The 135,210-nt window shown below is 55.7% G+C and overlaps 9 protein-coding genes and 2 non-coding genes across 25 annotated transcripts in view; 2 read left to right on the top strand and 9 right to left on the bottom strand.

The window, feature by feature from the left end:
* Positions 1–979: 979 nt before the first annotated feature.
* On the bottom strand, positions 980–2,396 carry Rps15 (ribosomal protein S15). Its single transcript, XM_052164704.1, has 4 exons — positions 2,308–2,396; positions 1,943–2,028; positions 1,227–1,461; positions 980–1,131 (listed from the first exon to the last, which is right to left on the bottom strand). The coding sequence occupies exons 1-4, from the start codon at positions 2,308–2,310 to the stop codon at positions 1,018–1,020; spliced, it is 438 nt and encodes a 145-aa protein (XP_052020664.1). The 5' UTR covers positions 2,311–2,396; the 3' UTR covers positions 980–1,017.
* A 6,131-nt stretch (positions 2,397–8,527) lies between these two features.
* Positions 8,528–33,691, bottom strand: Dazap1 (DAZ associated protein 1). Of its 4 annotated transcripts, none has more exons than XM_052164698.1 (12): positions 33,578–33,691; positions 22,468–22,508; positions 21,957–22,123; positions 21,678–21,743; positions 19,135–19,245; positions 18,469–18,517; positions 15,751–15,833; positions 13,665–13,818; positions 12,713–12,742; positions 12,423–12,563; positions 11,361–11,537; positions 8,528–9,389 (listed from the first exon to the last, which is right to left on the bottom strand). In XM_052164698.1, the coding sequence occupies exons 1-12, from the start codon at positions 33,580–33,582 to the stop codon at positions 9,217–9,219; spliced, it is 1,197 nt and encodes a 398-aa protein (XP_052020658.1). In that variant the 5' UTR covers positions 33,583–33,691; the 3' UTR covers positions 8,528–9,216. The 4 variants fall into 4 exon arrangements, with proteins under 4 accessions (XP_052020658.1, XP_052020657.1, XP_052020656.1 ...); XM_052164697.1 differs by lacking the exon at positions 33,578–33,691 and adding an exon at positions 30,271–30,462 and having other exon boundaries at positions 19,135–19,242; XM_052164696.1 differs by lacking the exon at positions 33,578–33,691 and adding an exon at positions 30,271–30,462.
* A 441-nt stretch (positions 33,692–34,132) lies between these two features.
* Gamt (guanidinoacetate N-methyltransferase) lies at positions 34,133–36,957 on the top strand. Its single transcript, XM_052164700.1, has 6 exons — positions 34,133–34,422; positions 35,230–35,375; positions 35,478–35,541; positions 35,867–35,934; positions 36,058–36,168; positions 36,646–36,957. The coding sequence occupies exons 1-6, from the start codon at positions 34,242–34,244 to the stop codon at positions 36,784–36,786; spliced, it is 711 nt and encodes a 236-aa protein (XP_052020660.1). The 5' UTR covers positions 34,133–34,241; the 3' UTR covers positions 36,787–36,957.
* Positions 36,958–38,312: 1,355 nt separating this feature from the next.
* On the bottom strand, positions 38,313–47,184 carry Ndufs7 (NADH:ubiquinone oxidoreductase core subunit S7). Its single transcript, XM_052164701.1, has 8 exons — positions 47,100–47,184; positions 42,588–42,624; positions 41,903–41,965; positions 41,503–41,626; positions 40,131–40,310; positions 40,014–40,060; positions 39,097–39,185; positions 38,313–38,469 (listed from the first exon to the last, which is right to left on the bottom strand). The coding sequence occupies exons 1-8, from the start codon at positions 47,113–47,115 to the stop codon at positions 38,372–38,374; spliced, it is 654 nt and encodes a 217-aa protein (XP_052020661.1). The 5' UTR covers positions 47,116–47,184; the 3' UTR covers positions 38,313–38,371.
* Positions 47,185–47,358: 174 nt separating this feature from the next.
* Trnan-guu (transfer RNA asparagine (anticodon GUU)) lies at positions 47,359–47,432 on the bottom strand. The gene has a single exon. It is a non-coding gene; the product is annotated as a tRNA-Asn (tRNA).
* A 122-nt stretch (positions 47,433–47,554) lies between these two features.
* On the top strand, positions 47,555–47,627 carry Trnaf-gaa (transfer RNA phenylalanine (anticodon GAA)). The gene has a single exon. It is a non-coding gene; the product is annotated as a tRNA-Phe (tRNA).
* Positions 47,628–52,395: 4,768 nt separating this feature from the next.
* Positions 52,396–69,451, bottom strand: Pwwp3a (PWWP domain containing 3A, DNA repair factor). Of its 5 annotated transcripts, none has more exons than XM_052164691.1 (14): positions 69,377–69,451; positions 67,667–67,777; positions 67,040–67,125; positions 66,021–66,091; positions 63,316–64,137; positions 62,062–62,172; positions 59,755–59,825; positions 57,689–57,765; positions 57,147–57,207; positions 56,097–56,172; positions 55,727–55,777; positions 54,976–55,412; positions 54,489–54,577; positions 52,396–52,761 (listed from the first exon to the last, which is right to left on the bottom strand). In XM_052164691.1, exons 2-14 carry the CDS (start codon positions 67,721–67,723, stop codon positions 52,704–52,706), a joined length of 2,067 nt encoding a protein of 688 aa, XP_052020651.1. In that variant the 5' UTR covers positions 67,724–67,777; positions 69,377–69,451; the 3' UTR covers positions 52,396–52,703. The 5 variants fall into 5 exon arrangements, with proteins under 5 accessions (XP_052020651.1, XP_052020649.1, XP_052020650.1 ...); XM_052164689.1 differs by having other exon boundaries at positions 62,062–62,175; XM_052164690.1 differs by lacking the exon at positions 69,377–69,451 and adding an exon at positions 69,273–69,349 and having other exon boundaries at positions 62,062–62,175.
* A 27,495-nt stretch (positions 69,452–96,946) lies between these two features.
* Efna2 (ephrin A2) lies at positions 96,947–107,358 on the bottom strand. 2 transcript variants are annotated; one of them, XR_007974551.1, is made up of 5 exons: positions 107,177–107,358; positions 100,393–100,706; positions 98,805–98,870; positions 97,892–98,259; positions 96,947–97,752 (listed from the first exon to the last, which is right to left on the bottom strand). XR_007974551.1 is itself a non-coding variant. In XM_052164661.1 (4 exons), the coding sequence occupies exons 1-4, from the start codon at positions 107,302–107,304 to the stop codon at positions 98,138–98,140; spliced, it is 630 nt and encodes a 209-aa protein (XP_052020621.1). In that variant the 5' UTR covers positions 107,305–107,358; the 3' UTR covers positions 96,947–98,137. The 2 variants fall into 2 exon arrangements, 1 of the variants encoding a protein (XP_052020621.1); XM_052164661.1 differs by having other exon boundaries at positions 96,947–98,259.
* A 3,821-nt stretch (positions 107,359–111,179) lies between these two features.
* Fam174c (family with sequence similarity 174 member C) lies at positions 111,180–112,957 on the bottom strand. Its single transcript, XM_052164665.1, has 3 exons — positions 112,705–112,957; positions 111,930–112,046; positions 111,180–111,478 (listed from the first exon to the last, which is right to left on the bottom strand). Coding segments are annotated over exons 1-3 (318 nt in total). The 5' UTR covers positions 112,905–112,957; the 3' UTR covers positions 111,180–111,477.
* A 116-nt stretch (positions 112,958–113,073) lies between these two features.
* Positions 113,074–118,141, bottom strand: Cirbp (cold inducible RNA binding protein). 4 transcript variants are annotated; one of them, XR_007974553.1, is made up of 8 exons: positions 118,030–118,141; positions 115,844–115,952; positions 115,647–115,753; positions 115,429–115,567; positions 115,263–115,344; positions 114,991–115,061; positions 113,335–113,440; positions 113,074–113,210 (listed from the first exon to the last, which is right to left on the bottom strand). XR_007974553.1 is itself a non-coding variant. In XM_052164664.1 (7 exons), the coding sequence occupies exons 2-7, from the start codon at positions 115,944–115,946 to the stop codon at positions 114,758–114,760; spliced, it is 501 nt and encodes a 166-aa protein (XP_052020624.1). In that variant the 5' UTR covers positions 115,947–115,952; positions 118,030–118,141; the 3' UTR covers positions 114,116–114,757. The 4 variants fall into 4 exon arrangements, 3 of the variants coding, with proteins under 3 accessions (XP_052020624.1, XP_052020623.1, XP_052020622.1); XM_052164664.1 differs by lacking the exons at positions 113,074–113,210; positions 113,335–113,440 and adding an exon at positions 114,116–114,774 and having other exon boundaries at positions 115,429–115,549; XM_052164663.1 differs by lacking the exons at positions 113,074–113,210; positions 113,335–113,440 and adding an exon at positions 114,116–114,774.
* A 9,265-nt stretch (positions 118,142–127,406) lies between these two features.
* Midn (midnolin) overlaps positions 127,407–135,210 on the bottom strand; it is a 10,188-nt gene continuing 2,384 nt past the window's right edge. The window contains exons 3-9 of one of the 4 annotated variants that reach the window (XM_052164681.1): positions 134,387–134,474; positions 134,142–134,204; positions 132,209–132,337; positions 131,797–132,114; positions 131,476–131,614; positions 130,567–130,839; positions 127,407–129,609 (exon numbers count right to left, since the gene is read on the bottom strand). In XM_052164681.1, coding sequence (XP_052020641.1) covers positions 129,332–129,609; positions 130,567–130,839; positions 131,476–131,614; positions 131,797–132,114; positions 132,209–132,337; positions 134,142–134,204; positions 134,387–134,474 — 1,288 coding nt within the window. In that variant the 3' untranslated portion in view covers positions 127,407–129,331. Of the gene's footprint in view, positions 129,610–130,566; positions 130,840–131,475; positions 131,618–131,796; positions 132,115–132,208; positions 132,338–134,141; positions 134,205–134,386; positions 134,475–135,210 lie in introns of all 4 variants that reach the window. The other 3 variants (XM_052164680.1, XM_052164683.1, XM_052164682.1) reach the window with 3 other exon arrangements.

Here is a 135,210-nt window from a genome sequence, read left to right on the forward strand (position 1 = left end):
TGCACATCTAGCCTTTACCAGGAGCTGAACTGGGAGGGTCTGTCCTGTGCAGGGGACAGTAGGTGGGCGGCCAGGGAACCGCCCATTAGGTGATGAGCAGGTCCCAGGCACCTAGCCCCCAGCCAGGAAAAGCCAGGCTCTGACTGCCCCCTCTGTGGGGCAGAGGTGCTGTGGGTGGGACTGGTGACTGTGGCAGCAGAGGGCAGGCTCAGCAGCTAACAGGGGGTGCTATGCTGAGGACCCAGCACCCACTCGGTGACCCACCTCCAGCCTTCAAGCGGTCACTAACTTGCATATATACACACCACATAGTTAGGTCTTCAGCCAGGAGTCCATGGTGGACAGCGGGGCTGGAGACCTGTTTCCCTGGCAGCGTGACTGGAAGCTTCCAGCAACCCTGTCTGACCTGCATCCCCAGAAACTGCTTACTACCAAGTAAGCCAGCGTGCTTCGTCCCAGCGCCCCAGAGGCAGGAGGACCCAAGGTCCAGGCTGTTCGACTACACAGTTAAGGAAAACAAGCCACGGACAGTCCCGGCAGGCAGCAGGGACACCAGCCTGGCGGACCCAGAGAAAGCCTGTCTTGGAAACACAGGTCAGAGGTTCTCTGGACTGCAGATGTCAATTATGTCAGAACTCGCTAAGTGGGAGGGACTGAGCCTTTCTCACCGCCAGCGCAGGCTTTGGTGAGGTCTTCCAAACTCCACTCCTGGACCAGCTAGGTCACGGGAAGCACTGAGGCTGCAGCAGGTCTCCGTGTGTCCACTTTCCCTGAGTCCCCTCCCACACCCACGACCTTCCCGGTGTCCGACTCTGCCTGGACTCCGCTCGGGCAGCTGGAGAGCCTAGAGGCAGGACGATGTGGGTGGCTGGGAGAACCGCGCGCCTTCGTTCTGGTGGACTGTACCAGCCACCCAGAGGGCTCCAGGTCCCAGGCACTGACAGGGACCAACCCGACCCCCAGAAAACAACACAGAATCTGGGGACCAAAAATAACCCGAGTCTTTATTGGTCTTGGCTACTTGAGGGGGATGAACCGGGAGGAGTGGGTGGCACCGATACCCGGCCGGCCGTGCTTCACGGGCTTGTAGGTGATGGAGAACTCGCCCAGGTAGTGGCCGATCATCTCGGGCTGCAGGGTGAGAGCAAGCAGAGCGGCGTGAGGAGCTGCAGCGTGGGGGGAGGAGGACGGCCGCCCACCCGGCCACACTACCCAACCACACTCACTTTGATCTCCACTTGGTTGAAGGTCTTGCCGTTGTACACGCCCACCATGCTGCCGACCATCTCGGGCAGAATGATCATGTCGCGCAGGTGCGTCTTCACCACCTCGGGCTTCTCCATGGGTGGCGCCTCCTTCTTGGCCTTTCTCAAGCGCTTGAGCAGCGAGTGCTGCTTGCGGCGCAGGCCGCGGTTTAGGCGGCGCCTCTGGCGGGCGCTGTACAGCTGCATCAGCTGCTCGCTGTGGGGACAAGGGAGTGGCTTGAGCCCTGACCACCACAGGCCATGGAGACCCTGGGAAGTGTGCGACCCCAGAGGCAGGCAGCACCGGCCCTCAGCCAAAATCCGAGCCCTCCCCAGCACGGTGTTCAACCTTCAGGACGCAACCCTCCAACAAGAACCCACCAGCTTCCCCAGGCAATGATGGAGGCGGAGGTGACATCTTTACTTTTGACAGCCCACCCAGAAATGACCAATCCCCGAACATAACGCTGTAGTAGGGACCGAGTTCGATGCCCAGCACCGTGACGGTGACCCAAACAATTGGGAGGTGGGGACAGGGTCAGGAGTGCGAGGCCAGCCTGAGCTACACGAGACCCTTTCTTGTCTCTTCCCGTTTGACGTGTGCAAAGGTTCCGGCTCCATCTCCAGCACCGACCACAGGAGATGAACAGCATGCGAGCGAACGGCGGGCGGGCGGTACTGGGGGACGGGGCGCTTACTAGGACATGTCGAGCAGTTGGTCGAGGTCTACGCCACGGTAGGTGAACTTGCGGAAGGTCCGCTTCTTCTTCTGCTCCACTTCAGCCTGCGTGAGCGCGGGTCGGGGTTAGCGGGGGCTCGCCATCCTTCCCCGGGAGCCCAGGGGCCGGGCTGCGCGCCCCCGGTACGACGGCCGGTGAGGGGGACACACGGCCCCGCGGGCGCCCGCAGCCTTCCAGGCGCTTCCGCACCCGCCATCCGCCATCCCCGAGGACCCGAGCACACCGCCCCATCCCCGAGCGGCGACGCTTGAGTCCTGCGGAAGGGCGCCGGGAGGATGGCGAAGGATACACCGGAGCACAGAGCGCAGAACGCTCATACTCACCATCTTGGCGGCTGTCGGAAAAGGAAGTGTCAGCTGCGCCTGCGCAGTTATCGCGCGTTCTGCCAGGAGGCCCCGCCTCCGGCCGCGCGTCAGCTTCCGCTCGCCCGAGACTCGCTCCTGCCCCCTGCTGTCCGGAGGGCAGAGCGCAAAGCGCCGTGCCACTGCGGAGGGCGTGGCTCCCTTCGGGGGTTTTGTTTGTGTTCCTCTCGGTCCCGACTTCTCCCTCACTCTCTCTGTCCTTCCGGTTTCTCTCTGCGCGTCTCCTTTTCTCGGTCGCTGTTTTTCCTTGTCTTCTCTGTCTCTGTGTGTCTGTCTCTCACCCGTGGGTCACAGCGCCTATGGAAGTGGCATACAGATACCCTGCATATCTGATATTTACTTTACGATTCTTTTTTTTCCCTGGAGACAGGGTTTCTCTGTGTAGCCCCGGATGTCCTGGAACTCACTCTGTAGACTGAGCCTACAACTCAGGCTGGCCTCGAACTCAGAAATCTGCCTGCCTCTGCCTCCCAAGTGCTGGGATTAAAGGCGTGCGCCACCACTGCCCGACTTAAAGTTTTTTTCTTTTTCTTTTTACGATTCCTAATAGTAGAAAAATATATACATTTTTGGGGGGAGAGGGAAGTTCAAAACATGGGCTCTCTGTGTAGCCCAGGCTGTCCTGGAACTCGCTCTGTGGAACAGACTGAGATCTTCCTGCCTCTGCCTCCTGGGTGCTGGGATCAAAGGCGGGATCACCACAGTCTGGCTGACTTGGTATTTTTACTTTAAAATGGTTTTGAGTCAGGGTCTTACTAAGCTCTCAGCCTGTGAAACCAGGCTGTCCTCTAACTCAGACATCTGCCTGTCACTGCCTCCTGAGTGTCACCATGCCCAGCTTAGCTCTTCTGCTTTTCTTGTGGGATGTGTGAGCCTGCCGCCTCAAAAGTGTGGGGTTTAGGGGACAACGTGGAAGGAGAATTGGTTTCAGACTCCCTGATCCAGTGAGTGTGTGTTACATTAAAAAATAAAGAGAGCGGGGCGGTGGTGGCACACGCCTGTAATCCCAGCACTCTGGGAGGCAAAGGCAGGCGGATCTCTGAGTTCGAGGCCAGCCTGGTCTACAGAGTGAGTTCCAGGACAGCCAGGGCTACACAGAGAAACCCTGTCTCGAGAAAAAAAAAAAAAAAAAAAAAAAACAGAAAAAACCAACCAACCAAACAAACAAAAAAGATAAAGAGATGAAATATGTTTGGCGAATGTGCAGTCAGGTGTACATCAGACCAACCACACCAAGGTACAGTATAGAATAGAGTTTATTCAGGTCATGGGGAGGGGAGGAGAGAGAGAGAGAGAGAGAGGCAGGGGGGGCAAGTAGACACCGGCCTTGAGCACCTGGAGAGTGGGGGAGAATGTGGAGGGGGCGGGTAAGGGAGCAAGAGCAGAAGAGCAAAAGAGGGAGGGGGCAAGTAGCCCCTTTATATAGAGTAAAGCACACACACACACACACACATACCACGCGCGCACGGCTGTTGCCAGGTAACCATGGGGCGGAGCCTAGACTGCCTAGAGTGAGCCAGGTCCCCGCCCACTTCCTTATGTTTCCCGCTGGAAATGACCTCTAACTTGTGATCCTCCTGCCTCTACCTCTAGAGAGCTCGTACAACAGAACAGGTGCGTGCTACTGAACTGACTGTACTGAACCGTCGATGTCCCGTGGCCAGGCTTGGTCAGGCATTGGTTGCTGTCAGGCGGTTTGTTAAGTAGTCATGCACAGAAAGAAACCAGAAGGAGCTGGAGTGATCGCGGTTAAGAGAACTGACTGCTCTCCCAGAGGCCCTGAGTTCAGTTCCCAGCAGTGACATTTGGTTCACAGTCATCTGTAATAGGATCCCATGCCCTCTTCTGGTGTGTCTGAAGGCAGCAACAGTGTACTCACAAATGTAAAATGAATAAATAAATCTGAAGAAGAAATCAGATGTCCTAACAGCAAAGATCAAACTCGTCCAAAGGAACTTGATACTCCTAATCAGCAGGAAGTAGTCTGATGATAACGCAGCTTCCTTTCCGACATTTTTTTCTCTCATCTAGTGTTAGGGAGTTGAAAGGGTAGAAGGAAAGGGGTGGAGAAGGAGGGAAGAAAGAGGAACCCACAAAGTCACCAAGTCCGGCATACAGAAGGCAGAATGGGCTGGCTGTATGAGTCCAGGCCAGCCAGGGACACAGAGACAGACCCTGTCTTTTTTAGATTATTTATTATATCTAAGCACACTGTAGCTGTTTCTTCTCTCTCTGGCCTTGCTTGCTCCAGCCCTGCTCGCTCTGGTGCAAAGATTCATTTATTTATTATATGTAAGAACACCGCAGCTGTCTTCAGACACCAGAAGAGGGTGTCAGATCCCATGACAGATGGTTGGGAGCCACCATGTGGTTGCTGGGAATTGAACTCAGGACCTTCGGAAGAGCAGTCAGCTCTTCACCGCTGAGCCATCTCTCCAGCCCAAAGACCCTCTCCTCTCCTCTCCTCTCCCCTCCCCTCCCTTCCTCTTTCTTTCTTTCTTTCTTTCTTTCTTTCTTTCTTTCTTTCTTTCTTTCTTTCTTTCTTTCTTTCTTTCTTTCTTTCTTTCTTTCTTTCTTTCTTTCTTTCTTTCTTTCTTTCTTTCTTTCTTTCTTTCTTTCTTTCTTTCTGTTTTCCGATACAGGGTTTCTCTGTGTAGCCCTGGCTGTCCTGGAACTCACTCTATAGACCAGGCTGGCCTTGAACTCAGAAATCTGCCTGCCTCTGCCTCCCAGAGTGCTGGAATTAAAGGCGTGCGCTACCACCGCCCCGCTAAAGAGATTTATTTTTATTTACATGTGTATATTATCTGTCTTCAGACACTCCAGACTGCCGCGGGTCCTCTTAGACGGCTGTGAGCCGCCCGGTGGGTGCTGGGAACTGAAGTCATGGTAGTCAATGCTCTTAACGTCTGAGCCATCTCTCCAGCCCCACCCCTCCTTTTTTGTTGAGGCAGGATTTTTCTCTATGTAGCCCTGGCTGTCTGACTCTCTTGGAACTGACTGTATAGGCCAGGCTAGCCTCAAACTCAAAGATCCACCTGCCTCTGCTTCCCAAACGCTGAGACCAAAGTCTTGAGGCACCAAGGCCCAGCTGTGAAAGTTTGCCTCAACACAAACAGGGAGTGGCGTGCGGCGCACACAAGCACGCCCAGAGGCAAGGAGATATCTGTCTGAATAACAGACCCTGCTCGGGTGGTGTTGATGCACCCCAGAGGCAGAGGCCAGCCTGGTGCACAGTTTTAACTCCAGGACAGCTAGTGCTGCACAGGGAAAACCCTGTCTCAAAAAAACCAAAAACAACCAGAGCCCTTGCTTCCTTCACTAAGGGGAGAAGCCCTGCCATCCTGATGCAGCTCCCAAGCACTCTCCAACATATGTATTCGTGTGTGTGTGTGTGTGTGTGTGTGTGTGTGTGAAGTCCACACAAATGCACATGTGAAAACTGTTAAGACTGTACAATTTACCATAAAAGGAGATGTTAACTGCAGAAAACAAAAAAGCACCTGCCCGTGTAAAGAAATAGCAGGGTTTTGAAATGCCAGCCTGGGTCCAGAGACCATAATAACAAAGATGAGGGGATGGAGAATTGGTTCAGCAGTTAAGAGCACCGTCTGCTCTTCCAAAGGTTCTGAGTTCAAATTCCAGTAACCACATGGTGGCTCACAACTATCCTTAAAGAGATCTGATGCCCTCTTCTGGAGTGTTTGAAGACAGCCACTGTGTACTTATATAATAAATAAATCTTTAAAACAAAACAAAGGTGAGGAGGGCAGTGTGGCTCAGTGTCCCTGCATGCGCCCCCACCTGACTATTTCAAGTCTTTTTTTTTTTTTTTTTTTTTTTTTTGGATTTGGTTTTTCGAGACAGGGTTTCTCTGTGTAGCCCTGGCTGTCCTGGAACTCACTCTGTAGACCAGGCTGGCCTTGAACTCAGAGATCTGCCTGCCTCTGCCTCCCAGAGTGCTGGGATTACAGGCGTGTACCACCAACACCCGGCTATTTCAAGTCTTTTATATTAAATAACTTTATTAAGGGTATGTGTGAGCTGGGCAGTGGCACACCTTTAATCCCAGCACTTGGGAGGCAGAGGCAGGTGGATTTCTGAGTTCAAGGCCAGCCTGGTCTACAGAGTGAGTTCCAGGACAGCCAGGGTTACACAGAGAAACCCTGTGTGTGTGGGTGGGGGGAGGGGAGGACCAAAAGAAAAAGCCAACAAACAAAAGAGCATGTTGTTTCTTCAGCTGCCTTCCTCCACATGATTTTTCTTTTGGTGGTGGTGGTGGTGGGGGGGGGGGGGACAGGGTTTATGTAGACCACGATGGCCTCAAATTCATAGCTCCAAGTGTCTTTGCCTCCTTAAGGTCCTCCTGAGGCTTTGCATAATCTGGGGGTGGCCCCATTTAGTTACAAGTAGTACCTGTGAGCAGTCTACACAGGCCCCCTCCCTGTGCAGTAGTGGATACTGGCCCCTCTTCCAAGCTGTGGCTGAGGTGTCTCCCTTGATTCCTCAAGGCTGCTGGTACTGACATATTTTTTGGAAGGTGACTGGAGTGGAGTCTCACCTAGCCTAGGCAGGTTTCAAACTCATGTAGACAAGGATGACCCTGAACTGCTTAAGGAAAATACTGAGTCACAGATTTTATCTTCTTTGCACCTGTGGGTGGTCCCCGCAGGAAACCATCACAAGGCTAGATTCCCCCGGGACTGGAGCTGTGATCCATCCATGTAGGTGTTGGGAACAGAACCGGGGCCACTGTAAGAGGAACATGTGCTCTAAACTGGTATCTTAGTCTTCATTAGGACTTTTTTTGAGACAGTCTCACGTTATAGAACAGGCTGGTTTTGCACTCAAAGATGCACCTTCCTCTGCAGCCCTGCCTGGCCATACTTTTTTAATTTGGATTTTCTAAAGATATTCATTTTACAGCCCCAAATCAGCACTCTCCCTGCATCCCCTCAGCCAAGTCCTCTGTTCACCCTGTAGCAGGGAAGGCTCGTCCTGGGGAGGGGTAGCCCCCTCATCCTGCACATCAGGTTGCTGAGGGCAGTCATCTTCCCTCACTAAGGCAACCACGACTGTCCGACTGTCCCTCTAGGGGTGCGGAAGCCACAGGCAGGCAGTGGGCTCAGGGGCAACTCCCACTCCAGTTGTGTGGGGGACACCCGCAAGACCACCTAGTTGCTCATCTGCTACACGTGCCCAGGGGGCCTAAGGTCCAGCCTGTGCTCACTCTGGTTGATGGTTCAGTCTCTGTAACTAGCCCCCAAAGGTCCAGGTTAGTTGAATCTGTTGCAGTCCCTGTCCCCTTTGGGTCCCTCAAATCTTTCTCCCAACGCTTCACACTAAGACTCCGGAGGGAGCTCTGTCTGTCTGCTTGCCTGGACATAGCTGGTGTATTTAAGTGTATGGAGAGAGGGTCGCAGTCAGGAGCACTGGATGCTTCCTGGTGAGGGTTCAGTACTGATAGTGTAGCAGAAGCCAGAGGCCTGAACCAGAAGTGACTCGCGGCAATGAACACGTGCAAGAGTGTGGACAAAGGGTGTACTGTGACACAGCAAAGTTCCCATGGCAAGGTGTTTGCTAATTTTTCATGTTTCCTTTTGGGGTAGATTGCAAGGGCAGAGTGGGGGGAGGGGCGCTAAGTGGAGGGTGAGGTACCATGATATAAAATTCATAAGGACTCAAAAACAAAAAAACCCACTAGCTGCTCTTCCAGAGAGCCTGGACTTAATTCCCAGCACCCCGTGGTGGCTCGCAGGCTGCTCCCCACTTGGAGGGAACTGAGGGCCGGTGTCTTCTGGCAGCCGTGGAGGGGTTGGCACTGCATGCCCATGGTGCAGAGGGTGCATGGACAGAGGCAGACCAACACCTAGGCACAGAAAAGTAGATAAACTTAGAACTGAGAAGATCCTCCTGAGGTGCCCTTTGTCCACTCAAAATGTAAGCCCCTCCTCACACTGAAATAAATGCAGGAAAAAAAAAAGAGTATTAAATCCCTCTGTGTGGGTGTCACTTCACATGTCCAGCCCTGCCTCCTGCTTTCTGAGGGCTTAGACCAGCACACCCCAGGTCTAATGGGACAGGTCCTCCCAACCCAGATGCCCACAGCCCCTCCAAACCATATGGGGCAGGACAGAGGGGAACAGGCCAGAGTCACAGACACAAGCAGACAGCACTCAGGTTCTGATCCAAACACGCTGCTTTATTCAAACCGGGTCAAACTGGTCAATGGGAACCTGAGCCCTACTGAGGGCCTCCAGCAAGGCCTTGTGTCACCTGTGTGGGGCCCAGGCCACCCGTGACTTCAGCACTGCCACCTGTGCCAGGGCCCTGTGGCCCCCGCAGCCATACAAGCCGCTCAAAGCAAGGAATGAACAAAAAACCAAATGCACGCAGTAGTCTCTGCCCGCACCCCAGCCCGCGCCGGCGGGAGCCAGGGCCCCCGCTTCCCACACCCAAACCCTGCTTTAAATTAAAAAATAAGCCAGTATACATCGTAGAAAATTTCTCTTAAAAATCTCACAATTTGTAAATGTATATTTTTTTCTTTAACATAAAAGTTTACAATATACGGTAAAACAAAAGGCTCAAGAAAATAATCTCAAAAAAAAAGGAAAAAAAAAAGGAAGAAGAAAAAGAAACCTGAAATTCTGAATTAAAGCTGAAGGCGTTTTTTAAACCCTGTTGTTGAACCAGTGACGTGTTTTTATTGTGCTGATGGGTCAGAGAAAAGAAATATATTTAAAACCTCAGTCCAGACGCGGCCTCCGCTGCCCCTCCCCCCAGGTCGAGTGGTCATTTATTTTGTCCCGAGTGTGTGATTGTCACGAGTTCACCAGTCCCGAATCCTGCCCTGCCGCCATCCCCTGGCTAGCGCCGGTAGGGATGGAAGCCCTGCACGTTGTGGTTCTGCCCGCGTCCGAAGCCGCTGCCACCAGCAGGGGGACCCCCTGAGCCCGGCACAGAGGGGCCCCCATAGGAGGGCGGCTGCTGGCTGGGGTCCGAGAAGCCCTGGCCGAAGCCACTCAAGTCCTGCCCGTAACCTGCGGGAGAAAGGCTGCTTAGCTCAGGGCTGCTTAGGACAGCGGCCACCTGTGGTTCTGCCACAGCAGCCTGCCTGGCTTTGTCCCAAGAGCAGACGGGGCTGCTGTTCAGGCCTGGGGTTGGTGGGTAGCATGGTGGCCCTGGTGGCCTGTCACCCTACCCTGATGTACCATGCATCACATACACACACACACACACACACACACACACACACACACACAGCCAGAACTGGGGGGCTCCAGGTGCTCAGGCCCACTGTGAAAACAGTCCAAGCTGTGGCAGAACAGGACAGCACAGTCTTGGGGTTCAGTCTAATTTCCCAATAATCCTTTCAAGCTGAGCCCAGTATCCTGAACAGCTGCAGCCAATCTCTCCATCGGGGTGAAGCCTTGTGAAGGGCAGAGGACACTATTTCCTGCCCGCCCAGCCAGCAGGCAAAACAACTCTGGGAGGCTCTTCCCCTGCCCGAGCAGACACTGGCAGGCTCCACCGGCTTGTGCTTGTTGGGACTTGGTGTCCAGGGCAGCAGGGGAGTGGTGGGTGGGAGCACACCTACCCACAGCCTCAAGCCTGGGGCTCAGGCTCAGACCTCGGAGAGCAACGCCCCAAGGGTGAGCAGCTCACAGTGCTGCCGCAGCAACGGAGTTCAGATACCAACTTCCGGTGACCAGGCTGTGTAAACATGATCCAAGCACACTGCATTCGTGTCTGAATATGCCATGAAAAGTCGATCCACCACTCAGAGAACTGGCTGCTTTCAGAGGAGCCAGGCGGGCTCAGTCCCAGCACACACGTGGCAGCTCAGCCCAGCCTGTACCCACAGTTCTCAGAGGACCTGACGCCTTCTTCTGGCTGCAGACAGCTCTTGCAAATGTGTTACATGTGAACTCACCCAAGTACACATGAAATAAAATAATTTTTAAAAAGAAAATTTCATTCTAAACAAACCAGGAGCCAGGCGTAGAGATTCCCAAGTTCAATCCTAGCTCCTGGGAGGCAGAGGCAGGCGACATGGCTGAGCCCGTTTCAAAAAGGAAGCCTAACCAAACTGACAAAACACAAGCCTAGGTGTGTGGTGGAACACAGACGTCACCAAAGCCCATTGGGAAACCGAGGCAAGGAAACTTGTTTTGAGTTCAAGGACACCTGTGCTAGAGTGGGGGGGGGGGGGCTGGCAAGGCTCGGTGAGGACCTTGCTATCCGGCAGGACTGTGGGAGCGAGCTCCATTCCTAACACTGACAGGAGACAGCAGCCCCCAGGTGTCTTCCAACAGCCCTCATGTAGGGTACACACATGTGCACACCAACTATAAATGAAAAGCTTTAAACAGAGGCCAGCCTGGTCTACAGAGTGAGTTCCAGGACAGCCAGGGCTACACAGAGAAACCCTGTCTCAAAAAACCAAAAACCAAACCAAAACAAAAAAGTCAGAGGATGTCACTCTGAGGGACACGCAACCAGCATGTGTGAGAATGGCGATTCAGGGCCACGGCAGATGTGTACTGCTGGGCACAGCACAGCAGCTCCGTGAGGAGAGCTCCTGCAGTGACAGCAGGAGAAAGCAGCCTCCCACAGCAGCCTTAAACCAACCAGGACCAGGTCCCAGGCCACAAGAAGCTGCCAGTCAAGAGCTTAGCCACTCCCCTGACCTAATCCCCAGACCAGGCACTGGGCTCCAAAGGGGCAAGAGCAGATACAACCTCCCAGGCAGCAGCAGACAGACAGACAGTCAGTCAGACACACACTCACACACCCCTTCCCCAGAGATTGCTTGCCCTAGGTTATGACTGCACCAGACAGGGACTTCCCCAGGAAAACGGATGCAAAAGGTAGGGCCTAGAGTAGCCCTGACCAAGGAAGGACTCAACAAGACACATGGGAGCCCACCCTCCCACAGGGCATCCCGGCATCCTGTCTGCTTCCCCTCCTGTTGCTGCCTGTCCTGGGAGCAGCCGGCCACAGCCACTTACCATATTGACCATAGGGGAAGTCCGGCTGGGCTGTTGGGGGTTTGCTCATGTCTGGGGCAGCCTGAGACGGAGGTGGTGGGAAGGCCAGCGGGGCAGCCCCTGGGGTGGCAGGTGGAGGAGGGACCCCTGGAGGGGCGAACTGATCAGGGGGTGGAGGCGGAGGACCGTAGCCAAAACCTGTAGGGATAGGAGAGCAGGGCATGAGTAGCCTGTGCCTGCTGCGTAACTGAGCGTGCGCCAGTGTCCACCAAGCTCATCCTACCAGACACTGCGCAGGCTGGGACTCCGCCCAGGGCACTGTCCCTTGGAGACAGTTCAGACAGGCTGCTCAGGACAGAACCAGACCAGAGCACCAGGCAGTAATGGACATAGCAAGGAATGCTAGGTGAAAACTCTGGAAGCAAGGGCTAGCCACTGCCGGGCGTTGGTGGCGCACGCCTTTAATCCCAGCACTCTGGGAGGCAGAGACAGGCGGATTTCTGAGTTTGAGGCCAGTCTGGTCTATAGAGTGAGTTCCAGGACAGCCAGGGCTATATACAGAGAAACCCTGTCTCGAAACCCCCCCCCCCCAAAGCAAACAAACAAAAAACCCCAAGAGCTAGCCACTACCAGGGCCAGCATACACCTGCGTACTGAGCACCTGTCTGGCTGCAGGAGGCCCAGGCCTCCACCCCAGTACCAGCAGACAGCAGGCAGACTACTCAGAAAGCTCAGTCACTTGAGCTGCCTGTGTCTGCTGGGACCAGGCCAGCTAGGCCAGATGAACTAGACCCAGGCCACTGCTCTGCCTTGGGCAATGTGGATGGGGTGCAAGTCTCATCAGTATGCACCCATTGGGAAGACCGGGGTGTGGGTGGGGGTGGGGACGGGAGTCCTGGGTCAGCTCCTTCCCAGAGTCTACCATAACCTAATTGCACGCCCGGTAGACATTGCCGGCCCAAGCCTACATAAAGCACAGCCCAATAATCGGAGAACCTCCCATGAACCTCCCATGAACTCTAAGCCAGCCCCAGATGGATGACAGCTGATATGCTGGGTCTGTTCTGAAGGGGCAGCACTCACTGAACTGTGGTGGAGCGCCATAGCCCTGTGGGAAGCCCTGTGGTGGTGGGAAGCCTCCAGGCGGTGTAGATACAATGTAGGAGGTGAAGGGTGGGGGTGGGGGTGGGGCTCCTCTGCCCGCAGGGGGTGGGCCATAGCCGCCTGCAACACAAGAGATGGTAAGTGTGGGGCAAAGCACCCGGCACAGCCCAGACCCAGGGGTCAAATCCAGGCTCTCCTCCCAACACCAGCTACCCTGTGCCCATAGCCACAGGCCTGGTGTGCACTCGGGCCCTTTCCACGTGACTCACCGATGGCCTGTCCTGCTGGCACCCACATTCCTAGTGAGAAAACAGAAGAGAAGGGGCCAGTTAGTCTGTTTGTGACTTCCCTTGGTGTTAACAAGTTTCTCAATAGGTCTAAGGAGGGAAGCGCTGTCCACAGCCCAGGCCCCAGCCTCACACAGAAGAGAACCCAAACAACAGGGCCCCTCTCTGCTGCACCTGCTCGGCCAAGATGGCCTGTGCCCTCAAACCAGGAGCCTTTGCAAACTTCCTTAAGCTGCTGTTGTCAGAAAGACAAGGAAAACCCGACGAGGGGTTGTGTCATAAACATGGTCCCTTCAATGCCAGCTCGAGTCTCTTGGTGAAGTCTGCGCCTACCCCGCCCGTCACCCACAGGTGCTGTGCTGACCAGGCCTGGGAGGCCGCACACAGTCTGCCGCAGAGGGGATGGGTGCGGCTACCTCAGGGCCGGCAGCAGAGGGAGAACCTTGCACGGTGGTGTGGTGGTGGGGTGATGGGAGGTCTGCCATCCTAGCCCTTTGAGACTGAGGCAGGAAGACTGGAAGTCCAAAGCTAGCCTGGGCAACACATATACCTGTCTCCTGAAGGAAGGGAAAGGAGGAACTTGTCCGGAGGCTGTGGTGCCTGTCAGCAGTAAACATCATCACAGCCTGTGACCTGAGCTCATGTCCAGCGCTGAGGGAAACCAACTTTCACACTATGTAGGTCAAAGAGGGAAGTCTAGAACTAGGAGGGGTCACCTGCAGACTGGGCCCTCCTGGAAGACACTGCCAAGCTCCTGTGTTTATTTTTGACAGCCAGGGACTGGGCACAGGAGGTGACAGACACACTTAGGCTAACTCCAGAGCCACACCCCATGCTTCCCGGGGCCTCAGGCCTCCTGCAGCCTCTCGTTCCTGTGGTGGTGCTTGACCCAGCGCTGGGGAACAGGAAGGCAGCCCCCACACCTGTGCCTTACCTTGTGGGCCGTATCCTTGTTGCCACGTTGGTGGGGGCTGCCCCGCCCAGCCGTTGGCTGCACTGGGCGCCACTCGGCTGCCCCACTGGCTGGCTCCTGGCTGTCCTGGTGCTTGGTTTTTGCTGTCCCGAGGTTCAGCCCGTTTAACCTCCACCTAAACAAACCGAGTGCACTTCAGGGAGAAGCCAAGGTGGCGCCCCTGCCCTTCAGACACCCAAGTGACTTACGACTACACTTAACGCCTTATGACTTACAGTGAGTACTTAAGATAAGCTTACTTAGGACAGTAAGTTTCTTTCTTAAAAAAAAAAAAAAGTTTGCTCTTTAATTTCTTTTATAAAAAAAAATGTTTCTCAGGTACAACAGATGCATCTGGAAGATGCCCTGTGCCCCCCTCCACTGTAAGCAGCAGCAGGAGGCAGAGCCCTGGGGAGATCGCCATGGAGGGCACCGAGTGGTACCCTGCTTATAGAGCAGGCAGTCTCCTCGCACCCAGAGAGCCACCCCCCACCCCCTGCATACCTGAGAAACACGCTGGCTTTGACTCGATTATTTAAAATGTCTAGTGGAAGATAAAGACTTACCTTCCCCAGGCTAATGCTTAAAGAATCTCAGTTAACTCAAAGGCATGTCAGAGGGAATGGATGTAAGAGCCTTACGATACAGCTAACAAAAAAGTCAACAAACATGCAATAAAATGGACATTGGGATCAGTAAGCAGCCTTCATACTGTGTGTGGCAGCAGCCCGGTCCTGGCCCAGCAAGGGGACAGGGACAGCAGGGGGGTGGGGGCTAACAGAAGCTGGAGTGCATGGCCTACTTAGGCCAGGGTGTGACCTCACTGTCTTCTGAGGGCACACTGACTGCTCAGCAGTCCTGCCCGGGCTGCCTGTGTGCCCAGCAGGGACAGGGCAGGAGCCAAGCACTCTGCTCGACTGCTCGGTGTTTGCCGACAGCGGCACACCCCACCCCCACCCGCCAGTGCCCAAGAATGGTCTGATGCTAGCAACTTGGGCAGCAGACGCTGTAAACTGGGCGGGGGAGAGCGGAGACACAGCTCTGAGGTACTGAGTCCCTCGAGACTCATCCTGCTGACAGAGCAGTGCGTACCCGAGACTAGAGGAACCAGGGCTGCCGCTTCCCAGTCCGGGGTTTAGTCAGCACGCAGGCCCAGCTTGGACACTTAGTCCCCCAGGGGCCGCAGTGTCCAGTGAAGGTCAGCAGTGAGCAGGCTGGGCTCTCTAGGGGAGAGGACCTGAGGGTGACACGGACCACCAGACTGCGCACAGCACTCTCTGACGGCAGCTGCTGTGCTCTCCAGTCTGCATGCCGGCTTAAATGGAGGCTACAGGGAGTGTCCTAACAAGGCTGCCCCACCTCACTGGGTCTATCTGGGAGGAAGTGAGCAGGAAGCCCAGAGCCTGGGCCACTGCGTGGTCCCAGAGACTTCCTCGTCCCTCTGCACTGGGCCCACAGACAGGCAGCCACAGGAGTGGCACGTGGGTCTCGTCTCAGGGCTAAGGCCTGACACAGCCAGGCAATCATGCTGGGGAGGCTGGGGTGGACTTCGGGAGGTCTGAATGGGACCCTTGCGCATGCTGCTAGAGAGCTGAGGCCTGGAGTCTTGGGAGGCCCTGGGCCTGCCCTGCCCACTCTGGCAGCAACACAGTATGAAGACGGAACACCAAAGGTCACTTGACTGCACGTGGTTAAGTGCTATCAGAGCATGTGGCTGGTCCCGGAGTTTCACAGTAAGTGACCCGATAGAAAACCAATCCTTCAGGATGTTTCAATGCTCTCAGTCTGGAGCTGGAGCTCAGGCGTGGAGGCTCCTGCTCATCACATTAAGGTCACTGTTACAGAAGGGGCTGGGCCACATCTGAAGGAGTGGTCATGGAAACCAAGCCTGAGGCAACACTAGGGTCTCACTGAAGGCTCCCACCTCCCAGGGCCCCACCCTCTACCCCAGCCCCCCATGGGCAGTGCTCCAAGGATACCCTGCTGGGAGTGCCCACTTCGCAGTGAAGCCCCTCGTTGCCTAAGGCTTGGCTTGGTCTTAAGGTAAAATAAAACTACAACTACACACTTTTTTGCCCATGATGTCGTGAAAATGCATGTTGACAGCCTGGTCCACTGATTGTTCGTCCTCGAAAGTAATAAATCCAAAACCTAGCCAACGACGAAGAGTGAATCAAGGTAGCAGGGCGTGTGACACAAAACAGGATGATGAACAGTATCAGGGCGCCACAAGGTTGAGCTGGGTCTCAGACAAAGCCCGTGTGCAGAGGGGATACAGCCCGCAGCAGGTTGGGGACAGTGGGTGATAGTTACACTTCTCCAGGCTGAGTACAGCTGTGGGGAAGAGGGGTGCCTGGGAGGTGGGGGTGTGTATGGTGTGCTCTGGCTTTTCTGAAACCCAGCTTCTCCCCTGGGGTTTGCAATTCGCTTCGCAGCTAGTGCTGACAGCAGCCCCCGCTGTTCTAGGCGGTGCCGAGTGCGGTTCCTATCGCGCCTCGCCAGGCTTACCCAACACTGTTGGCTAAGCCCGCGGAGTCCTATGTCTAACAGTCCTACTCTTCTATGCACAGACGATATAGGTAAATACAGTAATACACAAAGATACAGGCCACAACGGGTTCCAGCAGGTCAAATTCTGCTGTCAGCAGCAACAGCAAGAGGCATGGTGTCATCAAAAAAAGAAAAAGAAAAAAAAAAAAGAAAAAAGAAAAAAAAAAGAAAAAAAAAGAAAAAAGAAAAAAAGGAAAAAGGAAAAAAGAAAATTTCAAAGGAAAAAAAATTTAGCATTTCCCAAACACAAGAAAGTGGCAGTATAAACGAAGTTTGGTTGGTCTGGGGCAAGCGCGGCCACCCGACTAGGGGCAGGAGGGACAGGGTTCTTGGCCTCCACCAAGGCCGAATTGAGCGCTAACATGTCCTGCAGCAGCGCTCAGGCCCAGAGACCCCAGGGAACAAAGGTGAGGGAGGCTCCAGACAGAAGGGCCCAGAAGGGCTCCAAGAGAACTAACTTTACAGCAGATAGAAGGATGTGTGTGTGACAAGGGTCCCTGTGCACTGTGACAGGGAAGCTGGGAAGAAGTGGCCTAGGGACAGGACCACAGCTGATGAGATGGAGTACTGGGGCTGAACCAGGAGAATAACCCTGGGACTTGGGCAGGAAAGAGATGGAAGCAGGAACAGAAGGCGGCGGAGGGACCAGAGGGGAGGGGAGGGCAGGGGAGGGGAAGGGAGGGCAGGAGGGCCAGGGCTCTGCTGGCCTGTGCAGATGCTGCCAGGGCAGGACAGAAGCCAGATGGAAAGAATGCTGGAGGTGAACTCTGGTAGAGCTGGAGGCTAAAGAGACAAGACCAGGGACAAAGGACAGAGGGGAGTAAAGAAGACTGCGGACAAGGTGCTTGGGGACTAAGAGGTAGGGGACAAGATGGCCTGCTATCGAAGTCAGCAGACAGGAAGCAGGAAGGAAAGAAAAGGAACACTGAGACCCACCAAGACCCTCGAGGGGTCAGCAAAGCCAAGAAGACAGGAGGTGCTGAGGGGGCCCTGCTGACCCATCCCACGCTATCTGCCACCCGATGGGGGACTTCCGAGCCCCCAGAGGACAGAGACCCACACGCCAGCCCCAAAGCTCCTGGCCCAGCTCTTGCTGCCCCTCCAGCATGGGTCAGCAACACTAGCTGGGCCTGGCTAGGCCGCGTGGCGGGAGGGCGGCGGCAGCTGTGCCAGCCGTGGGCGGGAGCACCTAGGAGCTGCCCCTCAGCGTCCCGCACACCGAGGCTTCGCAAAGTCAGAGGCGGCATTTGGAACACAACATAGTGATGAAGACATGTGAGAAGTTGGCATTCTCTCAGACGGCGGGAGTGTCTGAAGCCACCGGGCTGGCTGAGTCCAGGCACAGTGCAAGAGGCCGTGGGTCGTGGGGGAGGAGCCGGGGCAGGCTGTCTACAGCGCTGTGTCAGAGGCAGCAGCGGGACAAACACACTGAAACTTCGTTTACACCCCACGGGAGCTAAGCCGCTCCGTCCTCTGACTGCGGGCGGGCCTGTACCTGTGTGACTTAACTTAGCACCTGGAGAGAGATCTAGAGAGACATCGTTAATCACAGACAATCACAGAGAGAGGAGACAGCTTACTTAACGGTACCGTATTCTATGACACTACGTACGTCATTAAGCATGTATGTCTACCGTAAATTAAGACTAAGACTTAACAGCTAAACCACACGAGTGAGCAGTGCGTCCTGGACGAGTGAGGAGGCTCAAATGGCAAACTATGCTCCCGAGTGGCGGCGCGCCACGAGCACCTGAGCGGCCTTTGGAGACAGGGACAGTGGATGAAGGCTGTGTGTGCTGAGGGACGCAGACCGTGCAGGGAGGGCTGTGTGAGGTGAGAGTCCTGTGCGTGGACGACTCTGGCCCAAAACAGATGCTGAGGGTAACCAACAGCCAGAAAGGAAAAGGCTGGGGAGCGCGGCTGCCTCCTGCTCCCAGGCCAGCATGGACTGAGTGCGGGCAGCTAGGGTGGTGGATCGAGGCTGGGGCAGCTGGGTAAGAGTAAGGCGCCTGCGCTTCGGAGGAACTTTGGAAACAAAGCTGTGTTCATCTTCAGGTGAAGGGGTCAGAATGTCTCGCAGGGAAGAGAGTGTGATGTGAGTGGAGGTGGGAGACTGTGTCTGGCATGTGACCCAATGGCAGTGGCTGTGTAGCATCTGACCGTGGCCTGTCTAGGGCGAGATAGTTTGCCATCTGAGGGGAGGACATGGGTCAGGATGAACGGGCTCAGCCCTTACCTCGAGGCCGCTGCTTCTCCGCATCATAGATCATAACCACCTCTGTGACCTGTGGACAAGGCAGGATTGAGGCAGCCGTTGTGGGGGCTGGAGGCACAGACCCACTCAGCCCACCCCAGGGTCCCAGCTGAAGGAGAACTCTGCTAAGGCAGACCAGCAGTTCTGGGGCTGCATGCCTCAGTTGGGATGAAGTCTGATGGACACACTACCCAGGGTGACCAGGGTGCTGCCATGCCTGCTAACAACCCGGTGCAATACCTAGCAGTTTAAGCCTGGCTGTCTTGTCTGCCCCACCCAGCTGCTCAAACCCCAACAGCGAGCAAGCAAAGGGTTCCATCCTGTCTCAACGGCAGAGCCACACCCGAGAGCTCCAGCCTCTGGAAGATGCCAGGTGAGACGGTGCGAGCGCCTCAGTACCAGGCCAGGTGCTCCTACAACAGAATCCTCTGTGGGCGTAAGCCCAGGTGTCCAGGTGGCACAGGGCTCAGAGGCTCTGGTCCAACTAGGGCCAGCTGCCTGGCCACCACAAGGCAGCATGCCTCCCTCCCAGGCACGGCCAGCTCCTCACTGTCCACTGCCCTGCTCTCTCCAAAACCCCAGGCAACACTGATGGGGAGAAGCAGGTGTTAAAGGCCAGGAGCGGCCAGGGTGGCGCGAAGAGCTCACCACTCCAAACTTCTTGAAGTACTCCCTGAGCTCCGTCTCGCCACAGTTGTGGGGAATGCCCCCGACAAAGATCTTGTTGGATTTGCTGCTGTCGCTCCTGGGTCCTTTCTGCTGTCAAGAAGGAGGGGGTCAGTGACTTCTGAGGCCCCCCACAGCTGGCTGCCACACAGCCCTTCCGTGGCTTTGTACTGCTTTCTGAGATGGTCTCACTAATTAACAGCCCAGGCTGGTCTTCAACTCACGGCAGTCCTGCTGCCGTGGGCTCTGCGATGCTGGGACAGCAGATGCAAGCCCCGGCCCTGCCCTTGTGTGGCTCTGCCTCGCTGTTTTTTGTTTTATTGAGGCAGTCTCACCACAAACCTCTACTCCTGAAACCCACGCTCCAGACCAGGCTGACCTTCAGTTCCAGATCACCTGCCTCTCCCTTCCAAGTACTAGGATTAAAGATGTGCCCTCCCCCCACCCATGCTACCCCAGGTCATACGTTTCTGAGTGAGTCTTCTAAAACCAGTCCACACACCCAAGCTGCATGGCTACCCTGGGGACACCAGGAGACAGGCGCCTGCAGCACTTCCTCAGGCACTGCGCACACTGCCTTGGACCAGAATGGAAGGTCTGTGGTCAGGGCAGGAGCCTGTGAGCGCTCACCACTCAGGACCCTGCAGAGGCCACCTGAGCGCCAGTCTCAACCCAAAGGAAAGGCTGTACTCTTGGGCTGGCAGGATGGCTCAGTGGATACGTGTACTTGCCATCAAGCTGAACCCAAGTTTGAACCCTAAAATGCACATCACGGAAGGGGACAAACTCTAAGCTGTCCTCTGCTGTCTATATGCATGCTATGACACTCATGTCCACAGACACCAAACATAGAAACAGAATTTTAAAAGCCACTTAGGAACAGTGAAAACAACAAGCCTGCAATGTCTGAAGCAGGTGGATCTCTTGAGTTCTAGGCTAGCCTGGTCTACACAGTAAGTTCCAGAACAGCCAGGGCTACAAAGTACCCTGTCTCAAAAACAAACAAGACAACCTGCAATGTGAAGACGGGACTTCTGGCCTGATTTTTATTTTTTTAGTGCTTGGAACAAAACTGGGGCCTTCCACATCCTAGGAAGTGCATACCAGTGATCTACATTCCCAGTACGAATGGGGATCTCGGTTTTGGTAAAGTTAATAAAACACAAAGGCAGTCTCAAGAATACCATCTGGGTGTGTGCAAACCTGGGGGCACAGGCATGCAGGAATGCTCTGGCAGAGCAATCATGGAGGACCTTGCCCCACCCTCTGCCCCCACTGCTTCTCCAGCCCCTGGCTCAAACCCTGTCCCCGGTGAGTATAGCACAATCAAGACCGAACTTCTGAGCTGGCTGTGGTTGCACAGGCCTATCGGCCGAGCACCTGAAGACTGCGGCAGGAGGATCCTGGGTCTCAGGCTCGTTTGGGCTTCACAGTTAAGACTGGAGAACGGGAGCACACCGCGCTGCTGGGGACTGTGCGCTTGCCCAGGCGGGAGCTCACGTGTGCAGTGTGCCTCAGCAGGCTGGTCCCCGCTGAGGACTGGCAGAGCGAGCCAGCCAGCGCCATGGTGTGGACAGCAGTTCCCCACCCCCACTGAGGCCCGTGTGAACAGCTCTGAGACAGCAAGCACACTGCTGTGCTAGGCCTACAACCTCTGGGAACTGGCTTTCCTAAATGAAAAAGGGGGTGGGGCTCTTGACCATCACAAGCTTACTAGGCCTGTGTCCAAAGCACACCTGTCACAATGTCTTAATAGGAAAGGGCTAAAAAAAAAAAAAAAAAAGGAAAAAAAAAAAAAAAACCGGGCGGTGGTGGCGCACACCTTTAATCCCAGCACTTGGGAGGCAGAGGCAGGCGGATTTCTGAGTTTGAGGCCAGCCTGGTCTACAGAGTGAGTTCTAGGGCAGTCAGGCCTACACAGAGAGATCCTATCTTGTTTCCAAAACCAAAAAGGAAAGGGCTGGAGACATGGCTCAGCAGATGAGAGCACCAGAGGACCAGGATTAGATTCTCAGCACCCACACAAATGCCAACTGTCACAACTGCAGTTCCGGGGAATCCGCCCGCCTCTTCTGGCCCCCAGGTGTCAGGCCCTCGAGCATACACAGACACACATGCAGAGAAGATGCCACAGTGGGAACCACTGATAAATGTGGGAGTCCTGTGGAGCAGCAGCCCACGGCTAACGTCTCAGCACTTGAGAGGCCTTAGCAGACGCACAGACTCCTCGCAGGCAACCATCTCTGCCTGCACAGCTGCTGCCAGGCAGGGATTGCTGAGGTGTGGAGCGGGGTGAACACCACACCAGGGACACCCCACTCACCAAGAGAGCAGTGACAGGCGGTAGGCTCCTGCTGCTAAGGGACTAGTAAGACTGTACACCCCGCCCAAGGTGATGGTACTTGGTTCAATGGCTCCAGCATCCACCAGAATCCCATTTCCCTTATGTCAGTGAGTAGAGTGGGTGACCATCCCTCTAGCAAGGCAGAGAGCGCTCAGTCCAGTGCAGCCCAGCCCAGCCTTACCCAGCCTTCCTTGGGCCGCGTTCGCTCTGGCTGCATCCCCCGAGGTGTACATGGCTTCGGGTCAATCTGTGGGAAATGTGAAACCAGAGCTATGAGCAGGAAGCTACTCTGCCAAGAGCATTGCACTGGCCTCTGCTGCAAGCCCCCCCCCCCCCCCCCGCCACACCCCAGGGCTTGTCACCTCCAGGGTCTACCCTCTAATACACCCCGCCTTCAACACCTTGAACCCTACAGGCAACCAATTCAGACAGGTGGGCAAAAACCCATGGAGTCACTTACATTCCGGCCATCTAGGGTGTGTGGTCTGCTGGCCAGCACTGTCCCCACACAATTGGGGTCTTTAAACTTGACAAATCCAAAGCCTCGAGACTGGTTGGTGGTTTTATCTTTCATGATGACACAATCCACAACCTCACCATACTGGGAAAAGTAGCTGCGCAGAGTCTCTGCTCGGAGACAGGAACAAAAGCACACATGTCCCTAGCTTAGGCACAACCTCAGCGCATGCACACACACACCACACAACCATGTATGCAAGCACACACATGGACAACACACACGCACACACCAGCAGTCTCCCCCATGCTGCTCGGCAGCTAACTGCTGGAGAGGCCCAGAGTTCGAGGGGATGGATGGCCCTGAGCTAGAAAGGGCAGACTAACTGCAGGGACCAGGAGGACAGGGCTGGGTAAGCACAACACCACCAGGGCTGACTTTAGAGCAAGCTCTGCCCAGGGACAAAAGGCACCAGAGTCAGGCCCGTTCATGGTTGGGACACTACAGCTCCTACCTTGAGTGGTACTCCAGTCCAGGCCGCCCACAAAGAGCTTCCTGTAGGGAAAAGAGGCTCAGGGTCAGCTGACCCCTTCAGGTCTGTCCCACACACACCAGTCCCACAGGAAGAGAGATGTGCTCAGTCAACCTGTGGGTCACACAGAACTCACAAGGACTTCCAGCTTCCGAACTACGACAGGCAAGAGAAACGCCCTTCTGCCACAGAAATGGCCCTGTCAGAGCCACACTGCCAGGACAAGAGCCACCCCAGATGACAGGCCACACTGTCTGTGGCTTCTGCCGAGACCTACCCACCAGGAGAGGAGACAGCCTACGCCCAAGCGATGCTCAGCCAACTAGGTTAGACCCTTGGACACGGTCCCACGAAGCTGCGGGGCAACAGTGGGTGACAGAGCCTTGAGTGGCCCCTGTCACACCTGAGGCCCATATCCATACAGTACATCTCCAAGGCCAGCTGCGAGAAGCAGCTGTACCCGATGGCCCTGCCACCCGAGGTCCTCAGCGTCAGGCTTCAGTCCCCCCTCCCCGGCTCCGGCTCCAGCTCCGGAGGCGTGCCCAGCAGGAGAGCGGCCCTTGTAGCTGCCACACTGAAGCTCAGCTTCTCAACTCTAGGTTGGATACTTGGGGCAAATCTCTGAGCAGGAAGTGTCCCCAGAGCCAGCACCACTACCAAACTCCAGACATAAGAAACCTGCCCATCTTATAGGAAATGCTGGAACCCCTGCCCTTTGCCACCCACAGGCAGTCAACTATACCCTGGCAGGCTGGCAACCAGAGGGCTCTCTGCAGGTAGGCATATTACTGTCTGCCCTACATGGGAGCCAGGGGACATGAGAGTCCTCAGGTGGTCCAAGTGACCCCACAACAAAGTCCCAGAGCAGAGGTGCCAGCCAGTGGAGACGCATGGGTGACCACACAGTCTCTGCCTTCCCAGTTGTTGAAAAGGTGCCCTGTTCAGCAAGGCTGCCAGCCCAGAGACCTCCTGAAGCCACATCTTTGCAGACGATGCAGCCTAGGCAACTGCACAGGTGGCTCAGGGCCTGGCCTCATTAGCACAGAGCCACGTGCTCCTCAGGCCACAGCAATACCACTGAAACCAAAACACAGCAGGCTCAGCCCCGTGACAATACCAGCCGCTGGCAGTGGGCTTTCTAACCAAACAGGAGGCCACAGGGCACAGGAAGAGGAACCGGTCAGATGGGTTCAGGCTCTGGGCCCAGGTGGTTTCAGGTAGACACTGGGCAAGCGCTAGGTGTGGTGGCACAGGCATGGAGGAAGTCAGCACTCAGGAGCTGTAGAAGAAGGACAAACTGGAGGCCACAAAAGGCGTTTTAAAAAGAAAAGAGAGAAAGAAAGGGAAGGCAGCTACGTCAGCGCACAGACATGCAGAAGGCACTAGGAGTGCATTGAGGTCCCCATGTCTTCCTGGTTTCAGGCAGCAGAGCGCATCCACAGGCTCGTCTCCCCCCCCCCCCCCCCCGCCCCCAAAGCATTACTGAGGCTGCACAGCACCTGCTGAGGAGAGCAGGGCTTCTGGCCTGTGTGCACAGAGGCTTTCTGCCTGGCTCAGAAGAGTCCATCAGGGGAGACAGGCCCATGTTCACAAAGGTTCTGGAAGGTTCCAGGATACAGACTTCAATTACTTTGTGGCTGGACCTAACCTCTAAGCCTGGGGTGAGGACACCGTATCCAATCAAGTGAGACAGATAAAATAAAAGCCAGAGCCTTCGGAGGGCCTGCTGATCAGCTCCCAGCCACACAGAAGTCAGCCCCTGCAGACTGGGGACTAGAGAAGGCCACTCTGCAGAACAGACTATGGGTAACAGCAACAATCAAGGTGCCTCCAGGGGGAGCTGGTGGACCCTTCAGTTATGGGCCACCTGCCATGCTTGGGTACCTGCACCCCACATTCTGCTGCTGAACCCAGAACCTACAACCATCACTTCCCTTCAGGCCCCAGAGGCCAGAAGAGAGCCCTTACAGGCTCCGGCAGGGCATGTGGGATCCACAGCGCAGGGATGAGCCTGAGGGGCTCGGACCCTCCTGCCTGTCCCTAGGCTGGCTCCCCAACTCACCTATGAGGACACAGAATGTCCAAGCCCATGACCCCCACAGAGAGAAGTGACATGAGGATGTGACTGAGGGGCCTCATCTCTAGTGACTAATTTCCACTGGTGGTCCCACCCTCCCAGCTGGTCCTCAGTCCCTATGACAGCAGCCCCTGGAAAGAAACAGTAGTGTTGGAGACACCTGCTCGGCCATGGCCTCCTGGCCGCCAATCCCATGTCCTGTTCCTCTCTTCCCCAATGCCACTCAAGCCTGAGGTCTAAGTATATTTATTCTAAGTACATTTAGAAAGGGACAGACCATCAAGAGCCCTTGGGGAACCAGCTCAAATCATAGCCAGATTCACAGTAGACAACTACACCACAGCATCTACAGCCTCTGGACTGTGGCCAGGGAGCAAAGGCCTTGGGTAAAGACAGCCCGCCATGGTTGGCAGAAAAGTGACAACAGTCACCTCATCAGCTGTTCACGCCTGGTTCTTCTGAACATAGGGAACCTTGGACTATTGTTTAGCACCACACAGCCAACAGAACACACACACACACACACACACAGAGAGAGAGAGAGAGAGAGAGAGAGAGAGAGAGAGAGAGAGACAGAGAGAGAGAGAGAGAGAGAGAGATGGGGGGCAGGGACAGACTGATCACAGGCCGAGGGGAACTTATCTTGGCTCTGCACTCCCAGATGGGTGAAGAGGCCCCGCAGGTTCCCTGCCTCCTCTGTATCCTCCAATAAGCGGTGTCAGAAGGAGCAAGGACAGCTGGCCTGACTGAGGTCTGAGGTGCTCCGGGGCTCAGGGCCAGGCAGCTGGTTCCTAGGGCAAGGACACTGAGCAGTGGTGGCCTCTAGATGAGGCATACATGAAAGGGGAGCTCCGCCTCCTCTCACAGGCCTTCCACTGCATCCCACCTTCTGCCATTGGTGCAGGGAAGGCACTCAACCCGACCTGACAGCCCAACACACACATAAAGCCCAGTCTGCACAGTGCCCACAGCCAGGATCCTTATCCGCGCCGTCAGCAGAAGAGCCCTAGAGCACAAACCCAGGCCTTCCAGGAAAGACCTTGCTTCCAGGAGCCCTGGTACGCCGCCTTTCATTCTCCAGGTGACACTGACAACAGTGGGTTAACCAGCTGTCAGATGGACCTTTCCCGCCACCCTGCCACTGGAGGAGCTAGAAAGGAAAGTGACTGGAGGAGCCTCTGCTCCACGTGGGCATGAGCCTGATCCTCAGGATACAGCCCTCACGCCTGACACCAGGCCACTCGTGATAGCTCTAGCAGGCACACCAACCTCCTGCACTGGCTGACCTGACCCCAAAATGCAGAAAACCACACTCAGGAAGCAGTACCCACTTCTACATTCCCTTCAGACTCCAACCCTCCAGGCCAACGGGAGGTTTCAGCAAGGCACTTGCCACCAAGGCTAACAATGTGACAATGTGGAACACACACACACACACACACACACACACACACACACACACACACACACACACACACGGCGTGGGGTAGGGGAAGCAGAGAGGGGAGGGCCAGCAAGACCACTCAGCAGAACTGGAGAGATGGCTCAGTGGTTAAGAGCACTGAGTGCTCTTCCAGAGGTCCTGAGTTCAATTCCCGGTAACCACATGGTGGCTCACAACCATCTGTAATGGATCTGATGCCCTCTTCTGGGGTGTCTGAAGACAGGTGTACTCATATAAATAAAGTAAATATTTTTAAAAAAAAATTAGCCGGGTGGTGGTGGCGCATGCCTGTAATCCCAGCACTCTGGGAGGCAGAGGCAGGCGGATTTCTGAGTTCGAGGCCAGCCTGGTCTACAGAGTGAGTTCCAGGACAGCCAGGACTACACAGGGAAACCCTGTCTTGAAAAAAGCAAATCCAACCCCCCCCCAAAAAAAAATTGCTTGGCAGGTGAATATGCTTGTCGCCTGACACCACATCTGATTCCCTTGGCATACAGTGTACAGATAGAAACTAACTCCTGCAGTTGTCCTCCGATCTCTCCATGTGCACCATGGTGCATGGGCATATGAACACACACACACACACACACACACACACACACACAATTTTAAAAGAAATGGAGGCTAGGCATGGTGGCACACACCTTTAACCCCAGCACTGAGGAGGATCTCTGAGTCTAAGGGCAGCCTGGTTTACATAACACATTTCTGACCAGCCAGTGCTGTCTTAGTTAAAAAAAAAAATCCCCCCAAAACAAAACAAACAAGATCAGCACAAGATGGAGGTGACCCCAAGAATGGCCCCTCTGCTGCCTTCCATCTACCTTCTCCTGGAAAGAAGACACTCACATCACAGGCTCTGGCCAGCAGTGGTTTTGAGAAAGACAGGATAGCTCCTGCTATAACTAAGTCCACAGCCCACACATGCGCGAGGGCAGAGGCTTCACCAGACGCAGTTGCTGACCACTCACGCAGCCGGCTACCTTGGTTGAACAGGTCAACAAACCAGAACAGCAGTCTGTAGGGGAAACTGCAGCAAGCCTCATTCCCAGCATCCAGACAGCCCCGGGGCAAGGAGCTCGAACAGGGGACCTCAGGTGTTCCAGGGATGGGCACAGCTGCTGCTGTTGTCTCAGTAACCAACCTCTGCACTTGGAGGCTCGGGGTCCATTCCCAGCATTAAACAATTCAAAACTCCCTTTGTAAGTAAAAACATCCCTTGTAAATAAAGGATGGTATAGCGGGGCACACCTTTAATTCACCCACTCAGGAGGCAGAGGTAGAATGGGTAGGTGGTTCTGTGTATATTCACGGCTGGTGTGGTCTACAGAGCAAGCACTCTAGGACTACAGAAAACCCTGCCTCAAAACCACAAAACTTGCCCTTTGGGTGGCTTCCTATGGACCACAGAGCAGACTCCCAGTCTTATCCATCTAGGCACAGGCTCCTATTATCTAGTGGGCACAGTAGGGTCTGGCACTTCATTAAATGTCCAGGAGGTGCATGCTGTCACAGAGAGGCCTGCAACAGATGATGGAGCAAGTCAGCAACCTCTGACCTCTCTTTCAGGCCGGCAGTGGTCTTCCAGACCCTAATGGCACGCCACAGAACCAGCACCAGCCCCGGCCCTACCCACTTCCAGACAGCAAGGTGCTCGGATCCTGAGACAGATCCACAGGAAGCACACCTCATGAGCAAACAAACGCACTGCCTGCCAGGCCCAGGTGCTCAGTGCCTGGCACACTCAACACTGAAGGCGTTATGTAGCTCACCCACCACCTCAGGAAGTCTGCCAGACGGCAGGCAGACTCTTCCTACCTACTGAGGCAAACACCTGCTAAGGAACCATGATTCAGTGGGGAGGGCTGAGAGTAAGGGCATCCCAGACTACAATGTGAGACCCTCACTGTCTCCCAGCTCAGGTGCTACAAGCCGTAGGCAGGAAAATGAACCCAACATGCCTGGCTGGCCATGTGTGCCGACCGGTCAAGTTCTTGCCCCTCCAAGGGAGAACTCAGGATGCCACTCTGAGCTCCCTGGGCCAGAACACTGAAAAGCAGCTGAGGCATGGAATTCAAGGCCTACTGGGGAGACCCAAAGTGTCCCACAAAACCTCAGGTTTCTAGACTAAGTCCTTTTAGAATTCCAAGTTTATTTAAACCCCTCAAGCCCTGGCTCATATCACAGAGACCCCACAAAGTCCCCATTTGGGGTCGCCCAGTCCTCCATCTCCTTTGTGATCTTCCTGACTCCCAGGCTCTAGGATCAGGTTCCTTAGCTCTAAAAGTTCCCTCTGGGGGCCCTCCAGTCCTCGTCTTGTTTCTGCATCTCCTAGCACTCTGTACAAAACCCCCATATTCTGAGTTTTCCTGACCCCAGCCTCCTGCATGAGAGTCTCTAGACCACCAGGCTTTTTAAGCCCTCCTGGGTCTCAGACTACACCTTGACTTCTTGTTCTGTTCTGGGTGTCTTGGCTTGTAGAGCAGTTTCGGGGGTGGGGGCTCTTTCTGGCTTCTGGGTTCCTCTTTCAGGTTTCCCAGACCCCTTATGGTCTCCCTGGCCTTAAGGCCGCTCCAGGGCCTCGTCCTATAATCTAGCCTTTGCTTATCACTGTGTCTCCCTTTACCCACCTGAACTCCACTTTGGAAACCTAAATTTTATGACCCCTGAGCTCTAAGTCGGAGTCTCCCCAGCCTCTCATTTATCCTATGAACAAGTCACAACAAAAATAATTAAAAAAAAAAAAAATCAAACAAGAGAGTCTTTGACTCCTTTCTTTCTAGGCCTCACGGGCTCAGGGTCTCCATTTGCTCGACCCCCCCCCCCCCCAGTTTGGCCAATTATCTTTTGGAGTATTCCTGGGCCCTGAACCTCCATTTGATGTTCTCCCCGCCCCCTGGATTAGCCTTTCAGGCCGCCCTAGTTCCTTAACTATCTTTTGGGGTTCCCCAACTATCCACTGGGCTCTTCTCGAGTCTCTCTCCTGTTGGAGGCGCCCCCAGTCTTCTGAACTACCCTGTATGTATGATCTCCCTACCCCATTTCCTTAACCACAATGATGGCTTATGGTCTTCCACAGAACCAGGAGTCTTTTTTGAAGTTCCCTCAGCCCTCTGAACTATCCTTTGGTATTTCCCTGACCTCAAAGATCAACTTCAGGGGTCTCCTATACCTTTGGGAGGGTCCCTCAATTCCCTTATACTATAGGGCCTTCCCGACCACCTCATCCACATAACCCCCAGCTATCTTTTGGGGGTATTTTTGAGTTCTGACTCCTGTGTAGGACTCAATACATTGAGTTATCTTTTGGGATCTCCTCAACCCCAATTTTTCGGTTCTCCCAAACTCCCTGAATTTTATCTGAGGGGGTCTCCCTGACACCTAGACCCTACTTAGGGCCCTTCTAACATCTGAACTATCCTTTAGTGTCTGTCTCTCAGTCTCCTGATTTGATGGCCACCCTAAAATTCTGGAGAGTCCCACAACCTCCAAAATTATCATTTGAAGACTCCTTGACCCCAAGCTCCACTTAGAAAGATCCCAACATCCTGACCCGTTCTTTGTGATCCTCCTTATCCCTGCGGTTCTAGTAGATAACCCCAGCACCCTAACCTTTTGGAGTACCTCTCAGATCCCTGAGTTATCCCACGGGGTCTCTCTGAGTTGTAATCTATGCTTTGGAGCTCTCAGCACCCATAACCTAATTTAGGGGGGGGGCTATCTGACCTCCTATGTAGTCTTTAGGGTCTTTCAGCCTCCTTAATCTATTTTGCAGGGTTTCCATTATCTGTGATCTATCTTTTAGAATCCAACTCCCTCGCGTAACTCTATGGGGTCTCTCTGCTATATAACCCATTCTTTGGAGATCCCTCAGTTTCACCGATCTAATACTTAGGGTTCCCAAGGACCCTGGTCCATTTTTGGAATCTCCCTGGTAATTAGAATCTATGAGGGGGTCTCTCAGCACCACTAATTATCCTACGTTACCTTCCTGAGTTCAGGGATCCACTTAGGGGTCCTCAACACCCTGATCTATCATTTCGGGGTCTCAGTCCGGCGAGTTATCCTATGGGATGCCCCGACCCGTGAACCTTCACTTAGGGTTTCTCTGACTCGTGAGCTTCCGTCTTAGGTCCCTTCATTTACGCACGGGCTGCCTTTGGGGCGACCCCCAGCACCCCGGCTCTCGTCTGAAGTCCCGGCCCGGTCGGCCCGGCACCCCGGCCTCCCTCGCTCCGGGCCTGGCCCGGCCCCACAGCCTCACCCGATTTCGTCGGCGCCCGCGCTGTTCATGGCGCCCCGTCCCGGCCCGCTGCGCCCCGCTCCTCCGGAAGGTCACCGCTCGTCCCTCCCCGTAGCCGCGGCCCGGATCTGCGCAACGGCGGCGGCGCTGAGCCTCCTCCCTCCGCGCCAACGGTCGCTGCGCGTCCCCGCGCCTCCGCGCCTCCGCCCTGCGCACGCCCGGGCGCGCTCCCGCACGGGGCCTCCGGGGGCGGGGCCAGGGGCGCGCTGCGCGTGCGTGCACGCTTGCGAGAGGGACGCAGGGCTCTGCGCCGGCGCAGCAAGAACAACCTAGAAACGCATTTCCGCCCCGTCGAATCTAAGCCTTCTGGGAAATGCAGTCCTCTGCATTATCTGTCCTTCAGAAGGCGCGCGGAGGAAGACAGCCACGTGCGTGCGTGCGCGTGCATGCGGCGCCGGGCGCTCAGCGCGCGCGCAGACGCAGACGCGGGTTCCCCCTTTTCCACTCGCGAATCTTGGTCTTGCGTGGGGGCTTGCGAGAGAAACCGTCCAGGACGCCCCTCAGAGGCCAGTGCATAAAGCTGGCTGCACGCTCACGCTCTGAACCTCCCGGTCTTCCTTTTTCCCAGAAGATGACAGGGAGGATCACAGAGGCTGACTCACCTGTCCAAGGTCATTTAGTAAAGGCTCGATTGGGTTCAAAGTAAAAATTAACCAAGTTCACTGGTTATTAAAAAAAAAAAAGTGGTCCCCAGTACCGCTAGCACAGACAGCCACGCTCTTTTACTACTATCTATTGTTTGCTGGCCGACTTCTCAACTGGATAATCTGCCTTTCCTCTCACAACGAGTTCCCTGTCTCAAAAAGGTATATAAATAAATAATAAACAATAACAGCAGCAACAGCATATAAGTAAATGAATAAACCGAGGTAATGGCTCAGTTTGTTGGGCATCTTCCCAGCACCACTTAAAACAGGCATGGCAGAACAAACCTGTCATGCCAGCACTCGGGTTAGAGGGGAAGACTGGGAATCCCAGGTCATCCTCCTTTGGTCTGCTACATAGTGAACTAGAAGCCAGCCTGAGCTACAGGAGACTTTCTCAAACAAAAAACAACAAAACATACAAACATAAAAAGGCATAGCAGCCGCGGTGTTGGTGCACACTTTTAAACCCAGCACTTCAGAGGCAGAGGCAGGCTTATCTCTGCGAATTAAGCACAACTGGTCTACAGAGTGAGTTCCAGGACAGCCAGGAAAACCCTGTCTCAAAAACAAAAAACAAAAAAACAAACAAAAAAACCCAAACAAACAAACAAAAAAATAAGGCCAGCCTGGTCTACAGAGTAAGATCCAGGACAGCCAGGGCTACACAGAGAAACCCTCTCAAAAAACCACAAAAAAAAAAAAAGAAAGAAAGAAAGAAAGAAAAGAAAAAAGAATAAAGAAAGACAGAAAGAAGGAAGGAAAGAAAGAAAATCAATATTTTGCATTTGAGGGTGACCTGGGACCTAGTCTCTATGTCAATAAAACATAATATAAGAACAACAAAATATAGCAAACAATTCATTTCTGTGCTGGGTATAGCAGCTCGGATTATAAAATCAGGCTGAAGCTTTTGTTTGGAGACAGAATCTTCCTATGTAGCCCTGATTGTCTTGGAACTCACAGAGATTTCGCTGCCACTGACTCCTGAGTGCTGAGATGACAAAGCTACCCATTTTCTGCTTTAATTAGATGACGTGAGATCACCAGAAGGCCACTGAGGAGGGAGGGGTGCGGTGGAGGCTGGATTGGAGCTTGCAATCAGTGGGGGAAGCGCTCCTGAGAGCCACAAAGCCCGAGACCACCCTGAGCTTCCTGCAGAAACCGGGCAAAGCAGTACATTGTTGACCGGGCACTGACGAGGTGGAGGCAGCTGGAGTTCGAAGTCACCCTTAGCTGTGTGAGAGTTTAAGGCTATCCTGGGCTACATGAGAAAAGAACCTGTTTCTTCCAGAGGACCAAAGTTTGATTCCTAGCACCCATGTGGGAAATCACAATGTCAGTAACTGCGCTTCAGGGGATCTGGTGCCGTCTGCGCTGCACACACATGGTACACAGGCAGGAGACCCCCATGTACATTAAAAAAAAAAACCGATACCCAAAAAACAAAAGTGTTCATTGTTGCAGTGCTAAACTGGAGCCGTGGTCTCTACTCCTGATTTTTAGTGGTTTTCCCCATCTGTAAAATGAGGGTATCAACAGTCACTGCTGTAGCATCTTCTAAGGGTTAAGAGTTTCGCCGGGCGCACGCCTTTAATCCCAGCACTTGGGAGGCAGAGACAGGTGGATTTCTGAGTTTGAGCCCAGCCTGGTCTACAGAGTGAGTTCCGGGACAGCCAGGGCTACACAGAGAAACCCTGTCTCGAAAACAAAAACAAAACAACAAAACAACAAAAAAAGAGTTTCATTGTTCTTCCAGCAGTTCTCAGAAAAATCATCAGATCTCTATGCCTAACATGCCCAAGGGACCCAGGAGTACGCAGGTGAATAAAGGTGTGGATTGGAGAAGCTGAGAACGGGCCGGCTTCTCGGACCTCACCAGGGCAATGAGTGTCTAAACTTGAAGCATCCAGCCAGGCATGGAGGTATATGCCTTTAATCCCAGCAGTTCACAGGCAGAATCAGGCTCTGTGAGTTCGCGGCCGACCTGGTCTACATAGCAAGTTCCAGGCCAGCCGGGAGATACTTTCTCTAGATAAACAGATAAATAGAAATTTTAAAAAATCGACTTGGTGGAGCACGGTGGAGGACACGCTGGGATCGGCAAGTTTCACAGCCTCTTCAGACAGTAGTAAATAGAGTACCCTTGCGAGCCAGCCAGGCAAATGCAGAAAGTCAAGCCTCATTCCAAATGTCTGGTGCCAGGCAGCTTGCCGCGCCCCTCGCACAAGCCACAGCGGTGCACGTGCCCGCCTAAGGTGCCCTCCGTGGCACTGGGCCCACTGATAGTCTCTACGTGTCCCTCCCTACACAGCATGCATTTCACTTCGCCCTTCAGGGCTCCAACTTTCTGTCTAGACAACTAGGCTCCGCCCAGGGCCGCAGGCTCCGCCCAGGGCCGCAGGCTCCGCCCCGTTCATAGTAAAAGGCAGGACTCAGCTCGACTCTCCGACTTCTACCCTCCCCTCAGGCCCCGCCTCCTTGGCGCCAACCTCAGCCCTAGCGGAAAGCTAGGCCCAGGCTCCTGTTTTGTCTCTACCAGGCTAGGCCCCACCCGTGCGAGAAGACTGGGCTTGGCCACTAGCAAGAAGGCTTGGATTTCATCCTGTCCCGTAAACACCTACCCCATAGCTCTGTCCTCATCCGTAGCACAAGGCTGGACTCTGCAGAAGCCGTCTCAGCCGCCTGGTCCCGTTCCTTAGCTTCCTCTCTCATACTTAGCAGAATGGTGACCCCACCCCATTGCTCCGGCCCCGCCCCTAGCAAAAGGCTGGACTCTGCCCTACCCTACAGGCTCCGTCCAGTATGGCTCCTGCCTGCATCCCTCATAGAAGTTTGGATTCTGTTCCAGCCCACGGGTCTGGCCTCATCCACAGCAAAAGATTGGACTCCTCCCCAGCCCGCCAGTGCGGGACCTATCCCATTCCACAGATCCGCCCCTCTCAGAACTTTACTCCAGCCAGTAGCCCCGACCCTTAGCACGCTCCACCCTGCCTCATCCACACAGGCCCAGCCCAGTACTAGGCAGGACCCCGTCCCAGAGCAAGGCCCAACCCCTTCTAATGACTGGACCCACCCCAACCCAGCAAGGACCCGCCACAGAGAGTAGGCCCCGCCCATACGGCCCGCCGCTGGGTACACGGACCCCGCCCCCGCTTCAGGCTCCCACCCACCCCAGCGCAAGGCTGATCTCCTCTACGCAGAGGCACCGCCCCACTCCGCCTCCTCCAGCCCCTCGTCTCCGTCTCCGCAGCCCTGCGCTCCCGGCCTGGTGTGCACAGCCTCACCATGAGCTCTTCTGCAGCCGGCCCGCTCTTCGCGCCCGGCGAGGACTGCGGCCCCGCGTGGCGCGCAGCCCCCGCGGCCTATGACGCGTCTGACACGCACCTGCAGATACTGGGCAAGCCAGTGATGGAGCGTTGGGAGACCCCCTATATGCATGCGCTGGCGGCGGCTGCTGCCTCCAGAGGTACTCTGCCAGAGGAAACTGAGGCTGCAGCTTAAAAGTGCAGGGGCTCCCCATGCATGCTGCATGCCTCAGTTTCCTTGTCTGAGGCACTGAGCTGCCTTGGGGCTACCTTGGCCGGGAAGGGAAGGGTGTTGGCAAAATGTAGGCGCAGGCAAGAGGCACCAGCCCTGAACTGGAACTTCCTCTCCCAGGGAAAAGACTTCTCCTTCCCAGGGCTGGGTTGGAGGGTGGGTCTTCGGACCACAGTCTTGAGTGGAACTTAGTGGAGGGGCGTGGGGCTTGTGTTGGCCGGGAACCTCTGAGTCTCCCCCGGCTGTTACTAAGAATAGCTTGGGAAAACTGAGCAGAGAGACAGCTGTCCCGGGGCTGTGGCCCTGAACTTCTGGACTGGGGGTGGTGTCTGGGGCACCCCAGCTTCAAACAGGGCAGATGAGCGGTGGGCTTGAGAGTTCACCCAGGGCAGATGAGGACTTGGTATAAGATGTATAATGAAACGCGGAGGGGCTGCAGGTGTCGAGCCTCCCTCCGTCCGAGCCAGGCTTGGCCTTTTCTCGCCCCCACAGATTAGGGCCATAGCACAAATAGCGTGGGTAGGGGCTCAGAGTCCAGGGATCCCTGGGGCCAGGCCCGACGCTCCCAGGCTAGCCGCTCTGATTGGCAGCTGGCCAGGGTCCACACTCTTCTGTGTTACTTTGTTCTGTCCACCCACGTGGGCCTGCTGGCTGGCCTTGAGGCGTGTGCGAGCCAGGTCTCACGGCCAAGCCCCCCTCCCCCATCCAAGCCAGCTGTCCTGTTTTGTCCTCCTAGGGGGCCGGGTCCTGGAGGTGGGCTTCGGGATGGCCATCGCTGCCTCCAGGGTGCAGCGGGCCCCCATAGAGGAGCACTGGATTATCGAGTGCAATGATGGCGTCTTTCGGCGGTTACAGGACTGGGCCCTGCAGCAGCCACGTAAGGTACCTTCTGCCACTGGGGTGCAGACTGGGAGTAACCCGCAGAGCCGGGAGATCGTGGGGTCCCATGTGACCCCCCCAACCTCTCTTGTCCCTCTCTCCAAGGTTGTTCCCTTGAAAGGCCTGTGGGAGGAGGTGGCGCCTACACTGCCTGATGGTCACTTTGATGGTGAGGGCGCTCAGGGAGCTCGGCAGCGGGGTTGAGCTCTGGGGAGCACGCTGGCTTCGGGGTGCCTCGGCAGCCTGTGCCTGCTCTTGCACTACCTTACCCTCTTGAGCTTGGTGGAGCCCCACATCAAGAACGAGAACCAGACAGAGTTTGAGCCCCAGGATGCAGGCACCCCCAGTGTGCACTGGAGACGCCATGAGCAGGGGCCAGCAGAGGTGCTAAGGGCGGCTTGCGGTCCGGGTCAGCCAACAGAGCCTGGGATGGGTCAGAAGAGGTTGGCAAGGCTGTGCCAGCCCTGACTGGCGGGCATGTGTCCACACTGCAGGGATTCTCTACGACACGTACCCACTGTCTGAAGAGACCTGGCATACTCACCAGTTCAACTTTATTAAGGTGGGACTGCAGGGCCAGGGCCTGTGGGCGGGCCTTGGGAGGCCAGGTGGGCAGGGCGTGTGGGTTACAGACCAGCAGCTCTGTCCCGTGGTCCCACCCCTTCCTGTCCACTGGCCTCCACAGAATCATGCTTTCCGCCTGCTGAAGCCCGGGGGCATCCTCACCTACTGCAACCTCACATCCTGGGGGGAACTCATGAAGACCAAGTACACAGACATCGCCACCATGTTTGAGGTACACTACCTGGCAGTGAGCGGAGAGTCCAAAGCCTGACAGAGGCCTGGGGAGTGTGACGTGGAGAGACCTCTGCGCGCTGGCCTCAGGGGCCAGAAATCCTGAGAGGTCCAGTCAGTGTTGCGATTTCCCAGTTTGAAATCAGGAAGGCCCCGGTTAGTTCAGGCTCCCATGGCTGCTCAGGGCCTCTGCGCGGCCCCGCCCACTGCCCGCTAGCTGTGGGGCTGTCTGGGGGATAGACCCTTCCAGGAGCACGGGCCAGCAGGACAGCCTTCCCATCAGCCCGCGAGGGAGGCAGCTCTCGTCTCTAAGACTCTCTCCTGCTTGAGAGGCCTACGGCACGCCTGGCACGCCTGTGCAAGGATGCGGGTCTAAGACGCAGCTGAGGTTATCATGACACTGCTGCCTGCAGCAGAATTCACTCCACCCAGGTCCTGTCCCTCAGCATCCGGGGTAACCTGTGACCCCTCCCTACAGGAGACGCAGGTGCCTGCACTGCAGGAAGCTGGCTTCCTGAGAGAAAACATCAGCACAGAGGTGATGGCCCTGGTGCCCCCGGCCGACTGCCGCTACTATGCCTTCCCTCAGATGATCATACCCCAGGTCACCAAGCACTGAGCAGGTGGCCCTGGGCTACAAGGAGCCTATGCCCTCCCCTGTGCCTCTGTGACTGGAGTGTGGGTTCCAGCCTCTCCACTCTCGCTGCAGTGTGACATCCTGGACTGGTTACTCTGCCTGGCACTGCCATCTTCCCAGAGCTCAGGAGTAAAATAAATGCTAACAAGAAGACTGGCGGGTTGGTTGGCAGTGAGCCGGAGGTGAGGGGCCACATCTGGCTTACAGCTGCCTCTGCCTCAGCAGATGTGGTGCTCGGTGCTCCCTGCCCCACCCAGACATGACCAATCAACCATGGTCTATTTTCATCAGGGGACCCAAGAAGAGGCTGTGAGGTCTCACCAAGGCCGGGGTAGGAGAGCGCCTACTAGGCCTCCGCTCAGCCCAGCACATAGCAAGTGACATGGCCCTCACAGCACAGTCCCACTGTGCAAATCCCTGGCACTAAATCTGCTGACTGGGTCCACACTGCAGCCCAGCCCTGCCTGGCCCTCAGAGGGCCTAGCTGTGCCCTATGCCCAGCTCCTCACTTCAGGCTGCTGGGTGTGGCCAGCCCCTAGCCACCTCTGCTCACACCCAGGCCTTTCTCTTCCCCATCGTGAAGGCCAGGGCGGCATTCAAGGCAGAGGGCAGACTGCTCCCGTGGCCTGGGGAGTCTCCACCTGAGAGAGGTCTTGTCTTAAAAGCTTCCCTTGGAGCAGGGTATGGTGCAGCACCTGTGACCCCTTTGGGAGGCAGATTCAGGCTGATCTCTGGGGTCCCAGGTCACCAGGGCTACAGAGCAGGGTTCCTGAACAGCCAGGACTACACGGAGAAACCCCATGTCAAGACCAAAAGCTCCTCCTGACTGGGCAGGCTCACCTGCCCCTCCCACGTGCTGGGTGTGCCACCCCCCACCTCCCCCACCCCCCCACCCCCCCGCCCAGTGCTGGAAATGAAAACCTGCAGGACACGAAGGCTGAGGCCTGAGACAGATTCTAGGCTTATGCTCTGCAAGACGGCATCAGGCGGGCATGCTGGGTCCTCTTCCCTCTCCCCCTCCTCTTCCCTCTCCCCCTCCTCCTCCTCCCAGGAGTTGACAGCCCCTTCAGGGGCTGAGATGTGTCTTCTACTTGAGAGGAGACTTATTATCTTCCCTTGCTCAGAAGTGGACAGTAGCCGGGCGTGGTGGCGCACGCCTTTAATCCCAGCACTTGGGAGGCAGAGGCAGGTAGATTTCTGAGTTCGAGGCCAGCCTGGTCTACAGAGTGAGTTCCAGGACAGCCAGGGCTACACAGAGAAACCTGGTCTCGAAAAAAAAAAAAAAAAAGAAAAAAGAAAAAAGAAAAGAAAGAAGCGGGCACTGACTGGCTGGAGCTGCACAGCGGGCGGCAGAGGCCACAAGGCTCAGATGTGTGTTACTGAGACAGAGGGGCCACCAGCCTCTGTTGCCCGCTAGGCCCTCAGGGCCAGGAGTCTTCACAGAGGGTGCAGGACGTGCCTCATCTGCCCCCTGTCCCCTGGGCCACAGTCCACACAGAACACACGACTGGATCAGGGTGGGTTTATTCACAAGGAATTCTGGGATCATCACGCTCAGCCTGCAGCTCTACCTGCGGTACCAGATCTTCAGCTTCTGCTCGCGCTTGATCTTGCGCTGCAGCTGCAAGATGCCGTAGAGGAGCGCCTCGGCTGTGGGCGGGCAGCCTGCGGACACACATGGGTGAGACCCCGCCACCCGCCTCCACCAGCCCACACGAGGACTCTCAGGGCACCCTGGGGTTGGGGTTGGCTTCAAAGGGACAAGGGTCCTTGGTGTGCCAGGCCTCCTGACACCCACCCCGTCCCTGAACTGTCCATGGTTCCATAGGAGAAGGGCCAGGCTGTGACTCTGGTGACCAGCCTGGTCCTCGGGAACAGTCACAGGGACTGAACACTTGGTTAGGGAGATGGGCTTGGGCCAAGGACAGGGAGGCAGCTTGAGATTCCAGGTCTTGGATGCTAGAAGCCTCCAACTGCAGCCGGAAACCCTGCCCTCCCTGCTCCCCAGCAGCCTGCAGACAGAGAGCCCTACAGGGTGCAGAGAGTAGTGACCACACGGGTGCAACAGACAGACTGGGAACTGCTAAAAGACCCCGCAGCTCAGCTAACTGGGGCCTGTCCAGGCCAGCCGAGGAAAGCCAGTGAGCCCAGTACTCCTGGGAAGGGTGGGGCAAAGGACAAGGCACCGTCCATCTGCCCTGGAAGACACAGGAAACAGCAAGGTCCCCTGCCCAGGCTGGCACTGCCGCCTGGAAGCAGTATCTGCCGTGGTGGGCAGGGCGCTGCCCTCACCTGGAACATAGATGTCCACCGGCACAATGCGGTCGCAGCCACGGACAACAGAGTAGGAGTAGTGGTAGTAGCCTCCGCCGTTGGCGCAGCTGGGGAGAGGGTGGAGAGGCGGTTCAGATGCGTGGCCACCCAGCCCAGCCCACACCCCACACCCTGGCACTGACTGAGGTAAAGGGGACTTCCAGAACCTTCATGGGACACGCTGGATGCAAGGAGCCACTGATAAACTCATGGAAAAGTGCACCTGACCAGCGTGTTTCTGATGACAGACCTGGTGTGGGACCATGGAATCGAAGGTGGCCTCCCAAAAGGCTGAAGTGGAATCACCCCGTCACCTTCAGCTGACAGGGGTGCACCATGGTACGGGTTATTTGGGGCTGGGAATGGAACCCAGGGCTTACTGTGTGCTAGGTGAGCCTTTGATAGCCCAAACATTGCCCTCTTTTCCTTCTTAGCTTTTTGAGACCAGGTGTAGTACAAGCTGACCTTGAACCCACAAAGATCTGACTGCCTCTGCCACCAGAGAGCTCGCCACCACACCCAGTTTTGTTTTGTTTTTTAAAGATTGGATTGTCTGGAGCTAGTGTCACAGGCAGTTGTAGGCTTCTGTGCCGGTGCCAGATTCAAAGGGGGACTCCCCTACAGCCTCCACTGCAAGAAAACACCCAAGTGGTTGGGCAGAGGATATGCGTGGGCGCAGCAGCATGGCACCTGCTGGCGGGCACAGGGACTTGGGCTCCATGCATGCATGTATTACACAATGAGCGAGTCACTGCTAAAGAAAGAGAGAGAGGAGGCATGGAGGAGCAGCCTTGGGCTGCCTGGAGCCCTTCCTGCCCACAGAGCAGAGCGGGAGAAAGCTGACAGAGGCCCTGGGGGGGGACCCGGCTCCCCTAGGCATCCAAGCCCACACTCACCTCCCCATGGATACCACATAGCGGGGCTCGGGCATCTGGTCGTACACCTACAAGACACAAAGGTCAGACACCTGCGGGTGGCCAGGCAGCGGAAGGGGCCAGGGGGACCGGATGTACCTTGCGGAGTGCAGGGGCCATCTTGTTGGTAAGTGTGCCAGCTACAATCATCACATCAGCCTGGCGAGGGCTGGCACGGAACACCACACCGAAGCGGTCCATGTCGTAGCGTGGTGCGGCCATGTGCATCATCTCCACAGCACAGCACGCCAGGCCAAAGGTCATGGGCCACAGGGAGCTCTGGAGGACATGGGCTGTCAGCCGTGTCCGGGCACGGTCCCTCCACCTCGCAGCTACAGTGACACTGAGACCTTGGCTGGCACCTGAGGCTGACATAGACCCAGGACTCCAGGCAACATCCAAGCCAAGCTGCTGCTCTGGCCGGCGTGAATAACCCCTCTTGACGTCCCTGGGCTGGCTAAACTGTCCTGTCCCTCAGGAATCTCCTGGGACTGGCTGGCCGCCCTCCGTGCCCTCTGTCCATGGGTGCTTAAGCTCCTCATGGACCCGGCTGCGCCTGCACCTGGTCCCAGCAGTGGGAAGTTGCCCTGGCAGCCTCAGGCTCCGTGGTCCCCACCAGAGCCCTAGGCACTGCACAGGAGAATAAGGCAGGCCAGGGGCAGGCGTGCCAACGGACAGTTGTCAGACAGGAGTTGTCGCACGGGGACCAAGCACAGCAGCTGCCCAGCAACTGAACGACATCAGCACACACACGGCACGGTGCAGGGACAGCTAGGACAGACACAGAGAGGGAAACCACCCATGCACTCTGCAGAGGACCGACAGCGCGCCAGACTCTGCCGTGACAGATTTTAAAGCCAGCATCTCAGCAGGCAGGCAGGGCTCTGTTTAAGGACAGCCTGATTTACATAGGAAGTTCCAGGGTAGTCAGGGTTATGTAGAGAGACCCTGTCTCAAAAACAAATTCGCCCCAAAACAATGAATGAATAAAAGGCATTTTTATCAGTGGTTGAAATGGCTCGGGGAGTAAAGATATTGCCACCAAGCCCAACAGCCTGAGGTGGATCCTGGAACCTATGTGGTGGAAAGAGGGTGTCGAATCCTGCAGGTTATCCCCTGCCCTCCACATCCATGCTACAGTGCATATGCATGCATGTGCGTGTATGAGCACGCACACACACACACACACACTAAAAAAATATTTGGCTGGACAGTGGTGGCACACGCCTTTAATCCCGGCATTTGGGAGGCAGAGGCAGGAGGATTTCTGAGTTGGAGGCCAGCCTGGTCTACAAAGTGAGTTCCTGGACAGCCAGGGCTACACAGAGAAACCCTGTCTTGAAAAAAACCAAAAAAATTAAAAAAAATAAAAAAATTAAATTTACAAAAAAACTATTTGGACTGCTGAAGGGTCCAGTCACCCTGAGTGTGAGGGAGCCCTGAGGAGGTCGGGTGTGACAGGAGGACTCACCCGGCGTGCCCAGTTGATGAGGTCATCCAGCTTGGTCACCACATACTCGGCCCGGCTTCTGGGAAGATGGGAGGGCTTGGGGACCACGGCTGCAGCTCCAGCCTTGGACACGGCAGACTGTGTGCTAAGGGCAGAGCAGGTGGGCACAGGAACAGTTAGCCAAGTGTCCCCAGTGTTCCTGTCCTGGACCCATGGGGAGGGACAGACAGGGTCCCAGGACAGAACACCACATCATCCCTGAGGCCCACAAGGCCTACACTAGGCCTGATCAACAGAGAAAGGAGCAGCAGCCACACTAGGGAGGTAAGCCAGGGCCACACGTTGGGGTGGAGTACAGGCAGTAATGCAGGATCAAAGCCCTAGAAGACAGCATGCAGACCCTTCTCGGAGCAAAGATTACCTGCTTGGGCCTTCAGTGGCCACATTCTGATGGACTCTGCGCAGCTGGACCACTGTGCCTGTGCTGGGGATGCAAACGGGGTATACTGAGAGGCCGCCAGGACCCGATCAGCAGCTCCTTCTCACCGCTACCACCCCGCCCAGCACTGTGGTCTCCCTGCCCACACACGGTCTCCTGCTCATCTCCAGGCTGCCCTGCTCTTTCTAGGGACAGTGCTGCTACTGTCCTTGGTGAGACTCAGATGCAAGCAGAGCCTCTTTGCTTCTGAAAACTACCAACTGGTCGGAAGATTGCCACATAGCCTGGCCAGGGTGGTACTGAGGTGCTGTGCTTAAGCGCAGGAGACATCTGGTAGTTCCCCTTGGCTGGGGACTTTCACAGCCCTGTCACAAAGCCGTGAAGGCCCAGCTGGCAGGCTCACAGAACACCTTGTTGGGACAGGAAGTGCATTTCCTATGAGGGCCGCAGCCTGTGGACAGCACTGCTCTGCCTTGGCCACTGCCTCCCAGACAAGCCCCACATACCGTGTGACGACACCTGGACATCCCACGGGTCCTAACGGGTAACCCCCCCCCACCAAACAGTCTCTTCTCTAGACACTGCTGGAGAGCCCTGCAGCTCCATGCTGTCCACTGACACCCAGTCAGATCTAGCCTTGAGACAGACAGGCCACACACACGCTTACCGCAGACCCAGGATCCGTACAGAGAGCAGGCCAGGAGCTAGAAGAGAAGCACAGAGCTCTAAGCCCAACAGTTTAGTCTCCAGGAGCGGTCCATGTTCTGGCCCCAGCCCTTCCTGGGGCTCCAGCACTCTCCTTCCTACCCTTGGCTCAGGTTCCACACCGAGTCACCTTCCCTTGCCTCCCAGGTCTCACTTCTCCACCCCAGGCCCCAGCCAGCTGCTCCTGCACAGCCTGTCCCACATCTGCACGCAGCAGGCTCTTCCCACACGGCAGGACTCGACCCAAGGAGACTTCTTAGAAGGAGCAGCTGGAAGCAGGAAGAGAGGCATGGCGGCAGCTTTGAGGCCAGGATGGAGTTATGATTATGCCCTACACTACCTATCTCTAGGTATCGGAATCTTCATCCGAGCACCTCAGTGCTGGGAACCAGAGAGCTTGGCTCAATGCCCCCAGCTCAGCTGTTTGCACAAGTTTCTTGAGAGCAAAACATCCCGTGTCTTAGCTTGATTCCTGCCTTCCTGCCCGGTGTGGTAGGGACTTCCCAGGTGCCTGACCTGTGACTATAATTGATTTTTCCTGTTCCTTCCCTGGCCTCTAGTATATTTATTGCTGGTCTCTCAGTAAGGCTTTGGCATGCTCCTTGCAGAATGACCCGTGTCTGTGTTTTTTAATCCCCCAGGCCTACGCCTGATACTCGGTACCATGGCAGCACAGGCTAGGATCAGGGGCTTCCTGATGTAAGGTTTCCTGAATAAACTGCTTTGAGAAGAGTCTCCCGTGTTGTCTCCCTTATTCTGCTGGATGGATAATGGCGGTGACACCTCAGAATGCAACCGTACGCATGAGCGTGTCACCCCAGAATCTCAAGACAGATGGAACTGTATGCATGAGCCTTTCCAGAGGCAAAAAAGTTACAATGAGGTCACAAAGAACACGCCCAGAGGCAGCAGGATGGCTACTGTTTGAACGGACAGGTGTGAGTCACATCTGAAGATGTACAACTGTCATCCCAGCACTGTGGAGGTGGAGGCATGTCCTAGAACAGCCTGGCTTACATCTGAATGGCCTCTAGAAAATCCCAAACAGCATTTAAAAACACAAAAACAAAGCCAACCACGGGTAGGGAATGTACAGATGACTAGGAGGACAGCCTCATGAGGACAGAGGGCCTCCTCCTGTGAGCTCGCGGAACCCCAGCCCTGTGACACTTGCACTCCAGGGGCTGGGCTTGGTGGTGCATGCCCTGAATCCCATCACTCAGGAAGCAGAGGAAGGCAGAGCTCTGCGAGCTCGAGCCAGCCTGATCTCTATACCACAGCCTGCCTGGTCTCTATACCACAGCCGGCCTGGTCTCTATACCACAGCCGGCCTGATCTCTATACCACAGCCAGCCTGGTCTCTATACCACAGCTGGCCTGCTCTCTATACCACAGCCAGCCTGGTCTCTATACCACAGCCGGCCTGGTCTCTATACCACAGCCTGCCTGGTCTCTATACCACAGCCAGCCTGCTCTCTATACCACAGCCTGCCTGGTCTCTATACCACAGCCAGCCTGGTCTCTATACCACAGCCAGCCTGGTCTCTATACCACAGCCAGCCTGGTCTCTATACCACAGCCAGCCTGGTCTCTATACCACAGCCAGCCTGGTCTCTATACCACAGCCAGCCTGGTCTCTATACCACAGCCAGCCTGGTCTCTATACCACAGCCAGCCTGCTCTCTATACCACAGCCTGCCTGATCTCTATACCACAGCCAGCCTGGTCTCTATACCACAGCCATCCTGATCTCTATACCACAGCCGGCCAGCTCTCTATACCACAGCCGGCCTGGTCTCTATACCACAGCCGGCCTGGTCTCTATACCACAGCCGGCCTGGTCTCTATACCACAGCCGGCCTGGTCTCTATACCACAGCCGGCCTGATCTCTATACCACAGCCGGCCTGGTCTCTATACCACAGTCGGCCTGATCTCTATACCACAGCCGGCCTGGTCTCTATACCACAGCCGGCCTGATCTCTATACCACAGCCGGCCTGATCTCTATACCACAGCCGGCCTGATCTCTATACCACAGCCGGCCTGATCTCTATACCACAGCCTGCCTGATCTCTATACCACAGCCAGCCTGGTCTCTATACCACAGCCATCCTGATCTCTATACCACAGCCGGCCTGCTCTCTATACCACAGCCGGCCTGGTCTCTATACCACAGCCGGCCTGGTCTCTATACCACAGCCGGCCTGATCTCTATACCACAGCCGGCCTGGTCTCTATACCACAGCCGGCCTGGTCTCTATACCACAGCCGGCCTGATCTCTATACCACAGCCAGCCTGATCTCTATACCACAGCCAGCCTGATCTCTATACCACACATGGCCTGCTCTCTATACCACAGCCAGCCTGGTCTCTATACCACAGCCAGCCTGCTCTCTATACCACAGCCGGCCTGGTCTCTATACCACAGCCAGCCTGATCTCTATACCACAGCCGGCCTGGTCTCTATACCACAGCCGGCCTGGTCTCTATACCACAGCCGGCCTGGTCTCTATACCACAGCCAGCCTGATCTCTATACCACAGCCGGCCTGGTCTCTATACCACAGCCGGCCTGATCTCTATACCACAGCCTGCCTGGTCTCTATACCACAGACCAAGTTCCATTTGGCAGGAGCTACATAGCAAGATCTTGTCTTGGAGAGAAAAAGTGGGAAGGGGTCTGATCTGGGACTGCCCCTCCACGACAGAAAGGTGGGACTGGGAGATGGGCACCACATGGGGATCATCCTGCCTCCAACACTGGCACTGGGCTGACCTGACCCTAACCCCCACCTTCCATGCTCCTTGTCTGCCTCCGCCCTCCTCGCTGACTGCAGCCTTGCTCAGGGCTACTGTTTCCCAATGTCACGACTGCTTGGGCTGAAGACTCTACTGCAGACTCTAGACCTTCTGTCTGAGTGGCACGCGCCAGGCATGGTCTTCCGCCATTGGAAAACTCAAGGCACTGGATAAACTTACAGCAGAGTAAGTGCCCTACGAAGTGGTTGGAGGTGCCAGCACAGGGTCTATACTGCCCAAGCTGTCTGACCTCTGACCTCGGAAGAGCCTTCTGAGCTGCGAGGCCTACATGAAGGCACATCAGGCCTGGCTCCCACCAGACTGTGCAGTCATGCTGGGAATGCAATGTGGATCCTGAACATTCAGTGAGTGTTTTAACAATGGACCACATCTCCAGGCCTCCTCCTCTTCCTGCCTTTTAAAATGGTGTTACTATGTATCCACGGCTGGCCTGGAACTCACAGAAATCCCAAGTGCCCTTCTTTTGAAGCAGAGATCCAGCATACCCTGGGCTAAGTTCATCCTGCCTCAGCCTCCCAAGGGTTGGGATCACAACTCTTCCTCCCAATGCCTTGCAGCAAACATCCTCCTTGCTGCCTCTAAGATGTTAGTTTCTCCTTCAAATAGGATCATAGTGAGACCTATTAACTGTCACTGGTGAGCTGCCAGCTGAGCTGAGCACAGAGATGGGACCCGTAATCGCGGCATGGAGGACTGTGTCAGGAACATTACGAGTCTGATATGACTCTAGGCCACACAGGAAGACCTATCTTTAAAAGAAAAAATAATGTCCGGGCATAGTATTATAAGCCTGCCATCCTTGTATTTGGGGCTAGAGCCTGGAGGATGAGGAGCTCAAAGTCAGACTCTGATACGTGAGATCAGGTCTCAAAAACAGGCAGCAGAGTCCTTGCCTAGCATGCACCAAGCCCTTAGGTTCCACCCCTGGTGCTGAATAAACAGGCATGATGGTGCACACCTGTCCTCCCAGCCGGAGAGCTGAAGGCAGGCAGATCAAACCTTCAAGATCACCCTCAGTATACAGCGAGTTTGAGGCCAAGCTGTGATTCATCAGACACTGTCTCAAAGCAACAACAAAACACGCATGTAGTTAGACCCCACTGCCTGAGTTCTTCCATTTCTTATGTTAACACTGCAACCTGCTAGGCGCTGGGGGGTTCTGCTTAGCAACTGTTCTCAAGTCTACCAAATTGCATGGGTGTTTAATCCCTGTACACAAAGAGGAAGATACCAAAGCTTTGGCAGGGAAACTGAGACATCTGCTCTAGTGTCCCGAGCTGTCCAGGGTGGGTGGCCTGAGTGTCCTTGGCCTCTTCCCTGTCCCACTCTGTGTTTCAGGGACGTCAGCCAGGTTCCTGCAAGGGTTCTTGCAAGCAGTCTCCTGAGGCTGGGAGATATACAGGCCTCAGCGACCCGCCCAATAATCTGGGGCGATAAAAGGAGGCCTGGAGCTTGCCGTGTAGACCAGGCAGAAGTGTGTGAAGTGAATTCAAACACACTTCAGCCCACTCCTAGACCCCGACATTATCGCGGGCCGGGATCTGATCTATAGGTCTCTGCGGTCCCAACGCATCTCAATGCCGGCCGTGCGCTCCGCTGTCCGCACAGCGCCAGCTGAGATCACCAATATCCCGATCTCAGCGCTTCACTCACCCGCCAGCGCCGCCATCTTGGCCTCGGCCTTCAGACAACCTCTGCGGTCCGCCCTCCAAAGAGTTCCGGTTCTGGTCCAACGCCCAAATAGACACCAGCGGAAACCGGAACCAGAAGCAGAGTGGTTCCGACCCGCTTTCTGCCCGTGATCGCGCCCGCATAGTGAGTGCCATCATCGTCCTGTGACAAACAGGAAACAGAGACAAAAGCAAGAACTTCTATTTTATTTAATCTTAGGGAATGAAAAAGTAACTGTGATCGTCCCTGGGTGGGCTCGAACCACCAACCTTTCGGTTAACAGCCGAACGCGCTAACCGATTGCGCCACAGAGACAACATTGCACCTTTTCCTATAGTATAATCCTACTAGGTTTCATGCACGAAGTGTGAAGTGCGCTTGCGTACAGACGCAATGGCACGGGGCGGAGGGAGGGTGGTACTAACCCTTCCTGTACGGCCGAAATAGCTCAGTTGGGAGAGCGTTAGACTGAAGATCTAAAGGTCCCTGGTTCGATCCTGGGTTTCGGCAGGGCGAACGTTTTTTTTTTTTTTTTTCCCCAGTCTGTTGTTTTTGAGATTTAGATTTGTTTTGAACCACAGTGTTGAATTTGTGCAATCCAATGTTGAACTTTGAAGTTCTATTTAGATATTAGCAACCAGTCTTACATTCTTCGAATTGGTAGAACTAAAGCCATTACTGATTATGAAATGTCAAAGTATCACAGTGAACTGTACACACCTGTCAGTCTAGCATTGCAGCGAAGCAGCAGAGGATGTGTACAAGGTCAAGTTCCTCCTCTCAAAAAGCCAAAATGATTATTGTTGGTGTTGACGATGCTGTTAAATAATATTTTTCAAATGGCTCAGCAGTTAAGAGCATTGGTTCCTCTTTCAAAACAGTAGGGATTCAATTCCCAGCATCCCATAACCTTGTAAAACTCCAGTTCCTGGGTCTCCGATGCCTCTTGTGACCTCTCCAGGCAGTAGACATGCATGCAGTCAAAACACCCACACATAAAATAAAATAAATCAAATATAGGTGGTTCTAGCACTCTCCCCATCCTGCAGAAGACCCTGGTTCCACCCCGGCACCACATACACAGGGCCTGTGTGGTGTGCCTGTCACTCCAGCACTGGGGAAGTTGAGGCAAGAGAGTCCTCTGCTACACAGCAAATTGGAGGCCAGCCATGATAATGATAGTGATAATGGCCTGAACTCTGGTTCAGTGGGTAGAAGCAGTTGGCTGTTAGACCTACTACCGGAGTTACATCTCCACATCCCACAAGGTGGCAGGAGAGGACTGAGTCCGAGAGTTGTCCCAGGTGTGGGTACAACTGGCTCATGCTTTGCGTTTGCCTGAACTCGCACATGCTACCCCTGACTCTCGTCCCCAGAGTGCTTGGCCTGGCACTAAGGGACGTAAGGTGGCTGTCATCTGGTGGGAAGTCAGTAATGCCTGGGTTGGAGTCTTACTTTCCCCATTTTGTAAACCGAATAGAATCTATGCACTTAGCACACTCTTCCATTAATTTCCACTTGTGTAGCAATTTATTTTGGATTGTATGTTTGTGTGTGCGAGCATGCCTCTGTGAGTGTGTGTGTGTGTGTGTTACAAGGCTGGGTATGGCTGGAGAGAGCTATGGACTAGAGAAAAACTTTTAGTTTTTCCGTTTGCCTGCTTGTGAGTCAGAGCTTCCCTTTTTAGCCTAGACTAGCCTTCAGCTCATGGGCCTCTGGCTTCAACCCTACCCTGCCCATCTAGAATTTTAGATTTACAGAAAACTTACAAAGATAGTTCAGAGACAGCCTAAGTAGGCCACAGCCAGCTGAGTCATACTAGATATTAAATATTTCATGTGTGTGTGTGTGAAATCTACTGGTGCCGAGCTCGCCACTGTACATACTAGCCAGGTGCTCTGTGCCAGAGGCATCCCCAACCATCCGCCTGCAGTGGAAGGCAGCCTGTGTACTGCTAGGGCATTCTGACCCAATTACCTGAGTACGCAATACACTGGGCTTCCCTCTTTCCCCCTGGTGCCTTTGCAATGCCAGCTCCCCAAAGGTGCTGGAAACTCAGTGGCCACAGCCCTGTGTGGACTGTAATCTGGGGTGGGTTTAGATGAAGTCATGGGGTTCCCAGAATGGCGTTAGTAGATGCTGTCTGTTTAAGAGGAAGAGCCGGATACAGTGACAAACCACCGGGTACGGTGGCATGCAACTGGGACCCTGACATTTGAAAGGCTGAAGCAAGCAGATCTCTGTGAATTTGAAGCCTGCCTGGTCTTCACAGAACAGGACAGCCAAAGCTGCATAGAGACCTTGTCTCAAGACAGACAGAGACAAAGAGACGGAAGGACTAAGGTATGACCCCTGTGGCGTCAAGGCCACCTTGTGTTACAGTGTTTGAGACACACTTGGGACTACACAGTGGGAGAGGCAGACAGATAGCTCGGCACATTAGAGGCACTTGCCACCAAGCCTGACTAGTTTCAACTACATAGGGAAAGATGTCCTCCGACCTTCACACACACACACACACACACACACACACAAGTTCAAACACCCATACCCCCTTCCACACCCACTTGCCACCCCCTCCCAGTGGGATATGATTAGGTGGTGGGGCACAAATAAGATTTTGGCTTATTCTAAGCACTGCAGAAGCTGGGGGGGGGGGGGGGAGAGCAGTGGTGGTGCACGCCTTTAATCCCAGCACTTAAGAGGCAGAGGCAGGCGGATTTCTGAGTTCGAGACCAGCCTGGTCTACAGAGTGAGTTCCAGGACAGCCAGGGCTACACAGACAAACCCTGCCTCGAAAAAACAAAATGCAAACAGGAAAAAAAAAAAGCACTGCCGAAGTGCAGGCGAGCTGAGCCCGACGACATGTATTCCATCCTCAGCCTCTGGTGTAGTGTCAACTACCCCCCTGACCCCTTGATCTACAGAAACCAATCATGAATGAGTGTTCCCTGTCACCAGGCTCTGGGAAACATGCTATAGCTGTGGCTTGAGGAGGATTGGTCAGGGTCCCCTTGACTGACAGACGGCTCAGCAGTCAGGCAGACAGGGTAGCACTCTGGAATCCAGGCTTCAAGGACAGGAACAAACAGGTCAGCAGGGAATGAAAGGGCACATCAGGGCTTCATCGTTAACCATGGGCACGAAGGCTGGGGGGATGATGGAACAGGAAGGGATGAGGAGGAGGAAGGGGAGGAGGAAGGGGAGGAGGAAGGGGAGGAGGAAGGGGAGGAGGAAGGGGAGGAGGAGGGGGAGGGGGAAGGGCACTACAACGCAGGACAGAAAGGCAAGATAGACTTACTTGCCCATTTCCTTAGCATGGCACAGCGTCTGGCACAGCATCAGAGATACACAACCCACTGACGTGCCATGCCTGTGTGTCAGGATCGCTGTCTCCTCTGGCCACTCGCTTCTTGAGGAGGAATTTGACTCTTTTTACCCTGTGGTACCTGGGCTTCCAGTGAAACACGGGATTAAAGTTCCTGAGATACAGGTAGGAACTACCACTAGATGGCGCCAGGGAGCCGAGGGATTGTAGGTGTTTTGGAGGGGAAGGGAATAGGGAACTACAGAAGAGGACACGGCCCATCTCCACCACGATGGGGGCAGGGAGGAGAGGACTCCTGCATCCTAGCTGTGGGACCCTGGGTAACGTCCAGGGACTGTGTCTACTTCAACTGGGGACATCCCTGCTGTACCGGCCGGCCAGTGAGGCACAATGCATCTATCACCAGCGATAGGGCCTCGGATGCCCTGAAAGAGACCCATCTAGTGGCAGGACTGAGGCCCTGAGCACAGGACACATGGGAGAGTCATGGATGTGGGGGCATGGACAAGGCAGGGGTGAGGGAATCCTGTTATCTTTGCCCCTCCAAAGCAGCCACATCACAACCCAAGGTGTAGAGAAACTGGCCGTCCTCACCCACAGGTTACAGGGCTTTTGAGGGTGTTTAAGGGGCTCAAGGGGGAGGAGCTACATACAGGCCCTGATGAATTTATGACCTGTGTCTGTCTCCAGGATGGCCAGTGTGGGACCCAGGATGACAGACAGCAGGGCATTTTCTGCCCCAGGCCCACCACACAGGCAGCAGTGGGGCACTGTCAGCAAGGTGAAATGCCACTCCGGATACGAGGCAAGCCTGCCCTGGGCAGAACCAACTCTAAGGCCACCGGCAGGTGCAGAGCAGGGGAGACTGTAGACCTGAGGGAACACACACAGGGCTCCATGCCGTTCTGAAAGACCTCTGACTCCCTCACAGAGCTGCACATGGACCAAGGGCAGATCCACTTCCCAGTGCCAACAGGAAGCTGAGTTCCTGGCACCGGGCTGCTTCTGGTCATTCTACCCAGAGGCCCCGAGGATGACGATGTTCTGATGTTCCTTCCACAGGTGCCAGGGCAAGCTGCAGCCTGAACCCGGTCTCTGACCTGGTTCCCCCACCCCCAATTTCAACAAAGATGGTAGAGAATTGAGCAGAGAGGCTGGTGGCAGTGCTGCCTCGCTGGGCCTGTCCTGACAGCCACTTCTGTACCCACCTGCCTCGTGCCGTCGGAGGCAGGTGTCTAGAGTGATGCTTAATCACCTCCATGGAACCCATGTCCCCATCTCATCCTGAGACGGCCACAAGTGTCAAGGACACCCATGTGTTCCATATGCAGTGACCAACCACCTGGTGAGTGTCCCTCTGGGGCTCTGTGCCTGGCTGGCATAGCTTGGCACAGACCTGTCACTGCCGCTGTGCAGTGGCTCTGCCCTGAGAGAGTGCTTCCACACAGCCACCGTGGCCCATGCATCCAGCACGGCAGCCATGCAGGCCTTTTCCTGCTGTCATCCCCACCACCCTTAGCCCACAAGAGAGCTTTAGGTGGGGTGGTGGGGCCAGGCTAGGAGCCAGTGGCGAGCGGGGCGGCCCTGCGTGGATTCGGTGAGGGCTGTGGGAACGGAGCCCAGCAGGATTGGGGCTGAGTGTGTCTGGCCTGTCCGTCCCTGCAGGACTGCACAGGGGCCAGTGAGCAAGCATGTTCCCGCTTCCTGACATCTCCCACCTGCACAGACTGTTGCTGCAAGGGTCCCCACCTCCTGCTCACCACACAGAAGTGGCAGGAAAGTTTCCAGAAATCAGAGAGGAAATAAGCAAAACAATGCCAAGGAAACATGGCAATGCTCTGGGTGTTGTGTTCAAATCAGTCTTTCCAGAAACGTCTGCAGGGCTGACACACCAACAACACGGGACGTGACGCGCACATGCCAGCCACACTGCAATGACCATGGCACATGTGCAGTCAAACACATTTATAAACAAAATAATAATTAAAAAGTAAAACCAAACATACATGCGTGTACACACCATACACACATATATCACACACACACGCGCACACTCACACACACATACACTTCCAGAAAGCAGCTGTTCACAGACGCCAGCAGGTTTCTACCATCTTATGTCCCAGACCAGGGCTGGAGGCAGAACCCACGCACAGATCAAAGTCAGCACACTCCAAGGCCTCTTGCTTCTAGCACATTCTCGAGGAGGCCTCTGGCAGGTCATAGACAGTGCTGGCTGGCCAGGTGGAGACTGCGGCTCAGCGACGGCGACGGTTCCTCTCTTCCAGGAGTTCATTGTCAAAGATTTCTTTTTCCCTTCAAGAAACAAAGAGACTGCCTGTGAGACTCGGCCAAGTGGGCGCCAGCAACTCTGAACAATCAGCACAGCGATGCAGGCTGAGTGGTCTGCATTTGTGCATTGAAGAAAACAGGCCACAACCACCGTGGATCAGCCGACAGCCATGCCAGCCAGCCTCTGATGGGGACACTGCGGTCTGGAAGCTGAGAGGGCGATGGCATGGGGCAGGAAGAGCTGCTGACTGACACATAAAAGACAAAGACAGTACATTTTACGGCACTGATCTGCGGCCTTAAACGTTCCCAGGGGACCTGGGGATGGAACGCAGACTGTGGGCAAACCAGACAAGTGCCCTGACCACTGAGCACAGCCGACTGGCTTTTTATGTGTGTGATCTTACAACAGTCCTCCTGATTTACTCTGCACAGTCAGACGTACTCTGAAGAGTATTATTGCAGGAGCAGGACAAATGGCTCAGATCTTGCCAAGGACCTGAGTTCGGTTCTGAGCACGCACGCCCAAGGCACCTTCCTACCAACCATCCATAACTCATCTCCAGAGATTGCAGGCCTCTTCCGACATCTCCAGGCACCAGGATCTCATGTGCGCGCGCGCATACACACACACACACACACACACACGCACACGCACACACACACACACGCGCGCACACGCACGCACACACACACACACACACGAACACACACACACACGCGCACACACATGCACGCACACACACACACACACAACATGGAGTCCACGAGGTGACATCAGGCGTGTTCCTCCATCTCCACCTTGGTTTGGGAAACGGGACTCCCACTCTCAACTTGGTATTTGCTGATTCGGGTGCTGACGTTGAGCCCAGACTGTCTTGCCATCCCAGGACTGGACTCGATCGGCACCCACACCCATTCCCAGCCTCTCACAGCAGGCCTGGGGATGGCACCACAGAGCACCACTGAGACAGCTTCTCTAGCCCAGCCAGGCTCCTCCTCACCTCGCAGTGCTGGGATGAGCACACGCATGTACTTAGTATGGAGCCCTTGATGAGGCGGAGACCTGAGGGGCTCCAGAGACCTTTGCTGCGATGCTATCTCGGGGTCAGAACCCTGCAAATGACAGGAGCTGACACGCTTGAGCGGGCCAGTGGCTGCCGCCCCCTAATATGGTTGCCCTGGGTACCGGGAGGCCCTGTGCCAGTCCCACTGTCCTCCTGGGGATGCCAACTTATTTTTAGTCGATGCGCCCTGCATGAGGCTCTGGATGGAGACCCCGTCTGTGACTGCAGTGGCATCCTCTGCCTGTCACTGCCCTGCCCTGTCCGCCTCCCATTGAAGTCTGGCAGCGTGCCCAGAGGTGGATTAGAGGCTCAGGGGCCACACATCTTAGAAGCACTGTAGGCGACAGGATAGCCCTGCTGACGGCTACACTGCCTCTTAATCTAGCTCTGTGCTCTCCATCAGCCCTGGGGAGCAGGCGGGGCAGAGCCCACAGCGTTCCTCACAAGATTACAGGGGTCTCGGGCAGAGCACGCGACAGGGCTGGGACTGCAGAGGAGGCTGTGGCCTTGCTCTAAGGCCCTGGCTTGCAGCCAGCCTGGCCCACAGCGGAACACAGCCTGCAGACCCAGGCTCTCGTCCGGCTCTTGCCTGGAAAGAAGGCCCAGCCGACCCTACCACACCCGCACACTGACAGCACACGGCACCTCACCATCTGTGGACAGGTGCGGCTATGGACGACCTACCGGTAACTGAGTGTGGGGCCCCGGATGTACTTCTGCTCAGCTGTCTTGTAGTCCACCGCCTCCACGGCGGAAATGGCGCAGATGATTGCCTGCGGAAGAACGGGAGTCAGGCCATGGCTCAGGGAGCAGAGGGCCGACCTGACATGTGAGGCTTTGGCCTCTATTTCCGGCGTCACGAGCCAGTCATGGAAAAAAACTTCCAGTTTTAAAGTTAACAGTAGCAGTCCATGGCGATTACAGGGGTCAGGTATAGTTATGGTGGTGAGACTTGTCCCCAGTACTTAGGAGGCTGCGGCAAGAGCTTCCCCAGTCTGAGACAGCCCAAGCACACAGCCCTACCACAGTTTTCTTTTCCAGCTCATGTGAGCAAGCCCCCCCCAGAGCAACACAGTGATGCCAGTGCAGCTGGCAGCCTCTTCCTGGATCCCTCTGCAGGGACACGGTGCAAGGCCCTGCTGGTGCTGAGCATGGAGATCTGGGCACCCACCTCGGGCAGCAGCACGTCCAGGATGAAACGGATGCGGTCCCCACTGGCACGCGCGGGCACCTCGCCATCCATGTCTCGGCAGACACCCTGCAGGTACTCCACCACCTCATCCAGCTGTGCCTCGTCCTCCAGGTATGTCTCCATGCATGTCACGTACTGACTGGAGCTCAGGAATGTCTTCAGCCAGCGCGAGGGCTTGCGGCTATGCAAGATGGCGCGCAGGTGGCTCTCTGCACCCTTGGCCTTCACAATGTACTCCACCAGCTTCTGGTTGGCTCTGTCCCGTGCAGCCCTGGAGCGGTCGGGCAGCACCTTCCTGCATGGCCGCCACTGACCCAGCTGGCTATCGCCCACAGGCTCCTCAGGGTCCCCCTTGCCCAGCTGAGGAAACCTGGTTCCCAGGACATCCTGCTGGATAGACTTGCGCACAGGATAGCCTGGAAGAGAAGCACAGATTAGGAGCTCATGTCTGCACCCTCCAGCCTCCACCTCAGGCCCCCTTCTCCTGAGCCACCGAGTGTGCCAGCGCAATGTCACAGTGCGAAGGCAGGCAGCATTCCTTAGATCCCCGACCTCTGCCAGCACAGCTGCCCACCTGACGGGATATGGGGCATGGTGCAGCTGGGTCACAGAGCTCTGCACAGGATGGAATGGGCACTTCAATGCATGTGCCAAGGACAGCAAGAGACTCAGGAAGATGGTCTCAAGGATCAAAAGCAGACCCCATGTTGAAGACCACACTGATACTTACTGATATCGGCAGCATAATACTCTAAGAAAGACCCAGCAAAGGAGCCGCAGCCTGTGGAGGGCACAAGAGAAGGCGGCACTCAGACCTGAGCAGTCCTGGGTCTGATGCTCGGGCCTCCTGCCCAGGAGCCTTCTGGTTTGTGCTTTACCCTGAGGCAAGTTTGCGGGGTGAGTCTGCCCACCGCCCCAGGAGGTGACAGCCAGTGTTCCCACAGAGGTGGCACTGTGTAGGGCCTTCCCTCAGGAGGGCTGTGCCTGCGCCTGAGTCTTCCAGAGACAGCGCTGTCACAGATTAACCAGGCCAAGAGGGGAAGGAGGGCTACAGCCACCCTGTCTCAGCCCCACCCACCCCCTGGGTGCAGCCCACATACCCAGCCGCACGCGGTAGTCAGTGATGAGTGACACACACCAGCCAATAGCCTGGGCAAAGTCCTCCTTGGCTCTGTCCTACAAAACCCAAGAGCCAGGCGTGAGTGCTCCGTGCCAGCCCTACAGGCGCGCAGCCGTGGCCCCCAGACCCCAGGCTACAGGCAGGCACTTTCAGCCTTCAGGAAGCCGATGAACTAACAATTGACTTTTTGGTCTTTTTCAGACAGGGTCTCATGGAGTCCGGGCTTTGTATGTAACCAAGGCTGACTTCAACTCCTAACCCTAACTCCTCAGCTTCTGGCCAGTCTCTCAGTCCCCTAGTCACCTTGGGGCTGCTCTGTCCCACACCCAGACGTCTGTGCGCTCACAGGCCTAAAGGCCAGAGGCTGATCCCTCACTGATCCCGGCTGGCCAGTGAGCAGGAGAGCTCCTGCTTCCCCGTGCTGGCCCATGCCTTCCCATGGTGGGGTCTGGTAGTGAGTCAGACCTTCCTCCCAGCACACTTTACTGACTGGCTGTGTGACGAACACGCTTTCAGTGTGCGTCTACAGCAAGCAGTACCAGCCGTCACCTCAGTGTTTCCCAAGACTGCCTCTCAGAGACTGCCCACAACAGCGCCACACAGGAGCCGTGGCACCCACTGCGCAGGGTGAACTGTCAACCCACAGACTGGTGTTTTGGTTTGAGTCAATAGAACAAAATAACTTTTCCTGGCCAGGGAGACAAAGGTTATTCAGGAACCACATAAAATCAGAGATGGTAGTGCAGGAGGGGTCCGGCACTTCTAGGGTGAGACAGGATTCAGACAGAAGAATCCACAGAAGCTCGAGGGCCAGCGAGCCTGGGGTGCATGGGCCTCAAATACGGGGAAAGAACGGACACCAGAAGCTGTCCTCGGCCTTTCATGGGGAGCCTTGGACACACCACCTTCACATTCATGCTTGTGTGCACATACACACATGCACACAAGCAGACATATGCACACACGTGCACGCACACACAAACCCACAAGCAAAGCTCCCAGTGCCAACAGAGCACAGGCCACCACCTACCAGCAGTGCGTGCTTTTCCTTGCAGTCGAAGTGCTTGAGCCGTCGCAGTGACACGGTGATTCTTGACAGAGCAGAGGCCAAGGTGAGCACAGGTGGCCTCGGCCCAGGAGACTTAACCCTCCCCCTCCTCCCGTCCTCCCCCAGACTTAACCCTGCTCGAGGCAGTGGCACCTCCACAGCACTAGGGGTCCAGGTCCCTACTCCAACCAGCCACCCTGGGTGCACACAGGTGCCCAAAGTCACCTTCTGGAAGGCACCCGAGGGGCTCTGAAGCCACTGTGAGCAGGCTGGCCAGCTCGTGCGTGCTGAGTGAGTGAGGACCCTAACCAAGCTGGCCAGACCCAGGTCACTAAGAGCCATGTTCCGCTGAAACTCTGCTGTGCTGCAGCATGTGGGCGGGACAATGGGCCCTGGCTGCCATCTGTTCTAGCCTGAGACACCAAGGGACACTGTGGACTCTGGGCCATGTGTGCCAGCAGCTCCAGTCAGGGCACCAACGGGATTCCCACGCCTGCCCATGCCCTAACTCTGGTGTCACTAACCCTCGGCCCTTGGGGTTCATGTTGCCCTCAATGAAGAGCACACTGGCCTTCTTGTCTCTCCGCCGGACACTCTTGACCTGTGGGCAGATTGGGACATCATAGCATGAACAAGGGATAGAGGGAGCTCTGTACCTCCTCCCCTCAAGCCCCTCTCAAGGACTGGGCCTTGCCATCCTAGTGTTGGGGTGGCGTGTGTGGGACCCCATTGCTTCCAATGGCTCTGTGGTATTACGAGGTAGAACCCACAATCTTCCATTTGGGTCTTGTGTGCAGGGGTATGGCGGAGCACGTGGGCATCGTCACGGACCTTCCTCCTTACTGAGACGAGGCCTCTGTCAATGCAAGTGTACACTGCAGACACGCGGTCTAGAGGGGCCTCCTGCGTCTGCCTCCATCTTCCCAGAAGGCAGGCACACTGCAGTCTGGCTTTCTGAGAGCTCTCATTCTAGCACAGCCAGAGACTCACAGAGCAGACCCAAGAGTTTCCTATAGCCCAAGAGCTAAACTCAGGCCCTCATTCTAGCACAGCCAGAGACTCACAGAGCAGACCCAAGAGTTTCCTATAGCCCAAGCTGGCCTTGAATTGTGTGTGGCTGTGGATGTCAGGTATATGCCACCATGTCAGGCTCCCATCTTGGTCTCCTAGTAACAGGCCACATCCTGCCTGTGCCTCTCTGCCTAAATTCCAGCCAACTGCCTCTGGGCTGAATAGAAACTGCCCAGAGGTGGGCACTCGGGGAAACCCGGAGTCCACAGTACTGGTCGACTCAACCCACGATGGGATCCTGAAGCAGGGAGCCTAGCAAGCCTCTTCCTGAGCAGGACAGCTGGTCCTCAAGATACCAACCCTCAGTTCTAACCCTGTACCTGCAAAGTGTCAGTCCAGCAACCTATCAGCCCTGTGCAAACACTGGAGACCAGAAAGGTGAGGGCGGGGCTGGGTGGCCGCTGGCTCCCCCAGCTAGCTGCTCCCACACCACCACAGCACCGGCAGCTTTCACCCTGGTTTCCTTTTGTCTGCCGCTGCCTTCTCCTCTCTTCCTCATCTGGGAGGGTCTTGAACTCGCCATCCTCTGCCTTACTTCCCAAGTGCCGGGATGACAGGCCTGCGGCACACACAGCCAACAGTCCAGAGGCAAACACCCACACCACTTGACAAAACTTAACTGTGGCTTGGACTGTAGCCTGGTGGCACAGTCCTTGTCTAGGGCTACAGTGTTCCAGGCCCTGGTCTCAACCTTTAAAGGTTGGTGACAAAGGGTGACAGAGGTGCTCGCCTTTAGTCTGAGAACCTGGGAGGCAGAGGTGGTGGACCTTTAAGTTTGAGGCCAGTCTGGTCTACAAAGTGAGTTCCAGGACAGCCAGGGCTACACAGAGAAACCCTGTCTTGCAAAAACTAAGGGGAAAAAAAATCAGAGACAAGACACAGACTACAAAACATCCTGGCTGTGCTGTGTGAACAGCGACAGGCTGGGGATCCAGGATGGGGAGTGAGGGCAGGCGGGCACAGAGGGGACCACGGCGCACAGTGTCTCCATCAGAGAAGTCCCCACAGGCATGGGTGCCACTCAGGGCGTAAGTGCAGCTGAAGGAGCCCTTGGAGCAGACTCACAGGCCCTGACAAACCTTTGGTGTTATCTAGACATATTTGGAGACAGCTCTCCTGTAGCCCAGGCTGGCCTCTAACATTCTTAAGTAGCTGAGGACCATGAACTCCTGGATGTCCCTGCCTCAGCCTTCTGTGGGCAGGGATGAGTGTGCCCGTGCCACCGTGCCCACAGTTATCATGGGACCTATGTTCAGGGGCTGAGGAGGTGGCTTGGTGCTTTCATCCAGCTCACAGCACACTGCTCACAGATCCCGAGAGAGCCGGGCATGAATCCACTCAGAATGTCAAGGGAAATGACACTCGGCAATGGCCAGGCCCTGCTGTTGGGGGCTGTGTGCCACGTTTGAGTCACTAGCACCCAGGCCTTTCAGCATTAACAGGGTTACCCAACTACCTGCTGCAGCAGGGAAACAGGCCTGAGGATAAGGGACCCGGTGTCCACGGCACGTGCACTTACCACGGCTGGCCAGAACGGGTATTTTTGATATTTAAGCCAAACCAGCATTCCTACTTCAAATGATCGTGGTTCTACGATTAAAAACAAGGGAAAGAAAAAGCCAGATGAGTTAAGCCTGCCCCACGGTGCAGTGCAGACAAGGAAGGAACAAGGGCGCTCACTCATCACAGCGCTGCTTACACACAGCTCTACCGTGGCTACCCAGGAGCCCAGGCGTACGGTGGACGCACACACAGAGCAGCATCTCAGTGCCACTGTGGGGCAGAGGCCACCACTGTGTGTCCAACATCCTGTGACAAGACATGTAGCCATCGGCAGGACAGATGACTTCCATCTCAAACCCTCCTTTAAGTTCCAGCATCCTCCAAAGGCAGACATTTAGAAACCGCATCCACACCTTCATGCCCAGTGCAGCCCCAAAATGTACATTATATCATCACGAGGCTCACAGAACACACTGTCCTCTCCAGGAACAGCAAGTTCAAAGAATCTGAGAAACAGAGGTCACAAAATGCAGAAACTATACATTCTTAGAGGAGGAAATGTCATTCTTTGCTTTTGTTTGAGACAGGATCTCTCTACTTACACCGCACGGCCCTGCCTCCCAAGTGCTGGGCTGGCACGCGTGCACATGCCTAGTTTACAGGATGCTGAGGCTGGATTGGAACCCACGGTTTTGTCAATGGTAGACAAGTTCTCTACCACAGAGCCACAGCCCTGCCTTTGCTATTTATTTTTAAGGCAGGATCTTATTATGTGGCCCAAACTGGCCTTCCACTTGCAGGGAGCCCCCTGCCTCCACCTTTAACATTTTCTACTTGCCAAGAATCCCAGGGTGAGTGACCACGGGTGGTGGAGAGGATGCTGCCACGCTTCCCGCCATGACCCTCAGAGGCTTTGAAGGGTTCTCCAGGGCGGGGAGGCACTTGGAGAGGAGGTGAGAGTCCACCAAGGAGAGCACCAAGCACCTCAGATACCCTGACTAGGAACTGGCAACTGTCTTGAGCTTGACTGGTGGTTGATGAGGACATCAGTTCACATGTGCCACAGAAGGGCACACAAGAGCCTAAGTTCAGGCCACCCGGGCCTCTTCAGATCTGACCCAAATGCTGAGGACTTATGAGGTGCAGCTCACATCAGCACCCAGGCCCTTCTAACAGTCTAGATACCCAGTAGTACTTAGTCCAGAGTACTCAGTAGTACTTAGCCAGGAGTACTCAGAGAACACTCAGCCTGGGAACTCAGGCCCACGAAGAAGGAAAAGGAGGTGAGGTGGGTATGGAGCATGGCTGGCTAAGGGACAGTCCTCGGCTCCTCAGTGGCTGAGCTGTATCACTGGGCTCTCAGTGTCCCGACTCACCTGTCATTCTTGGCCGCACACTGCATCATGCAGTGCCCTCAAGGAGAACCTACAGCTCCCTGGATGGACATGAACCACTGGCAAAGGTAGCTCTGCCCAACCGAGGTCAAAGGGGCCTACATCTCCACTCAGTGCTTTGCTAGGGGACAGAGCCAACGCTGGCCTCCATGCACTGGCTGAGGTGTGCCATGGGATGGTGTTTGTCTGTAAAAGACCAGGGTCCCCAGGTCTGCCTATCCCCACTAAGGCATAGTGACTTTCTCTTCTCCCAGACATGTGTGTCTTTGTGTTTGAGTAGAGTGGAGCCAGGCAGGGCTGGGGAGGCAGCTGGTGACCAAGGCAGGGACTGTGTGAAGCAGCCTGTGTCACTGCTCACTGCAGAGTTAACAGCATGTTCCCGGGAAGTGAGGGGACAGCAAAGGACCTCTCCCAAGTCCTCAGCCTCCTTTCGAGACAGAAGGACACAAGGCTTTGGACAAGTTTCCGGTCAGAGCATAGAAATTGAAACAGCATCACCTACGGAGACACCCGACTTTCATCCCAGCACTCTGGAAGCAGAGGTGGGCAGACTGCTGAGTTAGAAGCCAGCCTAGTGCCAGGTGGTGGTGGCGCACGCCTGTAATCCCAGCACTTGGGAGGCAGAGGCAGGTGGATTTCTGAGTTCGAGGTCAGCCTGGTCTACAGAGTGAGTTCCAGGACAGCCAGAGCTACACAGAGAAACCCTGTCTTGAAATAAACAAAAAACAAAAAAACAAAAAACAAAAAACCAAAAAATAGAAGCCAACCTAGTCGACACAGCAAGTTCCAGGCCAATTAGAGGTATACAGTGAGACCCTGTCTAAGAACAAAACCAAAAAACTCCCCCAGCACAAACAACTAACTGGTTTTATGGGATACTGCATAGGATGGGGCCTCACCCACTGTCCTCAAGGGCAACACCCTCTTACCGTGATACAGAAGGATCCGAGGTGGTTCCTCCTCTTCCTCTTCTTCCTCCTCCTCCTCCAGCAGGGAGTGAATGGACTTGAACCCTGTGGATTCTTCTGATGACATCGGATCTACTGAGACAGGGGAACGCCACTTGATGGCTATCACTGCACCCTGCAAAGGGCTAGGGACAAAGGGCTGTCCATGACAAAGGACAGATCCGGAGGAAAATTCAGTAAGGGTGCACCCTGTGGTTAGAATTGGGTTTGTCTTTCTTTAAAAAATTTCTCCATGTTTTTGTGTTTGTGCATGCTTGTGTGCATTTTTTGTCTGCACATATATGTGCATATGCATGTATTACGCATGCTTGTATGAGTCCTGTATGTGCCTGCACCTGTGTGCATGCGCGTGAATGTGTTGATAGTTGCTTGTGTATGTACGTATGTGCACTAGAGCACACATTTGGAGACCAGAAGAACTTTGTGGAGTCAGTTCTCTCCACCCTATCGGTTCCAAGGATCGAACTCAGGTCACCAGGCCTGTGGCGAGCGTCTCCCCTACAGAGCCGTCCAAGGCCTACCTCCCTTACGGTCTCATCGTAGTCTGGTGCTGAGATGGACAAGGGCCTTGCTCTTCCCAGGCAGGCACTGGAGCTCTGAGCTCAGGGCTTGGGATGCACACAGGCTCCAGGAGCCCTGCATGCCGTGGCCACACAGACAATGCAAACAATGGGTCCTCAGAGCCAAAAGGTGCCAACCAGGCCAGACCGTCGTGTTCTCCCCAGTTGTTCCCTGTAGGCCACAGCAGCGCAGGGCAGAGAATGGTCTAGTGAAGGGTCCCACTGTATCTCACATCCACTCGACCACGGACCCAATTCTGAATCCTTCTGCCAGAGCTCAATGAATCGGCAGGCAAGCAGGGGGCTAACCCCTGGGCTGGAGCCACACACAGGTCTCAGTGTGACCTCGGGCAGCTCCTGATACCAGGCCTCCTAATCCCTTTGGCTGCCCCTCACTTCCCAGGAGCATGCTGTTAACTCTGCAGTGAGCAGCAACTCAGGTTGCTTTGCAGGGTCCCTGCCTGGGTCACCAGCTGCCTCCCCAGCCCTGCCTGGCTCCACTCTACTCAAACACAAAGACACACATGTCTGGGAGAAGAGAAAGTCACTGTGCCTTAGGGAGGATGGGCAGACCTGGGGCCCCTGGTCTTTGACAGACAAATACCATCCCATGGCACACAGCAGGCGTCCACGTCCCTGCCCCGCCCACGGTTACCTTCCTCCGGCTTGTCACCCTCTCCAGCACTGCGCAGCGTCCTGGCCTCCCCAGAACAGCTCCCAGGGGAAGGCACTGCCCCCACAGTTCTAGTCCCCAGCTGCCTGCTGGGTGGGTTCTGGCCTCCATCCAAGCGTGGCCTCTTTGTGGGGCGTCTTCTGCTTCTCTCAGAAGCCGGGAGCAGCCCGCTGGTGCCTGATGACTCGACCCAGTCACAGCCTTTAACCCCGGCACAGGGATGCTCCTCACAGGTTTCGGAGGGCAGCCTAGGTGAAGCCAGGGCCTTTCCCTCACTCTCTGCGACACTTTCTCCCTTGGAAAGGCCAGGCTCTGATCGTCGGCGCCGGGTGGGTTTCTCTCCCAGGTTGCTTTGTCTCTTTTTCGTTGTGCTCTCCTGCCCATGGCCCAGCTGTAACCCAGAATCATCCTGAGACCCATCTCCAATGGGAGCGGGCACGTCAGCTCCTGGGGCTCCACTCTCTGAGAGGTCTGTCTTGGGGCCCACTTTGCCCCTGAGATCTTCTCCAAGTGCAGACGACGGCCACAGGCTTTCTGGGCTGGACTCCCATCTCCTCTTGGATGCACACTGAACTGCCACAGCTTGACCATCTTCACCAAGGAAAGATGGAGAAGAAGCGCTGGAGGCCGGCGAGGCCACATCTGCATCTGGCTCCTCTGTCTGAGACAGTGTGGTTCCATCTTCTACTGCACAACTTTCCGGACTCACGCTGGTCCTCTCATTCAAGACGTCCAGGGCCACTCGCAGGGAGCGCCGGTAAGTCAGCTCCTCCAGCGGCGTAGCCGGGACTTCATTCTGAGAGGCTGTGGGGACAAAGATATGCAGTGAGGGTTCCACGTGGACGCCTAGGGCTCACAGTCATAGCCATGCAGAGAGAGACTCAGTAACCACTCTGACTGCCATGCATCCATCCCCAGAACAAGAGGACAAAGCTAAAGATGGCTACACACTCACTCAGGGCTATGACTTAAGGTGACATGCCCAGACTGACCTCAGCCTGACTGGCTAAACACTAACCCCCCAGGTCCTAGAGCAGCACTGCATACATGGGTCTGGGCGTCTCTCGCGCGAGCAGCACTCTTAACTGAATGGGACAGCGGGGACACCTCACACTTGCTACCACACCGCCTCCCTCTACCAGACCCACACTCGGCAACTGCTCAGTAAATACTAAGATGTGCTCAGAGACAAGCAACCCCAGCAGTCTGGGCCACAAGCAAGGGGTCAGCATAGCCTGCAGCTGCCTGCACAGCCACGGCCTTCTGGGGATCAAGTCCTTGCTTCCCCTGGGCTGGGGCTGTCTTCGCTGCTGAAACTCAGTCTGAGGGAAAGCGGCTGCAGCTGCCGGGCTCTGCTGGGTGGTGGCTGCCGGTATCTAACACCCTCGCCATGTATACCTGGGCCAGGTCTGGAGTGGGGTGCACAAGAAGTCTAGCTCAGCCACAAGAGGAAATGGCGGCAAGCGCTGAACTGAGGCCCTACAAAGGAAGCTGAGTCCCAACCTCCATGACTCCCCACAGCCCCGCTGGACGAAAAAGGAGCAGCACGGAAGCTGACCCTGTCCCCGCTTCCCTGGGCTTTGTGTAACTGGCAACTTATGTATATTATGTATGATTCCATGTATGTGTCTGTGTTGTGTCTGTACGTATACATGCACACGTCTGTATGTTATGTACACGTGTGTCTGTATGTCATGCATACGTGGTCTGTATATTATGCATATATCTGTTATATACACATGTGTCTGTTCATATGTCTGCATGTGTCTGACCATATGCTATGTATGCACGCTGTGGTCCCAGGACTGCATATAAGGCTTCCCGTGAGCAGGGCTCCGTCTGTCACAGGAACAGCCTCAGCCTATTGTTTACTACTGAGGATGCTGAGTGTCTGGGGCCCGGCTAGGACAGAATGTGAGATAGCACTCGCTAGGACTTCCTAGTCACTCCTGACTCTGAGCTTCAGTCCGTTTCCATCTCCACACTGTGTCCTCCATGGTGCAGGGGACAGAGGGTTCTTTGCTCCTGTGGGGCAGACACCCTCCCCCGTCCTCCACACCCATCACAAGGTTCTAGGGTGGTTCCTAGCATTTGGCAGATCTGGTTCGGGGTGGAAGTCTAAGAAGCAGTTAGTTGGGTGGTGTGGAGGACCCCAGCTAGAACCCAGTTGTGGAGACCAATCCCTGGAATTCCAGCCCTGGGCTCAAGCAAAAAGCTGCCGCCACTCCCAGCCTGCCTGGCTGCAGTGAGACTCCACTCAGAGCAAAGACACACACATGAAGACACACACATGAAGACACACACATGTAGACACGTGTAGACGCAGCAGTGTAGCTCAGTGGTTGCTCTCATCCCCAGCACTGCCCAAATGAAAATCCACACACGAGAGGACAGAGCTGGCGGTGGAGAAGCTTCAACAAGCAGACGCACGAGGCCCTAGGCTCTGCCCAGGCACCCGTGGATGAGGAGCGGTGGCGCTCACGGCACCAGCACCGGGGAAGTAGAGGCAGAAGATCAGAAAGGAGATCAGGGTCAGCCTCTGCTACACAGAGCTTTCCAGACCAGCTTAAGGTACATGAGACCCTGCCTTAAAAAGGAGGGAAAGCGAGCAGACCCACACTTTCCTTCCGTGAGGGTTTTCCCTGTGTCTGTCCACAGCACTGTGGTGGTCTGGATGCAGCTCTTACCCAGGAAGGCGGCAATGTTCTCAATGTGTGACTTCTGCAGTGCCTCCACGGCCGAGCTCTTCACCTGGATCCTGCGATGGATGACAAAGAGCTGCTCAGCGTCAGCAGTGTGCAGCCCAACTGTCCAGATGTCCCTCTCAGCCAAAGTCACCATGAAGGAAGGACAGGGACAGATGCTGCCAAGGGAACAGGCACAGCCAACCGGGGAGGCTATGCCCCTCTTTCCCATTTTGCCCCTCTTTTAAGAAAGAAAAGGTCGGCTGAAGTTAAGATTAAAAATAAATTCAAATTGGGACTTTCATGAGGCAAATCCGACTTTCAACTGCACAAATAACTCCTTTGTTAGATTTTCCGAGTAGCCGCTAATGTCACCAAGAGCTGTTTACAGCCCAGCAGGCGCGTTTTAGTTTAAAAGGACTTGCTTTCCTTTTAAACTCAAGTATTCAATTACCTTCCTGCCGCAGGGAGAGCGGGAAGCTGGGGACTGTCGCGGTGGCAGCTCTGAAGACCGTGGCAGGGAGGAGTGGGCCAGGAGGGACCCAGGAGACTCTTCAGAAGGAAGGACTGCACCCACAGCGTCCTTGCTGATGACCCATGAAGGGTCACCAGGTGCAGAACAACAGCGTCCTTCCGCCCATCTGCCTTTCCAGTATGAAAAATTCTTTTCTTTTCTTTTTTTTTTTTTTTTAAGTAGAGCAGGGCCTGGTACAGGCGGATCAGAAACGAGTCCTTGGTGGGAGCTGCGACTCCAGGATGGAGCCCTGGGAATAATTTCCATCTGTCGGCCCTTTAGACCCTGATCCCTACAGATCCCTGCACCTCATATAATCAGACCTTCAACCTGAAATTGGTGTCAAATAAAATCTATTGTCCTCCCCATAAGATTCTTAGCATGGAAACATGGAAGCAGAGAAGTCATAAGCCAGCAGAAGCTGCTCTTTCTTTTGTGAGAAGCGTATCAGAAACCTCCGACAGAGAAGAAAGACAGTATTAGGAAAACAAAAACAACTACACTTAACTTTTCCTTTAGTGAGAGTATCTGAACATCTAGGAAGAATTCCTTCTTTCTCTTGTTTTTTGCTGAAGTCTCAGTTCTGGCCAAAACCTAAGTGTAAAAAAAGAAAAGGAAAAAAAAAAAACGCTTGTTATGGCGGTGGAGGCACAGACAGCAGCGAGCCTCTTGCAGGTGGCACCACAGGGTTTAGCAGAAACCTGATGTGAACTCCTCTCACTCAGGCGTAAACTGAGGCACCTGAGCCCACAGCCTTCCCAGGACAGGGCAGGAGCTCAGCACTGCTGCTGACTTACTACAAAGAACCCCAAACACCATAGTTTTCCCTGTCTGGGGCTCCTAGAGAGGCACTCCCTGTGGTCACAGCCTTCTGAGCCTTTTTATAGCTGACTCTTTTTTTTTTTCCCCCTTAGCGTAAAAAATAATTAAAGACAATTCTGGATATAGGGCCTCCTAAGCGCCAGACCAAAACCCCCTGGAATAGAGGGAGCCCTGGGACTTGTGCCAGCAGAGCCGGGTGCCGGCATCAGGCTCAGCTCTCTGAGTCACTCGGAAAGAACAGAGCCTGATAAAGACTTTATTGTTACCAAACGTCATTTCTAATTCCTGAAATTAAGAGAATATGGGCTGTCACCTTCGCAGGCCACAGTCGCTTCTCCCAGCGGCAGAGGACATACTTGGCATCCGTCATGACTCAGAAAGGAGTATCTGGGCTCACGGTGCTACAGGCTTGATGCCAGAAGTCCTGCAACAAAACGTGTTTTAGAAAAGTGGGGCTTGCACCTTTCTAAAATGGGGTTCACACAGACAATCTTTGAGGGCAGAGGCTGGTTAGCCTCACACAGCTTCCAGGGCACAGGTCAACTCAGAGCCTGGCCTTGACATGTTGGGCAAAAAGCCAAGTGCCAGTCAAGTGAGTACAGGGCCCTGGAATTTGGTGAAATGTCTTGTTTTCTGTAAATAAAATTCAACAGTCTCCCTCTTCAAGGTTGCACAGACTATTCTGACAGGGCACAGACAGCAGCAAGCAAGGCTTTGAACAAGCAAGGCTCACAAGCCCTCCCTCCCTCAGGCCCGAAGGGTGGTTGCAGCACACATGGCTACCCCATTCCCTGGAAGGACAGGGACAGATGCAGGGCCCTCACGACTTGACACCTCTGGCAGAAGCAGCCAGGGCTGTGGACAGAAATGGAAAGATGGGGGAGGGGGACCAAAGCAGCAGGAAGGACAGCAGGGACAAGGGAACCTACCAGTAGAGACAAGGGTTTATGTGGTAGGAAGGTTCACAGAAGCTGGAGAGGCTTTCCAGAGGGATTACAGGCAGCAGAGTGGGAGGAACAGCGTTCCCAGCAAGGATGCAGGCTGGGGTTTCAGGAGGTAACAAGGACTCTGCAGCAGTTATGATAATTCAAGTAACAGAAGATGAGGCTCAGGTAGCAGGGACTGGGGTTTGGGCAGCAAATATATTCATAGCAAGGGATGAGGTTCAGGTAGTCAGGAAGAAGAGGTGGGGTTTGCAGCAAAGAAGCAAAGATGGGGTTCACACAAAAACTGAGATATTCCGGCTGCAGAAACTTGAGGTCAGCAGCAAAGACAGGGTTTACAGCAATGAATGGGAGGTCAGGCTAGAGGGAGTGTGGGCCACAGAGACTGCGAGTCTGACATGAAACTCGGGGTTCACAACGGGGATAAGGTTCGAGCAGCAAATTGGGGGCTTAGACTGCAGAGAGGGGATACAAAGGGAAGAAATTCGGAATTTTCTGCAAGGACATAGATTCAGGCTGCACAGAGAGAGGAAATGTTGGGTTGATACTGCAGATGTCAGGGTTATCAGGTTAATGCGGGGCTTCCAGCAGGAAACTGGGGCTGGGGGAGTCTCAGCAGGGACACGGGTTCAGACTACAGGGAGAGGATAAGGTAGGAAACTCGGGGCTCAGGTTGCAGAAGGGAGATATAAGGCCGGAAATACGGGGTTCGGGCTGCAGAAGATAGAGATCAGGCCGGAAATGCGAGGCTCTCGGCAGGGATGGGGCTTGGGCTGCAGAGAAGGGGATTCAGGTCAGAAACACGGGGTTCGCAGCAGGAAACTGGAGGTTTTCAGCCCCCAAGGGGCCTCGGCTGCACGTGGACCCAGCGCAGAACGGGACGCGGCCCAGCTGGTCCGGCCCAGCCGCCGCCCTTCCCCAGGCTCTCGCCTGCGCCCCGCCCGGCCCTCCCAAGGCCGCAGCCGGCTCACCCACCCCCAGCCCGCCTGACGCGGCGTCCAAGCCAGAGCGACCAGGCCGCGGCGGTCCCAACGGCGGAAGCCCGCCCGCCAACCGCCGCCGCAAGCCCGCGCGCTCACCGCCTCCGCCGCCGCGCAGATCCCCGCGGGCCGGGGGCGGGACCTGCCTCACCGCGGCGCCGAGTCCCGCCCACACTCCCGTCCAATGGGAGCTGCGTACCTGTGCCTCGGACCCGCCCCCCGAGAGCGCGCCACCTCCCCTGGGCCACGCCTCAGCCCGCCGGTCACGCCCTCCACTGCCTTCCCTCCTGCCCAACCTGTGGAATGCGCAGCGAAGGCTCCCCAGGGGCGCGAGGCAGGGTAGACCCCAGGCCTCCAAGTCCCACCCCCCACCCGCTGCTGGCCAATAAGAAGATGAAGCTCACGTCTTGGCCCTTCCCACAGACGGCTGCGGGCTCCCTAGGCCACGCCTCCTCCCGTAGACCACGCCCCAGTTTTCCCACAGCTTGCAGTAGTTGCTGAGAGGGAGAGCCGGCCCTTTCCAGGCTGATTCCCGCCTGCGAGCAGCTGTGCAAAGACAGCCAGCTCCCTACAGGCTTCTAGCACTTTCCGGTTTCTGGGGTGACTCGATTCCCACCCATGTGAAATAAAAAGCCACCCAGCGAGGATGGGCATGTCCTGGAGTGAAAATAGAAGATGACCTCCTACCTAGGTCCCCAAGCAGAGCCACCGACTGGAAGGGGGGCGGGGGCTGCATCCAGGGACCTCCATGAACTTTTCTAGAACTAGAAGCATCCAGTTTGACTGCGGACAATTTTTTTTTTTTTTTGAGACAGGGTCTCTCTGTATAGCTTTGGCTGTCCCGGAACTCACTTTGTAGACCAGGCTGGCCTCAAACTCCACCTGCCTTTGCCTCCCAGTTGCTGGAATTAAAGGCATGCGCCACCACCACCCGACTTTACTCCCATTTTATACACATTGGTGTCTGCCTGCATGCGTGTCTGTGTGAAGCTGTCAGATCTTGGAGTACTACAGGAAGTTGTGAGCTGCCACGCAGGTGCTGGGATTTGAACTCAGGACTTCTGGAAAAGCAGTGAGTCAGTGCTCTTAACCACTGAGCCATTTCTCTGACCTAAGAGTTGTTTACTATGCTTATTAGAGAGATGGTGGCCAAGCGTTGTTGTTGGCCACAGAGGTGAGATGACAGGCCTGTACCCTGAGTGAGTGGGGTGGGGAACCCCAGGTCCAGAAGCTCAGATGACAGTTCTAGGTCTCCTGGCAGCAATGGCCAAAAGGGTCAATGCGCGTGCTCCAGGCCACTGGGTCTCAGAGAATTTTCTTGAAGTGAGGAATGTCACATTGTCCCCAGGCATTACTGGTCTGCATAAGCGTGTAGATCATGAGTGGTGGAGGGGATGTGGGTGGGTGGGTGGTGTAATCAAGTCCGTGGTGGTGGTGTGCGTGGGATGGGCAGGTCTCTCAGCAAGGCAGAAGCAGTGAGCACCAGATATGGTAATGTAAGGAATGAGTTAAACCCATTCGCCAGTTGGCCATTTACCAGTCTACCCATCCATCTAGTAACCTGTGCATGGTTTAACCAACTTGCCAGTTAATCCATTCAGTACTAACTCACTTTTCCATGAACCAGTTACCTTGGTCCCTGGTTAATCCACTCTCATCTACTCTTCTTCCTTGGCTTGAGTGAACAGATGTGGCAGGGCCGGGGCCCCGGGAAGCCTAGGCCTCGACCCCAATGCTAGTGCGGTTTCCCATGTCTTTTCCTGCTGGGGTTCTCTGAGGTTTCATGACAAGTGACTGTCCTGCCTGCTATGCACTGAATCTCCTACATCGGGGCTAACCTGTGAAACGTGAGCGGGACACGGTAAGGGCAGTCCAGGTCACCCCTGAGCTCCCCTTATGGCCTAACCGGGGTCCTGGATGTTGGGGATACTGGTGCTACCTTAGTTCAGAGGAGTTTTTTGTTTTTTTATTTTTTTGGATTTGTTTTTTTTCAAGAAAGGGTTTCTCTGTATAGCCCTGGCTGTCCTGGAACTCACTCTGTAGACCAGGCTGGCCTCAAACTCAAAAATCCGCCTGCCTCTGCCTCCCAGAGTGCTGGGATTACAGGCGTGCACCGCCACCGCCCGGCTCAGAGAAGATTTTGATGTTCTGATGTAATCTTTCAGAGCATCCACAATTGGAAGTGCCCCAGACCAGCAGAGTGCAGGTATCAGGCTTAGACAGAGTGCATGGTTCCCTGCTGTGTGCAGTGCGGTCTCAGCCCTCAGCAGTGAACAAAGAGGAGGAGTTCCCCGGGATTTGGCTCAGGAGCTAGAGTGCTGGCCATGCGAGTGTGAGGACCCGAGTTTGATCCCAGGAACCCCTGACAAAAACCACATGTGATAGTGCATGCCTCTAACCCCATCTGGATGCCTGGAGCTTGTGCTCACACGCACACACACATGCACACACACACACAGGAGGTAGAGCTGTGGTTAACAGTCTCTTGCAGGAGATCTGAGTTTGACTTTGCACATCAGGCAGCCAACAGCAGCTGTAACTGCAGCTTCAGGGCATCTGATGTCCTCTTTTGACCTCCACACACACACACACACACACAACACAACACACACAACACATGCACGCACGCACTCACTATCTAGCAAAGGTAGGAGAACTAGAGCCTCCCCTCGGCCATGTGTGAGGTGTACATACGGCTGAGGTGGCAGCACAGCAGATTGGGCTGAGTCCCTCCTGTATCTTGACACAGTCTGGCAAAGGCCTTTCTCAAATCCAACCCCTCAGCAAGAGATTCTCACTCCTGGAGATTTGCCCTGAGAAGTGATCTATCGGTAGCCAAAGCTGTCCTAGCATGGACTAGTCACACAGTATCGTGACGTGGAAAAGAGCCAACTCACCTGCTCCTCTAGCATGCCTGTCATCCTAGCACTTGTGGCATAGAAGCAGGAATTTAGGGATCAGGAGTTCAAGGTTATCCTTAGCTCCTTAGGAAATTCGAGGCCAGCTAATTGAGACCCTGTCAAAACAAAACTTAAAAATAATAAAAGACAAAACAAAACAAAACAAAAGCCTTCATTGTCTTTGGTCACTAAGCCCTGAGGACATTTGCTACCAACCTGGTAACACAGGCAGGAGGCTTCTTGGGTTGGCCTTAATCATCCTTCCTGGGACACTGGCCTGCTGCAGGTACCCCTCAGTCATTCACTCTGTATGACAGAAGAGAGGGGAGGGAATTAATTCTACCAGCTGGCTTCAGAATTCTTTTTCTGAGATGCAACCGGGCTTGTTTAGGAAAATGCCTTAATTAGTCCTGGGGGCCGTAAGGGAGGCCCCGAGGACAGGAGATAAAAGGACCTGCAAGGACTCAGCCAGCTCCTCCACAGGAGCACACAGAAGCTGGCGCAGAGCTAGCAGAGCTCTGAGAGTCAGGACCGGAGATCAAGAGCCAGGAACAGATGGGGTGTTGTGAGACCTTCCCTGTTGCCATCTCAGGCCCTGGGGCAGCAATGTGGGGGTGGCGAGGACCTTTTCTGAGCTGGACCTGTTCAGAAAGGAGGACTTGAGACTGATTCAAGGCCCTGCTAGAGCCAGCCCTGGGCTGACGTCCACAGGTAAGGGACACATGCCTGTCTCCCACAAAGGGAGGATACCGAGAGAGATGGTTATTCAAAAGTCCTGAGTCCATGAGACACTCCAGGAGCACCAGGCAAGTGATTAAAACATTTTTGCGGTTTAGGGGGGTGGGGTCTCACGTGGGCTCCCCCTGCTGCCACTGCCCTCCCATCTTTGGTGCTGGGATGCACCACCATCTCTGGTTTTCATGGAACTGAGGATGGGACCAGGGCTTCCTGCCCATTGTTTTGTTCCTGAGGGTGTGTGTGTGGAGAGGGGGGAATTGCTTCTTTTCTTGAGACAAGGTCTCATGTAGCCTAGCTGAATCTTGAATCGTTGACTCCCCTGCCTCAGCCGTACCTGAATGACAAGCATGTACCACCACATAGCTCTCCGAGACGGTGGGTGTGGTGGGTGGAAGGTTGCTGGTTGGTTTTGAGACAGGGTTTCACTGTGTACACCAAGTTGGCATCAAACTCATAGAGATCCCCCTGCCTCTGCCGCAGGAGAGCTGGGATTAAATCCAGATGTTCTATTTGGGTTTTGTTAGTTTGTTCGAGTCCGTGTCTCAGTGACTCTGAAACACAGGATGTAGCTCTCGGACTGTCAAGGCTCAGGGTCATCCTCCTGCCTCAGCCCACACACTGGGCTGAGGCACCATGCAGCACATCCCAGTTTATAAGCAAGATGCCAGCTCTGACTACGACGATGATGACAACAACAACGACAACGACGGTGACGACGGACGGCCCATGACTATTGATGGATACAAGTGTGGCGGTGCTGGAGGATACGGAGGAGCAGTCAGCGGGCGGGTCCATCTGTTTTCTCCTAGTCTTTGGCCATCTTTTTGCATTGATAACACTGAACCTGTAGTAATTGTAGAAACATGGGGAAGTCTTGTTTGCTAGAAGACCGTTAACCCTAACCATGTCCACAGAGTTAGGAGTCATGGTTCTCAACACGTGCGTCTTGACTCTTTCGAAGGTCAAATGACTCCTTCACAGGGTCCACCTAAGACCATGGGAAAACATGGATATTTTACATTGTGGTTCATAACAGTAATAAACTTACAGTTATGAATTTTAAAAGTATGATTTTTGTAATTAGAAAATTATAAAAATAATTTTATGGTAGCAGGTCCCCCCGCAACATGAGGAGCTGTACTGAAGGGTCATACCATTGGGAAGGTTGTGGAGTACTGAGGCAGAAGGAAGATCTGGCCAGCTTTCTGTGTGCCCACAGGCCTGCCTCAGCCACCGGTCTCCCTTCTCCCTCCGTCTTGTCCTGATTCCATATCTAAGCCATTTCCTCACGAGACACAAAGCAGAGTGACATCAGTCAGTGACAATCATGCTAATAGGATGTCTCGCCCAAGTCATGGCACGGAGATCAACACCATCCTGGGGATGCCATACCGACATGTCACAAAGAGAAGGTTGCCCTCTCATTATCCCAAATATTGAGATATAACGAGAATTCTGGAATTTTTGCTTCTTTAAAACACACACACACACACACAGAGAGAGAGAGAGAGAGAGAGAGAGAGAGAGAAATATTGTAAGAATAAGTTTTCATTGTAGGCATGGGACGCGGGGCTGCTTTGGACTGTCCGCAGCATCTGACTGTGATTTGCCTCGTGCTCTGGCAGAGGCGTGGTTTTGCCAGCTGTGGATAGTCTCTGTGACTGTAGCTCCTGTCAAGGCCTGGGGAAGGTTTTACCCATTGTGGGGTCCGGGACTGCAGCCATCCCTCGGCTGGTACCTGGTCCGCCTCAGGCCCTGCCTCTGCTCCACACTGCCTTCAGGTCTGTGCCAGAAGCCTCCTTACTTCATCATGACATTACTCTATGAAGTAAGGATGCTACACTTTAAACAAAGATGGCCTTGTTTAAAATCATTTCTTCTTCAAGGTTGTGATGGCTATTCTTGAGTGTCAACTTGACTCCGTCTGGAATTAAGCAAAACCCAAAACCCGCGCGGCACACCTGGGAGGGATTTCTGCTTCGTCTGAAGCAGAAAGACCCGCTACTAATCTGGATCTCTGAGGTAGAAATACAAAAGTTTCATCCAGATCTTTTGAGCTGGGAAACTCCACCTCTGAATCTGATCCATACCTTCAGCTGGGAAGACTGTATATGAAGAAAGACATGGAAGAAGGAAGCATCTCTCTGCCTGCTCTCCCCCTTGCTAGCGTGTCCACTCCTTCACTGGCATTAGAGCCTACTTCTTCAGATTTCCAACATCAACTGAAGACCAGCCAAGATCTCTTGATTCATGGACTAGTGTATTCTTTTTTTGTTTGTTTGTTTGGTTTTTGGGTTTGTTTGTTTGTTTTTTCAAGACAGGGTTTCTCTGTGTAGCCCTGACTGTCCTAGAACTCACTCTGTAGACCAGGCTAGCCTCGAACTCAGAAATCTGCATGCCTCTGCCTCCCAAGTGCTAGGGTTAAAGGTGTGAGCCACCACCGCCCGGCTGGACTGCTCTATTCTCAAACCTTCCATTCATAGGCAGCCACTGCTGGGCTAGCTGGACCACAGCCTATAAGTCATTCCGATAAATCCCCTTTCTATATATGTGGAAAGATTTATTCTATAAATTCTGTTACTTTAAAGAACCCTGAATAACAAAAGTATTTCGAAATACAGTCACATTCAGTACTGGTGAGATGGTTTAATGTGGGGTAGGTTCAGCCAAAATGTGAATAGATACATTGTTAAAGAGGACAATCAGTTTCTGCAATGATTCTCTGGCCTCTGCCGAGTTCCGAGCCAGGCATATTCCACCTACCCCTAACCACCACTCCTGCAAATAAATGTTACAAAAACATCAAAGTCACATGTTCTAAGGGATTGTGTAGGACCTGGATTTAGTTCTTCCTTTTTTTTTTTTGTTTTTGTTTTTGTTTTTGTTTTCTATACAGAATCTCACTGTAAAGCCTTTGCTGGCTGTGAATTCAACTAGGCTGGCCTTGAACTCACAGAATTCTAGTTGCCTCAATTTCCCTAGTGCTGGGATTAAAGACAGGTGCCACCACACCCAATTTTATCTATCTCTTTGAGGAAATAATTTATGTCCAGGAGGGAGTGTGGTCACCAGTGGGGCCCTGCCTAGAAAGAGGGATTTGGGACAAGGTCAGGGTGGAGCCCCACCTAGAATCCCCCAGTGAGGGGGCTGGGCACATGGTCGGAGTGGAGCCCCGCCTAGAATCAATCCCCCCCCCCCCCTCCAAGGGCTGGCCGAGGTCAGCAGAACTCTTGCTCTCTTGCTTATTGTGTGGAAGCGAGCTCTGGATTCATTCCTTGTGTAGTATTTGAGGTTAAAGCAACAGCTCTGGTCTCCCTCCACGGTCAGCCTTTTTCAGCCTCCATTTCCATCCGGATCCCATCAGCTCCCAGAGCCCAACTTCAGAGAACGGGCTGGACACCACACCGGGCACCCACCACAGACACTTCCTCTTGGGACACCCGGACCTTCCCCAGTCAAAGGGAGCTCGACTGAGACTCGTGTGCCTTGTGCTTGACAATCCCTGTCCTCAGTCTGCTGTGCTCTTTCCTGAGGGCATAGAAGGCAGCCAAATCGTCACCTGACCCTGAATATCTGGATCTTTATAGCCAGGGATGCCTGCCTAGGAGAGTTAGGGACAGCAGCCCCTAGGGCAGCCAGGGTAAAAAGGCAGGGTGTTTCCAAGCCAACCAACAGAGACAAGGCTCAGGCATCGCTACCTAGGACGCGAAGTTAGCTTCCGGTCAGCAGTCTTTAGATGAGGGCTTTGGGAGCCTGGGCTGGGGTGACAGTGAGTATGGACCATGATTGTATTAGGACGGCACTGTCACTTAGTGGGTAGTGTCAACTCAGCATTCCTGAGGCAGGAGGATGGATTTCTAGGTCAGCCTGGGCTAAACATTAAGTTCTCAGCCAGCCTGGGCTACACTATCCTGTCTGGAAAACAAACAACATCAACCTGTGGAGAAAACGGAAAAGACAGACAAATGCCCTCATTTTTGCCACTACTGAGTGTTTGCAGCGCACCAGTATTAACCAGTGTGCCGGTGTTTCTAACAAAGGCCTTTGAAAACACACCACAAGCCAGGCTCCCTCCCCAGTGCCGGGCGCTTCCCACCACCGCTGAGCCTAGAGCCGGGAGGATCAGAAGGGGACTGAGGGTTGGGGACGAGTCGGACTCGGAAAGTGACCCCGCTGAAGGCTGCGGTGACTCTGTGATTCTGGCAGCGTCTCGCACGGAGAAGAGCCCAGCCCGGTCCTCAGCCCCAGCAGCACCTCAGAGCCGCCGCCGCACAGTCAAGGATTAGGCCCCATCCAGTTTCCATCCTTTTGCCTTTGATTTATTTCTTTTTAAGTCTTTCATTTTAACTATTAGGCAATTCTGGGAGTGTCATTTACATTTCAAAAAACACAAAAACCCTCTCCGGCTAGGATTTGTTTTTCTTTTTCTTTTTTTTTTTCTTTCTTTCTTTTTTTTTTTTTTTTTGTTTGCTGCTGCCTTGTTCTTCCGTGAGCCTTCCTCATTTGCTGTCCCTGTGTTTCCTTCAGTGTCCCCTACCACATCCGCTCACACTCATTTGTTGGACGCTTCCTCCAGGCTGTCTCCACCCACAACCTGGCCTCTCCTCTTCCTGTATTCCCCAAAAGCTCCAAGTGACCTTTTCGAGGACAGCGTCGGCTTGGAGGACCCAAAATTCTAGGTCACCCCACATCTCACTTGAAATCTATAAAGAAAATACACTAGATACGGGGGGGAGGGGGGGTTCTGTGTTCGAAATGTTCGTAGCCCTCCCCCGACTCAATGAAGACGGTGTGCGGCATTCGAAAGGGTTCATTTCCAGGCAGCACCACCGAGCCTCTCTCTTGCTTCTGATTCTGAGATCGCTGTTCTTTAAATCGCCCAGAATGCTCCTGAACTTCCTGTGGAGCCCCTGCTCAGACTCCCCCAGTGAGGGGCTGGGGACCCCCTCTCAGAGCTGGGCAGCCGACCTACACAGGCAGCCAAGGTCTCTACCGGATTCAGTGTTGACTGGGAAAGGAGCTGAGTTTCCCCCAGGCGCCAGAGAGCGATGCATTTGCAGGGCAGCCCCTCCCACCTCCGCCTCCCCCCCCCCCCCCCCCCCCCCCCGTGTTTGAGCCCAACACCTGGGGTTTGGAATCCTCCTCCCGCTCAAGGGGTTCACCTTTCTCTGTGTCCTGCCTCCCCAAATCAAAGATCCTAAACAGGCAGATTTTGTCTGCTCATTTAAAAATACAACACAGCTGTAATGTTTTGTAAACACCCTAGCCTGCCTTTCTGCTCTGCCTCCCTCGGCCTCTGATTGTGTGTGTGTGTGTGTGTGTGTGTGTGTGTGTGTGTTTTAAGTGGGGGGGGGGAAGCAGGTTTCAAAAGAGAGTCTTTCTACACAGCCCATGACAGTCTAAGAATTCGCCAAGCAGGCCTGGCCAAACACAAACTCATGGAAATCCCGCTGCCTCAGTCTCCAGAGCTCAGGGAATAAAGGAAAGGTGTGTATCACTAAGCCTGGAGACCCAAGGGGGGGTTGTTTGTTTGTTTGTTTAACTAAAAATTAACATCCTCTGGAAACACAGTCCTTGGCCTGCTATGATTGTGAGTGAGGATCACTTAAAACTCTGATCAACCCAGCTGGGGAGGCAGAGGCAGGCAGATCTCTGAGTTCAAGGCCAGCCTGATCTACAGAGCTAGTTTCAAGGCAGCCAGGGCCTGTAAATTTAAAGGAGGTAAGACCAGCAAGGTGGTGCAGGCCTTTGACCCCAGCACTCTGGAGGCACAGGCATGTGGGTTTCTGAGTTCAAGGCCAGCCCGATGTAGAGAGGGGAGTTTTAGGGCAGACAGGACTACACAGAGAAACCCTGTCTTGAAAACCAAAGAGAAAGCACTTGGGAGGCAGAGACAGGTGGATTTCTGAGTTTGAGGCCAGCCTGGTTTACAGAGTGAGTTCCAGGACAGCCAGGGCTACACAGAGAAACCCTGTCTCACTTTATTGTCCAAGCAGGCGTCTCAAAGCTTCCTTCTGCACCCCAGCCCCACCCTCACCTCATCCCTCCTGTTCTTGCCATCGTGCAGGCCTGGGTGACAACCTGAGGCCTGTGAGGTGAGTCCCAGATCCTTCAGTAGCCATGGTAATATACCACGCACCAATGCAGACAGTCCACGCACGTGCCTGTCCCCCACACTGACCGCAACTTCCTTTGGAAAACATTTTTCGTAGTAAATGACAAGTTTGAGTCCAACTCCGTTTGGGGGAGAAACAGATTCCCTGGTATTGTGAGAAAAGCTGACAGAACTCCCGGGAGATGGGAGCCTCTTCCTCCCTGCCTGGCCTGCTTGAGGCCAGCCGCCCACAAGTTATAAATCCCGTGAGTGAGGGCCAGACTTGCCCCCCTAACAGTCTGGAAGTGGAGACAAGATGACCCAGGGTTCAAGGTCATCATTGAGTACAAAGGACTTAGGGACAACACGCACTGTAGGCGTCCGTCCCTGTAACGAAAGAATAACAATTGGCTGGGAAGTTGTGCACGCGCCTGTAATCCCAGCACTTGGGAGGCAGAGGCAGGTGGATTTCTGGGTTCGAGGCCAGCCTGGTCTACAGAGTGAGTTCCAGGACAGCCAGGGCTACACAGAGAAACCCTGTCTCGAAAACCAAAAGAAGGAAGGAAGGAAGGAAGGAAGACAAAATATGAAGACTGATGGAAGACTTAAGGGAGGAGGAGGAGGGGAGGAGGTGGGAGGAAGGAACTGAGGTGTTCAGCGGGTCAGAGCACTTGGCCACAAGCCTGTCAGCCTGTGTCCCATCCCAGGCAGGGCCCACATGGTGGAAAAGGAGGCCAGACTCCACAGCTGCCCCCTGACCTCTATGCACATCCTAAAGTGAATAAAGTCATGATAAGGCCATGGCCATGGCAGTGAGGGCCTTTCTTAGCCCCTGAGGACGGCAGCCCTCTGCCGGGGCCATCAGTGCCCTCTGAGCTTTTTTAACAGGGTCGGGGACAACTGCCACATCCTGTCAGGTCCCACCACGACACTGCTACACACACACACACACACACACACACACATGTCTGGGCACTGGGGGCAAATTTCCAGATGGGGGTAAGTAAGGGGTCAAGGCTCTCCCAGATTCCTAGCCAGACAATGACTGCTTGCGAACAGCGCAGCAAACCCACCATCCCTCATGTCCCCTTTGCTTTAAGCCTGGCTTGGCTCAGGCTGGGTGATGTGACGGATGGTCCCCAGGGGAGGAGCAGCCTGGGCCTCCAGAGGCCTCCTGGGGGCAACAGGTATGTATGCCCCTCACGAGTGGGTCATCCCAGCCTGGTGCACGCCAGCCATTAGAGGATGAGCGATGCGGGCTCATTGACTGCGGCCTGGGCGCCTCCAGTGCGTGCCTCATCCATCTCCCAGCCTGCGGCCTGATTATGCAGTCACTGTGGGAGCAGAGAGCCAACTTCCAGCCTCCTGTTTTATTCATGGAGCCAGGCTCCCCAGAACCATTACTGGTTTTTAACACAGAGGCCTAGGCCTGCGTGGGCAGGGTGTGGAGTGGCAGTTCCCTGTGGTCCACGCCACAGAGGGTGGAATTGCATGTGAACATCACGTAGACCTGGGACCCACCACGCACAGCGTTAGGGTCTGATGCGGAACACAGGGCAAACCCTGGAGGCCTACACCAGGAGCTCCATGCTAACAGTCAGCTTCTTTAAAATTAAATAATAAAATATATAAGTAAATGTAAATATTTTAAATTATATATTATATTAAATATATAATAATATATACGTATAAATATATTTTTGTCATATATATATTTGGGAGGGTTAGCGTAGCCCTGGCTGTCCTGCATCTCTCTCTACAGACCTGGCTGGCCTTGAACTCAGAGATACTTGCTCTCCCCTCTGAAATACTGGGACTAAAGGTGAATGCCACCACAGTCTTCCTCCATCATATTTTATATCAAGAGATGACACAAACCGGACAGTGGTCGCGCACGCCTTTAATCCCAGCACTTGGGAGGCAGAGGCAGGCAAATTTCAGAGTTCAAGGCCAGCCTGGTCTACAGAGTGAGTTCCAGGACAGCCAGGGCTACACAGAAAAACCCTGTCTTCTCGAGAAAACCAAAAATCAAAAAAAAAAAAAAAAAAGAGAGAGAGAGAGATGACATGAGAAATAGCTCAGTGGTTAAGAACTCCTGCTGTTCCTGCAGAGGGTCAGAGTTCAGATCCCAGCACTCATGGCTCTGCTAGAGACCCCTTGTCACTCCTGCTTCAAGGGGTCTGACACCATCGATTGTCCCCCAAGGACACACACCCATGCTCATGCATACACACAGACAATAAACACACAGTTTTTGTTTGTTTTTTTTTTTTCGAGACAGGGTTTCTCTGTGTAGCCCTGGCTGTCCTGGAACTCACTCTGTAGACCAGACTGGCCTCAAACTCAGAAATCTGCCTGCCTCTGCCTCCCAAGTGCTGGGATTAAAGGCCTGCACCACCACCACCACCCGGTTCCAACACACAGTTTTAAGATGTGTGTGACACACGCCTTGCTCTCCTCTGTGCTTGACAATGACAATCCTCATCCTGGCAGCTGCTGTGCCCCTGACTCTTACCCGCAGCACTCTGGAAGCAGAGGAAGAAGATACTGAGGGCAGCCTGATCTACAGTGTCTCAAACAACAGCACGATGTCACATCTCAGGACACTGCAGGGCCTGGGCCTGTCTCTTCTAGGGAAGGAAAGGGACTCCTTGCAGGAGCTGAGGAACCAGGGGACATCCTCCTCTTCCCATAAAGGCCTCAAGCCTTCAGATGCGCCCGGGTCAAGCGTGACTGCTCCCTGCTGAGAGCTGTCACCCTGGCCTTGTGCAGGGGGCGGGTAGAAAGAAAGCGTACCCTACTGTCTCCCAATGCAGACACAAAGCCCCAACAAAGACAGCCAGCCTGGAGGAGGCTCAGCTCCAGTCTCCGTGCCCGCCTGGGAGCAGACGGGGGACTGCGGAGACGGGGGCTGCAGAAAACGCGGGTCGACAGGCGACATTGTGCACTCGGCATGGGAGTCCGAGATGTCTGCTGCCGTGGCAGCCTGATTTGGGGGAGATCCAAATCCATAGAGAAACTCAAGGGGTCCTTTATAAATCCCTTCCCCATGTCCCCTTGGCCTGCCCCGGGCCCTCGCTGGTCCCTGGGGCTGCCTCCCCACAGCGGATGCCAACATGGGGACTTCGGGGGAGAGTTTCCTGAAGCTAAACAAGGTCATTCTGGGACCTGGAATCTCTGCCATCCTTAACATACTCGGAAGGAAAAATCCCGACTGCCTTCTTTATGTCCCTCAAATGGGACCAGAAAAGTCTTCAAGAAGAATAAATAGGTCCCAGGTCGGAAACTGAGCACACAGAACACACCTAGCAGCTGGCGATGGACAGAAAAAAAACACAACAACAACAACAAACTACAACTTCCTGGGAAAGCCGAAACCTCAGATTCACCGATATGATATGTGTATTCAGGTTTCAATGCCAACAGACCTCTGGGGCTTTCAAATCAGACGACAAATCAAGTCAACCCAGAGCAGACCCGTGCGGTGCTCACCCAAGGTGTCATTCTGAAAGCCCCAAAGAGTTGCATGTGTCCTAGACCCTCACTGTAGGGACTGTCCCCAATGGAAGGGTCACCACAAGACTCCAGGGTACAGCAGGTTTTACAAGGCCAGGGAGGGGAAGCCGTTGGCCTCTGTGGTCAAGGGACTGAGGAGAGCTGTAGCCCAGCATGGAGGAAGTCCTGGGGTCTCCACAGCACAGCCAAAACTGGGCCTGCTAGTGTACACCTGTCCTGGGAAGGCAGGCAGACAGAAAAAGGGCAGGAGCATCCTGGGCTGAAGAGTGAGCTCTAGCCCAGCCTTGTTCAAAAACAAAACAGCAGCAGCAGCAACAACAAAACCCTAACTCCACAGAACAAACTACAAAGAAAAAGGCATGATGCTCAGGAAGGGCTGAGTGACAGATTTGAGATTAGCACATGTACCGTCCCTGCTTCACGGGGGATTATTTATTCATTTATTTATTCATTTATTTATTTATTTTATGTGTGTGATGGGGCTGGAGAGACATCTCAGTAGTCAAGAGCACCTCTTTTCTTTTCTAGTCCTTCTTTTTTCTTTTTCTTTTCTTTTCCTTCTTTCTTTTTCTTTTCTTTCTTTCTTTTTTTTTTTTTTTGAGACGGTTTCTCTGTGTAACCCTGGTTGTCCTGGAACTCGCTTTGTAGACCAGGCTGGCTCAGAAATGTGCCTGCCTCTGCCTCCCGAGTGCAGGGAGCCTTAATGTGGAAGATTGCCTGCAGAGGACTGAGTTAGGTCCCTAGCTCCATCCAAGGATCCGCATCACGCAGTTCTGACTGAGTCTGCCTCCGCAAGATCTAAGGGCCAGAGTGGCTGTTTCCAGCCCTGAGCTGTGTCCTCCAGGCTGGCATACTGTTTGTGAAGACCTTTAAATTACTATCTAGGTTCAGGTATCCAATCCCCACACAAGATACTGGCCCCAAGCTGGGCGGTGGTGGCACACACCTGTAATCCCAGCACTTGGGAGGAGGAGGCAGGATTTCTGAGTTCAAGGCCAGCCTGGTCTACAGCCTGAGTTCCAGGACAGCCAGGGTGCCAGGAGGACTACCCAGAGAAACCCTGTCTCGAAACTCCCGCCCCCCACCCCCAAAAAAAGATACTGGCCCAGGTGAGGCTGCTATCCAGGAGACAGATGTAGAAAGCTAGAGGCTTGGGAACTGTGGTCTCTCTGGAAATGCAGAAACAGAGATACACAGATGGCTTGGGCGGCAGCAGATACAAAGACACAAAGACAGTCAGAGACAGAGACACAGACAAAGGCAGAGAGACAAAGAGCGACAGAAACAGTGGCAGGCAGGCAGACAGACATAGGGCCAGCTAGATGTGGTGTCCTGCGATTGACCGATTGACCGGACCCCGTCTCCCTGGCTGTGCTGACCTACCATGGTGCCCAGGCTAGACAGCGGTAGGGTTAGGAGCCGCCAGAGCTGCTCAGCCTGGTGTTTCCCGGCCAGCGAGGACCTGCTGGGAACGCTCCACCCTTCCCAGGAATCACAGGCCCGCGGTCGGAGAGCCACCCAGGCAGAGTCTGCTCGCCGAGACCCAGGAGTAGCTCAGGCCCAAGCTAGGGACCTGTCCTTTGGGTGATCCCACCGCCTCGTGCTCGTGCCACTGGGTGTTCCGGAAAGATCCACCCGGACCCTGAACCCTGGAACCTGTGAGTGGGACCTTAGGAGTTGAGTCATTGCAGACGTGGTGGTGTGAGTGGAACCAGAGATCACCTGCAGGACTGGCCGCCAGCGGTGCATGCTGGGTGCTGGGCCGCAGTGGAAGGAAGCTTCCGATGCTTGGATCCTTGGTAGTTCTCAGACAGCCTCAGAATGGAAAAGAGGGGGCCGAGGCTCGCCGGGTAGGGCCCTCGTTCTCGGTCCCTTCTTCACCTCCGCGCAGCCATCCTCACCACACTGGGTCTCAGCTGCTCACGTGATCGCTTTGGCCTCCCCTGGCGGGAAAGCTCTGGAAGCCCCGGGGACCAGGCAGGCGTCTGCCCAGCCCAGGCCCTGCCTCAGGCCCCTGCACAGGCTGTTCCACTGCCAACTGCTGATGCTTGTAAGAAGCCTGGCTTTCCCCTGTTAGCCTCTATGAGGCCTCCTGCCTGCTCTACCAGGGTCTTCCCAGACAGGGGGCAGACAGACAGACAGCTCAGGCAAGACTGGACAGACAGACAGCTGAGCACAGGCCCGACTCGCCTTCTGCCTTTTGTCTGCCCTCCTTCCTTCAGTGGGGTCTCACACAGCTCAATCTGACCTCTGCTTTGCTGTCTAGCGGAGGATGGCCTCGAACCCCTCATCCTCCTGCCTCGATGTAGGATGATGGGGTCACTACCAGAGGCGGTTGATGCTGTGCTGGGTTCTGTGGTGCTGGGGGAGTGCTCCACTCACACAGCTGCCACCGCTGTGGCACCCTCTTTAATATTTGATCTTCCTAGCTGGGCGGTGGTGGCACACGCCTGTAATCCCAGCACTCTGGGAGGCAGAGGCAGGCAGATTTCTGAGTTCGAGGCCAGCCTGGTCTACAGAGGGAGTTCCAGGACAGCCAGGGCTACACAGAGAAACCCTGTCTCGAAGAAAAAAAAGACATCTGAGAGGGCTCAGTGGGTGAAGAGGCTTGCAGCCAAGCCTGAGTTCAATCCCTGAGTCACACTTGTTGGAGGGAGAGAACTTCCTCAAGTTGTCATTTGACATACACTGATAAATATGTAAGTAAACACATTAGCAAGTGTTTTTAATTAGTTATTTTATTTATTTACATTTCAAACGTTATCCCCCCCCTTCCAAGTTAACAGATGTTTTTAAATAAACAACATCAAGATAAATCTTTAAAAACAAGAGACATTTGACTCTAAAATGAACAAACACAGGTTCTCCCCTGCCCTGTGTACTGTGTCTCCTGGACAACAGAAACCTTGTCTAGAATGTTCTGCTGCTGGGGGGAAGTACGGAAGCCCAGGGCAGCAAGAGCTGCCCCCCACTCCCTGTAACCAGCACTCTTAAAAATCCCAAAATCCAGGGCTGGAGAGATGGCCCAGTGGTTAAGGGCACTGACTGCTCTTCCAGAGGTCCTTAGTTCAAATCCCAGAAACCACATGGTGGCTCACAACCATCCTTAATGCGATCCAACTCCCTCTTCTGGTGTGTCTAAAGACAGTTGCAGTGTACTTACTTATAAGTAAAATTTATAAAGAAATATAAATTTATAAAGAAATTTTATAAAAATTTATAAAAATTTTATAAAAAATTTCTAAAGAAATAAATCTCTTTTTTTGTTTTTTGTTTTTGTTTTTTTCCGAGACAGGGTTTCTCTGTGTAGTCCCGGCTGTCCTGGAACTCCCTCTGTAGACCAGGCTGGCCTCGAACTCAGAAATCTGCCTGCCTCTGCCTCCCAAGTGCTGGGATTACAGGTGTGCGCCACCACGCCCGGCCAAATAAATCTTTTTTTAAAAAAAATAAACAAACCAAAATTCTTATCTGAGGTGGACTGTGCAGGGGGGGGGGGGCCTGAGAGGCCACGTTCTCTTCTGGAGCCTTCCAGCCCAACCAGGACTCGGAGACATCCGCAGATGCACACATGTAGACACCCTGCAATTTCCCACTTTCTTTTCCTAAAAATCAGACTCCGTCTCAGTTGAGGACTGTCCTGACACCACAGATTTTCCGCTTCTTTTATCACTGCAGCCTGAGGCCACAAGGAGCACAGCCCTGCTCACAAAGGCCCCCTGAGCCCTCCGCGTCCATCCCTGCACCCAGATTCCCAGAGTAGGAGCCTTGGCTCCCATTTCCTATCAACTGCAAAAGTCCCAATCCCATTAAAGTGTGGGGCGGCAAGCAGCCTTTTCTCCACCTGACTCAGGCTGGGTAGGGATCCTGGGGACACCCTGCAAGGTGACACGGGTGTCCTCTGGCCTCCATGCGTGCCTAGGCACACATGCAGAACAAAGCCACACATTCTACCTGCCCTCCGGAGGAACGTCAGTCAGCAACGAACGTGACAGACAGACTGACACTCCAGCTCTCAGTCTCAGAGCTCAGAGTGACACATGGGGACACACCTGTGCAGAGGCCAGGCAGGACAGCTGTGCTTTGATCCTACATTGAGGGAGAAATCTGGGGTCCAGGGACGGCAGCGTCCTGTAGGGACCCAGAGGTGTCTGCTACAAGGGAAACCCACGTGGTCATTATACAGAGGGGAACCCATGGGCGCCCACACAGGGAACGGTAAGCTCATAGTAATTACATACAGGGAACCCAGAGGTACCCATGACACAGGAGACCCCGTAGCGCCTTTCTGATGTCCCCTCCCTCTTTCTTTTTTTTTTCTTTTTTTTGGGGGGGGGGGATTTGATTATTCTGAGACAGGGTTTCTCTGTGCAGCCCTGGCTGTCCTGGAACTCACTCTGTAGACCAGGGTGGCCTCGAACTCAGAAATCCGCCTGCCTCTGCCTCCCAGAGTGCTGGGATTACAGGCGTGCGCCACCACTGCCCAGCTCAAGCGAGTTTCTGTCAGCCAGGTTTCTCAGAGGGGCATGCAGATGGATGAGTGACATAATGCCTGAGGAAGGAGGCAGCCCGGCCGTGGTGTCACCCGGGGCGCGTCTGCCCGCTGAGCCTGGCACTCAGAGCCCCTGCTCTCTCTGGGGCTCAGCCTCAGTTTCTCTGCCCAGACCTGCCCAGCCACATGGATATTGGCCATGCCGGGCTCAGCGGTGGTGCCCTCGGGCAGGCACAGGCTGTCAGGTAGATGTCATGGCAGAGCCTTGGTGTGCCGGGGAAGTTCTGGAGATTCCTGAGCCACCGCTGCTGGGTCTCTGTGGCCTCTTCGCTTCACCTCATGGTCATTGGAGCTGTGGGTGACACATAGGCCAGGAGACAAATGGCCACCTGCTGGGCTCCACGTTACCTTCCAGACTCTTGTCTAGGGAGCTGGAGGCACTAGCCCACTGTTTATGTGAACTTCTCCCTCCTCCGTGGCCCTTGGTTTCCCCTGTTTGTAAAATGGGTATAAATATATAATTTCATAGGCCCGGCAAGAAGAGGCGGGTTGGTTGTTGGCACACAACCGGCATTCCATCAATGCGGATACTGACAAACAGTGAGAGATAATACTGCCGCCTTGGTGCACCACCCTCCGCTCTCCCTCCTGCCCTCCCCAGAGAGCACTAAGCTCCTCTTGCCTCTCAGATGCCTCAGGACCTTTGCACGTGCCATTCCAACTTCTGAGATCACCTCCCCCCCTTTTTAAATTAACAACTTCATTTTTTACAGTGTGATTCCCATTCTTTCCCCATGCACAAAATCGAGTATAAAGTAGGCATATAATAAATAGGAGACTACCTAGTGTGGTAGCCACACCTTTAATCCCAGCACACAGAAGGCAGGAGCAGATAGGTCTTTGTGAGTTCAACGCCAACCTGGTCTATATAGAGCGAGTTCTAGAGAGTAGGGCTATGAAGATGGAGACCCCGTCCCCACATAAATAAATAAACAAAAGTTTAAAGTATGAGAAGAAACAACAACAAAACTAGCTCTGGGATTGCCTGTCGCTGTCCTTTCTCACTCAGGGAAACTGAGGCCCAGACAGGCTCAGCAACAGCAGAGCCCCCACCCCACCTCCTTCTTTCTTACCCTCCAGAGAAGGGTCCGGCTTCAAGGCAGAAACCAGACCAAATTGAAATTGATCGTGGGGAACAGCTCAGCAGGGCAGAACAGACATGAGCCCACTGGGGAGCACCCGGGCACCCGAGCATGCGAACACTTGCCTGCTGTGGTGGGGAGGGCTCAGTGTACGCATGGCGGGGGAGGGGGGAAGCTCCTATCAGAGGCCTCGGAGGACCCAGAGGGCAGGGAGCAGGGTGCCTGCTTCAGGAAGAGAGGAGGACACACACACCCACACCCACACACACACACTGTCATTCATTCACTCACTCATTCATTCATTTCATAGCTTGAAGAAGTGGTTCCTTGTATGTGGCTTCCCAAAGGAAGTCCTCTAACTTATTTGTAGCCTTTAACTTTTTTTTTTTTTCAAGACAGGGTTTCTCTGTGTAGCCCTGGCTGTCCTGGAACTCACTCTGTAGACCAGGTTGGACCTTGAATTCAGATCTGCCTGCCTCTGCCTCCCAAGTGCTGGGATTCAATATGTGGTTACCACACCTTTAAAAAAGAAGTATGTGCACGCGCGTGCGCGTGTGCGTGTGCGCACACACGTGTGTCTGTGGAGGCCGGAAGAGGATGTCAGATCCCGGAAGCTGAGCATACAGCTGGTTGGGAGCTGCCTGACACCAACTAATGTCCCCGTGTTGGAACTGAACCTGGGTCCTCTACAGGAGCAGCAGAGGAATCTGTTGCAAAGGAGATAATCAGGGTAGAAAACCCTTGCTATATCCTAGGCGGGCGTGTCCTCTTTCTTCTCAGGAAGATGTCCTGATTATTCCCAGTGGAGTGCGTTGACACAGAGAAGTCAGACCCTAAGCTGTCTTCACTGACTAGAGAGACCTCCGGGTCCCCACATGACTAAGAGAAGACAGCGAGGGCGAGGGGCTCTGACACACAGTCCTCAGGAAGCAGGTCCTGCATGGAAGGCAGAATCTGGGCCTTCTGCAGGCTCTGTCTGTCCTCTGTACCTCAGTTTCCCACAGTGGCCTCCCGGCTGGGGTGACCAGGCACGTGGCCGAGGGCATCCATGATGTTCCTCTGTAGGCCCGCAGACCCTGACCCGGAAGCCTCCCCTCGGCGCCCGGGCCGAGGGTCGAGCCCCAGATCATCTCCTGGGACTCCTCTTGGGGAACAGTTTCGACTCTGGGATTAGGGGGCCGGGGTCAGGGGTCAACAGCATTTGCCTCGGCTCCATTCAGACACTGAGGGGATCGGTTCTCCCTGCCATCGCGAATTTCCTGAACAAAAGCCAAGCCAAGGGAGCACAAGGACAGTTGGTGCGCCCTGGGGGATGCCCGGGCGCTCTGGGACATTCCCACAGTCTCCTCTGCCCACGTGACCCGCATTCCACCCTCTGACAACTCAGGGAGAGGGACAGAAGGGGCGTCCACATTACAGGTGGGGAAACCGAGGCAGGGGACTGAAGGAGGGGCTCAAGTGGGGATGCTCCCCAGCGGCCAGGCAGGCAGGGGACCTCAGCTAAGTGACTGAGGACCCAACACACAATGCACCCAGGCTCTGGGAGGAGGTGGTGGCCGTTCCAGCCGGTGGACAAAGCGGGCCGAGCAGCCCGCAGGGGCGCGTTCCGCTCGTCAGCGTCTGTTCCACTTGAATCCACCCTGGACAGGCCAGAATAATCCCTCCCCGGGCCACTGCTGGGCCGTGACGACTTGAAGGGGGCCCGGTGGACCTGATTGACAGCTCGGGGTGGGGAGGTAGGGGAGCCCTGAGACCCCGGCACCCTGAAGCCTCCCTCCACCCCCACCAGGCACTGGGAACATGGGTCATGGCGGCCATGGACGTTACAGAGCCCACCTAGGCCTGGACTCTGCGGTCACCCATGGGATGCCACGGGCGCACCTGAGACACCCTCACCCACCGGGCCTGGCTGAGTTCTGGCAGTCACTCAGCCCTGTTCATTTTCTGTGCATCTGGGTAACCAGTTCTTGCAGGTGTCTGGGCCTGGAGCCAGAAGAGAGGCCCCACAAGAGGCCAGGAAATACAGTCCGAATCAACTGCCTCAGTTTCCCCAGTCATCATTGAAGCAGCTCCTGAACTCCATACACATGGAGAGTTACTCCTTCCAATTCCCTGTGTACACAGTTGGCTAGGGACTCTGGGAAATGGCAGGCAACTTCATGGCCATGGCTGGATGTGGAAGAGAAGACTTGGGACACACAGCCCCCTCAGCGCTCTAAGGAGGCTTGGAGGTCAGAGAATTCTGGGAGTAATGCCAGAGTCATTTAGAGATCGAAAACCCCACAACCTCAACCGAGAAAGCAGGGCATGTTAACACGCACTTGTCTTCTTCTTTTTTTTTTCTAGAGACAGGGTTTCTCTGTGTAGCCCTGGCTGTCCTGAAACTCACTCTGTAGACCAGGCTGGCCTCGAACTCAGAAATCCACCTGCCTCTGCCTCCCAAGTGCTGGGATTAAAGGCGTGCAACACCACTGCCCAGCTACACACTTGTCTTTTTAGCACTGGGACAGGAGGATTGCTATGAGTTTCAGGTCAGCCTGGACTACGGAGTCTCATGGGAAGGCTGCCCTAGCCTAGCAATGCAAGAAGCCCTGGTACTGCCCTTAGCACCCCATAAAATGGGCTTGGTGACGACAGCCTGTCACCAAAGCACTTGAGGGTTAGAGGCAGGAGAATCAGGAATGCAAGGTCATCCTCAGCTGCATAGTGTGCTTGAGGCCAGCCTGGGCTACATAAGCCCCTTTCTCAGAACAAAACAAAGAGGACTGGAGAGATGGCTCAACGGTTAAGAGCACTGACTGCTCTTAAGGTCCTGAGTTCAAATCCCAGCGACCACATGGTGGTTCATAACCATCTGTAATGAGATCTGATGCCCTCTTCTGATGTGTCTGAAGACAGATACAATGTACTTATATAAAATAAATAAATCTTAAAAAACAAAAACAAAACAAAGAACCGAACCAAACTAGACAACATCTAAATAGCAAGAGAAACCTCCAACATAAGAAATAAAAGGAAAAGCTAAACCCGCACCAAGCATCCTTCTCCCCAAGGCTTCCTCCAGCTCCCGACTCTCTGACCACCCTGCCCATCCCCCACGGCGGTGGGACTCATCTGCCACTGATCCCACAGAACCCCGGGGCTCACAGCCTTCCCTCCTCAGGAAGAGCCTTCAGCACTGGATCTTGCAAGCAGTGACATTTTTAACACTATCAGTTTCAGGGAGGGACACAGGTAACTTCCAGGAAACCTGACTCCATGATGGGCCTGACTTCAGGGCTCCCTGGGCCCCTGCGCTCTGCGGGGGCTTGGAGGTCAGGACTGGGTTCCTGGGATGCCACACGGTTGCTGCCAGGAGACCCACCGCTCACCAAAACTCCTTTTTGGAAACCGAGGGAAGGACAACCAACAAAAAGAACAGTTCCTCTGGCTGCCTTAAAGAAGGCGTTCTCGGGGAGCGAGGGTACCCGCACCCACACTCTGGGCCTCAGTTTCCCCTGCTATAAAACTGGCATCTTCAATGAGAAAATGGATCTCCAGGGCCCTCTCTGTCTGAAGCCCTCCAGAGCTCCCCCTCCATCTGCTAATCCCCCAGCCAGCCCGCACCTCGGTTTCCCCCCCAATAGCCTAATCCCGGGATTGTCCAGGCCATTTACATTGTACGGGGTTTTCAGAAAAGATTCGCTGGGCCCCAGAGCGGCCCTCTCTGGCGATTAGCCGATTCCTAATTGAAAAATCCCCTCCTGCCCTCCGCCCCTCTCCACGGGGCTGGGAGGACCCTGCAGTTGTGTGGAGCCCCCAGGGGGGCCTCCTTGGGTCTGTGCAAGCAAAGGAACAGACTGCAGAGTCTCCCAAGGGCTGGCGGCCTGGCCAGTGCCCACCTAGACAAGCAAGGACCCAGAATCAGGAGTCCTGAGCCCACTCGTGTCGCTCTGGCCCCTCTGCGTCCGTCCCTGGTCCCTGGCAGGGAGGAAGGACATGTGTGGGAAGGTTGGCCGAGAAGAATGGGAGACAGCCGAGGATTGAGAGCGGGTTACATCTCCCAGTGTTCACTGCTGGGCCCCAACCAGGCAACTTAATTTTGCCTGTCACCAGGATATGGGTCTGGGTTATTTATCTGGTGTATATATGTATTTTAATTTAAAGATCTTCCAGCCAGCACTACTGGCTCCTGCAGAGACCCCTGCTGCCTCCTTCATCTAAGAGAGGCCTCCCTGCTGCCAGCCCTGTCCCTGGCCTTCTGAGGGGGGAGGGGACAATAGGAAATGAGGCTGGTACCTCTAGCTGTGTCCAAGTGATAGGGGAGCAGTTGACTCAGAGTCTCCCGCATAATGCTCCTTTAGATACTTAGCAAATGTTCCTGGACCGTGGCTGGACTCGTGTGAGACACAGGAACGCCCGGGTCAGGGTCTGCCACTCAGCTCGCAAAGAACCAGAGAACAGACCATGTTCTCGGGCACATGCTGACTACCAAATGGAACTGCTAGATGGACAGGGACTTGGTCCCTGGTGGGTGGTAAGGAAGGTTCTGGAAGCCACGCTTCAGTCCCTGATGGTGCCATCTCTGTCTGGGAGCCACTGGACAACTCTGTCTCTCAGTTTCCCCTTGTAGCCACGGACATGGCTGCTGAGCCACTGCCCTGTTCGTGTGTGATAAATGACATTCACGTTGTCGCCCTGGTGTGTGTGGATCATCGCTCACACAGAACTGGAGGAAATGACATATGTTCTTAACTCTAGCTGTGCTGTGGTGTCAGATAGGAGGTGGGGGTGGGGCCCAACACTGGGACAAGCCTTGGCCCAACCCTGCCAGGACCAGGCCTCCTCCCTGGCAGGGTCCTTCCCACACCTGGCTCCAGCTCCCATATCTGCAGGAGAAAGGACCCTCGAGATCTCTCCCATGTCAATGAGCTCCCCAAACTATCTGGCCTGGAGGTGGGTGCAGGGGGGTGGGGCGGGTGAGAGCCAGGCTCCACACTGGCTGGGATCTCCAGGGACCTACCCACAAGTCATGAACAGGGTCCTCACGTGGAGCCTGCGGATGAGCTCTACTTCCTGAGACAACTATACAGTTGGTCTAGACTGTCGGTAAACTGAGGCCCAGCAAAAAAAACAGCCATCTCTTTCCCTGGGAGAAGAAGCTGAGCCACTGAGCAGCTGGGGCGAGACATCACTTTGTTTTCTGTTCTCTTCTGCTTTGGTCTGTGTTTGATTTTGTTTGATTGTTGAGATGGGGTTTCTCTGTGTAGCCTTGGCTGTCCTAGAACTCACTCTGTAGACCAAGCTGGCCTCAAACTCAGAGATGCCTCTGCCTCTGCCTCTGGCTCTGCCTCTGGCTCTGCCTCTGGCCTCTGGCCTCTGGCCTCTGCCTCTGGCCTCTGGCCTCTGCCTCTGTCCTCTGTCCTCTGTCCTCTGTCCTCTGTCCTCTGCCCTCTGGCCTCTGGCCTCTGGCCTCTGCCCTCTGGCCTCTTCCTCTGCCTCTGCCGTGCTGGGATTAAAGGCATGGTGGGAGAGTCTCTTATCCCCAGGAGTCAAGCCCACTCTGTGGGATCAGGGTTGAGGTAGAATTTTAGCCCCTTAAATGCAAAGATAGAGAAAGGCCCATGGGGACCAGCAGTGCAGGGAAGGGACCCTGAGTATGTTCTGATCCACCCCAAGACCTATCTACTCACCCCCATGAGCCTAGTCCCATCCTACAGACCCATGAGGCCCAAACAAGGTCTCAGTTTCTCCATCTGCACGGGCTGTAGGGCATCTTCACGGACCAGCCTTCCTCACACTGGCCATACTGCGCGTAAGGCCAACTGAACCGTTGTAGGACGGGTCTGTGAGCCCGTGTGCAGCCAGGAGATAGGGAGCCTGGAACGGGGATTCTGACCCTACTCAGCCAAAGGGGGTCCCAGGCCTGAACCCCGAGCAGCCTGGTCCTCCTCCCACCACCTCCCGTCTCCTGCCCCAGGTTCAGTAAAATAGAAATGCCTGACTCTGTGCAGCCGGGGGTGGGGGTGGGTGGGGGGGTTTGGGGGGGTGGGGGGTGAGGGGGGTGGGGGGGTGAGGGGTGAGGGGGTGGGGGGATAGGGGTTGAGGGGGTAGGGGGGGTGGGGGGTGAGAGGGGTGGGGATGGGGGTGGGGTGGGGGTGGCTTGCAGGAGAGCCTTGGAAGCTCTGTTTATGCAGGACTGGGGGGTGCACCTGCAGGGGCTTCAGGGGAGTCTGACCCCAAGACTGAGAATCCAAGCCCCAACCCTTCCCAGGTCTCATCTCTCCCACTCCCACTCCGCACCGTTGTTTTTGTTTTGTTTTGTTTTGTTTTGTTTTTTTTGGATTTGGTTTTTTTTCGAGACAGGGTTTCTCTGTATAGCCCTGGCTGTCCTGGAGCTCATTCTGTAGATCAGGCTGGCCTCGAACTCAGAAATCTGCCTGCCTCTGCCTCCCAGAGTGCTGGAATTACAGGCGTGCGCCACTACTGCCCTCCGCACCGGTGTTATACCGCCTTTCAGAGGCCACACCCCTCCCTCCATCTGGCCACGCCCGCACCCACCATGATTGTGTACTGTCACACCTGAGACCAGCATCCCCTCAAGGGAAACTGAGGATTAGCGGTCTGAAGCCCCTTGTCTGCGCTTGTCCCCATGGCTGAGCACGGTAGTCCTGTCAACTGTGATTCATGGTTGAGAGTGGCTTCTGGCTGTGTCTGGGTGGCCCCTGTGGCTCTATTCCAGAACAATGGAATAGCCCCAGATGCCAGGTGTCAAGATGGAGGACAGGCCGGGCCCATCGTGTCTACCCACAAAAGGGCCTCACTTAGTGCTTACGGGGAGCACTAACCTCGCCATGACACATGAGATGTTTTTTCAATTTAATTTTATATTTTTACCTATTCACATTACAAGAGAGATGAATATTTATTTATTCATTTAACTTTTTAAGTTTTTTCATGCAAAGGTTTGTTTGTTTGTTTCAAATGGGAGCTCTTGCTATGGAGTCGAGGCTGGCCTCACTCGCTGCCTCAGCCTCCCCAGTACGATTTGCAATAAATGCTCTTTTTTTTCTTTCTTTTTGATCACGCGGCTTTACCTGCGTAAATATACACAGCTGTTTTTCAGTCAGTCAATGGACATCGATTGAGGGCTCACTGTGTACCAAATGTATTCTAGGTGGCAGGAAGGAAAGAAGATGGCCTTGATTCTAACCCTCAGGGCAGAGGGTCTAACGATAAAAAGAAAAAGAAAAATCCACACAAAGGAGATTCAGTTATATAAAAGAAAAAAAAATGCACACTTGGGCGTGGCAGGCCCTGGGAAGAGGAAGGTAAGAGAGGATCTGGAGTTCAGTGTCATCCTGGGCTACACAGCAAGGACAGCCTGGTCTACCTGAGATCTTGTTTCCAAAAGAAGAAAAGAAAAAGAGAAGGAAAGAAAGAAAAAGAAAGGAAGAAAGAGAAAATGAAAGAAAAGAAGGGCGTGGCGTTCACGGGGTGGGGGGAGGTGGATGCTGTCTTCTGTTGCTGGGACATGACAGAGCTGAGGGGCCGGAGATGCCATCAGGGTCCTGGGGGACCTCGAGCCTGTCCCCCACGCCACCACCCCCTGTCCACGGCGGCTACCGAGGCGGCAGTAAAGGGCTGCAGGAGAGAGATTGCTTCTCTCTGGAAGCTTCAGGTGGAAAAGACAAAGACGCTGGACCAGCATACCGATGCCCAGCATACCGACGCCAACGCGCAGGGCGCCTGGGTCGGGTGCGAAGGCGGGGGCGCCCCGGGGCGGAAAGGCGGGCAGGGGATGGCTCGGTCCTGAGTGCCCGGCCTCCCTTGGCCACCAGCACCGGCCCCGCTGGACAGCGGCACACGGAGGGATCCCTGCGCCCGCGGCCCGGGTTGGGTCACAGACTTGCGTGGCCTGGCCTGGCTTTCGCACGGACTCTGCAGCTTGCGCTTGGGGTCCTCGGCGCAGGGGGCTCGTCTGCATTCTACAGGGCCTCTCTGTAGCCCAGGCTGGCCACGAACGCAGACATCCCCCTGCCTCCGTGTCCGGAGCCCTGGTTCGTTGGCAGCGTTGCTCCCGGGATCCTCTGTGAGTGTAGCTAGCACTCGTCCTCGGTGCAGCGGGGCCTCCCCAAGGCCACGTCCGCCGTCGGTTCGCCCCCGTGGGCAGCGCCGCCGGGCTGCGGACACAAGGTTCTTTGTACGGTCCGCGGCCTCATTAGGAAGCGTCCCCCGTTGCAGGGCCCAGCGCGGCTGAATTAATGCGCTCCGAGCGTCGCCTCTGCTGAATGTGCCGGTGCTGCGGGTGACGGGCGGGCGAGGGGAGACCGCGGGGATCCCAGGCTCGCCGTCGGGTCACCTGTCGCCCGTGAGCCCAAGTGGGGCTCGGCTGGGGACCCCAGGACTCTCTCTTCCCTAGGACAGACATTTTAAAAATCGCAAAAGCCCTCACACTCCTGAGTCAGGTGGGGAAACTGAGGCTCAGAAATGCCCATCCATTGTGTGTTCTTTGGGGGCGCGGGCGCAAAGGTCACGGGCGACCTCCGTGTCAGGCTCACCTCCCACAGCGCTCTTTTGTTTGCCGGTTTCTGCCACCGCCAGCCCCAGCAGCCTCAGCCGCCATGTGCCAGCCACCGAGCCGCGGGTGACAGGCCCGCCATCAAGCCCGAGCCTCCCAGTAAAGTAACCGAGAGCGCGCGGGCGGGCGGGCGGAGAGGGAGCGGCGGGGCCTGTCCGCAGAGGGTGGGGGGCCCGGAACTCCCGCACTGTCGGAAATCTAGCACACCCGGAACAGAGAGGCCCACGCTCTACAGTTTGTCCATTTTATTATAAAAAAATACAGACTTCAAAGCTGATTGTGATGAGGGGACCGGGCCACCCGTCCCCCGCCCCTAGAAAAGCCCCAGTCCCCCCCTCGCCATGGTGGCCGTCCACAATATATATTTATATAGAATATATAGAAAACAGAGTGAGGAAACGTGGGTAGAAATCCGAAATCTGTATAAATGTGTGGTGCGGCCAGCTTCCCTCGGGCCTTTCTGCCTTCTGTATTTTTGGTAGTAGCTCCCCTTCTTCTCCAGTCCTGCACTTCTTCTTTTTCTTCTTCTTCTATTTTTTTTTTTTTTACTTTTTTTCTTACAAACATTTCTAGGTCACATGGTCAAGGGGGAGGGCTCCAATGGACCAAAAAAAATGAGTTTATTGCGAAGTGTTGCTTCTATCCTAAAAAGTCCACCCCACTCCCCCCACCAAAATAAAAGATCCCTTTAATCGAAGTTCGGAAAAAAAATTTTTTAAAGAATTTCCATCTGTCCTTAAGAATACGTTAAAATAAATCTCAGTATACACTTGCTGGTTTCTATTTACAGAAATAAAACGACTTCCCAGCTGGCCCCGGAGATGGTTGTGCCGGGCGGAGGGGTCCGGGTGGTGGTGGCTTGCGAGGTCGGAAGGGTTTTCTGAGATGACGAGGGAGTGGGGCTCAACGGTGGCTGGAAGAAGAGTGGGGGTGACACCCCCAGAGTCCCCGTGAGGGGTTGGCACCATGCACCCTTTCTGGCTCAGGCTTGCCTGAGGAACCCAAGGCTAGTCCGTGGTAGGCTCCACCTGGGACCCTAATGTCAGGACACAGAAGAAAGGAGCGGCTGGAGGTCCTCCGGGAAGGCCAGAGATGGCTCCACCTCACCCCCGGGGCTTGTTCCCTTCCCAATGTCACCAGCAATGTCAGGGAATAAATTAAATTAAAAGAAAAACCTTAAGTCTTTCTGACCACAAGCAAACAACACTGGGCAGCCCGGTGGCCCTGAGACAGCAGCTCAGCCTGGGGGTCCTCCTCAGACATCGGGACCTCGGTGCATCCCAGGGTCTGGGGACGGCCTCCTCTGGTGGGACAGCACCATGAAAGAGAAGCAGCAAGGATTTTGTCTCGGAGGTGGCTGTGGCAGGTCAGAGGGCGAAGGTCGACGGGTCCAGGTGGGGCTGGTGTTCTCCGGCCTGACCCTAGGGGCCCAGTAGGGACCACAGCACAGGGACGGTGGTGAGGAAGAGGTGGCAGCCACCCAGGCCGCTGCAGGAGCTGTTACTGGTGAAGATGGGCTCTGGAGCCTCATACAGGGTCTCATCTGCGGGGACCAAAGGGAACAGGCTGTCAGAAGGCCGGGCTATGTACTCTCAACAGTTCCAGGCTTGGCGTGAACGCATGTGTGTGTGCGTGCGTGCATATGTATGTGTGCGTGTGTGTGTGCGCGAGCGCGTGCACGCATGTGAGTGCATGGGTATGTGTGTGCACATGTATATGTGTGTATGTGTGTGTACATGTGCGTGTGCACGCGCATGCGTTTGTGTGTGCGTGTGTGCGCATGCACATGCATATGTGCGTGCATGCGTGTGTGCACACACGTGTATGTGTGTGCATGCAAGTATGCAAAAGTGTGTATGTAGGTGTGCGCGAATGTGTGTGCATGTGTGCACATGTGCGTGCATGTATGTGCATGCGTGTGAGTGCATGTCTGTGCGTGTGTGCTCTGTGTGTGTGAGTTCATGTGTGTGTGCACATGCTCAAGTGTGTTAGATGGTAGTCCCTGACCCCCAGCTCCTTGGATCATTCATGGCGACAAAGGGAGGGTGAGAGGATCTGAGTCCTTACCACACCCCTAAAGATACTTACTGGTTGGACGCACGTAAACTTTCAGCCGCAGGCAGGGTCTGTCCACAAGGTTGGGAGGCGTGGCAGCTAGAAAAGAGGGTCCAGGTGCTGGGGCTGTATGCTCCTTTCCCGGCACTGCCGACCCCCACCCAGAAAACTCCAAGCCACGTGTTAAAACCCTAAACACAGTGCCCTGTGGTTTTGAGAAGTCTCTTTCATGTTCCTCCATCCAAAACCGGACTCCAAAGGCTGAGTTACGTCTCACACGAAGCAGCCTAAACCCTGGCAGGACAGGGTAAGATTTCTTTCTTTCTTTAACTTAGTTTGATTTCTGACAGGATCTCTTTATACAGCCCTGGCTGTTCTGGAACTCTCTATGTAGACCAAACTAGCTTGAAAGTCAGCGATCCCCTTGCATCTGCCTCTCCTGTGTGCTGGGATTAAGGGTGTGCATCCCTGTGACTAACCTAAGGTGAAGTTTTATGCAAAATAAAAATGAAAACAAGTAGGAGCTGAGGACTTGGCTTGGTGGGCACAGAGACCGAGCAAGCACTGGGACCCGAGTCCTGATCCCAGTGTGCACGCAAAAAGCACGAGTGGGGCATGCGAGGTGCTCACGACTGCAGAGCTGAGGAGGCAGAGACAGGGGTTGACTGGGGCTTCACTGACTGAACTGGCTCTGCTCCAGGCGCAGGAAGTCCTGAGAACAAACGCGGAGAGAGCGAGAGACACTCAGCCCACCTGGCAGGGAGAGGTTAACCTGTATATACACAAATACACGAGTAACTAAAACATCCTGGGTGTGCACGTGCTGTCACAGCGGTGGGGGGGTACGGGGAGTTCACAGCTACGTGACGGTGGCTCCTTGACCCCCTGGAATGGGAGATCTGGAGCCCAGGGACCAAGCCCTGGGTACAGCGACACCACCTCACTGCCTGTCAGCCACCCTCACCCTTCCCTCATGCCAGGATTGGAAGATTAAAATGCACAAAACAAAAATAACATCCGTCATGGAGAATGGAAGGAGTTATTATACTCATTATCTTCCCGGAATTCCCATCTTGCAAAGTATAATTTTTTTCTCGAATTCTAGGATCTCATTTTAAACACCTCCTGCCCTCCCCACTGGCTTGAGCTAAAAGGAGGAGGAGGAGATGACAATGATGAAGAAGAAATGAGCGGTGGTGGCGCACGCCTGTGATCCCAGCACTCGGGAGGCAGAAGCAGGCGGATTTCTGAGTTTGAGGCCAGCCTGGTCTACAGAGTGAGTTCCAGGACAGCCAGGGCTACACAGAGATACGCTGTCTTGAAAAAAACCAAAAACAAAGAAGAAGAGGAGGAGGAGGAGGAAGAAGAGGAGGAGGAGGAACAAGAAAAAATGGAGCTTTTTAAGGTTTAATTTGAAGGCCTGGTGGTGGTGCAGGATCTGCTGCAGCCCCAGGGGGCTCCGAGGTCCTGTTCCCCACTGGGCCTTCCTAGGAGATGATCAGAAATTCCTCCACTCCATCCCCCTCCTTCTTCCAGGGTCCCAGGACATGGGGTGGACAAGAAGAGAGGAAGGCTGCCTCAGTTTCACCATTTGCTGAGGGGGCTAGCCTGGGCTACTCACAGATGTAGTAGTATTCATGGCCAGGCCGGAACTCAAAGCCCAGGGAAAAGGGAGTGAAGAGCTGGAACTTCTCTGAGAACTTGAGGGGTCCCCCGGGCGCTGCGGGCCGGTTGCATTCCCAGCGTTTGAAGCCCCGCTGCCGGTGGTCGCAGGAGGCGTGGCCCTCGCCGTTCACCATGTACAGGATGTAGCGCTCCATGCGCTCCGCCGGGGGCAGCGGCGCCCCGTAGTGCGGGCAGTAGATGTCCAGGTAGTCGTTGATGCTCACCTCCACGGTGTAGCCGCCACCGTCGCCCACAGCGCTCACCTGAAACCTGCCAGCGAGGGCCATTCAGCGGGGTCGGACCTCGGGTCCACACCCATCCACACGGCCCGACACAGACCCCATCCATCGCCACCCACCCACCTCCCCTGCCTCGGTTTCCCTGCGAGGAGGCAGAGCTCGGAAGGCACCCCGCCCGCTCGCTCCCCTCTCTTAGACTCCTACAGAGCTGAATCATCTTGGAGGCACCTGGAGACCAAGCCAACCTTCCATGCTGTGTGACTCTGGTGTGTTTGTTGCCCTCTCTGTGCGCTTTTCTTTTCTTTTGTGACAGGCTATCTTGAAACCCAGTCTGCCTCTGAACTGAACTCCGCAGGTAGCCGGAATGACCTTGAACTGCCTTCATGCCTTTGGGGATGGCACCAGCGCACCACACACAATCTTTCTCTCCAGCAAATTTCCCGGCTCTCATAGCCACTGCACTCCCTCCCCTGCCCCAGTCCTGAATTCAGCCTCAGCCTGGGGGTTGCCGGGTTGTCCCCTAGCTGTCCTCTGGGGGGGGGGTGAGGGGACAGGCCTGACCCAGCCTGTCTTAGAGGATGGAGGTTGGCCTGCTGTTTCCCCTTCCATCTCTGCCTCAGGCTAAGGCAGCAGGAACCGTCAGATCTGTCCGAGTGTCCCCGGGGTCCCTGTCATGTAAAACGCAGGCCGAGGGGGGCAGAGGGGGCCCTGCGAGAGCGTGCATTAGCATATAAAAGCCTGAGGGCTGGGAGCGGGAGGCTGCCAGAGTCCTTTACCTCCCAGAGCAGCTGGGGAAACTGAGGCCTGGCTTCCCACAAAGGGGGTGGGAGCTTCCTGGCCCAGTGTGTGGGGTTCGCTGTCTGGCACAGCAGTGACTGAGGGCCACAGGGTTCAAGGTCATTCTCAGAGACACATCGAGTTTGAGGCCAGCCTGGGCTACATGAGATCCCGTCAGCAACAGTAATGAATGCTGCCCTCGCTGTTTGCTGGTCCATGATCCGCAGCCCGTGAGGTGTGAGCAGAGGCCTGGTGCTGACTGGACTGGGCGGCTCAATCTTTAGGACTGAGGGGCATTTAGTCTAGGCTCCGCCCCACAGTTACCTGGCAACAGCCAGGTATGCCTGACTCTCCAGCTTCCTTGTTCTCTCCTGCTGTCTTCTGGCTTCTTACCCACCCTCCCCATTACCCTCCCCCCTCCAGGTCCTCAAGGCCAGCCTCCCCGCCCTCCCCCCTGCCTTCCTCTCTCTACTCCCCTCTTAACTCCAGTCCCCACGCCCTGAATAAACTCTATTCTATACTACACTGTGGTGAGTCTGGCCCTCAGGGGGAAGGGATGCCTCGGCATGGGCCCGTGGTGGCTCCCCCCACACACACAAACACCTTACTGCATAGCCACTAAACATCTCTCCTTACATTTTTATAAAACACAACAGGCGTGTCCAGTCTGGAGTCTATAAGGGACAGCACACGGGGTGGCAGGTCCCTGCCCCACCAGCTCCTGCCAGCCTGGTCTCAGTGGGCATGGTCCCCAGCGCAGGCTGGTGGGGGTCTCTCGCTGCCTGTGGCTGGTGATGAGCAGACCCCCCTCAGACACCCTGCCTGGATGCTGGGCTCAAGGCAAGCACTTCACCCCCCAACCGGCTCCCTACCTCACCCCTGCTCTGTGTGTGTGCACGAGTGTCTGTCTGTCAGTCTGCACGTGCACCACGTTTGTAAAGATCATCCTCTTGGCTCTACTCACCAACAGAGCTGGTGTTACGGGTGCACACCTCTTACATGCGCTCAGGATTCGAACTTGCATCTCAGTGTTTGCATAGCAAACCCTCTTACCCCACTCAGCTGCCCCTGACGCCTGGCCTTTCAAAACTCATCCACACTCCTTCCCGGATGGCAGACGGAATTGCAGACACTGGTCTGCAGTGGTGCGCAGCAGACCTGCCACCAGCTCACAGTCTCCCCAAATCCACGGTCAGCTTTTCTAAATATAAACCAGAGCCCCAGACCCAGAGGCCCAACACTGCATCTCAGTGTGACCCATGGTCTTCAGGCTGGGAGTCCTCGGGATACTGTGTTCATGCTGCTCCGTAGCGCTGTCTATACCTCAGGACCTTTGCAAGTGTCCAGAACAGTCATCACACACACACACACACACACAACCAGCATGTGCCATTATTCGGTTATTCTGTAACTGAGGCCAACCCAGACCCTGTATACAGTGGTGCTCAACCCACGCTTGCTGACTGAACAAGAGCATTTCATAACAGTCAAGGGCTGGAGGCCTCTGGGATGATGAGTAGGGCAGCTCCAGGATGGGCGACTGAGCGGGGACCCTGGGCCACCCCGGCAGGACAGGAGTAAATGGGTCCCTGTCTCACCCTCTTTGTGTTTCTCTTTGGCTCTAACATTGCAGCAGCCTCGCCATGCTGGTAACCCCAGTTCCAGGCACGCAATTCAGGAGCCATTTCCGGGCGGTGCCAGCAAGGGTATGTCAGGGGCCGGGGTAGGGGTGAATCCTTAAGCCAACCCCCTCAGAAGCAAGCCGGAGAAGAAGTGAGCAGACGGACACCCTCTCACGAAGGCCCTGAGGGCCTCTCTCTCACAGACAGGCCTTGGTCCCTGTGGTCCACTCCTTGAGACAATCCGGTCACCCCATGATCTTGACATCGTCCCCCCTGGGGACCCAGATGGTGAGAGACACATGGGCCCCGAAGCCCAGGGGAACCATGGCCATCTTGCATTCACGTTAGACGTAATCACACAAGGATAGACCATGATGTGGACCTATGAGAGATATGACAGAAGGACCCATGAGGGGCCTGTCAGAGCCTTAAGGCCGGGGTGCTGGGTGCTGGAGGGCAGTAACGGCCCGGGTGTGGCCTGGGAGAAACTGGGGGTCAAGTCTGAATATAAATGGGGAAGACCGGGGCTCCACATAGCCCAGGCTAGCCTCTAACTGAGGATGACCCTAAATTCCTGATCTTCCTGCCTCTACTTCCTGTCCAGTGTTGGTATGACAGGAACTGTCACTTCACCACTGTTCCCGCTTTGTGTGGTGCTGCGGTGGAGTCAAGAGCTTCACGCTGTGAGTGCTTTTCCCACTGAACCCAGCCCTGGACCTTCCCACCCACCCACTCATTCATCCATCTTAGGGCAGGGTTTCCTATGGCTCAGGCTGACCTGGAACTTGCAGCAATCCTCCTGCCTCAGCCTCCTTCCAGTTGGCAGATGGCTCCTTCTGGCTCTCTCTCCCATCACAGAAACATCTGACTTATCCCTGGCTGTGGCCTCTATTTCCCTCTGAACACCCTGGTCACCACACAGGCTCTCAACCGTTCCGCCTCTCCCCCGTGGACCACTACCCACACTGTCCTCGGACCCCGAATCCTCAGGCGCTCGCCCGGAGCTCTGAGCACCCCTCATCTTGGAAGACAATCTCCTGTGAAACACAAAGAACAGCACAAGCAGCCGCACTGCCAGGAACACACACGGGCGCGGCTCATGGCGCAGCACAGCCTCGCACATGCGTGCCACATGCAGATGTGTGTGTGCGCCCCCTGTTCTAATCTCTGCACACACACTTTCTAGCTGGGAAGGGTGTCACCTTCCTGTTTAGATGTCTCGGTGGTGACTGTCACTGCACACATGGACGTCTCCTGGCATGGGACCACCAGGCTGCCCCACTCCCAGAACCTGGTCAAGCTCAGCAACGTCTCAGAGGTGCGTGACACCTGGAGGAGACACTGGGCTTCTCGTGTGATGTCAGCTTTCGGTCCTCATGACCCATCTGAAGGGAAGAGTGGGACCTGGTAAGGCCACTTCTGTGGATGGCTCTGTAGCCCTGGGAGGGCAGAGCTGTCCCTGCATCAGCCCTCCTCCGCACAAACCGCACAGCCACAAACACACATGGGTGCGGCTCACGACATGGCATAGACTCGCACATGCGTGCCACATGAGATCTGCATGTGCAGCCCCATACTCTAATCTCTGCACACACGTTTTCTTGCACAACCATACACACACACACACTCACTCCAGCTTGAACCGTGGTGTGTCATGAAGCCTGCGGTAGCCAGCTCCATGCAGACGCACATCCCGGGCTCCCCCAGAGTTGTGGAGGAGAGCACGCAGCCGCAGACCACTGCAGACTCCATGAGCCTGGGTGCACGAGCCGCAGCTAGACCACAGCACAGCCGAGCGAGCAGTCGGTACCAGGGGATGTCCTGGTCAGTCCTGGCAAGCACGGGACAGCTGGGGAAGTCTAGAGACCCACATAGGTAAGGATAGCAAGCCTGCTGGGCGGGTCAGACAGGCCCAGACAGAGGCTTTCAGGGGCACCCAGGCAGGTGGATGCCGGGCTCCGTCGACAAGAACCGTTGTGAAGTCCACCGTTCTCTGCACAGCCATCGCCACTGGGAAATGTGCACATAATCAACAGCCTTTGGGCAGCTGTGGCTGGCTGGGTGGCAGAGAACACAGCCGGTGCATGGCTGAACCCCTCCTAGTTGTACAGGCACCCTACGCTGATGTGGGGGCTCTGGAACGAGTCCACCCCTCCCCCACCTCTGTTCACAGTGTCTTTTGTGTGTGACCCATAACCAAGCTCGGGGCCCCAGCATCCCCCACTTTTTATGTCATCCCCATCCTGCTGCACCCCAGCACCCCAGACTGTACCCCAATACCGGGCCCCCTTGGATGCCGACCTGGAAATCTTCCCTATGTTACCATGAGCACCCAATGGATCTTAAGACTCAACAGCAGCTCCCTCTCGTTCTGTGCCAATGACAATGTCATGGGTAAAGCTGGCGTAGGGTGGTCGTCCATCCTCAGTCCCCACTGTGGGGTGCCCACAACGGTCACCCACAGAAAGAAACCCAAGGAAGAGACGAGGACCCAAGGAGCCCTCCAACACACACACACACACACACACACACACACACACACACACACACACACACTCACACTCACTCACAGCCTTAGGGGTTGCCTCTGCTACCTGTCTGTCCGTCTGTTCTCTCAGGCAGTCTGTCCCCGATACAGACACATAGCAACAGGAGGCGCAAGCCTGGGCTGGACCCTGGTGCTGGCAGGGGACACCTCCTTTCCCCCAGAGTCTGGTTTCCAGCCTGTAAGGACGTTAGGGGCAGCCATGACCCCTTTCCTTCTTCTCCATACCCCCTCCCTCCATCCTCTGTGTTTTTTTTCCAGACAAAGGACAGGCCACGCTGGGGACAGAGACTCCACAAGCCAAAACCCAGAAAACTCAGGCCAAGGAAGTGCATCTCACCGTGCTCCCCGCAAGGCCACAGAGTGTTAATCAAACCCACATGCAACCAGCGGAGCCGGCAGGCGTGGGGGTGGGGGCTGCTGAGTGGTGGTCCTGCCAGGTCCTGCCACTGAGAGGACCTGGGGTCCCTGCCCTTAGCCCCAGGGAGCTGACCCTGCCGCTCTGCCTTGATGGTGGGCGACAGAGAGCTCCCATCCCACGGAGGGGCACCGGTGACCCTTGGACCACAGCCTGCCTCCAAGACCAGCTTTTATGCAACTTTCTGTTGATGGATCAAGAGGGCAGCTTGGCTGATCCGTCAACTAAGTTCCTCAGTGGCCAGCCTCGTACACATGGGGACTCTCCATCTATACTGCATACAAGACTCGGAACCCCAGAGACTATCTCCTAAGACACCCTTTGGCACGCCCCCACCTCTGAGACCCTTCAATGACCTGGAAGGGTTTTTTTTTTTTTTTTTTTTTTTTTTGCTTTCCAGTATGTGGTCAGTGGCCATAAACTTTTCACACTCAGCCTGTAGCAGTAGCTTCTGCTGTGTCCCCTGACCATACCCAGTGCAGGGCAGGGTCTGACCCACAGGGTGCCACGGGACAGGCAGGCACCCCTCCCTGGAGCCTTGCTGGGTGTGGCAGGCTGGGCACTTGGCCACCAGGGTCTCCAGCCCTAGCTCCAGCTCTCTGGGCATGACCTTGAGGCAGCCCCTCCTGGCTCCTGCACCTCAGTTTCCCCAAGCAGCTAAAAGGGTGGAAAATGATACGCCCAGCTGTACCCCTCAAACTGACCTCCATCTCTTTGGTGCCTGGGATCCCCTCTGTTCCTCTAAAGTATCTGGGGGATTAGAGCACCCCTTGGAGTGAACGCAGGGGTAGAAAGGGGATGCTGTAACTTCCCCAAGTTCATCTGGAGAACCAAAGACAGGACTCTCAAAACCTTTCCAAACGAGCCAACTCTGGGGATTCTTGGGTGTAAGGGAAGTCCACAGGGATCTTTGCGGAGAACCCTCAGGCCTCCAGGGTGCTCCCTCCTCCAAGAGACCAGGGGTTCAAGGGTGTCCCCCGTGCAAGTCCAGCGAAGGAACTCCAGTGGGCTTCCCCCAAAGTCCAGGAGCCCTGGGGGGAATACTAGGCACCCCTGAAGTTCAGGAGGAAGTCCGTGCGCTGCAATCCCCAGGGCTGGGGCCTCTTGGGGTCCCCGGGGGTTCCCCCCATCCAGCTCACCTGGGGTTGCTGCGGTTCCAGTAGACTGCGTAGCGGTCAGCGTTGGCGCGGGCCGGGTCCTCGTTGCGCGCACGCAGCGGCAGCAGCAGTAGCAGCAGCGGCAGCAGCGGGCGCTGCGCGGGCGCCATGGCCCCGGTGCTGCCGCCGCGCTCGCTCCCTCGCTCTCCAGCCGCCGCCTGGCCCCGCCGTCTCCGCCTCCGCCTCCGCCGCCGAGCGGGCGGAGCGCCGCGCGCTTGGAGATCCGCCGCCCCGCCTCTGCGCGGCGGCCCCCGCTGTAGACCGCGGGCGCCGAGAAACCAGGCGGTGACGGCGGCGGCAGCGGCGCGGGACAGAGGCCCGAGCGGTGCACTGCGCAAGGCACTCTCCCGGATTCCCCGGGCGCGGGGGCTCCCCTCGCCTTTGTCCCCGCTGGAGCGTCTTGGAGGGTCGCGGGCGCCCCCTCCCGCCGCGCCCCGGACCCTCCAAGCCTCAGCCCGGGCCCCGCCCCGGCCAGACTCGCGCAGACTCTGCCGCGGATCCCCAGGGTCCCGCCCTAGCCTCCCGCATCGGGAAAGGGACCCCCAGAGCGCTGAGCGGGGGTGGGGGGTGGGGGTGGGAGGGGGGACGGGGGTATCCCTCTGTGGCCCCGCCCTGTGCGGATTGTATTTGCGCCGCGCCTGGCATCTCAGTGCTTAGGAAGCTGAGGCAGGAGGATTGACGTGAGTTCCAGGCCATCTTAGGCTACTGAGTAAAATCTGGTCTGAAAAAACAAAGAAGTCGTAGGCCAGTTGTGGTAGTGCACACCTGCCCTCCCAGGACTCTAAAGGCTGAGGCACAAGGATCAGACATTCAAGGTCATCCTCAGCTACATAGAGAGTTCGATGCCAGCCTGGGCTACATGAAACTGCATCAGAAAGAACTAAAGTTTCAAGTCCATCCCTGAGGCCTCTGGGAGTCACTTCAGGAACTCTGGGAACCATCCCCAAGCCCCGCAGGTGAAAGGATGCTCCAGACGCCGGCACAGCAGAGCAGAACTGTGAACCAGATGGGTTTGCTGGCTTGTTTTCATTTGCTGGGTCTTGTGCTCAGCGGGTGTCGGGGACCCCAGAGCAGTTGGATTCTAAAATGTCCTTCTGCCCTGGGACTGGGAGAAACCAGACAGGCAATGGGCAATAGTATTATTACCTGGGACCAATGGCACCAGGATGGTACTGTAGAACTCAGATATGTAGCCTTTTGTGACAAGTTCCCAACATGCAACACACATGTGTGTTCACGTGTGTTCATGTGTGCATGGACACAGGGCCACATGTCTAACCAGTCTACCCAATAAAGGTGAATGTTGGGGCGCTGCCCTGTCTGGGACATGAGCACCCCCTTTGGAATGGGGAGGGTGACCAAGATGGTAGACTGTATCTGTTAGGTTCTCAATCACCAGGGCCAGTCGCAAGGACACCTAGCAAGGAGGCCACACCCCAGGCCTCATCTGCATGCTGGGGCCACCGAGTGGAGAGCTGCTGCGCCAGTGGATCTGAGCAGAAAGCCTGGCCTTCTGTTCTTGTCTGTTGTCTCAAGGTCAGATCCAGGGCGAAGACAGGAACAAAGGCGGCTGTCTACCACTCTTCCTCCCGCCCGCCTGTCGCTCCTGAGGACACACAGACGAGGGGAGAGCAGGGCCTCAGGCCTTTGGTTCCCGGGAGCCCTGCGTGGCCGCTACAGTGATAGGCAGCCTAGGAAGCAAACCCAGTGCCCGCCCCAGGTCTCCTGCCCCAGCCCAGAGGGTTAGTGATCACTGGAAACCAGACCCTGCCTTGGAGACAGGGCAGGTCAAGGTCGAGGTTGAGGTCAGAGGTCGAGGGTCGACCATAGAGATGAGCGTCAATAAAGGTCAGGAATTACCAGGGTCAAAGGTGGCTTCGGATCCATCAGGCGAGATCTGTTCTGGGATACCTGGTCCTTCATCCATCTCCTGGGGCTGTGAGCTCGGGCCGTGGTTCACCCTGTGATCCAAATCCACACTGAGGGTCTTCACCCTGCCCCACCACCTGCCACTCTGGCACGGAGGAAGGCCTCGGGCTCCTGATCTGTCTGGTGGCTCTACAGCTATCAAAGGCCACATTGCCAGGCAGGAGGCTAAAAATATGCAGAGAGGAATTTCACATTACAGAATAAATTGTACCCAGTTGCCCACCTAAGCTGAGACAGGGCTGGGCAGTTGGGGGTTGGGGGTGGGTTGTGGATCCCACAAGTGGCCCCTTTCAGCCCCTGCAGCACAAGGACAGGGTGGATACTTGCCCAGCCCAAGCAATAGGCACCCACTGGGGCCCAAAGACATAATGGTCTCTCCAGAGGGATCTCTCCCTCCCTCCCTCCCTCTTCTCAATGTAAGTGCTCCTTCCTGTCTCTCCTCCCATTTCTGCGTCCTCCCCCGACCCGTCCCCCACCTCTCCTCATTTTCTCCTGCCTATCATCTCCCCCTCCCCTCATGCCCAAGGTGCAGCCCAGGCCTTGGCCCCAAACCCATCTTCCCACAACTACAACTGTCCGAGTCTTAGCAGACGGCCGTTCCTGCTCAGGCCCCTGTTGGGAGAGGCTAGCCTGAGCACTATAGAGAGACCCAGGGTACCTCGGCCCGCCTTCCCCTCCTGGAGCTCCGTCCACGCAGGGCCACAGCTGTCAACTCTTGACTTCCAAGGAAGATGTGATTGGTCTGAGACATGCATCTGCCTCCATGTTCCCAGTGAGGCAGCCGATGGCTAGTTATGGGGTATGGGGGGGTCCCCACCAAGAGACCTGGTTTGCCCACTTCTGGTGGGTGCTTTGGGGGACAGTTTGTCTTTTTATTTTTCCTGTATTGTGGTGTGGCATTCAGAAGGCAATGTGCAGGAAATAGTTCTTTCCTTCCGCCACGTGGCTCTAGGGATCAAACGCAGGCTCTGCAGCAAGTGGTTTTACCTGCTAAGCCTTTCCACTGGCCCAGGGCTCAGCTTTAGGATGGGTACAGCTGGGAAGAGCATTCCGGGTTCAATGGTCCCACTGTATGTGTGCTGGGAGCCACCCCAGTCACACACACTCAGTTCGCAGGCACGCGCAGGCTGGCCAGGGCCCAAGGCCTTCCATCTTGCCTGATGGGGCTTTCAGAGCACCAGCTAATAGTGCACTAACCTTGACAGAACTTCCAATCATCCATGCTAATGCCGGGGTGCAGTGACTACCGACAGGTGGATGGTGGCAGGGCCACCCTCCCTTCGAGCAGAGGCAGGAGTGGGGGCTGGCAACATTAGACAAGTTCCCATGCCTTCTGAAGTTCCAGTAATGGCTGAGCTGTGGGGCTAGGGACACAGATCATCAGGTGTGGGGGACTAGAACCAGGCCAATCCCAGCACGCACAACACAACGGTGGGGCGTGACCAACAGGGCACAGGGCCCCCAGAGCTGTGACTCAGGAGCTCGGGATTGCCCTGGGTATGAGTTGGGGATGCAGGCACTGAGGCTTCCTGCGGGGAGCAGCCCAGGCTGCGTGGAGATCCAGCCACTCAAGGGGACAGACAGACATACAGGGTGGGCTGCGGCTTCGTCACACCCAGCCTGACACCAACACTCCTAGTTAGTAGGCTCAGCCTCAGGGACCCAGCTCAGACCAGCTGGAGTATCAGTGGGTTTGGGAGTGGATGAAGTCTGTGCACCCACAGGGCAGGAGCTGGACAAGGAGGACCAACAGAGGGGCGGGAGACCGGCTAGGTGGTGTGTGGCTGCCACCTGGTGGCAGTGAGTTGTTATGACCAGGCAGTGGCCCCAACACTGAGGAAAACTGAGGTTAAGGCTGCACTTGACTTAGGCATCCCTGTCCCTCTTCCCTAAATCTAATAACCAAAGAGGAAGATGACTCTGAGTTGCAGCCCGTGGGCTCCTGAGAAACTGCAATAAGTGCCTATACACCGAGCCAGGGTGTCGCAGCTGGAGCCTGTGCTAAGCGTCCAGGCATGACACCACCCTCACCTGAGTGTGGCATCAAGGTCTCAGATAAGCTACAAAGCCACTGCTTCATTTATTGTTGCCAAAGCAGCAGGAAGGTGCACAGAGATCCCAAGGTCCATGTGCTCCATCTTGTCCCTTACGGGAGGCAGACTGACAGAGCGGCCAGAATCAGCCTGGCCTTGGGGGCCTGGAGTCTGTGAGCTCATCTCAAGGAGGTCTCTATGCTGTCCTGGCCCATGCGGCCTGCTAGGGCTGTGCAGGCTCCGTCCAGGAAGGTTGACATCAGAGCTCACAGAACTACATGTCCTCTCTTGTCCTTGCAGCCTGTCATCTCCATCTCAACATCTGCAAGGGGAGGACAAGACAAGGGATTGAGGGGCGGGGCTGGATGGAGCCTCCTTCCAGTCCGGCCCGGCCTAGCCTGCAGGAGATGATGCCCCTTGAGGGTCCACTGGAGTAGGGAGAAGAGACCTCAGATGCTAAAGCTGGTGTCCACCTCCTTCGGGGCCCTTGGGAAGCCAGCCAACACCAGGACAGGACGATCAGCCCCACTCAGACCCCTGATGAAGCCACTTCTGTCCTCACTGCAGTTCTGCTCTGCCCTCTGTGGTGCTACACCCCCTGCCTGGCACTCCCCTCCAACACCTATTTCCATTACAACTACCCAAACCCCTACTGACCCTCCACCTCCTTGGCACACTCCCAACCCCTAGCCGGGGAGTCTACCCGAGGTCGACCCTGATTCCTTTGAGACCCGTCCCTTGCTAGTTGGTCTCAGCGATGAAGTCCTTCCTACCATCTCAGATTCCTGGTTTCAAAGACAGTCTCTTCCTCGCTGTCCTGAGAGTCTATCTCTTCATGCTCCTCCGTGTTGGTCAGGAGCCCATACCTCCTTCGCTGTGGCTTCTTGAGTCTGCTGGGCACAAACACCCTCAGAGGCAACTTCAGCACTAGTGATGTCAGGTTCATGGGACCCACGCCCCGCCCCGCCCCGCCCCGATCTTATGAGAACCACAAGAGCAACTCTTGGCATAGAGAAAGCCGCGGAGGTAGGGGCATGGATACTACTGGGCTGGATGGCCAAACACAGCTTCCTAATTAAAGCACGAGGCACTGTTACAGCAGCTAAGGAAAAACAGAAGATGAAAGGCTTTGTTTCCTTCGTTCTTTGTGTCCGTCTTGCAGCACAGGCTGGCCCGGAACTTCTGAGCACCCTGCCTCCAGTTCCAAGTGTTGAAATGACAGGCATGTGTGAGCACACAGCGCCAGGGGCACCCACGGCTTTGCATTTGTTAGGCAAAACTTTTATCCACTGAACCTCAGCCTGGGAAAGAATTTCTGCACTTTTTGCAGTACAGCGCGGTTTTTTTCACCAGTTAGCAAAGCACCAGGGGCTGAGGCAGGAGGATGGCCATTCTGAAGTCGCTGCCTACCCGAGTCAGCCTTAGAGTCACTATCAAAGAGTCAGGAATAAGAACTCGTCCGAAGCCCGAATCACCGAATCACGTGCTCCCCCGCCCACCTCCCCCGCCCACCGACTCACTAGGCGCTGATTGGACGCGCTAACGCACCTAAAAGCCCGGATGAGGAAGTAAACCGAGATGAGGCCGCAGAGCCCAGTGATTACGTAGAATAAGCGAAGCATCGCGGAGCCCGTGTCCGGGAGGCCCCCGCTTGTGTGGTTGCTTGGCATGGCCGGAAAGCTGGAGTTCTCAGCGCAACCCGGCGTGGCACACTGGAGGAGCAGCAGCAGCAGCATGCCCCGCGCCATGCCGGAGCTGAGGCGGAAGTGCACACAGCCCCGCCCCCGCCCACAATGCCCTGCGCATCGCCGGCGATGTTCCTCTTAGCGCCTGATTGTGGAGATGGGCGGCGACTCCCCGCTGCGCCCCAGTTACCCCATCCCTGCCACGTCTGAACCCAAGCCACACAGTCGGGGATTCTGGGTCACAGCCCTTTATTCAGGCACCCCGCCCCCGCCAACTTCTGTCCTGGCGACCACAGCAGCCCGGCTTCCAGCTCTGTTCCCTCAGGAAGCCCGCATCGCCCAGGTGCCCGGTGCCAGCTCAGGAATTGCCTGGAAGAGGAAGAAGAGGTCAATCGGGGGAAGCCCGAAAGCCCAGGCCAGCTTCTGGGTGGGGGAACACCCAGCCCTGAGTACCCAGTGTCCAGTACCCCAGGCCCTGACCTCAGGCACTCACCGGACCAACCGTGTGCAGTCTGTGGCTCCTGATCCGTGGAATCCTCTAGGACCCACTGTCACGGCCACAGCCATCCTTCCATGGCTCAGGTTGGCTCCCCTTCATCCTGCCAAACAAAGGCGCGTGACCATGACATCCCCGTGGGCCTGCGGCGCCCTCCCACCTCCCACCCTCGGCGCCCACGTTGTCCGTCCCAAGGTGGCCATGCCCAGGGCGTCAGCGCCCTTCTGCAGCCCTCCTCGAGCAGAGCCCGGCTCTGTCCCGCTCGACAGCCTCACGGACTCTGGGCAAAAACTACAGGCAGCAGCGCAGGTCTAATGCCTGTCAGCAAGGAACAAAAACACGCCCGCAAAAGCAGGGCGCCCCGAGGCAGGAGGACCACCAGTTTGACTCGGAATTCCAGGAAGCAAAGTTCAACCCCAGGTCTAAGTTTCTGTCCAAGTGAGCTATAAACCGGACGGATGCGACACGGGCGAGCGCGAGCGAAAGTGTTACCTCGAGGCACAGGCCAGCTGCAGAGCTAGCGGGGGGAGCAGCGGGCGAGTCTCGGAGGGTCTGCGGCTCGCGTCTGTCCCCCGAGGGCTGCGGCTTCGGAGGCTAGCAGAGGATGCCTGGAACTGCCGGGGCCTCTGCCGCCCCACTGCCCCTCAGCACTGCCCGCCCCGCCCCGCCCCCGCTCGGCTGCCTGCTGCCCCCGCACTGCCCTGCCGTCCTAGCTGCTCTGCTGGCCACGGAGCCGCAGCTCAGTGTCGGCAATGAAAGGGAAATGGTCAGAGCGAGATTCATTTCACACGGTCTTTTAATCGGCTTCGTGAAGCCAAAGAAACTGCGTACAAGAATTCCTCAGCCACTGTGAATACAACATCGATGGAGTATGCATGTCTTCGGTAAAAAAGGACAATATAAATAAACATTTCCACAGCCTCCCGGACTGCTGAGCTCCCCACGGGCTTGAGACACGTGCCCGATGGGCAGGACCGCTGCGCTCCGCAGCGGGGCTGGGGAGCTGGAGGGCCATGGCTTGCTCAAATCGAGTCCATTCCATCTCAGGAGGGTGGGGCGCCAGACTTAATGGGCAACCACACAAAAAGTGAAAAAAAGAAAAACCACAACCAAAAAGCCCGAAAAAACAAAAACGAGTAACCAAAACCCACACAACCCGACAATTTAGAAAAAACAAAAACCCATGGCTCATGGTAAACAGTAAAATCTGAAGTGCTTTCCAAAACGTTTTTAAGAATGCTTAAAAGCAGACAGCGCTTCCTTAAAAACAGGTCTAGTCACGAGGCCATCTGCAGGCTGCTGATGGGTCAGAACGGAAAGGACTACAAAAGTGGTAACAAGGTGCTCACTACACAACGATCAGCGAAGCTCCCCCATCTTAATTACAGCCATGGAAGGACGATCTGGACGCGGAGGGCTTTTACTCGTTGTGTGTAGCTGAGGACAGAAGCGGGACAGTGTAAAGTCACTGGAGCTTGCGCTCCGCCCGCGCGCGTGGGAGGTGGCCCAAGGTTTCATGCACCTGGCGCCCTGACCTGTGCGGCAGGCCTGGTAGCTGTCCCCAGGCTGAGCGGCTTAAGATGCTCTGAGGACACAAGGGTTCCCCGAGCCCAACCACAGCCACTCAGGTGGCGTCCTTGGAGCCAGACTTACCATAACTGTCATAGCTGTCTCTGTAGGACCCGCCCGAGCTCCGATAACCGTAGCTGCCACCCTGACTCCGGCTGTGGAAGGACACAGATGAGTGCCTGAGCTCAGCCCCATACCAGGACCAGTGGGCAAGAGTGGGGGCTCAGCAGAGAACAAATCCAAACCACCCGCACTCGTCTGCCCTTCCCGGCACACCCAACCCTCCCTCTGTTCGCAGCCCTGGCCCAGCGGCCACCACCAAGGCTGTGGCTCCCTAAGGTTCCCATCGGGCTCACCTGGCATAGTAGTCCCTGGAGCCTCCATAACCCCCACTCCGGGACTCAAAGCGGCCTCCTCCATAGCCCCGATCTCCTCCTCCTGTTGATGACAGAGAACAAAGTCAGGGAATTCCTACCCCTGCAGCAGTGCCACCACCAGCTGCCAAGGCATCCCAGCACTCACCTCTGGAGAACCCTCGGCCCCGGCTTCGGCCCCCACGGAAGAAGCCCCGGCCTCCAGCAGAGCCACCCCGGTATCCGCGGGACCGGTTGTCAGAAGACTTGCCAGCCTGGTCAACTCGGATCTGCCGCCCGTCCACAGACTGCAGGATAGAGGGAGAGTCACTGTGCCCCACTCCACACCAGGCCTATTCAAGCTAAACTGGCTGACCTGATCCTCACCTTCCCATTCATAGCCATCATGGCGTCCTTTGCATCATCAATATTTTCAAAGGTGACAAACCCGAAGCCTCGGGATCGCTGGGTCTCCCTGTCTTTTACCACCACCACTGCAGGAGAGAGGCATTAGATATATCCAGTCTGTCCTCCGCCTCCCTCCACGCAGAAACCAAGAACAGTGATCCTGACCCAAGCCTCACCTTCGGAGATCTGCCCATACTTGGAGAAGACCTGCTCCAGCGCCTGCTCGTTGGTGTCGAAGCTGAGTCCTCCCACGAACAGCTTGCCTTCATCTGATGCCATATCAGCCTATGTACACACCATAGATATTTGCTTTGCCTTAACCACCACCCCTTCCAGGAACTGAAGCCAGATAGCATTCTTAGCCTTTTAAAGAGTACCAAAAAAAAAAAAAAAAAAAGGCTGGGCAGTGGTGGTGCATGCTTTTAATCACAGCACTTTGGAGGCAGAAGCAAGTGGATTTCTGAGTTCGAGGCCAGCCTGGTCTATAGAGTGTGTTCCAGGACAGCCAGGGCTACACAGACAAACCCTGTCTCGGAAGAAAAAAAAAAAAGAAAAAAAAAGTAATGTATTTTATGTGCATTGGTGTTTTGTCTCAATGTATGTCTCTGATGGTGTCATATCTTGGGAGTTACTTATAAGCAGCCATGTGAGTGTTGGGAACTAAACCTGGGTCCTCTGGCAGGCAAGTAGGCAGTGCTCTCAACCACTGAGCCAACTCTAGCCCCCCTCCCCCACCCCACATTCTTTGTCTTTAAAAAACTGTTGAGACAGTGGCTCCCTTTAAAGCCCAGAATGGCCTTGGAACTCCCCGCATAAGCCTGAGTGCTAGGATGAGGTAGGTAACTGAGGCTTTAAGGAGTTAAACCTGCCTCATCCCATCCCTGACTTACACACACACACACATATGTAACCCACACCTGGGCGTGGTGGCGTATGCCTTTGATCCCAGCACTTGGCAGATCGAGGCAGGCAGATCTCTGTGAGTTTGAGACCAGCCTGGTCTGCAAACAGAGTCCAGGATAGCCAGGACTAACAAAGAAACTCTGGGGAATGGGGGTGGGGGGTGACCTATGACCTTACTGGGAAACCTCAGCATCAAGTGGGGTTTCTTTCACACCTCTCACCCAGCCATTCAAGTCACCCACCAAGGTGGGAAGATCAGTGAGAAAAAGGACACTGTGGAGCAATTTGAGAGACTGTGTCAAAAGAAACGCCTATCTCCCCTAGCAAAGGAGCAGAGTCCAAAACCAAATACAACTGCTCAGCAAGTCCAATCCCTTCCTGGGCTCTCACAAACACAGAGGGAACTCTTTTTTGCTTTTACCATCCCAAACCCACATGGAAGACTTTGTCATACAGCGGAGCGTAACCTAATGAGAGTTCTAGGGCTTGACACTTCAGTGCCTTCCCTTCAGTGGGCCTTTATTACATCTGGCCAGAGAACCCCAAGGTTAGGACCAACAGTCACAACGGCATGGTCTAAGTTTCTTCACTTTGCAAATGTGTGTGGTTGGGGACAGAGATGATAGCGACTGCCTACCCTCACTAGCATAGAGTTGTTGGGCTAGAGACGCCTCACTACTGAAGTACACTTTTAGGTGTGACAGTTGTGGGATGCACAGCTCGCTCAACCAAGGACTAGAGAACTGTTTTTGCAAGGTGGACTCAAGGGAGAGAGGTGGTTGGCCCAAGAGGCGTGGCTATCGAAAGGGGCGTGGTGTCTAAACAAAGTCATTATTGGCTAGGAACAACCAGGATCCAACTACTTGGATATTAAGTCCACTAAACAACTACTGAACCAGACTAACTTGGGGGAGACGAACTCGGGACGCAAAAGGGTAACATTCAAAACCACATGTGCTTCTTCCCCCCCACGTGGAACCACGAGGGAAGAGAAAACCGAGGTGGAGCCAGCTGGAGTAAAAGGGCCGCAAGCGACACAGCTGCGGACAACCGGACTTTGAAGGTAGGCGCGCCCCGCCCCTGGAGCGGCGCATGCGCCACGCGCGCACCATGCGCCATTCCATCCGGGCACTCGGCGGTCCCGCCATTTCGCCGGCGAAGCTTTTCAAAGCATCGCGGCGGCCATTTTACGCACACACACAAAAAAGAAAAAAAAAAAAAGAAAAAAATGCCGATCGCTAAAGTCGGCATAGGCCAGGGGGTGACGCGCGGTGGAGGACGCCCCCCGAGAAGCGTGAGGCCCCGGTGTCCCGCTGCCCGCCTCGCCGCCGGCGGGGCGGACTCCAACCCGGGCCCGCCCCCAAGTCCCAGGGGCGTGCCGCTGCGGCTCCGCCTCGCCCGAGTCACAGGCCGCCCGCCGCCCCGGGCCCCTCAGAGCCGGTGCCGCCAGGGCCCTCACCGCTGAGTCGGGCAGGTCCCTGACGCGGGCGGGAAGACAGCGCGCCACAAACACCCAAGCTTCCTAACGCGCGAGTGCGAAGGGGAGTGCCTGAGTCCCGCTTGATATACTCCGCTCCCGGAGCCACGCCCCCCGAATCCGCCCACTACGCCGCGCTGACCAATCCGACGCCTCAAATTCGGCATCTGCGCCTCGGCGGAGGGGCGGGACTCCGTTAGCATCGCCCTTGTCCGCGCGGAAGCGCTGGGTGTTTTGATTGGCTGGAATGAGTCCAGGTCGCATCGTCCCGCCCGCTAGTAATTAGGAGGCGGGGACAGCGCGTTTGGAGGCGGAGCTGACCCACTTCCGCGTTCCGGCCGGTTTGTCTTGCCACGGGGAACAAAGAGCTCCTAGACGCTGCTTTTAAAGAGCTTTTGCTACTCGATGGGACTTCCAAATGTGCCTCCAACCTTGACTCATCGACTCAACACTTCTCCGCTCATTTTTTTTCTTTTTAACATTTTATTACATTTATTTAACTGAGGCGCATTTGTGAAGCCAGAAGACAAATTTTTCTGGAGTCTCTCCTTCCATCGTGTAGGTCCCAAGGATCATACTCAGGATTAGCCGCAAGCACGTTTATCCATCTTGCTCGCCCCTCTTCTCCGTTCTTGCCCATGAAACCAAAACCACTGAATTACCCCAGTCCAAAAGGACACTCCATAAAATCACCCCTAACATTTCTATCCCATTATTAATCACAATGTCAATTTTTCCTTCCTCCTCTAGATTTGCTGCAGCAGCTCACTTGCACACAACTACGTTTGCTTACAAATATCTACCTGCTCTATAACTGCCATTTGAACCCTGATTTCTGCCCATCCCCAACCATGTGTACATTGCCACATCATACAGCTGGCAAAGCACCACTCTTCGCTATATGTACCTGCATTTTCTGCGTATTCTAGCAGAGAATCCAGCCTCTCAAGCATGCTGTGGACGGGTTTCTATCCCTGAGCCACGCCCCCTAGCCCCGCACTGCGGGATTCTAAGCAGAGACTAAACCAAGCTACATCCTTAGCCTTCTTAAATGCACACACACACACACACACACACTATAGAGAACAAAACAAAAAAACGAATTTTAATTTTATGTATATGGGTGTTTTGCCTGAATGTCTATGCACCTCGTGCCTGTCTTGCGCTGACAAAGACCAGAAAAGAGTGTTGTATCCTCTGGATGCAGAGTTACAGACAGCTGTGAACCTCGTTGTGGAGGCTGATAATCGAACCCAGGTCCTCTGCAAGAACAACCAATGGTCTTTACCACTGGGCCATTTTGGTCCTTTGAGACAATATACATTTTTCAGCCTATCCTTGAACTCTGTAGCCTCACCTCCCAAGTAGCTGGGATAACAGACCCTCGACCCTGGGCTACGTTTTCATCTCCCTCCACTGTGGTTTTGAAAGTCCTGAGCCTTTGTAAGGATCCTAACCCCCATCTAACGCAGTTCACCTCTCATTGCAATGGCTTCTGCTTACTATACTGCCTGGGGAACAAGCCAGTGCAGACATCTCCCTAGATACCAGTGATTGGAAAGCCACACTTCAGCACTGCCCCTTGGAGAGAGTACAGTCTGGTGACATCGAGGACTGAGACATCCCAACCCTTCTCCAAGCCTCAGACTTACTGACCCTCAGATGAAGTTGGTCGAGGTGACCCAGCTGTCACCAGGAGAAGAAAGCCAGGACCTCTCAGGGACTTAATGCTCTCCTCCCCCTAGACAGTCGCTGGTGACTCATGGCCACCCCCTCTGCACCTCGCTCTCTGCGCCCAGCCCTCCTATCCCCGTCAGAGCAGCCTGCTGCGTCAGCCACTCACGCAAGGAGGTTATTAAAAAGAGCTGAGAGACCAGAATGCCTTTCCTCCCTCAATGTATGCAGTCCAGGAGGGGAGGGGATCATGCCTTGCAGGGACCGCTGGATCACAAGCCAGCAGAGCCAGAAGCCACAGAAGTCCTACTGTGTGTCCACAAGACAGGAAATCTGATCCCTGTAAGCCCAGCTCCCAGGATCAAGCTGGGCCCCTAGCCTGGCTCCCATTCTGACACCTTCCAGTTCCTGGTTTTGAGAATTGCCGTACTCAGTCTTTGATTCATTCATTCATTCAAACAGCACCCACTTACTAAGCTTACTACCAGCCGGCTCATTTGGTCCGGGCTCCACCATAATCCATAGCCATTTTCGAGTCCCCAGAAAAGCGTGAAAATGTGTGACCCGCGGTTACCGCTCCAGCATGCATTTCTTGCGCCTTTGAGGTACTTGTGTCTGAAGTGTGTACCCGTGTACTTACCTGTGACCACCTGAACAGGTGGCTCAGGGTGCCACCATGATCCTTTGTTTCTTTTGGCGGACTTTAAAAGAAGCTGAAACCCTCTCTCACACACACCCCATCTCTATCAACGCCGTGAATCCCTGAACCACAGGCGGATCAAAATAGTGCTCCCTGCCGGATGAGGACAGGAGAGGGCGCTACAGCTTCGGCTGGACTGTTCAGGACTCATGTCCCGCCTCTTTCCAAGCGGCCACCAGCTGCTTGGCCAGGCTATGGCCACTAGACGTCGCCATCGTGGACAGTTAGCACGGACAGAAAGCAGGACTGTCAGTGTCAGGGCTGATTTACCTTCACTGTGCCCTGCTTGGAGGTGGCAGCACGCTCGAGGTGTGCTCCTGCGCGTCTGGGCAGAGCACCTGGCCCGGGGCCATCGGGACACTAGTGTCTGCGCCCAAGGGGGGCTGTCTTGGATCCCAAGTGTCTTTTATAAATCCGAGACGGGGGCAGGGTGTCAGCTGCACCCCTAAAAGGCAAACTCAGTCAATCCTGATCTCTGTCTTAGCCTGCACTCCACTCTGCTGCTGGGCGTCGCTATGGAGACGATGAGGGGCGCCGCCCCCACTCCCCACCCCCAGTTCCCCGTCCGTCTGCCGAGTCCTCCCGGACCCAGGCTAATGACCGGGCGGGAGATGGTAATAAGCGTTTGGGTTGGGGACGGGCGTGGCCCGGGATGAAAGGCGCAGGGGGCGGGAGGGGGGCAGCCCAGGGCCGGGTAATTACCGCCCCCTGCTCGGCAGGGCGGGGGCCGGGGACACTGCACCTGGTCTCTGCCCGGCGGGGGCGCACAAGTGGGACCGTGCAGGCAAAGCCTGGACCCCGCCCAGTTGGCCCCAGCTCCTCTGGGACCAGAGCCAGGGTGGAAGATGCAGCCTCTGTATCTGTTGCCAGGTGTGGTGCACATGTGTGCACGTGGGCAGACCCGTAGGGACATAGATGGAAACGTAAGGATTTGGAGAAAACATCTGGATCCCGTGGACAGAGCAAATGGGGTTGTCAAATATGTGTGAAGAGCACACAGTCATCTTTGCATGACTGACCTGTGTTCCCTGAGGACAAGGATGGGTGGGCAGAGTGCTGTGACGCCAAAATACGTGAGCCCAACCTGGATGTAGATGCTCAGGGCAGGGCTAGGCGTTCGTGACTGGGTGGGCCAGCACCCACGGAGGTGATATAGCCATCTATGCCTGTGACTCATGTTCCCGGGTGGGCACGGGGAGCTGTGTCAGAGGTACCTGGGTCTCCCTAGTGTATCTAGAGTCACTCGTAAGGCTTGGCCTTGCCTTTTCTCGAGTGGGCTCTGATTCCTCAGGAGGCCCCTGGTGTCTGAGGTCTGGCCCCTGCCACTCAGAGAGACTACTTTCTGCTTCTGGAAGGGGGTCTGAGGCCAGGGCGGGCTAGGCTCAAATTCCCGTGACTCATCCCTCCCGCAGCCCTGAGTCACACCCCAGGAATGGGACTAGGAAAGCCTGGCCCTTCAGGCTCTTGCCCAGACCTGGGCCTTGAGCGGCGGTGGATGGATGCCTCAGACAGCACACACATTCTATGACACGCCATGCCGTACACGTGCACACCCACGCCCTCTGCAGCAGACTCGTCAGGCCCACAGTCACAAACTCAACACACTTTTGGAATCCAGTGGGTCCCGTGCATCCGGGAGGGTCGATCTGGATTGCGCAGACCTTTACCTTGCCTGCCTTTAATAAATGGCTGGGATAGGAAAACAGCGCTGAAGCCAGGTCAGGGCTGTACGGAACAGGGACATGTACTTATTTACTTACAAGGTCTGTATCAGATGTCCCCAAACCACCAGAACCCAATGTGATGCTCAGCAAACCCTGGAAGCTAGGTGGTGGTTCATCATCCTGGGAACTGACCTATTTGGGTTCCTAAAACTAGTGGAAGGGGAGGTTGGAGGGCGTCTATTCCCGGGGGTCCTCAAATGCTTTTGAGCAGGGCCCTCCTCCACCCCCATCACCCCTGGGGCAGGAAGAGCCAGCCCCTCTCCCACCCTGTCAACTCTCAGTATGCCCCACCCAAACAGATCTGTAACAGTGCTGTGGCCTCCCATGTAGGGGTAACACACTAACCAGCATGGTGAACACAGGTAAGCTGAGCGGCTTCTGCCTGGGGCTGGTGGCCTGCAGTAACTCCCCCGCACTTAGCTGCATAGGGACCGTCACGTGTGTGCGCAAATCCCCAGGTCACCACGCATCTGTCCACCTCAGGGTGCCTGGAGGGTCCCCGTGCAAGTGGACACCCTGGAACACCTGTCCACCCACCCAGAGGCAGAGGGTCAGCCATAGCCCACGGGCCCAGCTGTCTGGGTAGGCGGCGCCCAGGCCCCTCCCTGGCCCCATTGCCTCATCTGAGGAGTGAGTGGGATCTGGGGAGCCTCCAGGGTCTGGCAGGGACTAGGTCAAGGGCGGCAGGCAGTTGAGCTGCCTCCTCTGCGACGGATGTCTTCTTCGGCTGTCAGCTCTGGAGCTGTCACATAACTTCCCTGATTTGTGTGGATTTCCAAGATCCTGCAAAATGCTTCCTTTCCGTCCTTGTTAGACAGGGTCTCAGGAAGTTGAAGTGTAGGGGACAATGACCTAGAACTCTGATCCTCCTGTCTCTGCCTCTCCAGCAGAGGAGGCAGCTCAACTGCCTGCCGCCCTTGACCTAGTCCCTGTCAGACCCTGGAGGCTCCCCAGATCCCACTCGTCACTTTCTTAGAGCACAACTGTCTCCGACGAACACCCCCTTTTCCCACTGGTCAGGCCAGAGGCACTGCAGAGAGCCCCCCTGCTTTTCCTTGGCTGGCCCGAGGGTGTGTTTGAGGGAGGAGGCTGCCTTTAGATCTGAGTGTCTTGAGTATTTGCTAGGCATATACCCCAACTCTTGGGGGCAAGAGTGATATCCCACACCTGGTGGTGGTAGCGCACGCCGTTAATCCCAGCACTTGGGAGGCAAAGGCAGGCAGATTTCTGAGTTCAAGGCTAGCCTGGTCTACAGAGTGAGTTCCAGGACAGCCAGGGATACACAGAGAAACCCTGTCTCAAAAAACCAAAGAGTGATATCCAAGCAGTCAAGAGCACTGGCTGCTCTCCAGAGGGTCTGCGTGGACTCCCAGCGCCCACACAGCGACTTACATCGAAGTCCTATTGCGGCTTGCTGGGCCCCATCATGAACATACACACTCACCTACACACTCACACATGCACACACACACAGAACACTCATACACATGAAAGAAGTCAACTTAGAACAACAAAAAGAAACCAATGCCAACCCTTCCTCTTCTCCTTCCTTTTTTAATGTGGGGGAAAACAGAACTTCAGGCCTGCTAGGCCAACACTGACCACCCAGGCTGGCTTTGAACTAGCAATCTCCGACTTTATCCTCTTGTAGGAACATTTACTAGGACATGTACGGCTCTGGATGCTCAGGGACTGGGGTCACGATGAGTTACACGGCCGTTGTGCGGTTGTGCGTGGGAGTCTGGCCCACAGTCCTCCTCAGTTATGCGCCTGGCCGGTGCAGCTGCGCTGACTGTCGGAAGGCCTCTTGGTCAGTGGTGTTCTGCTTAAGTACTGTGGGGCACGAGCTGACAGCTGTCTGCGGCTCACTGCTGGGGGAGGGGCTGAGCTACAGCTTCTTCCATAAGGGCCGGTCCCGCCCACATTCCAGAAGGGTTAGGGGTGCCATCTCCTGTCCCCTCTCCCCCCCCCCCCGCCTGTTCTGAGAGGACCTCTGACCCAGGGCAGAACCCCACCTCCCTATCTGTCCCCTGGACACCCAGAGCAGCAGCTGGCCCCACGTCTGTGGGTGGGGGCGGAGGTTGGAATGTGAGGGAGGAGGAAAGGGGGAAGAAGGGGGCGGAAGTGGGGGAGGGGAAGGGAGGGGTGGTTCAGCCAGTGAAAAGACGAAAATAGAGAGGCCTGGATGGAGCCAGAAATAGAGAAAACCTTGAAGGGACCAAGCCAGGAACCAGCCAGCCTGGCACTGGAGGAGCTGCGAGTCTTTCGGGTGACAGCCTTCCGCCTCCACCTGGCAGGCTGAACGCCTCACCTGCCCCACGTGACACCGGGGAGGACTAGGTGGCCGTGGGTGGGGCTGGAACCAGACTCCAGGGAAGATCTCCACGCCCAGTCGCCGCCAGTATAGCCTACTTCCCAAGGCCGGGCAGGAGGGTGGAGCCGTTTGGGGTCCCACGGGGGCGGCGCTGCCCTGCGGGTACCATCTCCGGCCTCCTCCACGGCGTCTGCTCCTCCTAGCTGCCCACGCACAGCCACCTCCAGACCTCTGGCATCTCAGAGCTTACCGCCAGGTCCCCAGGTCCCGGCTGGAAAGTGGCCGCCCCTCCCCCGGGGGACTCCAGACTCTGGCAGGAAGCCACGACCCGTAGTGACCTCCTTCTGCCCGCCTCCGGCTGCCTGGTCACAGAGATCTGCCCATCTGCGAGGTCACCCTCTTGCGGCTTTGGCAAACACCACCATTCCTTGTCGCCAGCTTCTTTCTACCCTCGTCTTCTCCCCCGAGGCCAGCCTGGGCTTAAGCGCCCGCTGCCTTTGACCTTGCAGTCATCCTTCGACCTCAGCCTCTCTGGTGCTGAGGTGACACTTGTGCGCAACCACGGCTCCGCGACCTCCTTAAGGAGACCACAGGCAAGGGCAGCTGATGATGATCTGGAGTCCCGATGGGCGAAGGGTCGCTCTCTGCTCATCCACAGTGCGCACGGCACGAGCATTTTAAAATCTTCGCCCTCCCCATCCTCTACCCCTGCCATCAGCCCTCGCAGCTTCTTCCGGATGATCGGAATTTCGTGCAGTGCAAACCTGTTTTACTGTTTCTGCCTCCACCTCCCAAAGGGTGATTATACTCAGGGTCGTGGCCAGGCGCCCCGCCACCACCTACTCCAGTCTAGACTTGGGGGATCTCCTTCAAGGCCCTTACCAGCTTTTTTCCTTTCTCGCCCACCCCTTCACAGCTTGACCTGATTGCAGCCGCAATACCCCCCCCTCTCTGTCTCTCTCTTCCAACAACACCTGGCAAACTCCTATTCGTCCCGCAAAGCCCCCTCCTACAGGTTGCCTTCCATCTTCAAGTCCTCCCAAGAGGCGGGGAACTGTAGGAGAACTGGGTGAAGGTCAGTCAACTAGAAGTGGATGCGGCAGGAAATGCCAGTGTGCAAAGCGGGGTGCTCGGGGCGTGCCTGTGCTGGGGAGTCCACGTGCGACGCCCCCAAGGACGCCCCCTCTTCCGTCCAGGCCCAGCAGCAGCCGTCAAGCCTGCGTTGTGAATCCCGCCCCCAAGTTTGCATACACGCGGGCAGCGGGGCGGGGCCGCGGCGCCTCCGCGCTCGCGCACTCTTTGCCAGGCGAAGGTCCCGCCCCCAGAAGGCAACCTCGAGCTATTGGTGCTTCCGGAAGACCGAAAGGAGGGTTCACCAATGAGACCTCACCATCGGGGGCGGAGCCTGGGCCGAAGCTCGGGCGGGGGCGGATGGGGCGCCCTCCCTGCGATGACGTCGAGAGCCCCTCCAGGCGCGTTGCCCTGACAACCGCGTTTCCATCTCTTCGGGTTTCCGGGGGGCGGCCCCCTCCCATTCAGCTTTTTCCTCAATGGGGTGTTGTGGGGGGGGGGGGGAGCGGAAGGAAGCGAAGGGCCTACCTTGCTCCTCCTCTGTGATTTCTGCAACCACTGCTGTCTGAGCCTCAGTTTACCGGCCCTTACTGCCATGCGCACTGGGCCTCTACCTTGGGGCTAGGGCGATTGTCCCCCGGGCTTGTTGGTCCGTACGCGCTGAGTACCGGCTGAGTACAGAAAGCACTGTGTTGCGATGATCTGGGGGTGTGAGAACCTCATAAGGTCGTGACATTAGACTCCCCAACGCACAGGCAACTTTGGGACAACCTTCTCCCGGATCAGACCTTGAGGTCCCTGGGACATCGCTCGTCGCCCCGCTGGTGGACCTGGTGGGCGATCCCTGCCTGGCTGGTGACGCCGGCGCCTCCCTTCCTGGTCCCTCAGCAGCCCTGAGCTACAAGGGGCCGCTGCCCCTCCCCCAGGCCTGACACGGGTTCTTCCCAACCTCACCTACGTCCCGTGCCCTCGAATGTCCCCAACCATTTGAGCCCAATGACCATGGACTCTCCAGGGAACAGGCTTGATGGGACATCCGCCTTCCCAGCGTGGGCGCGGGACGATCTGGGGGTGTCTTGGCGGAGGGAGGGGAGGAAAACCCTAAGGAGTTGTTTCAAGCCACCCTTGGGAAGGTAGCTTTTCTCACCCAGTGGGGCTCTCAGGGCGAAGCTTCCAACCACAGGCCTAAGCCTCCAGCCCCAGTGCGCAGTGGTGGGGGGCGGGGAGCTCAGTTTTCTGAGCTGGAAAATGGGAGTGTAATGGGGTCTGGAGAGCACTGAAAAAATAAAAATAAAGAGGATTAACTGAGCGATTGGGGCGTGAGGAGCGCCAGTTGGCTTGCGGATGGGGGGGCAGGAAACCGGAGGTTGTTGTGCCCAGATGGGCAAGCCTGGAGCAAAGGCCTGGAGGAGCCCGATCTGATCCTCAGGGGAGGAGCGCGCAGGTGTGGCAGTCACAAGAGCCTGGAGAAGCCTTGCTCAGTCGCAGGCTGACTCCCTCTGCACGCCCCGCTCTGGCCAGGGGCAGAGAGGGCGCAGGCACTTCCCGGTTCCTGGGCTGGACCGCCTCCCACTCCCAGAGCTGCTTAGCCCTGCCCTGGTACTGACTCCCAGATTCCCGTCTTCAGCCCACTTCAGAGCCAGGAACTAAGGGTGAAAGCGTAGCCCAGGGCAAGCCCCGGCCCCACGCCCAAAGGGACTTCCGGCCTTGGGTAGCAGGAAGTGGCCAGGCCCTCTCTCCCTCCCTCCGCCCTAAGCAACTTCCTGTGGGTCCCAAGCTGGGGAAATGGCATGGGAAACCATTTGCGGGAACCAGGGCGTGCTACTCACCAGACTGGGACCCGGGGACTCCTAAAGGAACAAGCAGGGGCCAGAGCTCATGTCTCATTTTCGTTTATTTGAAATTCGGTGCTCGTGTAAGGTTTTTTTTCTTTTCCCCTCAAATTCTATTTCAATAAAAGGAGACTTGGGCGAGGTGGATCCCCCACAGCCTGATTCTCCCCCCCTGAGGGTGGCTAATGCTATCTGGGGAAGTCGTCACAGGGAAGAGAGAGCTATGGGTGAGCTCCTGCCTGAGGCCCCCACCCTCAGCCCAGTGGACTTATCACAGGCAGCTTAAAAAAAATTCCTAAAAAAAAAAAAAAAAACAAAATAGACAAAACAAAACCCAAAACATTTAAATAGGTATTCAAGACAGCTTAAAAAAAATGTACCCACTCATCCCTCCCTTTTCTTTTTGGAAAAAAAGTAGAAAAGAAAAAAAAAAAAAAACCAAACCGAATTCTCGATTGGCCTCTACTGTTCAGGATCCCCTTCCCACCCACCCACCCCAAAAAACCTTTACAGCTAGTCAACACACGTTCACATCCCAAACCATTAAGGTTTAAACACACAGTGGGGGGAGACAAGGACGGGTTCACAGCCTAGAACAAAAGAACCGTGGACAAGTGGAGTCTAGACAACCCACAGACGTCGGGTGGGCGCACATCCCCTTTATCACAAAATCTCAAAAGGTGGAGGACAAAAAAAAAAAACCTCACAAGAGTCACCCCTGCTGCAGTGGCCTCCATCGCACGGGCAGGGCTCTCCCTCACCGTGGGGTCACCGTGGACCTGCAGTGGAGCCCTCCCCAGGGTGGGGTTAATGCAGTCACAGCTCAGCACCCCTCTTCCCGTCCCCAGCTGCAGGCTGGGCCTGGAGAAGAGGTACAGGGGCGTCTCTCTGGGCACCCTACTACAACCTACCCCAGTTTCTTTCTTTTCCTAGAGGATAGCAACCATTACTGGCTCAGTCAAAAAAAAAAATGAAATCTATAAATAGTCCCCCAAGCTCCATTGGGAAGAAAGGTTAGGGAAATAAGTGGGTGTGTGGAGGGGGGAGGGAGGGGACAGCAAGGTCAGTGTCCAGAGAGCGTGGCTGGAGGCCTGTCCATTAGTTTTTTGATTTCTCTGGGTAGCACTGGCTGTCCTGGAACTCACTCTGTAGACCAGGCTGGCCTTGAACTCAGGAATCCTCCCGTCTGTCTCTCAAGTGCTGGGATAAAAGGCCTGCGCCACCACTGCCCTACAAGCCTGTCCATTCTTGTGAGGAAAAAAACAAAAGAAAGGACTGACCAAAGGACAGTCACCGGCTTCAGCTTTTCCCACCCAACTAGCTTCTGCGGCAAGAGTAAGGCCAGCTAGGCACAGTGGCAAAGGCCTGTCATTGTAGCACTTGGGAGACTGAGGCAGGAGGAAGGCTGTGAGTTAAGTGGGTTTTGTGGACAAAGGTCCTCTGTGAGTCTAACAGCTTTCCGGGGTGGGAGGGGCAGGGGTCCAGCTGGCCTGGAATGGTGGCCAAGTCTGCGGATGGGGGCGGGGGCGGGGACTCATCCTGGGGTCCCCAACCCTCATCTGTAAAGTGCTTGGAGAATCTACATTGAGTTAAAAACCTGAATTGGGTTATGGAAGGGGGCGGGGAGAGCCAGGCGGAGCGGAAGGGGAAGGGCTGGGGTGGGTGGCTTCCTCCGTCTGGGCCATCTGGGAACAGACTGCTACATATTTGGAGCTGGGGAAGGTGGGAGGGAAGAGAGAGCCCTGTCGCAGAGGCCGTGACCATGGTAAGGGAGGAAAGAGGAGTGGGCACGTGACCAGGGATGCAGGGTAGACAGTCGGGGAGGAGCTAAAAAAGAATCAGAAAGGCTGGTAAGTGGCAACAGAGGTGACCTCGTGCCCCCCAGAGCTGGGCTGCTCAGCGTCCAGTCTGTGGTGTCCTCCTGTCCCGTGTATGGGATCGTGGTGGACAGATGGGGGGACTGGATCCTTTAAGCCACTACAAACTCGGACTGGATGTCTGGGTTGACTTCAGGCTTCCAAACGGAGTCCTCGAACTCGAGGCCCAAGCCTGCTGCCTCGCCGGGGCTGCCTCCACCCCCGCTGCTGCTGCTGTCGCTGCGGCCAGCTTTGCGGCTGGGGGTCCAGTGGTAGGGACCCCGGGCGTCCCGCCGTGCCTTCCTTCGAAGGCGCTTCTGCTGCAGCAGGAGCTGGAGGCGTTCCACTTTGCAGCGTGTGGCGCGGTTCTCTGTCTGTCGAAGACGGTCTCCTACAAAAGGGCAAGGCGCCTGTTACTCTTGAGCCCCCCACCCCAAGGGGCTGGAGCATCAACTGTTCACAACAAGGCCCTGGCAATGTGCAATGTGGAAGCACGGGCCCCAGTCACTGGGGCATGCTGGGACAGCAGGCAGGGCCGTGGGCTGAGTCAGTGCTGCACAGGGTTTAGTCACAGTAGTAATGCAGGAAGAAAGCTGGGCTCCACGGTGCACAGGAGAGGGGGCAGAGGCTTTGGGGAGTTAAGTGAGTCCCGGGACATCTAGAGTTACCCAGTAAGACCCCCGTATCAAAAGAGCAAAAGGAAAAAGTTATATGGAAGGCAGGGTTGGGTACACCTGTCCCCAATTATTTAGGAGGCAGAGATGCAAACACTCCTAAGTTCAGGAAAACCCCTCTGAAAATAACAGCGCTGAAAGGCTTGGCTGAGCAGGAGGAAGCCAGCCCCAGGGAGGGGCTGTGGGGGGCAGGGAGGGCTTGCTAATGAACTACAAAAGCCAAACCAAAAGAACCCTGAAAGAACCCCATTTTCAGAGCAAGTGGTAACAGAATTTGTGCCTCAGTTTCCCTCATGTGAACAGGGCTTGGAGGCAGGTGATCTAGGTAGGACACAGTGAACACCCCCATCCCACAGCTTGGGGTCAGGGTGGGCAGGTTTGGTGCACTCTGGGGGCTAGAACTGAGTCAGCCATTCACAGAGAGTGCTAAAGGCCATCTGGAGATGGGCCTGGGGAGGGGGGAAGGAAGTGGGGGAGCCCCTCAGGGCTCACAAGGAGACACTGTATAGCAACAGTTGCCTCCTTTTCTCCTAGCCAGGGCAAGTCTGGGGGGGGGAAAGCAGCTGCCAGCTCCAGGGGGTCCCCAGGCAGGTCAGCTGTCCCCTCTGGAGCCAGCGCACACAGAGGTGGCCTTGAGGAAGGGGAAGGAGGCTGGGGGGCGGGGTGGGACTCACCAGAGGGCTTGCACATTCGGATCTGGCTCTGGCCCTGGAGCAGGGATGTGGGGGATGTGGCTGCCAGCTTTTCGCAGGAGGTAGTTTTGGGGGTGAGGTCGGGGGCTGGTGAGGCAGGCGAGCACTGCGCGTGGCAGCGGAGCTGGGTCAGGGAGGGTGGCATGCCCTGGTAATGCCTCGTGGCACTCAGGAGGTCATTGAGGATCTGCAGGATGGTGCCGATGTCACGCCGAGGCCGCCCGCTGCTGTCCTGGCAGTTGGGGTGCAGCGTGCCTGTGGGACGAGAGTGCCTTGAGCCCAAGTAGTCAAAGTTCTACCAGTGTGTGAGCAAGAGAAGGCAGCAAGTCTGTGCACGGCGGGCGTGCCGGCGTCCAGGGCTGGTGGCATCTGCCTGTCAGCCTGGCTACAATGAGGCCTCCAACTCCCAGCAGGTGAGAGGTAGTGGTGGCATACACCTTTAATCCCAGCGCTCGCTCGGGAGGTATGGACACAGGCACAGGCAAATGGATCTCTGCAAAGTTCAAGGCTACAGAATGAGCTCCAAGACAGCAAGAGCAACTCCATCTTGAAAAACAAAAAACCCTCCTATCCAGGTGGGGGAACTAGGGGTGATCCTATCTCAAAGAAAAAAAAATGCAGGGGCGCATGGAACTCGACCCACAGCAGAGCCTTGGGATGCAGCACCTTCAGGGGAGGGGCCGAGGGTGTGGCTCCACGGTAGATGGGCTGGCAATGTCCCACTGTCCAGTGCAGCACACACAACCCCACTGACAGGGATGGCATGCACGCCCTGTGTGTGAAGTGCACAGGTGCGCACCCCAGATTCTAGGTGAAGACCTTTAGTGTGCACAGCCAGCACACAGGATCTCACATATGAGATGCCAACGCTGCTGGTGTGGTGACACCTACCAGAGAAGGTCCCTGAGAAGACCCCTGGAGCGTGGTTCACAAAGCTCTCAATGACCGCGCCTGGCTTGCGGGATCGAGGGGTGGGGCTGCCGCCTGGGGTGGATGTGGTGTTGTTGCTGGCGGGTGGAGAACAGTCCATCTGCTGGTGGGGAGATTGGCAAATGGACACTGTTGCCATGGGTCCGTTAGGCTCAGAGTCCCCCAGCCTCTGGGGCAGTCCGTGTCAGGGACTGTCCAGGTTCTGGGAGCGCTGACCAGCTCAGCAGCTTTTGAGAACAGAGCCCTCAAGATCTTCCCCTGGGTAAGTATCAGCACTCTCACCTCAGGACAGGTTGTGGAGGCTGCGTGGGATCGGAAGGAGCCAGCGGTGACGGGCGAGGGGGACACGGGTGAAGAAGGGCTGCTGGATACTGGGGGTACACGGGCAGCACTTGACACCGGCCTACAAGGCGAGGACGCCGGGGTGGCTACGCTGGAGTCTCCCCGGGCGGCGGCGGCAGCTGCTGCGGCAGCGGCGAGCACATGGCGGTGCTGGAGTGGGGCGTGCTGGGCTGCCAGTTGCAATTGTACAAACATCATGTGATCCCCAACTCTAAGGGCCAGGGTCAAAGGCGAGCGGCCCGACAAGAAGTCACTGACCTGAAGAGAGAAGCGTGAGACCTATTCAGCCAATGTGGCTCTGGTCTGTGATGCCCCCAGCCCAACCCGGCCCAGCTCTCCCCCGAGGTGTGACCTGGGGCCTCTCGCCGCCCCTCTCTGGGCTCTGGGGTCCCTGTCGGTGCCACGGATGCTTAAATAAAATCAATCTGTATTTCCGGAAGCCTCCTCCGGCAGCCCGGCCTGGCCCGGGTGTCGCTGGGGGCTGTGGGGGGGACAGAGGTGGGTCAGATTGGAGCCTCTGGCTCCTCCCAGCCAACCTGGGTCCTTTAAAGGGGAGACTGAGACCAGAAGGGGTGGGGCCCGGCTGATGGTCACTGCTGTCACACACCCTTTCCCTCCTCAGTCCCCACTTCCTGTCTGCCTGTGAATCTAGCAGAGGGGAATCCTTCACAGCCAGGCCACACAGAGCAAGGAAGCCAAATCCTGAAGGGACTCCTCAGTTAACCTTTACCTTCCCAAGATAAATATTTATGTGTCCTCCTAGGCTGTGAGAAGACAAGGGGCTGGGAGGCTGGAGCTTGTCCCGGAGGGCCTCCTGACCCTCGCAGCTTCTCTGACCCCCAAGCAGTGTGCGGACACACACACACACCCACACCCACTCTGTGGGATCACCTGACCCTTGGATACACTGGGCACCCTCCCTCCCACCTCTGGGGCCCTGGCCATCAGCCTTGTTCTCCCCAGAGGCCAGGGTGGGGGGCGGAGGTTTCTGAGAAGTGACATAGAGGCTATGAGTCACACCAGACCGCCTGGCAGAACTCCCTCCCCTGGCTCTGCTGGCAGGGGCTGGAGGAACCTCCATTTGGGGGCCGTGGGGAGGGGACAAAGGGCTGAGTGGATTGGATAAGGAGGTGACAGACCCTGTGCTCCCTGATCTCACCACAGACCCTCTGTCTTACTCCCCTTACAGGGAAAGCCCTGAAAAGTAGCTTCCTGAGCACCTGAGGTCTCCCCTTTCTCCAGTGGGGAGGGCAGACAGGAGGCCAGGTGAGAATTCCCACTGTGGGAATCTCAAGGCTCCACCCACAACCCCCCTCTGACTTCCTCCTGCCGGGCACATCAGCCCCTATCCAGCCCCTATCGGCCAGCAGGCAAAGGCCCAGGGGCGGGGGGAGTCCCTGAGGCTGGTCTCTAGGACCTCCTTGTTTGTGAATGGAGATTCCTCCCAGAGAGGCAGGACCCCCCAGCTCCAGGCCCTTGCATCCCCTGTGCCCGGAGGCAGGGCGAGGGAGTGAGGGCCTTAGTCGGGAAGGTTTCCCTGGCAGGGGAGTCCAGGGACCCTGCCCGGTCTCCCTCATCAGGACAAGCAAGCAGTAGTCTGTGTAACCCCGTTCCCCGGCAAGCTAAGGACGCCTATGTCACTGTACTGGGAAAGCGAGAGGGGCTGCTGGTGAGGAGGCCCTGTGGTGGCCAAGAACAGGAGGGAGGAGGGGGAGTACTCCTCAGAGCCAGGCCCAGCCTCCCTCCCGGCTGCTTACTAAATATTTTCTTAACATCCTGCGGAGGCCTCCCTGGCCCAGGGCTGGGTGCCCCTGCTTGTCCCTCCCCATGTAGGGTCAGAGAACAAAGAGCAGGGGGGGGGGGACTCCCCACCCCTTAGCACTGGCAGAGTAAGTTTTGTCAACCTGCCTCCACTAAGGTGCAGACGCAGTAGGGGCTGCCTACTCCACTCGGGAGTTTGTGGGGCCTGTGAACATGGGCCGAGGTCACCCACAGTCAGGGCTGGTAGAAAAGATTGGCCCTTCCCCCCTACCGTGGCAGCCACCGTGGGAGAGAAAACTTCTCAAGGTCAGGTGGTCAGGTGCTGGGGAGGCAGGGAGGAAGAGGAAGCGAGGTGACCAGGCCAAGCTGGCACCAAGGCGGGGCTCTCATCCCCTCCCCCACAGGCCACCGGGGAAGCACAAACAACTGAAGGCTCTGTGTCCTGAGGGTTACCAGGTCCCTAGGTGTGGCCACTGTCTATGGTCCCATGTCCCCTGCTTAGGGGTAGGATGGTGGGTCCTTACCTGGGTCTCGGTCAAACTTTCCAGGGCTTGCATAACGGACTGTTCCGGCCTCGAGGCCTGGGACTACAAAGAGAGGGACGGAAGAGTAACCTCAGAGTGGGTTTAGAGCAGTAAGTGGGGGGAGGGGGGAACCGCGGGCCGGGGCCAGGAGCAGAGCTCTTAACAAGGGCAAGATGGTGCGTTTGTGGAGTGAGGTGGCCAGGGGATTACAGAAGTCTCCGGGGCACGCGCCCCCAGTCATTTACCATGAGGCCAGCTTCCACTGTGGGCACGAGCGTCAGCTTGCTCCCATCCCCCACGCCGAATTCCTGCAGCTTCCCCGAACTGAGCCGGCTGGGGGTAGGAAGGAAGAGGGTGAGACGGGAGACAACACAGAGACGCGGAAGCGGAGGCCGAGGAGGAGGAGGCTGTGCGTGCCCAAGGAGAGGGGAGGACAGAAGAGCGTTTCCCACCCCACCGCTCTCCAGGCCCGAGTGCCGGTGGGGAGGCCTACTAGTCCTGGGAGCCCCCTAAGCTATGACACTTAACTCCAGGTGAAAGCACTAACCCCATCTGCAAGAGACAAGAGACTTTGCTATCACCTGAACCCCCGTGGGCTCTCTGCCACCCTCCCCCGCGCCTCTCTTCAGGCCAGCTCCTGCCTACAACTCTCCAATTCTTGTCCGGGCTCGTCTTTGTGGGCGCCGCGGGGCTCCGGCCCTTTTAGAGAGGCCTTCGGGGGCTTTGCCGACCCAGGTTCCCCCTCCTCCCTCCCCGGCGCAGGCCCGCTGCTCAAACAAAGGAGACCCTCCCCCTCTCGCCCCTCCCCCACCGGGGCCCCTCCGTTGGGGATGGACATTGCGTGTCCCCAGAGGCCCGCGAGGGGACGAGGGAGGGGGGGACTCCCTGGCCTGGAGGCGATTTAAATACCAGGTGGGGGGGGAGGTGTGGGGAACCGAGAACAAAGGGGGGTTGAGACTCAAGTGATGGGGAGACAGCCAGACGCAGAGGGGGCCGCCAAGCAGATGCGGAAGCGGCGAGACCGCCGGCATAAGAGGGGGTGGCTGTGCACTCCCCTAGGCGCGCAGAG

The sequence above is a fragment of the Apodemus sylvaticus genome, chromosome 20 (assembly GCF_947179515.1).
Source record: "Apodemus sylvaticus chromosome 20, mApoSyl1.1, whole genome shotgun sequence".
Classification (NCBI taxonomy): Eukaryota; Metazoa; Chordata; class Mammalia; order Rodentia; family Muridae; genus Apodemus; species Apodemus sylvaticus.

Coding starts and splice junctions, on each gene's coding strand:
- Fam174c (XM_052164665.1), bottom strand. CDS start 112,904: ATGGCGCGGGGCATGCTGCTGCTGCTGCTCCTCCAGTGTGCCACGCCG. Junction 112,047..112,704: donor TTCCTCATCCGGGCTTTTAG/GTGCGTTAGCGC, acceptor TGTGCCCAGCAG/ACTCAAGAAGCCACAGCGAA.
- Dazap1 (XM_052164696.1), bottom strand. CDS start 30,299: ATGAACAGCGCGGGCGCCGACGAAATCGG. Junction 12,743..13,664: donor ACAAGGATACGGCCCACAAG/GTAAGGCACAGG, acceptor TTTTCTCACTAG/GAATGTGGGTGCCAGCAGGA. Junction 11,538..12,422: donor TGGCGCTCCACCACAGTTCA/GTGAGTGCTGCC, acceptor CTATCCCTACAG/GTTTTGGCTACGGTCCTCCG.
- Rps15 (XM_052164704.1), bottom strand. Junction 1,462..1,942: donor CAACTGCTCGACATGTCCTA/GTAAGCGCCCCG, acceptor TTGTCCCCACAG/CGAGCAGCTGATGCAGCTGT. Junction 1,132..1,226: donor TCAACCAAGTGGAGATCAAA/GTGAGTGTGGTT, acceptor CTCACCCTGCAG/CCCGAGATGATCGGCCACTA.
- Gamt (XM_052164700.1), top strand. CDS start 34,242: ATGAGCTCTTCTGCAGCCGGCCCGCTCTTCGCGCCCGGCGAGGACTGC. Junction 35,376..35,477: donor CCCTGCAGCAGCCACGTAAG/GTACCTTCTGCC, acceptor CCTCTCTCCAAG/GTTGTTCCCTTGAAAGGCCT. Junction 35,935..36,057: donor ACCAGTTCAACTTTATTAAG/GTGGGACTGCAG, acceptor TGGCCTCCACAG/AATCATGCTTTCCGCCTGCT.
- Pwwp3a (XM_052164687.1), bottom strand. CDS start 66,249: ATGGGAAAGAGGGGCATAGCCTCCCCGGTTGGCTGTGCCTGTTCCCTT. Junction 56,173..57,146: donor AGGAAAAGCACGCACTGCTG/GTAGGTGGTGGC, acceptor TGGGTTTTGTAG/GACAGAGCCAAGGAGGACTT. Junction 54,578..54,975: donor TGGACGTGCTGCTGCCCGAG/GTGGGTGCCCAG, acceptor GTTCTTCCGCAG/GCAATCATCTGCGCCATTTC.
- Ndufs7 (XM_052164701.1), bottom strand. Junction 40,061..40,130: donor TGGCCCCTGCACTCCGCAAG/GTACATCCGGTC, acceptor TGTGTCTTGTAG/GTGTACGACCAGATGCCCGA. Junction 39,186..40,013: donor TATGTGGTATCCATGGGGAG/GTGAGTGTGGGC, acceptor CCCTCTCCCCAG/CTGCGCCAACGGCGGAGGCT.
- Efna2 (XM_052164661.1), bottom strand. CDS start 107,304: ATGGCGCCCGCGCAGCGCCCGCTGCTGCCGCTGCTGCTACTGCTGCTG. Junction 100,707..107,176: donor TGGAACCGCAGCAACCCCAG/GTGAGCTGGATG, acceptor CCTCGCTGGCAG/GTTTCAGGTGAGCGCTGTGG. Junction 98,871..100,392: donor CCATGAATACTACTACATCT/GTGAGTAGCCCA, acceptor CCTCTTTTCTAG/CTGCCACGCCTCCCAACCTT.
- Cirbp (XM_052164662.1), bottom strand. CDS start 115,946: ATGGCATCAGATGAAGGCAAGCTGTTCGTGGGAGGACTCAGCTTCGAC. Junction 115,568..115,646: donor TGATGGCTATGAATGGGAAG/GTGAGGATCAGG, acceptor TCTATCCTGCAG/TCTGTGGACGGGCGGCAGAT. Junction 115,062..115,262: donor TCCAGGGACTACTATGCCAG/GTGAGCCCGATG, acceptor GTCCTTCCACAG/CCGGAGTCAGGGTGGCAGCT.